We start from the raw sequence: 102,626 nt of genomic DNA, 5'->3' as shown, positions 1-102,626 counted from the left end.
GACTCAAAATGCTAAAAATTTACCTGAAATGGTCAGAAGGATCATGAAAACGTGCACAGAATTCACATTCCAACTCTATAGAACATCTTAGCATATGTGGTGAAATTATGAGCTAGACTTCAATGGTAGTCTGGTCAGTTTAGGGCAAATGGCTGCAAAAAATGATTAACATTTGAGCCAATGTTTTTCTGTTCATTTAGGGCCTAATAAACAAAAAAATACAAGGAGCCCAAAAAATTAAGTGGGGGAAGGCCCTGAAACGGCCACGCCCACTTTTTAGACCCATAATTCTGTATCTCGGCTCCTGAAGGTCACAGAGAGTTGGTTTTGGGCTTAAAAGATGCACCACATTTATATTAGTGTTATGAACAAACATAAGTCGTAAAACCTTTACTTTTTGAGATATTCACGAAAAACTATTTTTTGCATGGTGCACAGGCCACGTTTCATGTATCAGCTCCTGAAGGTTGTAGAGAATCATATTAAGTTTTTATTAGGTATGAATCTCATCTTATATCAATGTTATGAACCACCAAACTCCCTAAATGACCTTAATTTATTTTAAATATTGATGCAAAAAATGTATAAGAACTGTCGCTGAACTGTCGCAAAAATCTGTATTTTAGCTTTGAGAACCACCTAAATCTATGGAATTTATTCTGAGTTACCAAACTAACTTGGATGGATCAGATGAATCTGGGATAGAAGAAATGTAGTTGACCTCTACTGTTGAATTTTTGTTTGAAACAACTGTATTGTATTGTTTATCAGACTATATTTGTGTTTAACTTGTGTACTAAAAAATCAGTGTTCTGCTGAGGCCCCCAAAGTTCTGCTGTTCCCTGATTTGATGATCTCCATTTGACTGAACTGGCATGTGCTTGACATGGAAATGTTATGTAAATGTGTGCAGCGTTTTCATTTTTAAATCCACCACAGGAACTTAACAGATTGATAGATATACGTTATTGATCCCCTAAGGGGAAATTCAAGGTCCCAACTTAAGACATCACAACATACACTACAACATAAACAGGATGATAAAATAACAAGTCCACTAATAAGGACAGTAAAAGATACTAAATCAAGGATCCACATGAATGTACGAAGGATGTATAAGCATGAATCTCTTGCGTAACAGGGCAGGGACTGACCCTGTGTTTCAGTGGTAAGGTGCTCTATGAGGTGTGTGTCATGGTGATAGTGCAAATAGGTCCAACAGTGGAGGGATAGTCAAGAGACCAGCATTAAATATGGACAATATCAGAGATAAATGTAAGCATAGTAATATAAGAATTATAGCAGCAGTGCAAGGATAGGTTTGAAGTGATAGGATATCAGCCATTGGTCAAGTATGAAGTTAGACCACAGTCCACAGTGGAGGGAGGGGTTGTGCATGTGGGCTAGTATAGCCTGTAAACAGTGTAGACAGTGTAAGCAGTAACATCGTGGGTGAGTGGACAGTCCGTACACAACATTGTTATAGGAGGTCATAAAAGTGTAGAAGAGGGTGGAGAGGCAGATAGATAAGCAGAGAAGTTGATCTCTTCACTTCCCTTTCTTGAAGCATTGAAGAGAAGTATGTCCCTGGGGACAAATGACTTCCTCAGTCTGTCAGTTTCCCTCAAGGTGTCAGGGAGGGCATTCCATAGACGTGCTGCTGCCCCACGTCTGTGGAATGCCCTTCCTGACACCTTGAGGGCACCACAATCCATTTCCACAAGAAATTGGTCCCCTTTAGATGTTTTTTTAAAACCTTTTCTTTTTTCTTAAACTGCTCACCTTTTTATGTGTGTGTTTTTAAGCTGTAGCACTTTGAGATCTTCTGATGAAAAGTGCATTATAAATAAAATGTATTATTATTATTATTATTTAGTTGTGCATGCCAGTGAGCGTAGTCTCCAACTGGTCAAGCTCTTCTGCTTTATGATAGTGCTGTGGAGTGGATGACAGTCATTGTCTAAGATGTTGATTAGTTTGTTCAGGGTCCTTTTGTCTGATATTGAAGTGATGCACTCCAGTTCAGCTCCCACAACAGAGCCAGCTTTCCTTACCAGCCTGTCCAGTTGCCCAGCATCCCTCTTCTTAGTGCTTCCTCCCCAGCATACCACAGCATAGCAGAGGCAATGGCAACAACAGAGTCAGACTGGTAAGACATCCAGAGGAGGAGCTTGCTGCAGACATTGAAGGACCGCAGCCTCCTCAGGAAGTACAGCCTGCTCTGCCCTTTCCTGTAGAGTGCTTCAGTGTTGAATGACCAGTCCAATTCATTGTCCAGGTGTAGATATTTGTGTTTACCACCTCCACATTGACCGCCTCAATGGTGACTGGCAGCAGAGCAGGCTTAGACCTCCAGAAATCCACCACCATCTCCTTGGTCTTAGCAGTGTTGAGTTGTACAGTAGGTGGTTGAGTTTGCACCATTCATCCACCAGGCTCCTGTATTCCTCCTCTTGCCCATGCCTGATACACCCCACAATTGCAGTATTATCCAAAAACTTCTGCATGTTGCATGACTCTGTGTTGTAGCAGAAGTTTGACGTGTACAGGGTGAACAGGACTGGAGCTCCTGTGGAGCTCCGGTGCTGCTGATCACAGTGTCAGAGAGGCAGTTCTTCAGTCTGATGAACTGTGGCCGCTCTGTCAGGTAGTCTGTCAATCCAGGATACTAGTTGAGCATCCCCACCCATCTGCAGGAGCTTGTCACCCAGTCTGAGGGGTTGGATGGTGTTAAAAGCACTAAAGACGTCAAAGAACATGATTCTCACAGCACTTTTCCCCTTGTCCAGGTGAGAATGCGTCCTGTGTAAGAGATATGTGATGGCATCGTCCACGCCCACTTTCTCCTAGTATGCAAACTGTAGCGGGTCTAGTGCATGGCTGGGGTCTTAGTATGCACAAGACCAGGTGCTCCACGGTCTCCATCACGTGTGATAACTGCTGTCACCTTACAAAAACTTTTCACTTTGTTTACATTGTTTCTTAGAAGGTTGTTGGGGTCCTCATCTTTTAACAAAGAGCCTTAATCAACTTAAGCACTAGTATGCCCCATGAGTAGATTTAGAGCTTTTGCCCAAACAAACTGCATGGCTTTTATGAGCAGATTTACAGAAAAAGGTGGCTTAGGCGCTGATTGATTCAGTGATAAAAAGGTTTTTCACAAATATCTCAGAAATTAAAAGTTTTAGGGCCTATGTTTCTTCATAACACTAATATAAATGTGGTATTTCCGCATCTTTTAAGCCGAAAACCAACTCTCTGCGACCTCCAGGAGCCGAGATACAGAATTCCAGGTCTAAAAAGTGGGCGTGGCCGTTTCAGGGCCTTCCCCCACCTAATTTTTTGGGCTCCTTGCATTTTTTTCTTTATTTGGCCCTAAATGAACAGAAAAACATTGGCTCAAATGTTAATCATAATTTGCAGCCTTGACCCCATTTTTGCCCCAAACTGACCAGACTATGGAACAGTCGATGCCTCTCTGCTCTGCATAAAGTTTTTTGTAAGGTTACCTGGCTTATCCCACACAGTGAAATTCGTTTTAATATGTCATCATAGCCTCGAAGGTATTTCGTTTTCAAGATATCTGATTGGTTATCACCAGGGGCACCGCTAGAAATGTTTGGCCCTATGAAAGAAACATTTTGCCAATGCCAGAAGGGGTCTAGGTATATGATTACTTCTGGTGAATTTTGTCGAAACAAATAAATAAATTGAGATAAATATAGCTACATATTACAATACAGGAAAACTCAGAGCAAGATGCAAGACAGGCCTAAACCGTAGAGAGGGCTGACATATAAAGGCTATCATAACCATTAGCCAACATTGACATTTATAACACCAAGTTATACTTTGGCAACATTATTGAGCCTACTTGATGATAATATATAAAATATAACAGATATCATAGAAGACACACCTTCTGACGGTCATGTAAAATGTCCTCCGGGGACTGATGACGCATGTTACCATCGCGTGAGATGCCGTTTCCTGTTGCCATAAAAGCCAGCTGTTACCCGCACTTACCGGCATTCAGAGCACCATCACTACCGACCGGAAAGGTGTCGGATATTTGGAGTAGTTTAATTCTATTTATTTAATTTAAGATTTCCTTTGTATTTTCAAAATGCCTGGATATGCTGACAGAGATCGCGGTAGAGATAGAGGGTAAGACAATAGTAACTTCTGATTTTAAATCTTCATTTTCCGTTACATCCGCACTGTTTGTTGTCTCGAGGCCCGAGTCACTTAGCATTAGCTAACGTAGCTAATGTGAACTCGACACAATTTATTTTTCTGTACAAAGTCCTTTTAAACATGTTATGACAAAATGTATTGTGTGATGTTAGTCGTCCCTTAGCATGTTTTATGAAATCACATGAATTAGATATTTGTAATTAACGGGATGAGAACGTCGATAGCTCAATAGCTACCTAGCTTGTTGGCATGTGGCCAGAATGCTAATGTTAGCGACAAAGCTAAAAACCAACACCATCAACTACACCGAAACACCAGGGATGGGTTGTGAAGGTTTGCTGTCAATTAGTTATATACAGGTGTCTGTGAAACTGAATTACGATTGTGTAATGTTCGTGGATCGACAACCGATTGTGATTTTAATTTGGACAAGGCCGCAATGTCGCCATGTGGCAGTAGCAATGGATTCTTTTCAAAATGCCGGCCGGTTTTCCCTTTGTTTCCTGGTTGGTAAGAATTAAAATGGCAACGGCGTAAACATGTTCACCATCTTAAAGTTGAGCTGCTTCCTTGCCTGTGCCCTCCGATGGAACCAGATTTGGTTGTAACCATGTAGTCGGCTATTGTGCTTCTTCACCTTGTTAATGTGTTTAAATGTCTATCATAATGACCTGTAGCCAGCTATTGCTAACTTTAGCTAGTGTGCTAACGTTCGCTATCAAACTGGGCCAACATAAGAGGATTATACAACTCTATACTTTACACGACGGTGCAGTAGGACGATCATACTAAACGCTAGTTAAGATGTCAGTGCTTGGGTTTACCATGAACGCTTTGTTCCACTAGGTATGGCGGCAATTTTGGAGGCAGCCGAGGCAGATACGGTAGCAGCCCACCACGTTTTGGAGGCGGCCGTGGAGGAGGCCAGGGGAAGAAGTTTGGCAATCCTGGCGAGGGGCTGAGGAAGAAACACTGGAATCTAGACGAACTGCCGAAATTCGAGAAGAACTTTTATAAAGAACATCCTGATGTTACACGCAGATCACCGGTACGTAACTCACGTGTCTGCTGGTGTAGCCACCCCATAAATGTTATGTAATGACCAATGGAATGTAGCCAACTGCACATGTCTAGGGTTTACCACGTTTTTGTCACCCTACATGGTTGCTTGGGTCATGGCTGAACTGTTTGCTTATTTTTGCAGCAAGATGTTGAACAGTACAGGAGGACCAAGGAGGTAACCGTGAAGGGAAGAGACTGTCCCAATCCCATCCTACAGTTCTATGAAGCCAGTTTCCCTTGTAAGTACTCCGGAAACAAAAATCTTATTTCATGAAGAGTGTGGTATGACTTCTCTGGCATGAAGTACATGACTTGAATTAAACCTCTTCTCTCCTTAGCATATGTAATGGATGTCATCAACAAACAGAACTGGCCCAACCCAACACCTATTCAGGCACAGGGTTGGCCTTTGGCTTTGAGTGGGAAGGATATGGTTGGCATTGCACAGACTGGCTCAGGGAAAACCCTTTCTGTGAGTAGCCGACAGCTTCACCTGCATCACCTCTTGTAGTATCAATTTGAACGCATCAACAAGTTCATAACCACTTCTGCTTTTCTCTTGTAGTATCTTCTACCTGCAATTGTTCATATTAACCACCAACCATTCCTGGAACGGGGAGATGGTCCTATTGTAAGTACATGCTGTAAGGGTAGAGGAAAACAAAATGTATTTTTATTAGTATGTCACTTGGAAATAATTGACTGGTCTATTGACATTTTTGTTCACTACTTCTGTCTATTCAGTGTTTGGTTCTGGCCCCTACCCGTGAGCTTGCACAACAAGTCCAGCAGGTGGCAGCAGAGTATGGCAAAGCTTCTCGCCTCAAGACAACTTGCATCTACGGAGGAGCACCTAAAGGACCTCAGATCCGTGACTTGGAGAGGGGTATGTCTGATCATTAAATTGTTGTGTATGTGTCAGTAATATTTGGAACTTCAACTTGTAATTGTGTACATCTGTTTCCCCTTCAGGTGTAGAAATTTGCATTGCTACACCAGGAAGACTGATTGACTTCCTGGAGGTTGGCAAAACTAACCTGCGTCGCTGCACTTACCTCGTGCTAGATGAGGCTGACAGAATGCTGGACATGGGTTTCGAGCCCCAGATCCGCAAGATCGTTGACCAGATCAGGGTAAGATTGGTTTCTCCCAAAGATGGCATGCCATTTCAGTCTAGAGTTGGAATCACAGTAGTTGGTCTGTACTGGCTGACTAAGCTGTTGAATGAATTTGAATGCTGAAAAGTTGAGTTGTAAAACTGCTTGAAATTTCTTGTTCCTGCTATTATTTTCAAGTGGCAAGTAATTTAGCTGTAATTGATCTGTATACAAATCAAAAATTTCTCCTGCCTACCAGCCGGACAGACAGACCCTGATGTGGAGTGCTACCTGGCCCAAAGAGGTTCGCCAGCTTGCTGAGGACTTCCTGCGGGAGTATGTGCAGATCAACGTGGGTGCCCTGCAGCTGGCTGCAAACCACAACATCTTGCAGATTGTTGATGTGTGCAACGATGCAGAGAAGGATGGCAAGTGAGTATCGGGATGGCATGGCTTATATCTCCTTAAACAATACTAGAGGAGTTTCTCTTGACTGAGTGAAGATCTGACTTAAACCTGATAGGCCACTGCCACTTGTACTACAAACAAGGCTTTGTGTACGTTTACTTAGGTTCATAGGTTGTCAGTCATGTGTTAGTTTCCTGTAATTGTGGTCAACTTATGCACGTCTTCTCCTCGTAGGCTGCTTCGTCTCCTGGAGGAGATAATGAGCGAGAAGGAGAACAAGACTATCATTTTTGTAGAGACAAAGAGGCGGTGTGATGAATTAACCAGGCGGATGAGGAGAGATGGGTAAGTCAAGCTTATTTTGACTTCGAAGTAGTCAGGGGAGTTCACTTAAGCGCACATGGTGGTGACTATATAAGCATTTATTGGTGCATTAAACGTCAATTTGATTTTTTTTTAGGTGGCCAGCAATGGGCATTCATGGTGACAAAAGCCAACAGGAGAGAGACTGGGTGCTCAATGGTATGTCTCTACTGTTATTAGATCCATGTGCTGTTACGTTTTAGAATATTCAATGGAGAAAATGTTCATTGTGAAGTGATTTGAAAAGCGTGTTTGTTTAGGTTTGAATATATTCTGTTTTCTGCCCTCCAGAGTTCAGATTCGGCAAGGCTCCCATACTGATAGCCACAGACGTCGCTTCCAGGGGTCTCGGTCAGTACCGCCACTCAATGGCACCAGCTCCAGCACCTTATTTGCGTTTTCTCAAATAAGCCCAGGGATTTTCACTCTGTAACAACCTCTGCTCTCTTGAGTTTTTCTCCTGTGCCCTGAAGGCTGCAGGCTTGATGGCAGGGCATTGGCATGACGAGCCGCTGGCCGTGTGGAGAGGGAGGAGTTTGTTTTGAGGTGGCGTCTGTGTGGCGGCGGGTATCCAGTGACTGTGGAGGTGTGGCATATCGTACGCGCGCGTCCTAACTCCCGACGGAAGAGAAGGAGGCTGCGACCCAGCCTTCCCCTTTTCCTCTTTTGCACCGCTGTTCTCTGTCCACATCCCCAAACTGCTTTTTTTTTAAAAAAACAACGAAACGGAGCAAGCATCTCAGACTCATTTTGAAGCCTCGGTTGGGCTTGTTTCTTGTAAAAAAGACAGTGGGTGTGTTGGATCGTGCTTTTTTTTTTTTTTTTTTTTTTTTTTTTTTCCTTTTGGAAAGAGAACTGGTGCTAAATTCCAATGTCGTTTGCCTACCTCCCTGTCGAATTGTCACTGGCTGCTTTGCTAAGCGGGAACGTAGATGCCAATCCAGGACTTCCTCCCTTGCCTCTGCCAGTCATGTCGAGTCCTGCCTGAGAGAGACCTGTTCCTCTTGTCACTGGTGTGGGGAATTAAGAACTTGCCAAATACCGGACTGGGTCAAAAAACAGCCACTTGAAACCAGGTGGCTGAGAAATGCTAACGAGAAGCCCGCGTTGTCTGCGGGCCTCCTCAGTTGGTTTCTGGACCGTCCAGTCCTGGCAAGTCACTCCAGAGGTGGGCCTTCTAAGTAAGCAAGTGTCCCATGGTTACCTCTGGATCCCATGCCCTTACATGGACGAGGCCTTCACTGCACATCTCTTCAAAAAAAAAAAAACTTTTTTATTAGATATGCTGAATTTGTGTGTGACTTGTAAGTAACTTATACCCCTCCATCACAGATGTGGAAGACGTGAAGTTCGTCATCAACTACGACTACCCCAACAACTCTGAAGACTACATTCACCGAATCGGCCGAACGGCGCGTAGTCAGAAGACTGGAACTGCCTACACCTTCTTTACTCCTGCCAACATGAAGCAGGCGGGAGACCTCGTCTCTGTCCTACGCGAGGCCAATCAGGCCATCAACCCCAAGCTCATCCAGATGGCGGGGGACAGAGGAGGTAAATCTAATTGGTGAGATACAAGAACTGTGGTTCAGCTGCAGACCATTTTTCCATTCCTCCTTTTCCCTTCCCTTCCTTTTCTTTTTCTGTGGGGTTTTCAGGACATTTACTGGTGGGTTTGTGGTATTTGACAATCTGCAGAGCGTATGGGCTATTGTTTGCTGACCTGGGGTTCAAGGCAGTGGCAGTTTAAGAACCTCAGTTTGTCCTCAGTGACTTCTGGATAAATACTCTTTGCTTGGGACTTGAGTGCTTACTCGTTCTAGAAGCTCTTTAGAGTTCCCTTTCATTCACTGACTTCTGTGTGTTGGTGGCACTGCTAGTCTGTATTTTCTGAATTCTGTTTTTTGTTTCAGGTCGAGGCCGGGGAGGCAGAGGTGGGCATGATCGAGACCGGTACTCCAGCGGCAGGCGGGACTTTGGCAGCTTCAGGGACCGTGATAACGACCGGGGTTATGACAACGGACCAAAGAAGGCCTTTGGCAACAAGACTCAAAATGGAGGGGGATATGGCTCAAATGGCAGTTTCAATGGCAGTGGGGCAAACTCCTATGGTAGTGGTGGCTACAGCAGCAATGGACAGTCTAACCTTGGGGTTCCTTTTGGGGCCCAAAATTTCCAGAATCAGCAATTTGGTGGTACCAACCAGGCAGCAGGAATGCAGAACGGCATGACCCAACCCCAGTTCCCATTTAATCCTCAGCAGCAGCCGCCCCAGCCAATGGCACAGCCGTTAATGCCATTCCCCCCAATGCCCCCATCGTTCCCCCAGTAAAGCGCACAGTCTTGTAATTTTTATTTCTCCTTGGTCTTATATTAAGTTCTGTATTGTTTATCCATACAAGGTTTTTTTTTTTTTTTTTTTTTTTTTGTACTTGGCTGTTAAAGCAGCCGATCGGACTCCTTTTCCTGGTCCAAGTCTGCAGAGCAGCAGTAGTGATGGTGCACTTTTCTTTTTTTTTTAATTGTCATTATTTAGTTGAGATTCTGCTGACCATTTTATTGTTACATTCCTAAGTAACTTGAGTCTGATTATTTTGTACTAGTGAGACTTCAACCTGTGGGTATTCACACCTGTAAAGTTTTACATGATATCTTTATCTGGAGGCCTGTCTTGGCCTTCAAAATAAACCCAAAAAGACATGTCTGTTTCCTTGTGTTTGCTATGGTCTTACATTGGAGCTATGTGTTTAATGGAGGAGAATGGGGGTTGCTTTGTTTAGGTCACAAGTGAAGTGGTTTGGGTATGTGAGCAAAGGGTAAGATGCCACTTATTAATGAGCTTTGGATTGTGGGTGGGGGGTGTATAGGACTAATTTCCTTTCATTGTGGAGGAAACTTACCATTTTGTTTTATGGTCTTTTAAATGTCACCATGTCCTGAGTCTGTCTCTAAAGGTGGTGTGGTTTTGATGTGCAGCTGATTAGTTTGTGTAACAGCTTGGGTAAGTCAAGGCTGCCATTTTTCACAACCTGTGAGAGTCCAGTCATCTCATCTTCTGCTGGACCAGTTTGACAGGGAATCTGTCTGGTGGTGTAGTTCGGATAGTGGCTGATGGCGGCAACTGCATTCCACATCAGCATCACTTGCTCGAGTTACAAGTGGTATATGAGGGTGTTTTTGCGGATTTGGTGGCAATACATTTAGACCACCATTCTATTTGAACTAGCTAACTATCACAGAAACCTTCACCAATGGAATGCTTTACAGACAAGTTGATTCATGGGGCAGGTTTTTGAAAAATGTTGCTGGAAAATCACAGCTGGTTACACATGATCTGGTTTAATGAACATGGACATTTGCCTATGAAATTCTGGAAAAATGGATGTCTAGTGGCAATGTCCCTGGAATACTCAGGAATCTAGTATTGTGAATATTTTTTGTAAAATTTTCTGAAATATTTCTGAATTTGTCTACAAACATTTAATTAAAAGTGGAAATATTCTACTATTACTATTCTACTTATTAACTACCAGTGCTTTTGAGCTCCAGATGACACATTCTTCACAATAGTAATAGAGAGATGCCCCTTATTTGTCCATAATTAGGTACTGCCATTGAATAATTAAAGAAAAGAAAATCTAGTTATAAAATTCACTCCATTCAAGGGTCATCTGCCAGCTTGTAAAATACACAAGAAATGAATACAGAGGTGTTTCAAATGAACATACGGGACATTATTCCAACTGAGTCCATATGTCCAATTGGGCAGCATTGCACCCATACAAAGACACTAAATGTGCAAAATGATAGGAACCTATGGTAGCATGAACATGGACAACTCCATGTAGTCTAGTGATGGCACATATGGTTGTATTCCGCTAGGCGGAACAAAATTCATCTGGTGAGAGTCAGGTTAGATGTTACCTGAGGTGTAGTGGTAAGTGTAGATCAATTTGTATTCAATGACTGAGTATATTTTCATGTCTGTGATTTGCATTTTGAATAGATATGTTTTGCATTCTAAGTTTTTACCCAATGATTGAAGAGCTATCATTTTTTGAATGATGTGTCTAAAGTAGGAAAGGGTTGTGTTTTAAGTAAGTGTTTTGATTGGCAAGCAAGGTGCAAAGCCGAAAATGTGTTTGTACTTTTAGTGCTTTTGCTTAGGGTACGCCTTGTCTTTGAACAATGGTATTGCCATTTGCCATTCCTGATAATCCATTTGTTGTCAGTATTAAAATGAGATTTAACAAAGATATACCTGTGTAGTCATCAATCAGTTTTAGATTAGATCTGGATGGTTTCAGAAATGGTTTCCTCAGTTTGTTTTGGAGGTCTGTCAACTATGTCAGTCATTGCTTTGTGTGCCACACCTATTATGCGACCTGTAGAAGGCAAGGGAGGGGCCCATAAATGCATGTTTTTTTTTACAAAGCTACATATTTTTGTGGCCTTGATAATCCTGAATGGTCGGAAAATATGCCTGGCATCTTTGTTGTTGGCTCGCTTGAATAAGCTGGCAATGTTTGCGTGCTTAGTATCTTTGTCTGTGACCTGTTTGCATCTTCCAAAAGAGACTATTTTTATTTATCCAATTCCATGTATTAAACACTGTCCTTATGTACAGTTGTGTTCAAATAAATGGCAGTGTCTTACAAAAAAGTGAATAAATGTTTTTAATAGTTTTTATTTTCATATTTCAAATGTAATGGAAACATTTCACATTCAATTCAAAGTGAAATTATTAACAAATAATGCATCAAGTATTTTTTAGAAGCAAAGAAAAGTAATATTAGTCTTTTAAAAAAATAGCAGTGTTTTCTCGTCAACCTCAAACAGTTGACATAAACTGACATAAACGATAAACAGGTCCATCAACGTATGAAAAATATCCCTGTACCATATATTTTGTGCCATCATACTTCACAGTGTACTGTGGCTTGAATTCAGTACCCAGGGGTCATCTGACATACAGTTGTGTTCAAAAAACTACCCAGGAACTGAATTCAAGCCACAGTACACTGTGAAGAAAGCATGGTGGTGCAAAAATCATGTATGGGGATATTTTTCATACTACGGTGTAGGATCGGTTCATCATATACCAGGTGTCAGATCAGTTTGAGTACATCAAAATACTTGATACAAGGATACAAGGAAGTTTATTGTCACATGCATATAGTTACTGGAAGTAAGAAATGCAGTGAAATTATGGCGTCAGCCTATTTGTGCATTTATGGGGGGGGGGGGGGGGGTAAAAAGTGCAGTAGAAGAGGGGTTTAGTAGATTAAGTGGCAAGGGCTGCATAAGAAAGGTGGGGGAGGATTGGGATTGGGGGGGGGGGGGGGGGGGCACCAACAAGGAGCACCCAAGAGCAACAGGGGCAAGGAAAAACTCCCTTACCAAGGAAGAAACCTTGGGCAGATCCACGGCTCAAGGGGCTAACCAACTGCCAGGGGTCTTGGTGTGTGTGTTGGGGGGATGACAGGGGAGATGGGATAGTGTGCTGTGTATGTGGGGAGAGGGCAGTGTGCAATATGTGTGTTGGAGAAGTTTCCTCATGAGACAATGTGCTGTGTATTGGGGGGGGGGGGGGTACTGTATGTATGATGTATGTGAGTGATGACAGTGAATATGTGTGTGTGGGCGGGAGGGGAGTGGAGCACTAACTGTGTGTGTGTGTGTAGTGTGTGTGTGGGTAGGTGGGGGCAGTGTGCAGCAAGTATGTAGAGGAGGCTTACTGTAGCAAGCAGTGTGCTGTATGTATGTGAGGTGATGACAGTGATGATGTAAGTGTGTGTGTTTTGTGTGTGTGTGTTGGGGGTGGGGGGGGGGGCAGAAAGGCTAGGCAATCAAGGACATGGGTAGATAGATGGAAATAGAAATCAAAAATAATAAATAAAAAGTTCTATGGAGATGTGCAAAAGTTGGAGAAAGTCAGATATGTGTGTGTGTGTGTGTGTTTTGACGTGTGATGAAATAAGAAAATAAATAAAAGGTCTGTAGCATAGGGAGAGGGATGTAAAAGTGCTAAAAGTCATGTAGGTGTGTGTGTGTGTGTGTGGGGGGGGGGGGGGGTGGGGGGGTTCATGAGTGCTGAGGAGTGAATGAGTGCAAATTCAGTATAGTGTAAATTCAGAGTTGGGAAATGTTTGAGAGTGCTGAGGAGTGAATGTGTGCAAAGTCAGTATAGTGTGAGTTCAGAGTTCGGATGGCCTGGGGATAAAAACTTCTCCTGAGTCTCTCAATTCTGGCTTTGTGACTACATAGGCGTCTTCTTGATTTCAGCGGTAGGAATAATCCATTGTTAGGATGAGAAGAGTCCTTCAGAATCTTTTGGGCTCTTAGGAGTACTCTTCTGTAATAGATATCTTGTAGAGCAGGGAGTTGAGTTCTTAGTACGTTCAGCTGAGCGCCACCTCATCAACCTGATCCAGAGCTGTTCATTGTTGTTACTAATCAGGCCCAAGATCACTGTGTCATCTGCAAACTTGATGATGGAGGTATGACTGTTGGCTTTGCAGTCATGTGTGTAGATGTTGTACAGCAGTGGACTCAAAACACAGCCATGAGGAGATCATGTTGCCATATGCCAAAGAGGAAATGCCCCTGAAATTGATGTTTCAACAAGGCAATGATCCCAAACACACAAGTAAGCAAGCAGAATCTTGGTTCCAGACATAAAGGATTGGGGTAATGGATATAATGGCACTTCCTGTAAAAAATAATGTGGACTTGATGCGTAAATTTTTAATAATTTCACTTGGAATTGAATGTGGAATGTTTCCATTACATTTAAACTATGAAAATAAAAACTATTTATTTGAACACAACTGTATTTCTTTCAAAAGATAGCTGGAATATCATACATACAGTGCCTATAAAACTATTCACCCCCCCCCCCCCTCGGATATTTCCACAATTACTGCTTGTATAGATGGAATCTTGATCAATTTAATTTGCCCTTTTTTACAATAATTTACAAAAATCCCCTCTTCAATGTCAAAGTGAAAGCAGATTTCTACAAAGTAATGTTAATTAACATTACACATAACGCAAAATGAGCGATGCTGTCCGTCAAAAGCATCTAGTCTGATGGCCAAAATCTCGATTTTGGTCTCATCAGATCAACAAACTTCTTCCATTTGACCTTGGAGTCTCCCACATCATGTCTTTGTGCGAACTTAAATCGAGATTTAATAAGAGCTCTGCCACTCACCCATAGAGCTTTGAGTGGTGAATAACTCACACAAAAGTAGTTGTATACATAGTTTCTCCCATCTCAGCTGGTGCCTTGGTGGCCTCCCGCACCATTATTCTTCTTGAACGGTCAATTAGTTTGTGGTGACGGCCTGCTCTAGGCAGATTTGCCATATTCCTTACATTCCTTAATGATGGATTTCACTGAACTGCATCCCCTCACTTATGCTTTTCAATAACACAATATATAGTGTTCTTTTGTCTTCATGGTGGAATTAAAGCCATGAAAACTGATTGACCAGTTACATGGACCTTCCAGACGCAGGTGTCTTTATATTACTATACTATACACATTCACTGCACTCAGGCAGAGACTTTCTAATGAGGAGACACAGCACTCAAAAAATACTCCATAGAAGTGCATGGGGCTAGTGTGTCACGCCAACATGGCCGTTGTCTACACATATCCCACCCCTTCCTCGGCAAAACGTCGACATGTGAATACATTGAGCCAATCATGTGGTGTGATGTAAATACATTAAGCCAATCATATGGTGTGTTGTGAAGACATCGTGCCAATCATGTGTTGTGATCTCGCCGCTGGAGCAAGATTGGTGTCGTGAAGTCTTGCGCACGCGCAGTTCGACCCAAAGACTGTGCCCGATGAGTGCCCATAAAACGTTGGTATATGGCCGCCGAGTGGAGGGACTTGCCTAAAAGGACTTTGACTCAGGTGATCTCCATTTCACTAATTGTGAGACTATTATTGGCTGGACCACTGTTGATTTAGGTCAGTCCTTTTAAGGGGGGGGGGGTGAATATTTATGCAATCGCTTATTTTGCATTATATATTTTTAATTAATCAACATTACTTTGATATTAAAGAGGGGAATTTTGTTATTAATATTTTAATAAAAGGGCAAATTAAATTGACAAAGATTTCATTTATTCAAATGCAATAAAAGGGGAAATATCTGAGGGTGAATACTCTTTATAGGCACTGTATCTGTGGATTCTGATAACCCTGGCAAACTATTTCATCATAACAGAGTAGCCTTACCTCTGACACATAAACCTGCCTATAAATATGCAAAACATACAACTTGCAACATCATTTGGAACTCCTTTAAGAATGGATATATCTGTATGGGGTTAGAGTACAGAGACAACGAATCGAGAACGCGAGAGCGAGACATTGGCTGAGGTGCGTGGGCTGGTGCCAGTGGAGTCTGTAGCACTGGAGCAGTGGAGAGTAGTAGTGGCCACTCCTAGGCGAGAGATTTGCACAATGTGGAATTCACCTCCGAGGTGTGGCGAGATCTCTGATCTCTGTGTGTCGCCAGGGTGTGCTGTCTTGGGTTCTCCATTCTCCAAGAATGTGGAATGTGGAATGCTCCTCTTCAACTCTCCTCTTCAAAACGGAAAATGTGGGGTGGTGGATGTGTATGGTGGATGGTCAGTTGACTGACCTGTCCTCTAAAACACTGCCTTCAAGCCTAGTACCAGAGTCCCTGGAGCACAAAGTCAATTAAAGCAAGAAAAGCTCACATCAGACAGGAGGTTGTGTGGTGGAGTGGAAAGTCTAGCTAAAAATGTTGTCATGTTTGTCATGTCACCTTGAGGAATTAAGTTATAGACAAATTACAGTTTGGGAGGTCTTTCAAGTTCAACTGTCTTTAACTAAGCATTTAAAAGGATTAAAGGCTCATTGATTTGAGCTATGATTTCTTGTGTTGTGCTGGTTATGGTAGTCGGTTTACAGTGAGGGTTTCGATGTGCTCCTTGCACCTGTTCTGTGCTGGTATGTGTGAGGGTGTGGTTCAGGTTGAGATGCCAGTCAAGGGCGTGTTACACACACACCCATTCAAGACATGTCACCTGTCATAACCATGTCAACACGCATCAACAAACCGAAGACAAACTGAGTGCAACTATCCCAACCCCTGTTAATACACATGTAAATGGCACAATAACTGCATTTCTGCAATAACTGGCACACATACCAAAATGCAAATTTCACTGCAACCTAAAAAAATAAAATTACATTTCCTCAGACTATGATTCATATCTTCAGTTTTAATGAATCCCAATTGCATTTGACCATGTATTCACAATGAAACTCCCAGACAAATATTTGTGTGAGTTTCCCAGTGCCAGCCTTTTGCAGCTATAATGTAGTCAGTTGTTGCATGTGAACACTATTTAAACAAGCTATTACTGCTTTTGTTATCATAGCGACTGTTGCAATTACTTGCATTGAAGTGTAGTTGACAGTATTGTGAGTAATATGTATAAGTAAGTATAAGTATATGTATACTGTATGTACTCTTTTGATCCATTGAGGGAAATTTGGTCTCTCGCATTTATCCCAATCCGTGAATTAGTGAAACACACTAATCCCATCGCAGTGAGCTGCCTGCATCAACAGCGGCGCTCGGGGAGCAGTGAGGGGTTAGGTGCCTTGCTCAAGGGCACTTCAGCCGTGCCTACTGGTTGGGGTTCGAACCGGCAACCCTCCGGTTACAGGTCCGAAGTGCTAACCAGTAGAACACGGCTGCTCCTATATATATGTATATTATTGATCAACCGGATGGAAGCCTATTGCCTTTCTTTATATCTAGGTGAGGGGAGCGTTCCAGCGCTGGGAGACCTTTACCCCCTGCAATCATGCAGGGCGTGGGCCTGATAATCACAGATACGTGGCCTGCTAGTAAACTCCAGGGAGTAGCAGTCCGGCTATCCCGAGCGATTCTAAAGCAGTGCAGAGTGCTTTAATAGTTAAACAATTGTCAATTAGTAAATATTGGGATATTCTATAGGTCATGATATTTTGGATCAATTGTGTGATCTGATTTACCAAAACACAAAGTTGGTGATTTGTCCAAACATTCTATATTTTCCAAAGTAGAATGTAACTGTTGTATAATTAGGCCTTTGTGTTTTGCATATTGAAGATGCCTGGATAAACAAATAAATTTTGGTTGAAATAAAAGTACACCTTTAAACCATTTGATAATGCATTGTGGTCGGCACTGTGTACACACAGGGTGGACTGTGGAATGTTCTGCTCTGTCAGTGAATGCTTTACATTTCAGCAGCTAGATAAAAAGGTCAATTTGTGACTGGATTAAGTTCAGAGGTAACATCAGCGCTCTTCTCAAATAAGAAAACCCCTCCCCTTAGAAATGTAAACAAAAACTTTTTTTTGCAAAATTCAAATAAATAACAACACAGAGAGCATCACAGATCTAAGATGAGAATTTAGATGTTAGATGTGACACTCTAATGTTTGTCTCCATGTAGACAATGAATGTGCTGTAGGTGCTTAATCTAACATAGAGAATACTTTTTAACGAGACCTTTGGACATTACTTAAAAAAACGAAAAAATCAAAAACACCCAGCGCATTGTGTAGTGTAGACTCTCTTTTATGAACACTCTGAAACCATGGCAAGCCACCCTTGATTCACCTGCTGAACCACATTCCATTTGCCTGTAACCCCCTTCCTCAGATTCAGATGATGGATTTTTATAATTTATCACTTTTTTCAGAAAGAGCTTTATTTACAAAGGATATGTTTTTTAAAAATTGAGTATAAGCATGTATATTTAAGAGTGAGGATGAGGAATCCTGACAAGCTCTACCACTGTGCAGGAATACATTGCACCGTGCAACCAAATGAGTCTCATCTGAGCCATATGAATTATGAGTACAGTGCTGGAGTGACCGGACTACAGACAGAAGGATATGAACTAAGGGTATCCCTTTTGTTGTGAACTTTTATGAGTGTCATGTATATAGTGGCATGTATTGGCAATTGGCAGATGACATTGCTCTCTGTCATTTTATGTACAATCATAATAATGATCCCATAAGGATAATCCCTAATCTGAGGCCAACAGTTTAGAATGATAGACAGTAATTACAATTTTAATGACTTTGACAGACAGACAGCAAAGGAGGGAGAGAGGGAGGGAGAGTAAGAGATAGAGAGAAAGAAAGAAAGAAGGGGTAGGGAAGGAGGAAGAAAGGAAAATGAAAACGAGAAAAGAGGGAGTTAAACTATGTAACAGGTCCTCCCGGTCTTTTTGTCTGGCTGTGTGTCAGAACACCTGTTCCAAGGGGTGGGGTCAAGAGAGGTAGACTCCCTTTAACAGGCAAGGAGAGGTGTGTTGCAGGCAGAGAGAGACAGAGCGAGAGAGACAGGGGGTCCAGCTAAAGAGGGTGGATTGTTCAACACACTGGGATTTAGGTACACAAAGTCACAAGATGTTCAAGAAAAAGGAGTCGTACAGCCCGGCGAAGATCAGCCAGTGAGTACAAACCAGGAGAAGTTCTCAAGTCACTGTGCCTGTGTGTGTGTGTGTGTGTGTGTGTGTTTGAGAGAGTTTCCTCTCTTGTTTATACCTTTCTCTCTTTTCTTTCTATGGGAATTCATTTCCATGGGAGGGTGCTAGTGTTCCTGCATGCTGCCTGTGTTACATGGTGTTTTTGGATGTACAAAGTGAATGCGTTGGTCCACATATGCCTGCGCATATGTGTGAGCAACCACATTTGTGTAAATGAGAAACATTAAATTAAATCTCCAATGACTGTGGTGGACCATTAGAAAGAAAGTACCTTGTGGTGATTTCTAGTTTGAATATTCTCTCGTTTTGTCATTTTACATTGAGATGATTGTGACAAATGTAAGTGCTGTATTGTATTAAGATCCGGTTTTCTTTGAAGGGTGTGACATATTGATTTAGTTTCATTCTGTTGGAAGACCGGTGAAGTGATTAGTGTGATGACTAAGAGGACTGGTAACACTATATGACGCGGGGGTAATAATGATCCAAGAGGGTCTCAGCCTATTCTAGTATTTACCTAGTCAATAGAATCCAGATCAACACCATGTTGTTATGAGTTACGTGGCTTGTTATCAATGGTGACCAGTCACATATGGCCATGATTTACCTTTTGCATGACACTTCTTGAATAATGTGTACTGTTGTTTGGCATGGTATCTGGAAAGTCTTGACTGGGTTCTTTGTCATATTTTGTAGTTAACCCCTACTCTTTCAATTAGCTCATTCCTTTAAAGGGTGTGTGCTTACATAAACTTGGTCACAGATCATTCATGTTTTCAAGGACTTGAGGGGTGGCAGGGGCAAAGCCCTACCTATCAATGGTGTCACTCAAGAGTATCTGAGGAGAATCTTAAGACAGAGGGTTACCACTGCAACAGGACAAATTTACCTTTTAAAACAAAAGAAGATAAAAAGCCAGCTCAGGTCTGGTTTTGTGCAATAACAATTTGTATCCAGTGATCTGATTGAATGGATTATGGTTTATGATTTACCTAGAGGAATCTCATAATTTCCCACATGCTGTTGTCTGCTCTGGCTTATTGGGTCTTTGCAGTTAGCTTTAGGGTCACCTTAGCATGACACAGTCTTATCACACGCTGATTACACAGTTGAATTGGAACTCGAAAAGTATGTAGACTCTGTATACTTACTCAGGATTCTTAGTGATAAGCTGCCAAAAAACAACTTCAGAAACTCTTTGAGGTTTTTCTTATACTTTCTGTTAGAAAAGCACCACAGTGCATATTACCATCATATGAATATGCATATTCACTGTGATTTTTGTATGGGCCACTTAGCTGAATTTCTTACACCACAAGCCAAAGAGTTTGCCTTTCTGGATCACCAGCGTAATACAGGGGGTGTCAGAGAACAATGCACAAAATAATAAACCTGCATGTAGAGATTATAGTTTCTTTGTTGAGCGATAGCCATTTCTGGAATTTAAAGTTAAGGAATTTGCTTCGTTGTCCAGATGGAACAGTACCACACCCTCCACTTTCTCTTGTGATGTCTATTTTCTTTCACCGTCATGGTTGATTTTTTTTTTTTAATTAAGTTTTTTCTCATAGAAATGTCATCTGCTTTGTGCAATCTTAAGTACAACATACTATATTAAACAATGTAAAAACAATCTGAATGAATCATGTGCATAAAGAGATTTTGGTCATGTCAGACATGCTATTTTTTCTCATTGATAAAACAACTGAGATTACAGGTTCTGTATTAGTTTATTGTTTCATCAATATTGGTCAATTCTTTATAAAGTACAATGCAGTACAGTAAGCCTTTAATCATCAGGAGTTTAAAACAAATTAAGTTGGTACATTTTAATTATCATATTAATTATTATTTAACTATCTAGAGCATTTTATTCCTATGTTGCTGATAGGGAAAGTATCAGAATGTTTGTGTGCACGGCTGTCGTATTTTACACATTTTCTCCTTCCCCTTAAATCAGGGACCAGGTCGGTGAGCTGACTTTTCTGATAGCGCGCATGCAGAGGAATTCTGACACGGTGGAAAAAAACATCTTGCGTGCTGAAGATCTCCTGGCAGCAGTAAGACCTATTGCCCCCTCTCACACAACAACAACAACAACAACAAAATGTTCAAACGAACACACACCTCACACACATTCAAATGCTGAGGCACAGGTCTAAGAACATGTCTTACAGGACCATATCTGTCAAAGCCTGTAATATTGCCCTCTGGCTGTTCCATTCTCAGGACACGCAGAATGAGCTGAAGAGCCTGCCCCTCCGGCATCAGAAGGAGAATGCAGAAAACCTGGCCGAGGCAGAGGGCCTACTGAAGGACCTGTTCCTTGACGTTGACAAGGCCAAGAAGCTGCATCACCCGCAGGCTCATGAGATCGAGAGCGAGTGAGTGCAATGTCAGCCATATTGATTTTTGCAATGATTGAGAAAGACAACAATGAGCACTCAAACGAGTGACTCAAAACAACTGGCTACTACTAAATAGTGCATTGGGTTTGCACTGTGCAGTGTTATATCATCTGAGCTAATGCAACACATCCTAATGTATCAGAGTGAACACACCAAAGGCTCCTAGAGCATTGGTTCCCAAAGACTGGGTCGCGACCTATGATGGATCGTAGGAGATTTTATTTGGGTTGCCAGCATAGCCTAGTGACAATTTATGTTGTGTAATACCCCTATCTTATACCTTATATAGCTTAGGAAAGCTAACAGCTTTCCGTTAGGATCTAGTTTGTTAACTACCACAGTCACGAGTTGGGTCGCGATAGTCTGTCATTTTAAAAAAGTGGGTCCCCAGAAAAAAAGTTTGGGAAACACTGTCCTAGAGGGTTCTGATAAGTTGATCACGAAATAGCAAGTGACTTTTTCTAATGACTTGTTTTGTTTTTGACCCCAGCGTCAGCAATCTCCATGACCGCTGGTTTAAGGACTGTGGCAACTATCGGGATCTGTATGAGCAGGTGGAAGATGTGAACCTAAGGCCAAGGGTTGACTGGGGCCAGGTGTTTACTGAGAAACAGGTATACCTGTGCTTCGGATGCATTCATTTACTCCCTCCCACTGTTTTTCATAGTATTTTCAACAAACCACTCCCTAAATCTTTAACATTGTAATTAATGATCACCACGATATAAATCTTGCAAGTACACAAAAGTAATTCCTACATTGAATATGCACTTATGTCAGGGAATTTAACCCCAACATATAGATACAAGAACCACAACATGTAGTATGGCTTTGCCCACAGACTCTGGTACCACGAGGAGAGTGTGCTAGTGTAAGGAAGGATTCCTTTCACCATCAGTCTCTGACTCTGCAGCCCAAAGCTGTGTCTTTTATTGTACAGATGCACACAGAAAATAGGAAGCAAGACATAGCGACTTCATTGTGACATACTTCTTATCTCACCCACACACACACACACACAGACAGGGTGCAGTTCCTGTCTGTCTGAGTGCACACTTAACTTGAACTCTCTGTTCTTAGAACTCAGCACAACAACATTTAACTTGAACTCTCTGTTCTTAGAACTCAGCACAACAATATTTCTGCTTACACAAATGGTTATACAATGATAATAATAATTTCCTTACAACTTATCTGTTATGTTACAGAGACAAGTGGATTCAGATAAATATGGTCCTAACCTGTCTGACGTGGAGAAGCAGATCGCTGCCCACAACATCCTGCACAAGGAGATCGAGAGCTACAAGTCCCAGCAGAAGGTTTGCATGTCATTGACCTCTAGTGCATGGCAATATGACATGTTCACATCTATCCAGTCTCACGTCAATCCACTTTGGTCCAACAGGATGCAGCTAATCAGAAGAAGTATTCAAACCTGCTGGTGAGTTTTGATGTCCTTTAATTCAAAAGCTCCAGGCATCTTCATAATCCATGACGTTCAGTTTTCTAGAAAAGGTTTAAGCACAGCTTAACTTAGCATAGTTGTTAGCTATGGAACACCTCAATACACAGACATTGCTACATACAATAAGTCTTTAGTAAATCAGTTTTCTGGCTGATTTTCAGTCGACCAATATTGCATATCACACACTGACCTTATGTTAATGACCTTATGTGTATGTTTATGTACAATATAGGAGAGCTCCCTAGACCGCCGTAACAACCTGGCCAGCCTGTATGATTACATGAGTAGCTGCAACAAGGAGTTGGCATTCCTGGATGACCAGAATGACAAGATTGCCACCAGGGACTGGAGCGACCGCATGGTGGATGCCCCCAGCGTGCGCATGGAGTATGAGGTGAGCAGAGAAGTTTTGTGGAGGTGTTGTTATATACCAATACTTCTAGATAGATAAACAGTGAGGGGAATGCAAGATGTTTTGAGTTTTGATGATGTTCTTATGAAGTCCTGAGGTATATGTCCCAAGTGATCCCAAGATTGTATGATGTGCATGGTTATTTTGCAGAGATTCAAAAACAGTGGTTTGTTAACACATGAAAGTGAAGTCAACAAACTCCAGGAAGAGAGAGACCACCTTGTTGCCACTGACCACCCAGCTAGCACAATAATCAAGGTATCTGCAGCAACAGCACAACACTTAACATCTGAACATGTTATTGATAGGGCTGTCAAAATAACTGATTAATTTCGATTAATTCATTTGAGAAAAAATAACTGATTAAAAAAAATAACGCAGATTAATCGATTCTGTGACCTTTGACCCCGAGCCGTTCTAGTTAGTAACCATTGCTGTAAAATGAAGGAGAGAGAAGAAAATGTGCTGCCTAGATCATTGATTGGAACATTTACTTTTAAAAAATGGCCTGATGGTGTTGACAAAAATAAAGTGTTGATTAAAATAAAGTCCTCTGCAATGTCTGCAGCAAGGAATTTGCATATCACCGGAGTTTGTCAACTCTAAAGTCACACATCAATGGAAAGAAATAGTGTTGACATTGAGGGGAGTGTTCATTTATTTTCATTGTGTCCCCTAGGTTATATCTGTGGAATGAAATGCCTTGTATGTGAAAAAAACTTCTTCCCGAAGCACTTTTGAATTTATTTCCTCAGCATATTAGGTCATATCATAGATTATTATGGCCATTATTTGAACAGTGAAAATAATAATAAAAGAGTTTTTGAACTTTAATGTCACTAATGCTAATTATTCAATGATTCATTTGAATTTAAATATTTAAAATACTTTCTCAGCAAAAATTATATATGCGATTAATTTAGATTAATTTCTTTAATCGATTGACAGCCCTAGTTATTGACTTTAAATATCTATCTGTCTGTCTATCTGTTTAATGTTTATCTCTCTCTTTCTCAGTCTCTCAACGATAAAGTCCAAAGGAAGTGGAAAGATTTCCTCAACCTCTGCATTTGCCAAGAGACCCATCTGGACAACGTTGAGGATTACAAGAGGGTAATCATCAACAATATAATATGCACAAGCAACGGAATAATATTGATGTGAAACTTCATGATAATGATCTTTACTTCTCTCTAGTATCAACTGGATATGGAAACCTTCTCTGAGTCTCTGAAAAGGATCAACTCCACCTTGGACTCAAAATTGCTTGGCAACATGAGTACTCTTGAGAAGCAGATGCACGTAGAGGTTAGGCTTTATTCAATTTCAGAAACCAAGAAATCACATTTAACACATTATTCATCACTAGGTCTATCAGCATATTCACTGAACTAGCTCTGACAACTATGGTAAAAATAACAAGTTTTATTTATTACAGAGTTACATCATGTAGCTCTGTGAGACAGCCCTGGGATAACTTTTAATCTGCTCAGTGAGAGTATTTTATTTTACAAATGTATTTCTGTATCGCTCCAGGGAGAGGAGAGGGCGGTTGAGAGGAATGAGCAGCGTCTGGCTGACCTGAAAGAACTCAGCACCACCATTGCCCCACTTCACCTTCGCCGCCTCCGCCCTACCAAACCAGTCAATGTGGTTGCCCTGTGCGACTGGACCACAGACAAGGTATTAGACATAGCAAGAGTGAATACAAAACGAAATACAAAAAGTATGAATACAGAGGAAGACAAACAATGACAAATTACATCTATGGCTCAACCCCTCAGCATTTTGTAATGATGGCATGATACTTCCCTTTCAGACTTCAATGCAGAGAGGGGACAGGTTCACCCTGAAGTCCAATAATAATGAGGAGACCTGGGAAGTTCAAACCAGCAGTGGCCTGACCAAGACTGTTCCATCCGTCTGCTTGCTGATCTTGCCTCCAGACAGGGATGCCATTGCGAGGGTGGAGAGGTGAGGACCACTAAGTCCGTCATTGTTATGACTAGCCTGACTAAACAGTCCATTGCATTCACTGAGGTCAGGAACTGTTCCATGAGATTAAACCCAGAACAATGTCCAAATTGTCTTGAACTGGACTGAATGAGTATGGTGTCACAAATACTGAGATTACAGCATTTAGTAAACCAAACTCATCAAACCCAAGGTGATCATTTAGACTATTATGCGCCATATGTTGTTATCGTTTACACCATTCCTGAAATTAAATTATGACAGTATACACTCACTGTTTAAGGCAACATCTATAAACATCTGTAATGCATCTTTATTTTAATCCAGTTTGGGTGACCAACTTGAGGACCTCAAGAGGAGAAGAGCTGCTCTGCTGGTCCCAGTGACACGCAAGTCCTACACACAGACGGTCAATACGAGTAGCCCTCAGGACAAACCATTGGCCAACAATCTCTCAACACGTTTAGACAAGGTTATGGAGGGCCTTTTGAAGGCAGAGAAGGACACCCAGAATCGCCTCAGAGCCCCACTGGACCGCAGAAATCCCACGCGAGATCTGTCCAACCGAATCAGCGAACATGAGGTGAGAGGATATTACATTTGAAATCGACTGAAAAGCTTATTGTTGGTTATTAGCATGTTGTTTATGAATGCTACTGGTATGTCATACAGAAAACTGAGTTGGCGGTAAATCAGCTGGAGGCGGAGAAGGCATCTATTCAGAGGGACATGCAACCCCTCCTGTCCCAGATTCCCCTGGGTCCAGTCACATCAACGCTACCTACAAAGCTGAGTGCTGTCAACAACAAGTTGGACAACGTATCCACTCTTTCTGACAACTACAAGAAGAAGTAAGTTAGAGAAAAAAAAAAAAAAACTGTCCACACTATTAGTGAACACAAAGATTGATTTGTTTAACCATCAAAAGTGCAGAAACTTTGAAGTTCCTGTTAATGTGATCAAATTTGATTTCAGGGCCAACGCAGCCATGTTCTTGGAGAATCAGATTAAAAAAGTGGACACCATGGTATCTGGATTCGAGAAAGATCTTGTTAAGACTGATGTCATTTCTGATGAACCAAATTCCATGCAGACTCGCACCCAACAGCTTCAGGTGCGCCAGACTAAAAACTTAAAACCAAACACTACTACTAAGCTAAACAGACTTAGCCATGGCATAACAGTATATTCTTTTCCCCTGTAGACTCTCCGTAAAGATGTTACCAACAAGAAGGATGATATGCTTAAGCTGGACCGAGACCTTGAGACCACAGGACAGCTGTGTAGCTCCTTGCAGAAGACCTTTCATGAATATTGTCCAGATATTCGCCACCAAGAGTCTGAGGTCAAACGCCTAAAGAACCGCTATGCCAACGTCAACAATCAGCTGCTGGAGAGGTAAGGAATGCAGAAAGTTCTCTGACATGTTCCTTTAAAACATACAGTTTTACCATTACAGTCACTGATTGGTGCTAGACTTATTTCGGCTTTCCTTTTCAGGTCCATCCTGTTGCAGGACATAGCCAATAAGAACCAGGATTTTCAGACCACTGTGAAATCTCTGAATGCCTTTTTGATAAACATGCCTAATAACAAGATTAATCCATATGACAGCCTTGCTCAAATTAATGCCAAACAAAACTCTCAGAAGGTCAGTTGTAGTGTTTTCTATCTAACATTGTGCTGAATGATACCTTGCTCAATCAGCTCACTGTTTACAAGACTTGGTGACTCTCTTCTCAGTAACTTGAAATGAAATTTCAATTTTTGTCTGCTTGTTTTATTCTAGAGAGTGGTGGAGGACATTAAGAGGAAATCAGATGATGTGGACCGTGTAGTAGTTCTGTCACAAGATCTGCAGAAACTCCTGAATGTGAGTAGTTACATAAACAAAATGCAGGAGACTACTGTAACAAAGAAAATCACAATGGAAAGGTTCCACCTTTGAGTGGGTTGGTCACTGATAACACTAACTGCTTTGGAAACTTGTTTAGCTATTCAAAAGTTTAGGGCTGTATTCTTGTTGTATTGTTTAAGGACAATACAGTATAACATAACATAAGATGCGCCATTTAAAGCCATCATATTTTATTTGTATGATCTCGTTCACAGGAATATCATCAAATCACTCTGAAGAACCGCAACAATTTAAATGTCCCAGACTTACATTATGATGAGTCCTGTGACTTAATTGACTCTGTGCAGCAAAAGGTACAGTAGGTAACCAGTGGAATTACATGTGCTGTGAGATTTTGAGTGAGTATGCAATGATTTATACCACAATTTATCATTCTAGGAAAGGGATGTTCTGAATCTTTACTCTGAAGTGTCGGCAGAGAATGATCAGCTACTTCACCAAATGTATCTGGCCAAAAACATCATCAATAAGGTATGATCACATAACAAAAAAGAAAACATTTATATCATTACATAACCTCTGGACAAAACAATTCAAGCAATTGCTTCACTGTGCCTCTAAACTTCCCCTTGTCTTGCTCTCCCAGAATGAAGAGGTTGTGAGCCAGGTTGTAGTGAAACAGCAGATGCAGATGCAGAGCCAGCAGAGGAGCCTGGATGCGGTGGATGGCCTCAAGAGAGACCTTGAGAGTGAGATCAGCAGACGCAGCCATGCTGAAAATGATCTGGAGATATACACGAAGAGACTCCAATCCCTCAGGAACAGAAGAGGGGTGGAACGTCTGGAAGAGAAGGAGATTGTGCAATACTACCGTGACCCCAAGCTGGAGAGGGACTTGGAGAGTCTCAAGAGTAAGGTTGGGGATGAGTCTGTGAAACGCTCAACAACCCACACAGAGATTGACATCTTCAAACAAAAGATTGTTCGTCTGGAACGTGAACTGGCAAGTATAGAACCCAAAATGGTGACTAAGGTTCTCACAGAATTTGAAAGAGACCCTCAGCTGGACAAGGAGGCTGAAAGGATGAGAGAGGAAATACGTAGACTGAGAGAGGAGATCACCATTCGGAAGTCAGAGACAGTGCACCTGCAGACCGAAATCAGGACCTTGGAGCAGAAGAGACCTACCATAAGGGAGAAGGTGGTTAAGAAAGAAGTTATCAAACTGGACAAAGATCCAGTCATGCTGAAAGCTGTTTACACTTTCCAGAATGAGATCGCTGATGAACAACTTAGAGTCAAGGCCTTGAATGATGACATATTCCAGACAAGGAGCAAGATCAACACGCTAGAGAGGATCATTCCCACAGTGCAGCCTAAAATAATAATCAAGGAAGTCAAGAAGGTGGAGCAGGACCCTGAGCTTCTCAGTGAGTCGAAAAGGCTGCACACTAGTCTCAATGAACAAATGAAGGAAACCAACATCCTACTGAAGGAGCTTGCAAATCTCAGGCTCCACTACACTGAAGTGGAAAAACGAAGACCTAAGGTGGAGGTCAAAGAGATAATCAATGAGATCTACAGAGTGCACCCTGACACTGAAGCGGAGCTGAAGCGTCTGAGGAGAGAGCTGCAGCAGTCTAGTCATCTTCGCACTGATTATGAGACGCAGATGGAGACAATCACTTTAGAATTGAACAGACTGCGCTCCCAGAAGCCCAAAGTGGAGTACAAAGAGGTGACCCAGGAAGTGATCAAAGAAGAGAGGAGCCCAGAGATGGTCAGGGAGATACAGCGGCTAAATGACCAGCTCACACTCTTGAGGAGCAAGTATGAAAGCATCCATAATAAAGTCTTTATCTTAGTCAAAGAAAGAGATGAACTGAAGGCTGAGAAATCAATAGTGCACACTGAGGTTGTGAACAAAGAAGTAATCCGGTATGAAAATGACCCTCTCATCGAGAAGGAAGCTGACAGGCTCAGGAGAGATGTCCGTGAAGAAGTCCAACAACGGCGCAGTGTTGAAGAAGCTGTATATGACCTACAGAATAAATACCTCTTGCTTGAGAGGCAAAAGCCAGAAGAAAAGATTGTGGTTCGGGAGGTACTACGTCTTGAGAGGGACCCGAGACAAATCGTGGAACATGAGAGGCTAAAACAGAATCTGAATCTAGATGTGAACGCTCGCATGAAACTGGAGATGGAGGTGAGAGACCTGAGAGCCTTGGTTCTGGAAAAGGAGAGGAGCCTGTCAGGGGTAGACAGACAGCAGAAAATCATTGTGGAGACAGAGCTTAGACAGATAAGATCTCGCATCCTGGAGTTAGAAAGTGCCCCACCATGTGTTGAAGAAAGAATCGTAATAGAGGAGGTTCTTAAAGTGGAGCGTGAACCCAAACTGGACATGCTGATAGATAGCTTGCGTGTTGATATGGACAAGGAAGAAAATAATATTTCCCGTCTGAAAAGAGACGTCACAAACCTAAAAATTAAACTGGATATCTTGAAAAAGGAGAAATCAGTGGAAAAGGTTATATACAAGGAAGTGATAAGAGTGGAGAAAGACTCTGCTGTGGAGTCTGAGAGAGAACATCTCAGAGAGCAAGTGTCACAGGCAAAGCATGCAAGACGTGATCTGGAGGATGAAATACAGCGTTTAGATACCAGACTGACCCGACTGCACACAACAAAGTCAACTACGTCTCAAGAAGAGACTAATCTGACCCTAAGTAGAGATGCTCTACAGCGAGAGAAGGATCATCTCCTGGAGGAACTGAGGAAATTGGAGAGTGAGCGAGAGACCATCTCCATTACATTCCAGCATCAGTCAAGATTACTCAGTGAGAGGAACCAACTGAACAAGCATAAGAGCATTCAACTGGAATCTGATACACAACGCCTGGAGAGGGACATCTTGGATGAAAAGGACACTATCCGCAAGAGGGACATTACCATCATGGAGTTAAAGAGTATCCTGAAGAATGAGGATCATTCTGAGACTCATACAAGGGAAACCAATGTTTCCACCAGAATCTCCATCCTTGACCCAGAGACAGGAAAAGACATGTCACCATACGATGCCTATGTGGCGGGAGTGATTGATAAAAAACAGTACCTGCATTTCCAAGACCTTGAGTGTAGCTGGGAAGAGATCACAAGCAAAGGGCCTGATGGAGATACCTCTGTTCTTCAGGACCGCAAAAGTGGCAAGCAGTATTCCATTAAAGATGCTCTTAGGGATGGAAGACTGACCCAGTATGATCTGCAGTGCTACAAGGACGGCAAAATGACCATATCCGAGTTTGCACTTTTAGTAGCTGGAGAGAAGAAGCCTAAACCCTTCAGCAGTGCTTTCTCTACTTCTACACCTAATTTGAATTCCCTTAACAGCATCACCAGCCCATCGAGCTTATACGATAGGTCATTATCCAATGGCAGTCTCAACACACTGGTAAGTACCATTAGTGGAGACGAAAACTTCCCCATCTCTGGTGTTGTGGATGTCACCACAAACAGCCGCATGTCAGTGCGCAGTGCCTTGACTCGCAAGCTGATCGACCCAAACACAGCTCTGAGGCTCCTTGAGGCTCAAGCGGCCACTGGGGGAATTGTGGACCTCAACAAGAAGGACCGGTACTCTGTTCACAAGGCAGCACAGTATGGTCTCATAGATAAAAGTCAGATGCATCAGCTGCTCAATGCCCAAAAGGCCTTCACTGGCGTAGAAGATCCTGTGACAAAAGACCGTCTGTCTGTGGGACAGGCCTCGCAGAAAGGTTGGATCCCAGAGGAAAGTGCCATGTGGTATTTGGAAACACAGTACAGTACAGGGGGGCTAGTGAACCCAAACAAAGCTGGGCGCATTACTATTGAAGAAGCAATCCGAACAGATATGATTGATAAGCATACAGCAAAGGAGGTTCAGGATGAAGGAAAACACCTAAAGCATTTGGTGGACCCCATTACGAAGGAAAAGCTCACCTTCAAGGAGGCTCTGCTTCGTTGCAAGAAGGATCAAATCACTGGACTTCTACTCCTACCTGCTGCTTCGAGTGATAGTGTAGGCAGTGCTCCCTCTTATTCAAACTATAATTTCTCCCCTTCTCTTTCTCGTGTGTAGGCTATGCAGAGGCACCTTGTAGATTTGCCAGCAGCAAGCCATTTTAACAAGTTTAGGGGGTTATAACATAGCATTGACTCAATTATCTTTTACATCTATGTCAGAATAGTCTTTAAGCCTTTGGTTGGAATGTTATTCATAGATCTTGGAACTATAGGTTGGGGCTTCTGGGTCTTCAATTATCTATCCAAATTAAATATATCTGGATTTGTCTTACATTTTCTGTCTTACCTGTGTGATATTTTATTTCAGTGTTATTTTTGGTTGTTACTGTTTGACATATTAAAACAACTCCTAATAGTTGAAGAAAAATGCCTGATCAATTTACACTGTGTGCTATATTGTGTGCTTACTTCATATCTAATACATACATTTCAACCTGGCCCAGGATGTGAAATGGTAGCCAGATGGCTACAATTAGACAGGTGATATTTTTGAGATATGTGCTTCCTAGAGGCATTTTTTAGTAAAAGTTGGGAACAGGACTTTTTAACATAATTATGGTGTGCTGAAGTCCAACTAGCCCTGTTCCCAAGCTGAATTTTGAGTTTATGACCATCAAATTAGCATAAACAAAATGGTTGCCAAAATGGAGATTTTGGGCACTTTCATTGGGCGGATGTCATTATACCATGTAAATTAATTCATATTGTTCACAGACATCTTCCTTGGCCAATAGATCAAGGATACAGGCTGTGAAAAAAAGAAAAAAAATCTAGTATTATGCCCATGTTAATTACCTAAAAAAACTTTTGAAAAATATAATTGTTAAAATGTTATAACTGAGCAGGCACACGGTATTTGACGAATGAGACTTATGTTTTTTGAGGGTCAAGAAAGATGTGTAGTGATGAAATGTAAAGTTTAAAATTGTGGCCTACTGGTTAGGTCTTCGGGCTTGAAACCAAAGGGTTGCCGGTTCAATCCCCGACCAGTAGGAAAAATGTGGGTGGTGGAAAGGTTGAGCACTAGTCTCCCATGCCCACATCCACGGCTGAAGTGCCCTTGAGCAAGGCACCTAACCCCTCACTGCTCCCCGAGCATCACTGTAGCAAGGCAGCTCACTGCTCCAGGTTAATGTATGCTTCAATGTGTGACCTGTGTGTTCACTAATTCACGGATGGGATACATGCAGAGACCAAATTCCTTGTATACCCAAGTATACTTGGCCATAAAACCTGATTTACATTACATTTACATAATTGAAGCGAATTGGGTTGGTAATGTATGAAGTTACACAGGCCTTTACCCATTTCGGTAACACTTTACGGTAAGGGTACATTAATTATTTATGTATTACTTCATTCATTAATATCTAATTAATCATCAGGAATTTACTGAGTTCATAGTTTGTCATTTGTGACCTCATACATGAACACATTACTAAATTATTAGGTACGGTGGGCACATCATTATGAATTATGATGTATTAACCATGATCATGACTTTATTTTTCTGCCAAAAATGTGGTCATCACTGCTAAAATTCTGATTTGAACATAACTTTGGAGTTCTCTAAACACATGTCATTATTCACTACTTTATTTGAGGGGCCACAGACATGATGAATGCATGAGCAATTATCCTAAAATTCATGTAATCATGATGATCATGCTTAAGAAATCATAAATCATAATGATATACCCATCACACCTAATGCTTTAGTTGATGTGTTGTTCATACATGAGGTCATCATGAATGAGAGTATATGAATTCATGTCAATTCCTGATGATTCATAGGCTATAAAGGAATGAAGTAATGCATAAATCATGAATTAATTCATGCATGAATTCATGATAATTCATGTACCTTTACCATAAAGTGTTACCCATATTTCTTCATACTATTTGTGTTAGTAAAATGATTGCATGTCCTGTGAATTAATAGCTAGATGAATAATTTTATAACTAGAGCAAGTTCAAGTTTAAGTTACTTTATTTGTACCCAGAGGTAGATTTTGTTTGCAGTATAGAATGCTTCAAGAGAATTTGCCAGAACAGGAGCACAGAGGATGCCATCTGCCCTGTCCCTCCTTGACAATAGCAACACCTATGTGAGAATGCTGTTCATTGACTTCAGTTCAGCATTTAACACCATTATCCCCTCCAAACTGATCACCAAACTCAGTGAACTGGACATCAATACCTCCCTCTGAAACTAGATTCTGGACTTCCTAACCAACAGACCGCAGTCTGTTAGATTAGATAACCTCACCCACTCAACCCTCACCCTGAATACTGGCGTGTGCTGAGCCCTCCTCTACTCCCTCTTCACCTACAACTGCATACCTGTATGTAACGGATGCCAGCTAGCTTAGCTGTGCTTGTGGAACGTTGGTAAACCTCACTCCCCGACGCCTCAAGAGTGCTGCTGGCATACAAGCCTGGGCTATTGGCTCAATTGTTAGCGCGCTCCCCTCCTGATCCGAGGTGCTGCTGTTCGCGGGTTCGAGTCTGGGCGTGTGCAGGGCTGAATCGCGCAGGTTCAACACAACGCAGGTTACATTGGTGCCGTGACCCGGATCGGGAGTGAGGTTTAGGGGGGTGAGTGTAACGGATGCCAGCTAGCTTAGTTGTGCTTGTGGAACGTTGGTAAACCTCACTCCCCGACGCCTCAAGAGTGCTGCTGGCATAATTATTTATGTATTACTTCATTCATTAATATCTAATTAATCATCAGGAATTTACTGAGTTCATAGTTTGTCATTTGTGACCTCATACATGAACACATTACTAAATTATTAGGTACGGTGGGCACATCATTATGAATTATGATGTATTAACCATGATCATGACTTTATTTTTCTGCCAAAAATGTGGTCATCACTGCTAAAATTCTGATTTGAACATAACTTTGGAGTTCTCTAAACACATGTCATTATTCACTACTTTATTTGAGGGGCCACAGACATGATGAATGCATGAGCAATTATCCTAAAATTCATGTAATCATGATGATCATGCTTAAGAAATCATAAATCATAATGATATACCCATCACACCTAATGCTTTAGTTGATGTGTTGTTCATACATGAGGTCATCATGAATGAGAGTATATGAATTCATGTCAATTCCTGATGATTCATAGGCTATAAAGGAATGAAGTAATGCATAAATCATGAATTAATTCATGCATGAATTCATGATAATTCATGTACCTTTACCATAAAGTGTTACCCATATTTCTTCATACTATTTGTGTTAGTAAAATGATTGCATGTCCTGTGAATTAATAGCTAGATGAATAATTTTATAACTAGAGCAAGTTCAAGTTTAAGTTACTTTATTTGTACCCAGAGGTAGATTTTGTTTGCAGTATAGAATGCTTCAAGAGAATTTGCCAGAACAGGAGCACAGAGGATGCCATCTGCCCTGTCCCTCCTTGACAATAGCAACACCTATGTGAGAATGCTGTTCATTGACTTCAGTTCAGCATTTAACACCATTATCCCCTCCAAACTGATCACCAAACTCAGTGAACTGGACATCAATACCTCCCTCTGAAACTAGATTCTGGACTTCCTAACCAACAGACCGCAGTCTGTTAGATTAGATAACCTCACCCACTCAACCCTCACCCTGAATACTGGCGTGTGCTGAGCCCTCCTCTACTCCCTCTTCACCTACAACTGCATACCTGTATGTAACGGATGCCAGCTAGCTTAGCTGTGCTTGTGGAACGTTGGTAAACCTCACTCCCCGACGCCTCAAGAGTGCTGCTGGCATACAAGCCTGGGCTATTGGCTCAATTGTTAGCGCGCTCCCCTCCTGATCCGAGGTGCTGCTGTTCGCGGGTTCGAGTCTGGGCGTGTGCAGGGCTGAATCGCGCAGGTTCAACACAACGCAGGTTACATTGGTGCCGTGACCCGGATCGGGAGTGAGGTTTAGGGGGGTGAGTGTAACGGATGCCAGCTAGCTTAGTTGTGCTTGTGGAACGTTGGTAAACCTCACTCCCCGACGCCTCAAGAGTGCTGCTGGCATGCGAGCCAGTAGACTGGGCTATTGTCTCAATTGTTAGCGCGCTCGCCTCCCGATCCGAGGTGCTGCTGTTCGCGGGTTCGAGTCCGGGCGTGTGCAGGGCTGAATCGCGCAGGTTCAACACAACGCAGTTTACATGTACATGGCTCTAACACCATTGTCAAGTTTTCAGACAACACTACGGTGATTGCTCTCATCAGCAACAATAATGAGACAGCCTGCAGGGAGGAGGTCCAGCACCTAACATCGCGGAGCACCGACAACAACCTGGCTCTCAACACCAAGAGGACCAAAGACCTCATTGTGGACTTCAGGAAGTCAAAAAGCAAGCACTCAACAGGACTGAGGTGGAGCATGTCACCAGTTCATGTTTCTGGGTGTCCACATCTCTGTGGACCTCTCTTGGACCCTCAACACCTCTACCTTGATCAAGAAGGCTCACCAGCATCTCTTCTTCCTGAAGAGACTAAAGAACACAACCTCTCTCCTCAGATCCTGGTGAACTTCTAAACCTCTACAGCTGCACCATTGAGAGCATCCTCACCAACTGTGTCACAGTATGGTGGCAACTGCTCTGCCTCCGACTGGAAAGGACGGCAGAGGATGGTGAAAACTGCTCAGTGCATCACTGGTTCCTCACACCCCTCCATCAACGCCCCCCCCCCCCCCCCCCCGGTGCATCCTTGCCTGTGCCTGTTGAGTTGTCCATTTCGATGGCAACCTTCACAGGGACAAGGAGGCGAACATTTTGCCCCTATCCCACCCATAGTATTCTATTTATATTTATAAATGTACACACTTTATTACACTTAAACATAGCGATATTCTACTGATATTTCTACGGTTGTTCATAATTAGTTCAAAGGAACTCCAATGATTTTAAACTCCAAATATGTGTCCACCCACCACGAAGAAGATGTTTACCAAGTCAGGCCACACTCTTTGCCAAAGAGGACCGTAAACATAGTCAAGAGTTTTTAGCCTTTACCTTTTATTTATTGCCCACGGGAGATTTCTGAGATGCACAGATGTGAACAATATTAATTTATTTACATGGTATAATGATGCCCGTCCGAAGAAAGTGCCCAAAATCGCCATTTTGTTTATGCTAATTAGATGGTCAAAAACTCAAAATTCTGCTTGGAAACAGGGCTAGTTGGATTCAGCACATGTTAATTATGATAAAAAGTCCTGTTCCCAAATTTTACTAAGAAATGCCTCTAGACCCTTATACAAGGACTTTTTCTTGAAATAGCACTTGTCTAAATGCTCTTCAGTGAGTAACACTCACTCATCAGCTCCTATGTGCTCCCAACAGATGCCAGAACAATTGTGTTTTAGCCCCCTTAGCACACCCACCTCCCACATCCAAGGTTCGAGTCCAGTGTGGGACTGTGGTTGACTACCACATAATACAGGTTACACTAGTGTCGAGACCCAGATGAGAGTGAGGTTTATGAGGATGTGTAACTGTGGCCATTAAGAGACATGCTGGTGGCAACAAATACTTCCACCCACAAATTTTAACCTCCTGGTGCTGGATAGCATGCCAGCCTCTCATGTCCGAGGTTGCGACTATGTGTCTGGTGTAGGAGCATGACTGTGCTCTTGTCTACAAAACACAGACTACGGAATGATGCACCTTTTATTTAGATGTTACTTTGCTTGGAGAGCTTTCAAGTCTAGGCCTAAGATATCTAAGCCAAATTGATAACTCAGGATTCATTTCTAATGAGATTATATTAGAAAACAGCACAAAGCATATAATTGTCATCTAAATGTGATGTGAGGCTACAATTACAGATAGTGTTTACTTAGATTTCAAAAGATTTCGTTTCATTTTAAAGTTCATTTCAACAACTGCACATATCAACTGAACATAGGCCTACAAAATGATGTTATGCTTGACAAACTGTGAAACTATTGTAGCCTATGGAAGTTCAACCACATAGGACACAAAGGAGTTAGGATTCTTTCTTTAATTTTATTAACCAGTGTGTAGGTAGTAACCAAAAATAGTCTCTGGCATTCAACCAAAATACGTTAGCATGAATTGGTAATGTTGAAGCTTTGTTCTCTCCAACTAAAATACGGCAGTGGGCTTACTTTCTAAAACCAAACAAACATACACACAGTCTTAGAAATGGATAACAACACTTAACATGTCTAATATCAAAATAAAAAGTAGTTTCAAGATCTCACTTACATCTTCAGCAGTTACAGCAAATTATAGTAGTTACAGCAAATGTAGACGAATAATCCTCAACCTTCATTAGCACCTATAGCACAAACATATCACGTTTCTAACAGCATATTAAACACTCACTTTGAGTTATAACTACTGTGTGGAAAAGCTATTTACCAGGAAATATTCTGAATATCGGTACACAACAGCTTAACGTGCTTCCTCTCGTAGCCTCCTCAGGGAAAAAGGCAGTAGAAGGATAGGGTTCCAACCATAGACAGTAAACTCACGCAGGAAAGTATGAAGTAGGCTAACTATATACAACTCGTCAGAAGAATTGGCAACTACCGCCCCCTACTGGGTATACAAATTACTCTCTAGATATTGCATTCAACTACAAATAGTAGACAACCATTTTTTAAGGTTTAGTGTATGACAATGTGAACCTTTGATCTCAAGAGAAAACAATAAAAGAAAACAAATTACAAATCTCACAATATAAAAGATGAACCATAAATGTAGTGATTTAATCATTTCTTTTTACCACCTGGTTACACTATTAAATGTTTTCATATAATTCAAAGACAACATTATATTTATATAAATAATAATACTTAACAAATATAACGACGCCTTGTTGTCATTAGCCTTCTAGTCCGGCAGCCATGGGGTCAGACCTGGTTTTGTCGTTTAAAGTTTGTTTTTGCAGAATCTTGTAGACTAGATAGATAGATAGATACTTTATTGATCCCCAAGGGGTAGCTCTAAGATTTAGGAGGGTGCCTAGTGACATCCCTTGGGCAATTTTATTAAACCTTTCTTGTTCAATGTGCTGAATATAAGGCGAGACTCTACAGGTGAATAGAGTAAAAAAATTAACTAGCAGATATCACTATGAAACATCCCTAGTTGATTACTTACATTAATATAAAAAAAAAGTTCTCTGTAATGATAATTGTCCAGTTCTGACTTATTTGTTGTTGAACATCCTACCCTAAAACATGCACAGTACATTGTGAAAAGTAAGATGATAAATACTACATCAACTAGGGATGGGAATTGAAATACAAAGTTTGGGCTGCCTATGAATAATACTTTTCATTATGTTAATGCCCAAACATTGCTCACCAGACAATGTGATTTTCAGGCTGTAAAATGGAAAAAAATGTCAAGGGCTGAAAATAATACGAAGACAGGATTTGAGCAGAAATATTTTACAGGCCTTGGTTTTGGGACCCATTCTTGATATAAACTAGGTTTGAACAAAATCTGTGATGGTGCAGCAACAACCTTATCTGATTTGACACGGAATGACCCATGTGTTCCAATTCTACTTCTACCGCAGCACCATCGAGAGCATCCTCACCAACTGTGTCACAGTTTGGTATGGCAACTGCTCTGCCTACGACCGAAAAGCACTGCAGAGGGTGGTGAAAACTGCCCAACGCATCATCGGTTCCTCACTCTCCTCCATCAAGGCCATCCAGGGCAAGCTATGCTTGCGTAAGGCACGCAGCATCATCAAAGACTGTTCTCACCCCAACCACAGACTGTTCACTCAACTCCCCTCCCCTCCGGGAGTCGTTACAGGTCTCTCCGCACCCGAACCAGCAGGTTCAGAGGAAGCTTCTTTCCTGCGGCTGTCACCTTACTGAACTCTAGCACTGCACCCCGGTGACAACCAACCAACTAAGCCCCCCACCGCCCCTGCCCGATGCCTCCTTGCCTGTGCCTGTTGAGGTGTCCACGACTTGGCAACCTTGACAGGGACAACAAGGAGGCGGACACTCAACCCCCACCCACCCACCCCATTTGCACAACCCTATCCCATTCATAGTGTTCTATCTATTTATTTACAAATGTACATACTGTAATTGCACTTACACTTACTAACCCTAGCCATTTTCTACTGCTCTTCATACTATTCATCCTGCACATACACTTATTCTTACTACTCTTACAATGTTACTGTTTCTGTTCTACAATGGTACTGTTACCACACTGCACATAGCTGTACATTCTGTATCTGTCTATTTTTCATACTGAATATCCACATTTATTCTGTTTTCTTTTTTTATATTCTGTTAATACGCTGCATATATCTATTACTACTACTATTATAAAGTTACTGCTACTACATTGCACATATCTGTACATGTTGTTCATACATTGTTCATATTACATAGCCATATTTATTCTGCTTTTAAGGTAACTGCTAATACACTGCACACATTTATATTTAATTTATACTACCCTAAACCACCTTTTGTAAATTAACTGTACTGTCTACACTGCACTGATTGTCCTGGCTATGCGCCACCTGCCACATTGCACTTTTCTGCTTTTTTTGCAAGGTTAGACGCAAACTGCATTTCGTTGTCTTTGTACAATGACAATAACATTGAATCTAATCTAATCTAATGTGCTTTATCGTTGGGCCTACTTTTCCCCCACAGTTTGAAATAGCATACTGCACAACTTCTCCAGCAGAGGGGGGAAATATAGCTAATCCTACCAAGGGGGGTTTACATAGTCACCATGTCTGTTGATACATGCCCCCCCCCCCCCCCTAGACGTGCTAGTGAGAGATGCTAGCACCCATGGGGGTCACTCCATGTCAAATCAGATAAGGTTGATGCTGCACCGTCAGATTTAGTTTAAACCTTGTCTAAGTCAAGAATCATGGGTCCCAAAACCAAGGCCTGTAAAATATTTCTGTTCATATATTTTGGTCTATATCTGGTCTTCACATTATTTTCACCTGTAGTAGCTTACCTTATATTCAACACATTGAACAAGAAAGGCTTAAGCATTGTTCACCGTGTATTTAAGTATTTTTATGCACCATGTTTCAAGCTGATTACGTTAACGTAACTAAAACTAGTCTAGGCTACTCTTGCATTAAACCACTTTTATTTTGACACCTATCTTTTGTTTATGGAGTGGACAGCACAAAGGTAGGACTTTTACTGACGCATCGTGTTCCATCCATACATTCGACTTAGGAAAGGAAGAGAGAAACTGACGATATTGAGCTGTATTATTAGGCTTCCTTTCAGTTAAGGTGGGTAGAAGATCTCAACATTTTTTATCCAAAAACGTACAGTGTGTCTAATATTATGACTTTATTCTTCTGCATTTATGATATTACTTTTCTTTTTTGACCAAACAGCCATATTAGTTTGCAGCAATGTCGGCTGGCCAAGCTGTATGAATTCAGTTAACGTTAGTGCTAGCCATCAAACTAGCTAGCGGGTTTGTCTGAGATAACTTTCGTTAACATTAGCTCACACAATTGTATAGGCAAGTGTTTTGATGTTAATTTAACTGATGTTGTTTAACGATACTGTGGAAATCAACACTGTTGTTGTGGTACTGTCTGGTAGCTATAGCTATCGAAACATCCTTGCACATCTGCTGCAGCCGATGTGATGCTAGCAGACTCGTGCTGGCGAATCGAATCATTTGTGAACTCCAGCAAGCCATCTGTAACTTAATTCATCCTTTAGCCAGCTAAGATGGCTAGCTCAGGTTTAAATTAGGCCTAATATATGGCTTAAATGTTTTGCACTGTTTCTTGGGTATAAATGTGCTCTAATCGTTACCTTGTAGCCGGAAGCTCTGGGCAAACATGGGGCGCCGAAAATCTAAACGCAAACCGCCGCCAAAGAAGAAGCTTACTGGAAACCTAGACACTCAGTTTACCTGTCCCTTTTGTAACCACGAGAAGTCATGTGATGTCAAAATGTGAGTGTTCTGGAGTTCTCGCTGTGATATGTTCCACGTTATGAGTTGGCTGATCTGTTGTGCATGTTGGTTAGCCTAAATGATCATTTATTTTCGCAGGGAACGCAGCCGAAACACAGGGATAATATCCTGTAGCGTTTGTTTGGAGGAATTTCAAACGCCTATAACCTGTATCCTTTTGAGTTGTAAGTGAGAACAATTATCGCTTGTCGATATTTGTCTGCACGAACCCAAGAGGTAGCGTGAACCTTGTGCATAGGTGTTCTAAAAGTTTTACTGAGGTTAAGGTAGCACTATACTACCGTTTTAACCAGAAACCTTTCCATGGCACCCATAATATTCACAATAGTCACTGTAGCAGTACCGGAGAGCATGATCTCATGGTCCCTTTGCATCTTACCACAGATGCAGGTGATTTACATCATAACGCAAAATTCCATTGTGCCTGGGTGTGTGGAAGGTAGCCCTAGCTAAGCTTATACAGTAGTATGGATCAAGACATTAACAGCAGTAAAAGCTATCAAGTAACGCTTGGGTAGATGCCTTTAAGTATATGTTGTTCTCTATTCTCAGTTACAGTAGAATGTAAAACATCTGACACCCTATTTTCCCTTCACTCTCTTGGCTCAGATCTCTCTGAACCAGTGGATGTTTACAGTGACTGGATAGATGCTTGTGAAGCTGCCAACCAGTAGCATTTTTTTGGTTATTTTTCATTATTATTACAGGCTAAACAAGGTCTACAGAGTCAATTGAACCACTACTTATAATATCAGTTGAAGTGACCAAAGTAGTCCTGTTTTAGTAGACTGTAAATTACGTTGGATATTGATCCGTTTCTTTTGTACCTGATTTATAGACCTGTAATTTGAGTGTACCTATTACCTTTTCTTTTTCTGTCACTGCTGTTTGTTAAACTACCTTTTACTTTCTTAGATTTTTTAAAACCATTTTATAAGAGGACTTTTGATCAATAAATGTCCTCAAGAAATTAACTTTTTGGTTTCATAATTTTTTGTAATTCTAATAACACAATCTTAAATCATGTTAAATAAAGTTATATAGACAAGACAGACAGCTGAACATGATGTTGCCCGTCATGGGAGAGTCATGATTAAGTATATTAGATGATACCTCACAAGTTAGGTATTAATGAAACACCTTACTAGAGCACTGAAGAAAACTGCTGTGGTTGTCAATATTGCACACAGTTTGTTATTACAGTTATGTATAAACTCAGTGTTATTAAACAGTACTTGACCAACATTTATAGACCTGTAATTTGAGTGTACCTATTACCTTTTCTTTTTCTGTCACTGCTGTTTGTTAAACTACCTTTTACTTTCTTAGATTTTTTAAAACCATTTTATAAGAGGACTTTTGATCAATAAATGTCCTCAAGAAATTAACTTTTTGGTTTCATAATTTTTTGTAATTCTAATAACACAATCTTAAATCATGTTAAATAAAGTTATATAGACAAGACAGACAGCTGAACATGATGTTGCCCGTCATGGGAGAGTCATGATTAAGTATATTAGATGATACCTCACAAGTTAGGTATTAATGAAACACCTTACTAGAGCACTGAAGAAAACTGCTGTGGTTGTCAATATTGCACACAGTTTGTTATTACAGTTATGTATAAACTCAGTGTTATTAAACAGTACTTGACCAACATTGCTGTGGTGGGACTGGCAGGCTTGTTTTTTATTGATGACTTGGGGAGGGAGGGGGGGTTCAGGGAAGTGATTCAACACATTTTATTACAGTATTTTTTTTTAAATAAACAAAGGAGTGAACATTTACAAATATCTCTGTAGTCCTTCCAAGTTCATCTCAGTGTATCAGTTTTAGGTTGGGGTCATCTTTTTGATGGCACTTGAAATAATCTGTTGCAGTACGATAGCCTTCACTTGTTCAATCCTTGTGAGCTCTACTTTGTCAGTGCATAGGCAATAGGCCAGGAAAGTTAGCTCCGATTGGCTGAACACCAAAGCAATACAGACTTTGTGTACAGTTTTGTAATAATGTCTGTAGCTTACTCACATTCTAAAAGCCACAATCTACCCATGTTAAAATAAAGAACATGGGTGTTTCAAGTACATTATGTACATACTGATGGAAATGATGCACTTCCATAGCTAAACACTAGGTGGCAGACTAAGTGTAATATTCCTCAAAAATATGGACAAAGATGATTACAGCAAATTTACTAGGCCTACTCAGGTAAAGATTTTACTCAGAAAATAGTCTTGGCTTACACCGTCCTTGCTCAGCTGGGAGATTCACATGGTATTTAAAAAGTTATTTAAAACTATAGGGTAAAAATACATACACTTTGTGCCTACCAATAGAAGCACTAATTCAAAGGAAATGGAAATCTCAGTTGATGCCTGGAGAGTTCAGAAATATTTGGCTTGGAAATTGATCTATTTCTGATCGCTGAGATTGTCACACTCAAAATGAGAAATTTACACAAATGCATCCAATGTCATTTGAGATTTTATCTGCTTATAAGTCCATCCATCATCACCATACTTCTATAACAATTTAAAAGCTCCTATAGCAATGTGCTTCAGTGAGGATCTAATCATGGTTATGTTAAAGAGCCAAACACTTTGCAGACCTTTTAGGAGCTAGGATGGTAACCAAAATAATATTTAAAAGTGACTTTAATTACATTAAATATAGGATAAATACTCTAGAAAACATAATTTATGGTAAACATCTTTTCAGCATTCTAAATTGGGGCATGGCAATCTTTTGAAGTGCAGCTCCTGTTTTTCTTGTGATTTTTGAGGGAAGAAACATAATCCAAATGTATCTTGGTATATATGTGGACAAGGAAAATTAAGTCCTCTGGCCTCACTAGTTTATGTTGAGGCTGGGAAAAAGAAGCACGTAGGGGATTATGAGTTGCAACAAGGCATCTCTTTTAGTCAGAATACTGGTAGCCATCGATGTCCTCTCCATTGTTGATGTACTCCTCGGGGTTGTTGCAGTACTTGCTGTCGTAGACTTGACGGGGAAGCCCATACACGGTCATGCCTGTCTGTGAAGCTCCTTTGTTGGAGCCCATTTGCAGTGACACAGTGGAGGTGTCACACATCTCCACATCCAGCTTCTTATCGAAAATCTGTCTCGGGGTTCCTGGAGCTGACATACCAGACTTGGGAGAGAAAAAAAGGGAGAGACACCCTTCATGTTATACAATATCAAAGTTTTTTTTATACATAGTGGTAGAAATTTACACAGGTCTAGTACCACTGATCATGCCGTGCTAAAAGATAATCAGTGTGGGTACCTGGTTGGCACCTTTGTTGGTTCCCATCTGGAGACTGATGGTAGACTGGTCCATTGGGTGTTCCATGCCAGTCTTGGGGTCATACAGGTGGCGCTTTGTACCATATGCAGTCATGCCTTTCTGGCTAGCAAATTTGTTGGTGCCCATCTGGTGTAACAGTGAACATAAAATATGTTCTTTGCTCTCAGAAATACAAATGTCTACACAATCTCAAATGTCTACTGTAGATAACAAAAATGGCCGTCTCCTCTGACCTGCAGTCCGATAACATTGCGTCCTTCCTTCAGTTTGTTGGGTGCAAAGTGCCGCTGCTGTTTCTCTGAATACTTCACCCCAACGTCATACTTGGTGTGGAAGCCTTTTGACTGGGCCTTTGTAAAGAGGCACAGTGACAGTTCAATAAATAAGAAAAGTAGTGCAAAGGAAAGTAGTAAATAGGAAAAAAGTGCATGTCTTGTCTGCAATTTCAGACGTGTTAACAACTGATCTTTTGTTTATGGGGAATTGCAAAAAAGCAGAATCATTGAACAAATGTATAAGGAATATTCAAGGCCACACATTAAGACAGTGCCCACTTTCACATTTTATTTTTTGTAAGACAATTTGGCATAAAGGGGTTCTTTATGTAAGGAGTACTTCTCACCATGCCAGCCAATGCGATGAGTGTGCTCTGGACTTGAGTATGATTAACATTTTCAAACAAGTCATTGGCCTCAAAAAGGTCAACTGGTTTGAGGCCATACTCTGTGATTGCACGGATGAAGTGACCAATGTTTTCCAGCTATAATGGATAAAGAAATGAGGTACATTAAGTTAAAAGTTCTTGGCTCGATTTATGTTCTTCTTCAATAGGACACCCTTACAAGTACAGATAAAGGGTATTCTTGTTAGAAACACAGATCTACATTCAAGGGTATTTTTTAATTGTATTGGCTCTATAGTATATGGATACACTGGATACATATAATGTGTAATATATGAGAGACTTTCAAGTGTATTATCATTAGCATGCAAACAGACTAATCTTGAAATTAGTCATTTTAGACATTTGGGAAATATTTAATCTATTAATGTAGACAAATGTGTATGAATGAATGAATAACACATAGCAACTGGGTTTCATTAGACCAATTGGAACATTTGTAAAATAGAAGAAATGGCTTATTGTGAGCATATATGCTTCACTGTCCATTAGCACCACAGCAATGCTATCAGTCACAAACAAAAGACAGCTCACCTGGTGCCAATTCTGCGTTGGGCTGTTGATCTTTTTCACAGAGCCTGGTTGCAGGATGTTGATAAGCCTGGAGAGAGAAAGTTGAAACTACAACTGTTCACCGCCCCAGCCGAGCATAAAACAGACAGCTGCATGTCCTGTACCATAACCTTTTTATATACATATGATCAGACCACCCACAACATACTGGTTGATAGAATAACCTATATTAAAGTTTAGATCCGGTATTCAACATCTGGTTTTATATCCTAGCGATCATCCCACTTTCCTACTGTCCCTTACAGTCATTGAGCACAGGTACTCACTTGCATAGGAGCACACCATCCTTCAAACCATCCATGAACTTTTCAGGAAGTTGGTGGCCAGTCACCTCATGAATCCACAGTCTAAGCTCCTCCTCCTTCTGGTGATCATACTTCAGGGCCAGCTGCAGGTCAAAAGTCACACACCACAGTTTTGAGTTGGTGATGTCAGTGAGAGCATTAAGCATACTGGATTATTGCCACAAAGACTGCTCCAGAACCAACTGAAAGTGCATAGCCATATCAATAAGAATCAGATTTTGCCTCTAAGACATTCCTCGGCATATTTCAAACATTTTTCAAAAGTTTCCTTTGAGTGCCTGATCAGTATAATAAAAAGAGGAATGAGAATGACTAAAGAAAAAGGACAGACATACACACACACACCGACCCCCACATACACACACACACACACACACACAATCTCCCTTTCCAACTCGCCTCTCTCTCGCCTCATTTTTCTGAAAATGTTTCTGCTTTTTAATCCATGCTACTGCCAACAGAGGCCTGGAGTCAGGGCGGAAGATGCCAACAAAAACAGGTCTTTCAAAAAGCAGCGTGGGACTTGCATGGCTCTCAGTCCAGCACACCAAACTTGGGGAAAAAACAGCCCTCTGCTCTCCTGCCGCACTGTTGTCAGTTCCACACTGCTCTCCGGAGCCATGCAGAAACTGGTCGCTTACAGGGCTGCAACCCCAAAGCAGGCCTGATAATGAGAGGCTAAGATGGACAAGAACTCCATCTTGCCAAAGAATCTTGGCTTTAATTTGCTGCAGTTGTCGTTGTTCTGATTTTCTGTGAACTACCAGGAATTTGTTTTACAAAAAAAAAAAAAAGAATATTGGACAGTATCTGTAAATTATTGTGATTTTTTGGAAGACAGACCCAAAGTGAATGACATCAATAACTCAGTTCTACCATTACAATGTGCAACGATATTGACAGGACTTTTGAAATGTTTGAAAACTAGTTTAAAGTGAGAAAGGTCAGTAATAAATAAACATAGAGAATGACCTTGTGGTATTTGAAGTAATTACGCAATCATCAATTCATTTTAGCTTGTCAAACACATGATGACAAGCAAAACTAAATTCCTTTTAATCTTACATTTCCTTATGTTCTTTTAATCTCAATGGTCTCATCATCTCTGTGACCAGAATACATGCATCACCATGGTCCATTTAATTTCACATCGTTTACAAAAGAGTGCTTCCAGGCCTTTCTAAAGACAGCACAGCTATTCCTTATATGGGAACAAAAGTTGTAAGATTTATTCGGTCACTGGGTAGTTTATTCAACACAGCTTATATTAGAAATTCACATACAGTGACCAACATCTGTAGTCATGTGTTTGTCTACCTTTGACAGAAAAATAAACTTGGATTGGTGCTGGATTTACACAAATCCCTTTAAAATGCTTGTACATAAAACTTTGTGAGGAAATGATATTGATCAGTTGTGTGATAATAATGTGTGATAATAATCTGTGGGAATTTTAATTCATGATAATCTCCTCGTTCCACTTGAGAGACTGGAGAAAAAATAAAAAAGACCTTTCAGCAATGGAACCTCCTTCAGACTAATGCATATAATTGACAGACATAATGTCGTAGAGCTTTCCCATCACTCTCACTCACAGCAGTGGGGTGATTTAGTACTGATAGACATATCCCATCACACATAACTAAACAATCTGTCACAGGCCTGTCAGTCACAAGAGAGAAAGCAGGCAAGAGCAAGTGGAGATGTTGGCTGGTGGTGTCATTTTGACAGCACTGAGGTGGTCTTATTTCTAGATCTTACCACTTCTTTGACATATCTAAAGACGATCTCAACAACCATCCTGGGTCATCAGCTAAAGGGTGACAAATGTCATGTTGTTCTCAAGACAGTGACACTGAGAAAAATTGTGTACAATTGCTAATTACCAGAAAGTCTCCAGACAACTGCTCAATAAAACTTAGGCCTTCATTTTTAGCATAACCGTTTATCTAGTCTCATATTAACCTGCACATCATGAATTGTAGTTTAGGCTATGGTCTATGACCTGTGACAACACAGAGGGTGTGTGATCATAATTTTATCTGATGCGCCCATCATAAACACGCAAAATGGTGATGGATGTTACATGAACCTGAAAGTGTCATTTCATTGCATGACACAGGGCATAGCTAATGCTACCTCACGAAACGCCCGGAATAATGTCTACTTAACTTACCTTATTTTTGACCTCAGCAGAGAAACCAAAAGCTGGTCCACTTCTGAAACGTGTTGTCATGGTGTTTGCGCAGATCAGACAGAAGAAGACAATAACGATAACTTTGCCAGGAAAAGGCACTGCCTTTAAAACCTGACCCAAAACAATCTGGCAGTGATGCTGGGAAGTGTTGTCCGCTACGCGTTTTACCTCTCCGATAGGCTTGGATCATTCCACACTAGTTTTCTCAATCTTTTTTAAACTCTTCCCAGCTGTGCGTGTCGGGAGTACACAGTGATTGGCTAGGGCTACCATCCAATCGCGACGCTATCCCATTTTTGCAATGATGTCACCCAGATGGCATTAAACTCTTTCGGTGTCATTTTTTCCACCTTGCAACTATTGTAAGGATGCCTGCCTTCTATTTATGCTCCAGCTTATCAGGTCCAGTTTGGCCATTTAATGGTCAGATTGAGTGGAAGCCCATAATTTACTGTAGACCAAAATAGAAATGCCATCTTATGCTACAAACGTCATATTGATGACAAATTGATATTGCCATCAGTGATTGATAATGAAGAAAATCAGCGTGGCTATATTATCAGTAGCCTATATGCTATAGGTTATCAGCACAGATCACATCAACATCATAACCTGGCACAAACAGCTCAATGCACTGTATCTGGGAATTCAATTAAATTAAAGTAGGCCTAGACTGTTGTCAGACAGTTGACACAGAGCAGCTGAATCTCACAGCAGTTTCTGGCGTGGGTCCATGGGTCACATGAAGGTACCTCTATGCCGTCATCCTGGGATGATTGCATTAATGGTTTTCCTTTTGCACTCGGATGCGATGCTTCCCTGCTCACAGATGTTGAGGAAATGAAAGGCAGAGATTGCTTGTGTGGCTGAATTTGGTAGGGACAGTTAGCCTAATGGGTTCTTGAAGTGAATAATGAATGTTACACCCCTTATCAAACACACGTGATAGATCATAGGACTTATGGATGCTGTAGGCTAAAGGCCTAATAGGCCTAGGAGGCGCTGCTAGAAATAATGGGCCCTATGAAAGAAAATAATTTTGGGCTCCTATAAATGACAACCCCGAATTTTTTGAGAAATAATATTCTTCTTCTGATGAACTGTGTTTAATACATTATAGCATACTGCAACAGGCTACAGTCTATAGGCCTAAAGAAAACTTACACAGGTTATTATATTCAACTAATTTATAGAATAACAAAGTAGTCTATAAGACTGAACCATGTAGGAGTGAAATATAAAGGTTATTATGATAACAATTGGAGTTGTTTAGTTTATAACACATGTTGTTCATAACTTAATAACAAAGTTATAACCTAATTTTGACTACATTATTTGGCCTACTTGATGATAATGTGCTCGGCCCCAACTCATCAGAAGAAAATAGGCCTAACAGGCTGCATATTCAGAATATGAAATTCACATACCACAGATCTTTCATTTTAGACTAAAATGTAGGCTATTTAAAGTGGCATTCAAGCTGATGAAAATAGAACATGAAATTAAGCTCTCTAATGGAATGAAGAGCTTTTTTCGATGCCTAGAAAAAAGCATCTTTTCAGGAATCATTGAATCCGATAGCGCAATGGCATGTAGTGTACAGACAACAGTGACATGGTAGCCTACTGGATTAGCCTACGCCGTTTCTTTTGAGTGCCAGACAGCGAAGGACAGAAGCGCACGGCCGCTGAGTCTGCTTCTAAGTTCTTGTAAACATAACAAGAGAAGGGTTACACACTGAGAGGAATTTTGTCGCTTTATTTGGGCATGATGGAAGCAGACCGAGGAGTTGGATTTTGACGCTCAGGAAGTCTGTTTGGCAGTGAAGTAAAGGTATTGATGAAAGCAGCGATTTATTTCTGGGTTTCAGCCCAGATAGTCATACTCTCCATGAACCATAGCCTAGGTTCAATATTTTTTAGCGATCATGGATAGGATTGTGCATCGGTTTCGGGTTGTAACATCGTTCATTTTTTAAATTGACTGCATAGTAGCCTACAAAGGTAATGAATGAACACTGACTTGTTAAAATATCGACAAGTCATTTTTGAAATAATATTTATAGATCTTGGACCGCAATGGGACAAATAGGACCACAATGGCTGCACAAAGCATATTTTTAAAGAAATAGCCTACACATTAGCTTAAAGTGTTTAAAAGGTTGCTATTTTGACCTCTTTTGAATGTTGTTCAGTAGAATTGAGAGCACATGTGGTTGCCTCAGTATCATGACTGTGTGTGTTCCCGTGTGGCAAGAAAAAGGGGTAGGCAGATGACATCAGGAGCATAACACAAGGGCATTTCTACAGTAACCCCTTCCCCCTCCACCCTTACCTTGCCCCCCTCCTCTCTGCTTCCTTCAGTCCTCTCCTCTTCTCTCCTTAGACCAGTCCAGTCTGCCTGGCTATTTATGGTACTAGCCTGCCTTGAAGTATTCAGGAGGCTGGCCCCTGGGAGTCATGATTGGTCTGTCTGTCTGTGTATGTGTGTAAGTGCAAGTACCGGCAGTTCACTTTGAATACAAGTGTAAACAAATCCAGCACATTCACACACCGGATGGTGCATGGTGTTCGTTTGACAATGATAAGTAGAGCTTCATGCTAAACTACAACATATTAAACTGTTTCCAAAGCAGGAACATGGTCTGAGAGAGAACCCTCTAGAATTCAAAGGGTTTGGAAACCATTCAAACTAACAGTTTTAAAATGGCTGTTTGCAGTCAGGAATGCTGATTTTTCCTGGTGCCTGGGAAAACATTCAACTTAAAAAATGTAGCCTACCTTCATTGGGTTTAGGGTAATGTTATTTCTTACAATGTGTTACCCAATTCAACTGGACAAAGATTAAATGAAAGTTTCTCAGTTCTAGAATTTTTCAAGAAGACATAGCCTAGCGTAAATACAGTAGTCTAGATTCTTCTCGAAGAGGAAGATAAACAAATGCCTTCATGTTATTAGAGACTGTATGGACTGTAAAGTATGGACAGTTAATATACGGCCATGTACAAGATGACGCAGACATCCCTGATTTACCGCACTTGTTCAGGGACAACATCATAGGCCTGGAGAGTAGGGGTGTTTGCTAAAGTCTGTGTAGAAGGGCAGATTTCATTGAGTCTCTGCTAGACTATGTGACCATGTTTGGTAAAAGCTCTCCAGGCTGTGCCGACCCAGCCTGTTGACCGGAGTGTGGAGGGGAGCTGTTTCAATCGGAGTCCACACAGTGGCTCAGATTCACTCTTCCCTTTATTAAGACCCGGGGGTAAGTTGGCATCAGGTAGCAATGCAGGGTTAAGACCCATATTTTGATGAGAGCCATGGTCAGCATTACGTTTGGGTCTGTTGTTGTATCTGATGTAATACAGACACCTGTTGTGTAAATTTCCTCCTCAGAGCCAAGGGCCGAAAGGTCTGGAGTTTGGTGCCGTGTTCTATTATCAATGGAATGTCCTGGACCTTTCGAATGTAGAAGAAAGTTCTGGTTCTTTGTGAAGGATAAATGTATGAGTTGAATTGATAAATCATTGAAATCTCAAAAAAGATGCTGAGATGTAAATGTAAATAGCCTATTCATAACAAGGGACCTTTAACACCCAGATCGACTGTAAGTGCTACACGTGACAAATTAATCAAACACTTCTCTGTTCTCCAATTTATTGAACAGCAACACTTTCAAGTAGATCTCCAACTCTGATCGCTACCTTTACATCATTAGTAGTGGTCATAGACAAACGTCTATTTCACAGAGTGGTGAGAGTGGACACCAACAAACTGGTGTAGAGTATACATTTCACATTAAAAACGGCCAGAAAAAAAAGAACATCCGCATTGCATTAAAACAAATGAAGATTCCGCACTTCTAGGTCATTTCAGCTACAGATTTCCAACATTTGGTTTATCTCTATTGTCAATTTCATCAACATTGACTTCACCATTCTAATCATTAATTATTATTATTGCTGGTATTCTCTTCTTTAAGGCCTAGTTACTACAGCAAGTTACTCTTCTGGCCCTTTACAATAGTCTCTACTGATGTCTGAATGATAGGACGGCCTGACAGATCGGTTGAAAAAAGTGGGCCGTTCATTTGACTTACATTATATTTTTAACACTGATACAGCACAGTGCAATCTAAGACTGCATGACATAAAATGACGTTCTCTGCTTGCAGAAAAGCTACAAATAATTGTATTGTTGATACACCACTCCTGTGTTAAAGCTAAGGAGCAGTTTTACACAAAAATATCATAATGCTAAACTTATTAGCACTTTGCCTACCTGAATTTCATCTGATCGTCTGAGCAATGTGTGCTCTTAAATTTGTTATGATCTTCGTTCATTGCTCAACACTTCGCATCACAGAATACAGATATATTATAAGGGCCTCAACCATTTCATTCACCTCAAATCCTTTTTTTTTCTCAATAAAATCCAAGGTGACATAAAATGGAGGGCTTCGATCGTTACAGTGCCGAATATCCCAGTAAAATGTTTGAGAATTAGTGTTTTTTTTCTCTCCATGTAACTGTAAAAAGGTCTCTATTCACTCAGAATAAATGGGAAGATGCAACCTTATGAACATGACAGATACTCTCTAACCAGCTCCAAAACACCATGTTGGAGCTCATACCATGAACCATCTCATTTGTGCAAATCCAGTTTAGAGAATGTACCGCAGACAAAGACCAAATTCTCAGGACTTAACAGCAAGCTCCAAAATCATGCAGCTCACCACAACCACCACAAACAATCTTTGTCTATATTACAAATCTCTCATCCCATCACTGAGATGTTTACAAATTATAGTCATCTCATATCAGTTCACAGCTTTAATCACTACCATGCTTGGGAGAAGAGGTGCAGCTATATAGCTGTTCTTCAAAAAGAAAACAAGAACAAAACCTTCTTAACCTTTGTCATCTTAATAGCCACCCACAACCAGACATATGCCCTACATCAAGAAGTACAACACTCACTGGAGCTAGACCTGATGTGTTATGAAACAGAAAACAAAATACTGGCTCAAAAATGACAGGTGAGGGGCATCGATACAGTATAATACTTGGCTGGAGTAGAGAACCAAATAGTGCACGACAAGAGAGATACATATGGAGACATGTCAATCTTGAGCAGCAGCATACCTCAAATGCCACATTCGGACCTCTGAGAGGACTATAGAGGTGCCCCCTCCCACAGCAGGCATCCTCTAACGCCCTGCTCGACTCACACCCATCTGCATGGATAAACAAACAAACAAACAAAAATCAGTGCTTTCTGTACTGTACTGTAGTTTGTGACTGGATTTAGATTGTGAAGGCCAGCAAAGGAGTCCAGCTGAGTCCAATGAGTCAGTTGCTGGCACCACACGGCACTCCCTCCCTCAGGGTCCTTGCGTCCCCCTGTTGCACGCTCAACCTGGAATCCATGACATCAATTTGTACCAGAGTAAGGAGGACACCCTCTCAGTTTGGAAGTGAAAAGCACCATGTGGCTGAAAAAGGCACAGACTCCAAACACACAATCAATCACACACACACAAACACACTCTATCTCTCTTTCACACACACTCCCTCTCTCTCACACACACACACACACACACACACACACACAGCCCAAAAGCGCCGAAAAAAACGTGAGTACGCATACACATACTCTTAAAATACCGCTGAGAAGCAGAACCTCTGCAGCGGAGGGAAACGGTACATGCACCTAGAGACCATGGGCCAGAGGAGCCTGAGAATGTGGTGAGCTGGTCTTGCTTGTGCTTTTCAGAGCAGGAAGGGAGGTCCAGATGAGACTGCTCTGAGGCCAGTCAAAGCATCGGAGCTCAGGACCACAGGACTCTGGTCTGGGAGAATGCTTGGAATACTGTGACGGAGGTTTGTGTTCTGGTTGGTTGGTTTTGTAAGATGGGATGGAGTCAGAGGTAGTGCGGTGCTGGCATCAGAAATGGATGGATTCAACCTTTTGCGCGGATGGTGGTGAGTGTGTTACATGGGTTAAGACGAGTCACTGTTTTGATCACTTCATCATGTCTGCTGAGTGTGAATAAAAAGAACTGGGATTTTGATTGGGTGTTTAGGGAAACTGAGGGGAGAATTCTGGAGATCGAGACCAACTCTGTGGAACCTATTCCAGCCTTCAGCCACATCACGGAGAGGCTGAACATCCATGTCAGGCCGCACCCGCCTGGTGTGTTCAGGATTTAGGTAGGTAAAGACAGGTGGCAACGGTGGAACCTTAGAAGGCTTCAGGAGAGCTGGTGATCTTCCTTGGCTTGACTCTGACTGCTGACCCGGCAGCAGGCACTGATAGGTTCGTTTGGAGACTACCAGATCAATAGGCACAGTGGTGTGTGTGTAAGTTTATGTATGTGAGTGACTGTCTATGTGGACGGACGTCCCCAAACTGCAGTATGGTTTAGATGGTAGAGTAAACAGAAAGATGTTATGACGGTTACATAAAGGAACAGGTGGAGGGACGAGCAGGTGTTGAAGGAAGATGTGTGGTGGTGATCACCATGATTAAGGCTGGGAATTCTGTCTTGCGTGCAGTGCAGGCACTTGGGTTGGTGAACTGGGCTTTAGTTCAGGCTTCAAAGGGGACAAAGACATTTGTGCTTTTTAAAATGACATGTACTTTCTAACAAGATTCAAAATAAACCTCTACTGGATCATAGGAAATATCATCTGTTGGTGTGTATTCCTACCCTCAACACCAGCTGGTGTTGGCGTTGACACCTTGATGCTAGTCAAACACTACTCAACGACAAGAAGTCCGAGATGTGCTTCCATGTGGCAGCTGTGATAATCTCTGATAATCACTGGAACTGTTTGATGCAAAGAAAAACTTTGTGCAGGTCCTCTTCATCACCTCTCTCTCCTCTGGACCAGTTCGACCTGGTCCGCCCAAAGCACTCACTCACCCCCCCATTAGTCAGGTTTTTTAGTCTGTGTGGTTGTTCATGTGGGCCTGCTTGCCCCCATCCCCATTGCTGGCCTTGGCCTTGCTCTTCCGAGCGCCGGTCAGCACGCGGTAGCAGCCGCGGGTGATCTTGTACATCCAGACGGTGTTGAGCACGTCCAGGCAGATGCAGGAGGTGATCCAGGCCACCTGGGCAGCCAGGCCCAGCCGTTCGAAGGCCGGTGTGCCGAACGTGGCGAAGACGCTCTCCCAGTAGGAGGGCATGACGGCGATGCGCACCAGGAAGAACACCACCGTCATCGCCACGCCGTTGGCCACCACCAGCCTGTCGGAGCGTGGGTAGTGGAGAATCTCGTAGAACCATCTGCATGGAGGTAACGCACACACACACACACACACAGAAAAGAAAAGGAACAAATAAGAAAGCTAGGTGTTAAGATAAAGAATTGTCTATCTATTATGCAACAGAGAAATGTTATTTCCCTCATGTATGCATTGGTATAATCTAGACATCAAACTGCTTGAGATTAATCTATACTTCAGATAATGGTTAATACAACTGGTGTCATGCATACCTCTGATTAACAAATGGGGTGGACAGCTCTGAAATGAGACGGAAGTTGGCAAAATATGGCAGCACACCACGAGACTGCAAAAGGAAGAGAAAGAAGCATCGGTAAAATAGATAAAGGAACAAACAGAAACCACATCCTCCTACACACCGAGTTGTTGCAATAATAGATTAAGCTGACATAACAAAAAAACGAATATTTCTTGCAAAACATACAATTCATTAATATCATTGCATAACCATATCCACTGAAAATCCATTTACTCCAAATGAAAGAGCATTCAACAACATTACAGTTCTCTACATGAACAGGACTTACCAGGACAAAGCCATATGCATAGAGTGCCGCCAAGTGGTGGCAGACGAAAAAGCTGTCTCCCATAATGCTCCAGTTACAGGCCAGCAGCACAAGGTCTGGAGGAAGAGCGAAACCAGGAGTACACAAAACATCAGCCCCTTGTCTTTAACATTTTAAAATGATTAAAGATAGACACAGAGAAGGGTTCAGTCTCACCGTAGAGTAGGTAGCCACATGTTATGGCCACATTAAGTTTGACCAGATTGGGGTCTCCCCTACAAGGTGATTAAAAACAAACCAACAAAACCCATTACGTTCATGAAATATAATTTGTGACATTACATGCCTGCACGGGAACCTAGCCCCATATAACTAAAGAGGCGTTTTATACTTAAGAATAAACAAAGTTCACTATAGTCAAGGTATTGTCTCAGCAGGGATGCCACCGTCTCGAGACATTTTTCATACCACGCCTACAATGCACCCATGTGACATTTTTCATACCATGCCTATTTACCAGCTATCCAGACACATTGTTTGAATGACGCAGTTTATTGACAACACCTTTGTGTGGGCAGGGTGTAGAGAGCGTGTTTGGTTTGAGGGTATTGTTCCTTTGTACCAAGTGAGGTAGCTGCTCTCCTTGTTTGCCATTAGCTACTGTGACCAGGATGCAGCACAGGCTAATCCTGTTTTCATTCCCATCACATGGGAGAGGCTGTAGGCTGACTGCTGAACTAGATTATCTGGAATGGTTAAAACTGGTATTTTACCCCAAAGCAGACCGTTCAAATGGAAATCAAACCATGAGCTTGATTCTCTAGCTATAACATGCCATGATAAACAGAGCAGAAGGAGGCTAACTATACAAGCGGATGTAGGGGGAAAGGATGTCTGTTTAAGTCTAACAGACCATACAAGGGATTCTGATGTATGGAACTATATGCTACAGATGGGACAGGAATGGCAAGGGAACTCATCAAATCGAATTGTTCACCTATAGACCTCAAGGTGCACTGTATGAATTACAAAACCACCTGAACACGTGCAGCACGAGCCGCTGTCTCCTTTAGCATGTTTTGTGTAGATGTGTCTGTGTGTGTGTACAGGTGTGTATGGGACAGTGTCCTCGTGCATGTGTGACCCTTTTGGATGTGGTAAAGTGATCCTGTAACGGATAGCGACCCGGTCACAGGTGTCCAGTGGCGCTGCATCGGGGGAGTGTGTCTAAACCAGGGCCAAGTGAAACGCTGCACCTCAATGCACTCTTGCACTCTGACGTGCACCCTCAGCATCCCTCATAGGCGCGATACACCTTCAAACAAAAACACAAGCTGCTCTACAGCTGGGGTCATTGTAATGCACAAGTGTGCACACAAGCACACACCTGCTTCAGATAAAATGTGTTGTCCTCATACACACACAAAAACATGATACAGTGTTGACATTTTGCAACCTTTCCAACATGAACTTTGTCTACTGAGAAACTCAGCTGACCTGATGGACATACTGTACCAACACCCATCTGCTTACCTATCTACCAGTTCAGTCAGTAGAACGGTTTCTGTTAGTGCTGAAACTCGAAGCCTTTGGGGAGCCAGAACTGAATCAAATTAGCACCCATGCAGATCATATTATTAGGACTGCGGACATGGCTTTTATTAGTGTAGGGAAATAGCTACCCGGATATAATCGGTTTGTGCAGCTCAGTTCCAAATGGGGGAGGAAATCTCAGATCCTGATATTATTAGGGCCCTACGCCCTGCCGTCAACACCCTGAATTCCACCCGAATACTAAAAAATAGAAACGATGACCGTAAATCTATTTCACATTGGCTGTGGGTGCAGAGATCACTATTACCAAATACTTTCTAGAACACATGCACACACTGAAGTTTGACACACCCAACTGAGATAAGACCTTTACAAAATCTCAGAGTGATGCATGAGTGTCTTTTAATCTTGTTAAAACCTCATATGGCCTGCTCAAGATAAACTTCAAGATAAAAATCTGGTTACTTCAGACTGCAGTTGAACCATCGTGAATCGGTTGAAACATGTGAGATTACAGGAGGGCAAAGGACCACTGGAAAAACATGCACCGATGAGTGATCATGTGGCTACAGTATTGTTGATATGGCATTGCTGTCAGATTGGGGGGAAAAAAAACCAAAACATTAGTATTGTAGTTAGGGCTGTGATTTGGGGAAATTATCTAATTGTGATTTTTTTTACTGATATTGCGATTGTGATTTGATACGATATGATTTCTGAATGTCGATGAATTGAGTTCAATATTCCAAATGTCTCCAAGTTGTGCCGCTCCTGATTGGTGAGCGTGCCCTATGCGTGGAAATCAGCACTCCTGATTGACTGTGAAGCTCACCGCTCAGGGGGGGCACTAATAAAGGAGGATGACATTAATAAAAAAAAAAAAATGAACGGAGCTTTAAATTAAATTAGCTTTTGCGATTAGATAATTGCGTTGGCTCATATTGCGATTGGCGATGCGATAATTGTGCAGCCCTAGTTTCAGAGTAGAAAACTATAGCAGGGAAAAGAAAACTCTAAGCTAGCTGCTCCTGAAGAAACACGGAAGAGTAGCAGTTCTGCTAATGAAGGGAACAGAAAGAGAAAGAGGAGGTGGGACAAACAATGTGAAAGAAATAGCACAGAAAACACAGCACAAACATTGAGAGACAGAATGTGTGACTGTGTGGTAATTTTGAGCAGTCCAGTTGAATGAATGAAGTTGAATGCAGCATGTGAGAAGTTATAAATACAAAACAAATTACTTTTGTAAATTATTTGCATAGGATATAATTTGTTCTGTCCACCGAATTATTTCATGTTGCACATTTCTAGTTTGTTTCGCCCTAATTGTGGCTGAATGAGAATGAGTAACACGTATGGCAATGGGAGACAGACGGACGAGCACAGACAAACAGACAATACAACAGACAGACAGTGAGAACAGCCTGTGAGGAGTGAACGAGAGGGGGGACTAGAGACTCCGAGACAGAAAAGAGAAAAGGCAAGTAAGGGCAGCTGACAAAGGCTGCTGCTAGACAAGCCTGGTGGACATGGAGGAGGAGGGGGGAGAATTTAAAAGAGAAAGGGAGTAGACCCCCCCACCAGCACCGGTGCCCTCAATCCCTCCACCCCCTGACGCTGCCTCCATCTTTCCTTCTTTCACTCCCCTTCTCGCTTCATCAGCAACACTGGCCCAGGGAGACAGAGGGACAATGGCTCTGAGGAACTGATCAGATGTGGGGAGCTGGGAGTGTGAGTGTGCCAGTGAGAATGTGCCTGTGTGTGCACATTTGTGTGTGTGTGTGCGTGTGTGAGGAAAGAGATAGAATGTGTGTGCAAGTGAGAGATAGAGTGAGTGTGTGTGTGTGTGTTTCCCTAGAGACTGGGTGACTGTTTCCAATGAAAAGCGGCCTTGTTGGCAGAACCAAGCCCTATCTGATCAGAGGGTGAGAGAGGAAAAGAAACATAGGGAGACAGGGAGTCTAATACACCGACAGACAGGGAGAGGGAGAGAGAGAAAGAAAGAAAGAAAGAAAGAAAGAAAGAAAGAAAGAGAGAGAGAGAAAGGGAGAAAGGGACAGATACGAAGACAGACAAAAAGTAAGAAGATGACAGAGCAGCCTTGACCACTAAAGAAGGCCAATGAGACTGGAGAGTAGGGGACAAAAAGATATATTGACTGGCTTCTCACTAAGCACATGCTAGTCAAGAGCTCTGGAAAAATGAAAGGATGAGGAGAATGGAGGGAGGGAGGGAGAAAGAACAGGGAAAAAGACATGAGGGAGGGAGTGAGTTACCAGTCTTTTTGTGCAGGAATCAGAGATGCAGATTGGAAAGGCAGCAGTCAAAAAAAAAGAGAGAAAAAAAGACAGACAAGAAACATTGAAAAGGGAAATCCTCAAAATGTTCCCAATGAGACAAGGCATTTCAGGCTGAAGGATGTGGAGACATCATGGTGACTTGCACAGGAAAGGACTTCTCTTGGAAAAAGAGATTTGAGATGTGGGATGCAGGGTTCTTACCAAACGGGGTCTGCGTTAACAGCATCATCATACCGCAGGATATAGAGGCAGAACAGACCCACAATAAGGGCATGGACTGTGGACACCGTCCTGAGGACAAAAACAGAAAGAGGTCCATCAATTCTTGTGCCAGTGCTTGCCATCTGTGTCTGTGTGTGTGTGTGAGTGAGAGAGAGAGAGAAGGGGGTAGTGAATCGTCTGACATTAGTAAACAACAGGAACTGATGCATTTGCATTGGTGTTGTTCATTGCTATCAAATCACAGAATTCCACATTGCTACTCTGCTTGACTAAATGCAAAGGATTAACTAGGGAGGGCATGTCTTGCTGCATATGAATTTGAGTCATGGTAGTCTGTCTAAGGAAGTTGAACCTTTCAAACACTTTATCATCAGAAGCAGAAGTATGGCCTCAAATGATCTGTGTCTGTCAGACACACACTCACACATACGCCACAATCTCTTACTTGGCAGACAGCCTAGCACCTAACAGCAACACTACCTTCTGCTAACTTTACAGTTTCCACCACATTATACATGTGTATCAGATTATGGGTAGGCATCAGCAATGCCCATATTATTTATGTAGCTTATGAAGATTGCTGTACTATTTGGAGAGACAAGGTTACAGTAGCTTTACTTAACATAAAATAAACAAACCAGGTGTTGATGACATCAACCTGATCAAACTGCCAAAAGTCAACACTTAATCTAGCTGGCATAGCTTGCCAGCTATATCAGATTAGAGTTTTGAATCGGCCAACATCTGCAGAAGCCATTTCCAACTTAGCAGTAGCGGTTCACATAGCTGTTACATAACAGGTGCATGGCAGGTTTGCACACACAGACTTCAGTCACAGTCCATCACTTACCAGTGAAGGCCACTTTCACCCACTTTGAAGATAGACCCTGATTATCTGTGCAAATAGCTGTGCAGGAGAGTGAGGTGGAGAGGGTTACTAGAAGTCAAGAGCACTGATGTCACTGGGCAGATATGGGATGGACTGTACTAGTGGGGATCGTTTCGCAACACCAGAGCAATGACCCTTGAGCCAAAGCTCATCAAAATTATTCGACAACTCTGGAGGGCCTACAGAGTACGCAGTGCAAGACCCAAAATAGTAGTGGATTAACCCATTTACTCCTAAAATGCCTGCTAAAAACGCCTATAGAATCCTATGGCATTCTAGACTAAATAACCTTATTTCCTGAGGGTTTTCTGAAAACATACTAAAAATTGTCAACGTCCACCAAAATTTTATATAAGCCTCTGTAGCACCTAGAAACATGAAATAAAAAGCATGCTGCGCTACGCAGCATCCAGCGGGAGGGTCAATGTTGCGCTACGCAGCATCCAGCGGGAGGGTCAATGTTGCGTCATGCAGCATCCAGCGTAAATGGGTTAATCTGGAGGGTTGGAGTTAAATGTGGATTTCATATGGATGGATTGGATGGATTACATACCCTGTGTTGGTATGTGTGTGTGTTTTGTTAGGAGCTGGACCAGTGCAGTGTTTTACCTGGAGTTCCACTCGTTGAGTTTGGTGGGTGGGAGTCGGCCGTAGCCTTTGGTGAGCACCGATGAGAGGAGAGGACTCACCACGGAGTACAGCAGCTGGAAGCCCACAAAGCTCCCAGCCATCACCGTTAACTCTCTCATCTCCATCTCTCACCCGACACTAGGGGACAGAAAAAGTGAGCAAGAGTGACAGCCACGGCAAGTGTATGAGCAAGGGAGAGAGAGAGAGAAAGTGGGATAGACAGAGAGAGAGAGAGAGAGAGAGGGAGAGGGACGTGAGTTATCATTGTGGCAGTGGCACGACATACAAAGCAAACACAGGGCATGGTCGAGATCTCAGATTCATTACAGTGCACATGGAGCAATATTTAGTGTGTATACAGATTACCTACACTACAGACAGGGTACTACAAGAAACACAGAATCTTAGCAACACCTAAGGCTTCTCCATGGACAGGAGAGGTGCCATAGACCTTCTGTATTCCTTACTGTAACACTTTCTCCAGTGCAACCCAAAACTAAGCTACTGTGTGTAGACTCTTTAAAAATGTGTGTAGTTCTTCACCTCAGGTAAAGGAATATTGTATTATGATACAGCAGAAGTGAGCCACAGCATTAATCTCAGAGCAACGAAAGAAAAGCCAGTGTTGTTTTTCTGGGTTTAGGGACTTGGGTGTAGAAAAGCCATGAAAGGAAGAGAAGCATTCACAGAAAATAGTTGGAAAGAGGATTACACAGTATTTCTTGCCTAAATCAAAAAAGGGTCTGTAATTATGGGGGGGGGGGGGGATTTGGTGAGTGAGTGAGAGGCTGTGCAATACAGCAGCAGTAGAAAGAGAGAAGGATGGCAGAAAAGGCGAGAGGGACTCGAGGCCAGTTTGTGAGTGGGTGTGAGAGAGAGCGAGAGGGAGAAATAATTAGTTATGGACAGATATATGGGAAGTGTTCGGGATGTGCTGTTGTTTGTCTGAAGAGTGCGTGTGCAACAGTATAGTGTGTATTTTTGCCACCTCATGACAAAGGGGTAAATGCTCGACCACATGCTCTCCCCTGGTGTGGCAATGACACGCAGGCCTGAGTTGTGTTATACCCCCATGCCTTTACAGTAACAACAAGAACACCACCACCAGTCCACCACCACAACAAAAATAACAACAACAGCATTCCTACCACCAGAGTGAAAATGACTGCTGAATATAAGAGGTGATGTTTGAGACATCAAAACCAACTGTGGCTGCATTCTGTCATGTCAGCAAAATCAGCTTCCATACCTCACTGACCAAGAAGCTGCCATCTTCCATGTTGTTGTACATGACTCAGGTTCAGGAGGGATTCTGAGTCACCCCTGCTGGGGTATGCTTCCTGTGTCACATTTCAAAACACTGGCCATGGAGACTTGTGTCCACTTTCAGACTTGTCTTGGGGTCCTGACTAGGGGTCTACGTCGACTCAGGCTGCGCAATACTGGCTTAGCATACCTATGGAGCAACAGCCTGTTCTCCTTACACTGGATTTCAAAATCTTTATTTAGCTAAGGACTAACTGTGTGAAACAATGGCACAATTGATTAAAGAGGGGATCACCGATTAAATGACTGGCAGTGGAGACAAAGCAATGTCATTCTTCCTCTAATCATTTCAGTGTAACCTTTGTCCCAGAGTAACAAACTATACAGTACAGCTATTTATACCCCTTAAACCCCTCTGTCATGACTACATACTGCTTCCAAGCTACCATTAGAGAACCATTACCATAAGTACAAAATCTCAGCAGCCAACCTTTTCATGATTTTGGAGCAAACTTGTCTCCTTCACCAGATCATATGGCTATGTAACATTAGCCGATTATTCAAAGTCATCTTTGTAGCCAAATTGTTATCTCCAGAGAGTGATACAACGCCTCCATTCTGACACTATCCATTTCTAATCCCAAATTTAGATAGGCAGTTCCGCGCTGGAGGAATTTCAGGAATTGGACGCATCTTGACAGTTCCATTGACCTACTTGTAGGCAGGCTGCAGTATTAAAACCATATAATTCCACTTCACTGGCATAATCTCTTAAAATGACACTATAAACATAGCATAGCCTACACAATGAAAAAACCATGTAACTCGTGCTGATTTTTATTTGCTGAAGACGGCAATTTCGAAAGTTTCAGAGTGCTTCCTCAAGACGGGCTGTTCTTCGTGTGCAGTCAGCTAGCTATGACCCAGGATTCATGCGTGGCATGCCATAAGTTAGACCCCGTTCCAAAATTTACATAACAGTTGAAGGCTGACGGTTTCTCTAATTTAAAGTTGCTTACTCATTCCCCATAATGACAGTCCTTTGGGTATTAGAACTAGCATTATTCCTGCTTTCCTGCAAAGCACAGACTGTTATCATTTTGAGACACTTCTAACATGTTATATCATGACAATAACATTACAGATTCTTGCTTGTTGTATTCGGATAAATCGAAATCAATCTGAAAACAGGGGACCACATGACAAAAGGTAACGTTAAGACCCTTATATAAATGTAGAAAACGTAGTCACAACAGGGAGGTCAGGATCCAAGTCTTACAACAATACGAGGGCAGGGACCAGACCAATGGCAACGTTAGTAGCCTACTGCTGCACATAGAGTGGTTGGCCTCCCTTGTTTTCGGGAGCGCGTGATAATGCAGACGGTTTTCGACAGCCAGTTTGGTGAAATCCAAGTCTTTTTGCTCTAGGGCTCATGGTTACAATAACGTATGCTCACTATACGAGTCGCAGAAGACTGTGTAAGAGATAGGTTTCCGTGCCTATTGTGAGGACGTCAGCGACCAAACTAACCTCACAAAGTGCCAACGCTACTTCTCAATATACAGCCACACAGTCATATTGCAGTCACAAGATTCATAACAGTGGTTATGGTAATCACAAAGGCTAGCGGTTAACGTTACTTGCTTCCATTCGAATACCGCAAAACATTGTACTGGAGAGGCAGATGATTGTTGCTTACCTAATAGCAGTCGCATAAGTCACTGTGAGCAGCTCTTGCCTCTGTTCTGCTGCCGTCTTCTTCTTCAGTTACTTTATGAACTTCGCTAGCAAGTATGCTAACAAGCAGCAACCCACTAGCAGACTTTACAGGGACTACACTATGTTTGGCTCTGTTACGTTGAAAAAACCATAAGGAGGTTGTTAATTGACTTCCAGTAAAATGATGGTGACTTACTCCGAGTTAGCAGATTTAAATCAGTTCGAAAACCATACTGTATGGAATTTCTAACCCGTTTTATTTGGGTATTGACAGCTTCCACTAACCAGTGACGCTAACAACCAGGCTAATCGCCACGCCTCAGACGCACACCCCTCCTTTAAGCCACACCTTCTTCCAACAAAAAGGCCGAAGTGTGAAGTAGAACAGTCCGTTATGTATGGGCAAGCAAGCAAAAGAATAGGAACAGAGCTGAGGCCCACAATGAGCAATCTATAAACACTTGATAATTTTGTTTAAAATAATCTCGAATTGTTGTTGTAAAGATAATTGGACCACTCTCTTCGACAAAATGTGATCATGCTGACTTCTTTGTGGATGAAATGATCCAGGCTCGTCAACATTCCATTATGTTGTGCAACTAGTCAGACCTGAAATCGCGGTTTGTTAAATAACGAGGTTAGGTTTAGGCGACGGAATGAAAAAAGCCATATAGGCTAAATTACAATGTGAATCAGGAAGAGCACTCATATGATCCATTTAGCATCCAAAGATAACAGATGCTGAATTTAAGACCTAAAGTAGGCTAGGCTAAGAAACGTATCCTTAAGACATAACGCAGTTCCGAGAACAATGCTGCATTGATTCTCAAAAGCCTTTTAAAGACAGCATTTAAATAAAGATGAAAGTCCACTTCACTTGATCCTTAAAGCATGCTACCTTATGAGCTACACCAGGCGCGTAACTAAAGCGTTCTGTTCGCGTTGCGTCTGCTGCAACAATAGAGTCCCGAAGTGTGACGTAGCGTTTCCATGACGTCAGAATCACTGGATCTAAACAAACTTTTGAAGTGGCACAAATAGCATTGAATGTAGACATGTGGCATCATTTCTAGCTAATAAAAATAAATATATCCATTTAAACGTGTTTTACCTGCTAGGCAGCAGCTTAGCCACATAACACGGATTCCCTGGCAGGTGTAATAGAAAGAAACAAAATTCCAGTGGATATTTCACGTCTTCTCAAAGACTGGCGGCTGTTAAGAGTGACGTTTTTTTGCAAACAAATAAATAAAGCCAAAACACGTCCATGAATTTAAGGATTTTAACCGCATGCTGTGAAGTTACATGCAGGTCTCTTTTACGGAGGAAACCCATGCTAAAAAATAAACCTCTGTAGTCATGAATTTGATCGTGTATGATAGGCTACAGTAGCCTATGTTGTAGTAGCCTATGTGATTCCTAGAGTGTAAAAAAATATACTAACGTCTTAGAAATGTTGTAAATGTATTTAAATAGATTAGGAAAGCCACCTCTATGGTGATTTCTAATAGATTGATTTGTTTAGATCCAGTGAAATTGCTGCCTTGGCAACGCTACGTCATACTTCGGTACTCAATTAGCTTCCATTATAATATAAGAAGTAGCTACACCAGACGTGACAGTGGGGCGTACGTTCGAAAAAAATAGACCATTCATCTAAAATGGATTTTACGCGTCGCGAACGGAACGCTTCAGTTACGCGCCTGGTGTAGCTCATACCTTAGGCCTATGTGTGTCAATGGCTGTCACATTAAGCCAGTGTTTTTTTTTTTTTTACATTTTATTTAGAGGCCTTGGCTATAGGCAGATGAACACCATTATGAACTGAGTGGTAGGCCTATATCCTCTCAAAACAGTTTTAAAACCGATTTAGACAGTCTAAAAGACTAAGTCTAACCACAGGTGAAAACAACTAATGTAGACCTAGCTGTAATTTTCTAATTTTGCTGTATTGAGGAGGGGACATACTTCGAAATAAAACCAATGTTTTGATCTAATCAAAGGTGCACCTAGCCTACAAATATGGTTATTGTAGTCAACCATATTTCACTAATGCCCTCATGATTACTTTCTATCCACAACATAACAAATACATGGAATCAATTAATTTGTTATGACATCACTGCAATTTACGCCTCTCTCTCTGACATTTTGAAATTCTTTTATTTCTTTGAAAATGTCAAAGCTTAAGAGATTGGGACAGAAACATGAGATCGAAAGAAAAAGGTTTTTTCCTTCTCATCTTGTAATACATATATGAACATGACAATATATGAACATGTAAAAGCATTTCAGAAATGTCATTAGAAGTCAGCACACTTATAGGGTCCTAATTTAAATGCTGGGCTAAGTGCAAAGCCTAAAGTCTGACTTAATAATAATAACTACACAAAATCTATTTGCAAATGTAATGCCATGAGAAAGATCCTAAGCACAAACATAGGTGGGTCAGCTAAAAGTTGTCACGTCTCATGATGCTATTAATTCATGCACAGGAACTTTGCTCATATATACTGACTTTGCATTTTGCCCATCATTTGAATTAGGGCCCATAATGTGAGTTACTGCTTAAAATGTACAGTGACAATCAAATGTACACGTGATTTTATTATTGACAAACGTGATTTTATTATACTTTGTCAAATTTGTAATTTCAAAATTGTCTGATTTAGTGAATACAGTCAAACTTTTATAGCCTCAAATTCTTATCAGGCTGGCTTTCAGGCTACAACTTTCAGTCTCATCCAGGAGACATTACCTTATTCCCACATCATATATCCATCCAGGTAACACTGATAGCAGTCATTTTTAAGAGTATATTCCCTCCTCAGGGCCTCCGGCACAGACAGGAGAGCGCTCTAATGGCAGCTTCAGCTGAGACCCAGCAGCAGGAAGATGTGGCTGAGTCTGCACAGCTTATCATAAGACATCTCATCTTTAAACATCTCAGTAGATTTTTGCTATATCCACAATGCCATTTTATTTACCGTCTTGCATTTAGATTCTGTTTTCGTGGCCTACTTTTCATGTAGATGTGCAATTCAAGGACCATAAAGATTGGTCCTGTGGGAATGCTCCAGAGAGTGGAACAAATTAAGGTCATCCAAGAAGTAGATTTTTGTATTTTAACTCATGCACCTGCTGATCATAATCAATTATCTGAAATCAGATTGTGAGAGGATCATTTTCATTATTCATGACTGTTGTTGACCAATACATTTGTCATACAGATGACTTTCAGATGGGAGCTTAGTACACAATTTTGTTGCTGAACCTAACTCTTAAAACTATTAGGCTAATTGTGATGTCTAATGCTACATTTATCATCATCAAATATTCAATAAAAACGTGAACACTTTTAGATGCTGTGTGTGTATTAGTCAGTAAGTATGTTCTCTACAGGCACGTGAACCAATTGAGCAAGAATCAATTCAAAAGAAGTCTGGTGGAAGACTGAGGAGGAAGATGAGCATAGAGGAGCAACCCAGCCCCATCATCTGTCCTGTAATGAGTTGACTCAACCCAATATGAGCTTTCATACTGAGGCATGTGACATTCTGCAGCGTTGTAAATCTATAAGAAATCGATTATACAGTCGATGTCTTGTGGTCCTACATAACATTGTCAGTGCTAGAAATAGTGCTAAAATCTTTTTTTTTTGTGCAAATTTAGTGACAGAAACTAATCTCACCTTAACTAGTGCAGACAAGTAAAATCTGTACTGTACATCCATTTTTGGTGGGTTGGGTAATGTAGCCAGCATGAGTAATGTAGCCTGAATAGATGGTGTCAGTTGAAAGAAAGGCATAGAATGCTAATGTGGAAATGGCACAACTGTTGTAAATGTCAATTTGTCAAAAATTAACATCAACATTGACAGAAACTGCTTGCACTCATTTAACAGAAACGGAAATGTCAGTCACAGCTGGCTGGAAAAAAAAAACACTTTGCGGAGGAGGGGGTGAAATACATAACATGGTCCATATTTATAACAGCACAATTGAGACTACAGTTCAGAGTATCCTGGCACTGAAAGGAAATCAAGATACATTTAGTCTTGTATCTGCCAGTGTCATTCTGCCAGCTGATGGGCGTCGGAGTGATACAGCAGAATTTTTCCAATGTACGGCCACAAGGTGGCAGTGTTGATCACAAGTTTCCACAGCAATAAATGAACTGACATCTGTATTTAAATTTGGTACCTATGTGATCTATGACTGCAGCTAACTTCCCATCACACTCCACTAAGCAGTCACACAAATAGATTTACATACAAGTGGGAAACAGATAACACACAAACAGGCACAAACACACATGCACACACATATTCAACAGTGTAGCTTTATAATTTAATTGTATCAGGCAGGTCCAACTGTCATCACAATCTGTTATACACTGATCATCTTACACGGCTGATTGTCATGCAGTGCTTTACATACACTTGGTGCTGTATTTAAATGAGGAGTCAATGCTGTTTAATTCTGCAGGGCTCGTGCTTGTGGAGGCGTGTGAACAGGGGAGAGGGGGTGTGATAGAACTGTGTGCATCGTGTGGTGCCATAAACAAACAGCCTGACAAACAATCTAAATGAACACCTACACAACGTGCAATAAATCCTAATCTGCTTGGGAGAAAAATGAAACTACATGTGCTTGTAGGCCCAGCGTAGGCCCACACACGCTCGTGTAAACACACACACACACACACAATCGTTATATCATGGTTCTGAGTGACACACACACACACACACACACACACACACACACACACACACACAATCCTCATATCATGCTTCTGAGTGACACACACACATCATAATATGACCACGGTGTGATCAGGTCCACTCCCCTTAGTAACACCTGGCTCAGTGAGCTGAGGGCTGTGACTGTGTGACAGGTGGGCCGTGGAGTGATGCGGGTCGTCTTTGTTTTGACTCGTGTCGCTGCCGTCGCATCTGTGGCCGTGACGGAACCCGGCCTGCGTCCCACGGCCGACAGGGCTCACCTGTCACAGAGGGTTACCCAGAGACTGCACTGATTCTGCCTGGCTTATAGCTTCTCAGTAAAAAGGAAAAACATACACACACATGCACACACGCACAGTCAAATGCTGATGCCTATCATTTGTTCTAGAGGTTTCTTTGCTGACCGGCTTTTTTTTGTTACATTATATTTAACACAGGGATGATGTTAAAGGTAAGAGCATTTTTAACATTAGTAAGGCTTAAAGATTATTGTATCGCATAAGCAATTTTAAAGTGTTATCTGATATCTAATAAGTTTCCAGTGCTCATAGTATATTGATAGGGATCATTAAGTACTATTACATTTCAGGTTATCCAAACAAGAAACTACATATCCGAACAATGTGCATACAGATACATTCTAGACATCCCTATATGAATGAAAAACAAATACATCATGCAGCCCGCTCTTCCCCCAACAGGTTTAGTATCTATATCTCTCCATCCATCCCTCCATCTCTCATTCTCATTTTTCTTTCTCTTTCTGTCCATCTCCATCTCCTCCTGTCAAGTACTTGAATGAGGACCCCTGGTACGTTGCTGCCTTCAGCCACCAAGGAATCTCAGTGCTAATTAACAGAGATTAGAGAGCAATTAGAGACCCATTAATCACATACTTATTAGTTTAGCCATGCAGAGAGGCAGAGAGGAGGACATAGAGAGAGAGAGAAAAGGAGGGAGAGAGAAATAGAGACATACAGAAATGGGGAGACAGGGAGTGGACAGGTCTGTTAAAGTGAACTTGACAACCTCAGCATGACTCCCCCCCCCCTCCCCTACCGCTCAGGGGGGACGTGTAGCAGAGGCAATGCGCTGGTCCGTGGGGTGTGTTCAGCTGTGTGTTTGAGTGAGACACGGCGCGAGCATCTGTAGAGAGAACTGCAAGGAGAGCCAAGTGTGAGTATGTGCATGTATGTGATTCTTTGTTTGCTTAAGATAGAGGAAAGGGGGAGTGAGAGAGAGAGAGAAAGCGAGAGTGCAGAGCTGAGTGAGAGGAGGTGAGAGGAGGTTGCTAGAAAATGAATATTTAAATCATTATTTGTCTTTCTCTTGCTCCTCTCCTATCCACCCTAAAACCCCCCCACACCACCCCTTGCTTGTACCACCCCTCCTCCCCTCGTCAGCAGAAGGGTCAAAAGTCATTCCCTCCTCGTTGTCACAGTTGCCAATCACCTCACATTCTGCAGCAACTGTTGCCCTGGCAACCACAGGATTCAGTTGCCAAGCACCCAGAGCTATGCATGTGATCGTTACTTTACTTATTTATTTATATCTTTTATCTATTTATTTATTCTGAAAGCATTTGCACACACAACACACACATACAGACACACTCACACACACACACAGAGACACACACATATGGGAGGCAGGCAGTGAATATCTACATTTTGCAGCGCGTGCAAAAGGTGCAAATGTGACGCGTTCTCGCTTGGCACGGTGACAAATAGCCGTAATCATTGCAATAACAGTCATGATCTCCATGGCGCTCCTCTGGCCCTTCTGTTCAGCGCACTTACTCTTCTGCCACGTCTCATACGAGACGGCCGGCCAGATAAGGACCAACGGATAATGAGGAGCGCTGTTATTACACAGTGATTTCCTGTGCCCTACCCCCCAGCCACACAAGCACACACAGAAACACACACACACAGGAACGTACACAGACAAACAGACACGTACACACACACACACACACACACACACACACACACACACACACACACAGAGACACACAGGCATGTACACACACAAACAGACACGTACACACACACACACAAAGAAAGAGACAGAGAGAGTAACACTCACACAAAGGCACCCGCCACACATCCACTGTGTTTATCGGGAAGAAAGCATTACAAGGTAATTACCATGGAGTGACCCATGGAGGAGGAAATTAGAGTTATCAGCACATTACGTGTCAAAGCCCTGCTTACTCATTCCCATTGTGCAGCCCCCTGGGCATGCTCCCTCCAGAGTCCCTACAAGCAGGGCCGTGGAGATCAGGTGAGGGGAGGGGGGCTCAGGGGAGCGGGCGATGGGGGGGTTGGGGATAGAGGGGGGTGGCAGCGTCAGGCATCTTAATGGTGGTGGTGTGTGTGTGTGTGTGTGTGTGTGTGGGGGGGGGGGGGGGGGCTGCTATGTGCTCCTGAGTCTCTGCTGTATAAGTACAGCACAGGTGACATGGGGTAAGGGAGCTGAGGTCTCATTGCGTTGACAAACGCATACTGTCATCTCTGCAATACTGGATAAAAGCAAAATATATGAATAAAAAAACAGCAATAAATCAAAGAATAAATCTTATACTTGTACATCTAATACACTGCCGTTGTGCTTAATATATATGATTGAGTAGTCCCCATTGTATGTGTGTCCCACACACACACACACACACACACACACACACACACACACACACACACACACACACACACACACACACACACACACACACACACAAATAGACATGGCAGGTTAAGCGTCTCCTCTCTCTCTCTGGGGGATGCTGTGAAGAGTCCTCTCTCCCGGAGCTTCCTGAGGTTGTGCTCTGTCTGCTGTCAGAGAGGCCTAAGGTGGATCAGGCCTCTCATCCTCTCGTGGTGAAAAGGGAAGAAGATAAGGGATGGGGTGGGGGATTTGGATAATCTTATTACACCCCATGAAATAAGACAAGAATGAAACGCCATCCTGATATAAAAACCTGTCGTGTAAATACAGGAAAGGGGGGTGAATCACTTGGAATCCTTATGTCAGGGTGACATGCGCACAAACACACATGCAATCTCTCTCTCTCTCACACACACACACACACACACACCCACACACACACACACACACACACACACACACACACACACACACACACACATTTGAACTGAAACCCAATATCCGTCCAGTCCTAAAGTCTACCCTGTAAAAATGAGAGAACACAAATACTGAGAATGGTGACCAAGGCCCTGTGGTATCACCCACTGCCATCTGGACAGTAAAATAAAAATACTAAAAATAATACAGCCAAAACATTTATTCTTTATAGCGCTTTTCTGAGCGGGTGAAAAGACCTGCTATAACAGAAGCCAATTTGCTGGAGTATTTCAAGGAAAAAAGGGTTGAGAAGGGAAAGCATGTTGCTGCACCCCTCGTCTATGTCATCATGTTTCGTAACACTCCGACCACTTCCAAAAAAGATGACAGGCCACCGAGAACAGCTGGGTACCATGCTTTGTCCAGCATCCTCCACACTACTTGTGACTTTAGATAAAATATTAATAATAAATAATTATCTTAGCACCCCTGGAAGAGCTGCTTTCTAAAAACAGCACAACTATCCATCCACATTATCCACCTATTTGAACTGCTTCCCTAGTACGTGTACAGCCCACATACAGTCTACTCCGCCTGCCTCTGTATTACCTTCTCTGGTCTCGCGCCCCTCTCCCCTGCTCTCCACTCTGTTAGCTGGAGTGGTAAAGAGCCATTCCTGTGGCTGCCGCCTTGGCACGGCACCTGCCTCCTGTTGGACCTGCTCTTTGGCTGTGACCTTATTCGCCACGAGCCACGGGGGCTCTGCACACCCCTGCTGCACACGTATCATATACCAGCCCCCTTGACACATGCACGCACGCACGCACGCATACACACACACACACACACACGCACACACATGCACACACACACACACACACACACACACACACACACATGCACACACACACACACACAAGAACACACATACACACACACACACAGAGACACACACACACAGACACAACATGCACACACATAAGAACACACACACACAGACACACACACCTCCCCCCAGCCCCTCCACCACACGCTTATTGGATTTCCTATTCTGCTCCCTGTGCTTTGATAAGGGCATCTGTCGAGTAGAGGAACAATCACCGCCACAATAAAATGCATGATGCTAGTTGGATGTATACTCTCCCTCTCTCTCTGCCTGGTCAAGTGTCAGTCTCTTGCTTCAACCTTTTCTATTGTGTGAAGCTGTGTGCATGTGTGTGCATTTGTGTAAATCAACTAGCAAGAAAATATTTTTAATATTGTATATTTTTGTGTATTTCATATGTCATGCATATTTCATATACTACTTTTATTTATTTTGCAATGTATTACCTATTTGAATAGAATATTAGTTAGCGTTAGCAATTTATGTGTGTGTATATGTGCATGGATATATGTGTTTTCTGTGTGTTTGTGTGTGTAAAAGAGAGAGAGAGAGAGAGAGAGAGAGAGAGAGAGAGAGAAAGAGAGTGTGTGTGTGTGTAGTAGTCCTTTTCTTGTTGCTACTCACCCACTGTTGAAAAGGGAGAGGCTCAAAAGAGCCCGCCCAGGTCTATAGTGATTTCATTTCCCCCAGCATCCCCTGCTCTTAGGGGCTGACAGACAGAGGCGTTTTTATGTGTGTGTGTATGTGTGTGTGACTGTGTATGTGTGTGTGACTGTGTATGTGTGTGACTGTGTATGTGTGTGTGACTGTGTGTGTGTGTGTGTGTGTGTGTGTGTGTGTATGTGTGTGTGCGTGCGTGCGTCTTCTGGCAGCGTGGTGGGGCCGGTGGTGAACATGGCTTCCTCTCAGCTACGCGTATTCTCAAGCAATAACATCCAACAGCCGTATTATCAACCCGAGAATACCCGTGGTCGAGGCAGGAGCACGGTGGCCCAAGCAGCTCCCCCACTCGCCTCCCTCCTCCCCTCTTCCCTTCTTCCTTTGCTTCTTCTGTGCGTTTCTCTCCTGCTCTCCGCATTCTCTCGTTCACTTTTTTCTCTATCTTCCTGCATCTCTCTTTTCGTCTGTAACACAGTGAGCGGGCGGGCGGGGGGGGGGAGTGGGAGTAGGAGTGGGGGTAGCGGAGAGGCTAAGGTGCTATTGGCGAGACGTCTGTCCAAGACCTGAAAGCACACAATGAGAAAAAAGGGAAACAATGTCTGTCAAAACCCCAACATAAGAACAGGAATAATCAATACTGAACGTTCACCAGATAAATCATTCAGAAAGAGTTAAGGTTACTCTTGGTTCTACTTATTGATTTCACTTTTTTCAAAAATGACTCTGTCTGCCCTACCTGTGTGAGCATCTTCACACTGTCAAACAGTGAACCTTGACACAGAGTACCAAAGGAACGACAAGTGGTCATTTTAAAAGAAAGAAATATAAACAGAGTAGTACACACGTTTTGGCTTTTCACAAATCACATTTTGTATTCATATTCACTTGCCATTAGATAAATGGACATTTTGACTGTAGCTTAAGTTACAAAATTAATGCCGAGTTGAATATACCTATGTATCCCTAATACATTTCTTAGATGTATGGGAAAGTCATAATTTTAATCTATCTATTTTATGGTCTCATTTTCCTCTTTAGAATTGTAACTGGGGAATGGAGGTAAAATTTGGTTCCAATACATTCATTCAGACCTGTTGTGACTAGCAACAAACATGTTACTATGTTTACAGAATTGTCTCTATTTAAATAAACACGTTAGTGAATAAATAAACAAACAAATGAAACATTCTGTAAATTACAATGAAAATTCCTTTCACGTGAGTTATCAAACCGTTGCACCTGGAAATTCATCAAGGGTGTAGGCGGACGAATGCTGTTGCTCAGTGACAAAATAAGGTGCCACCTCCATCTGTGACAAAACACCCCCTCAGAGCTTAGATACCTCCACGCTCATGTGCAAACTCTATTCTCCACGACAGCTGAGCTGAGCAGAGGGCTCTGTGCTTAAGCCAACAGCTAACAATGAGAGAGCAAATGCATGTGTGTGCATGTGTGAGTGAGAGAGAGAGGCAGAGAGGGAGAGAGAAAGAGAGAGTGAGATGGAGGGAGTGGGTTTGCAGTGTGTGAATGAGTCTGTGGGGATTTGGAAGTGGGGCTCCTCTGACTGCTTCCATCGTGACCCACGGAGCCATGTGTTGAGCCCACTCTGTTACGTCTCCACTCGTCACGACACCAGGCTGGCAAAGTTGGGCACAGCGCATCTCTCTCTCTCTCCTCTCTCTCTCATTTTGTCTGTGGGGTGTGAACCAGGGGGGCAGTGAGAGGGGGTGGCACAGCTAAAAGTGTGTTGCACCATTTAGAGTATGGCGTCAAAAAATGTCATTTTAAATTCAGGGCTTTCATCCAACCCGCAGGCTCTTAACACCCATCTGAGCACTCGCATGTGTGTGTGTGTTTGTGTGTGTGTTTGTGTGTGTGTGTGTGTCTGCATGTGTGAGAATGTGTGTGTGTCATGATCACAGATGCATCCGAGGGAGTGACACATAAAACTACGAACTAAGGAGCCATTGCTTACTCACTCCAAACACACACACACACGCGCACAAACACGCACGCACGCACGCACGCACGCACGCACGCACACACACACACATACACATATATGCGTACACACACACAGACTCACACTGTTACACGAGAGACATTGAAACAAAGAAGAATGAACAAAGGATGACAGAGAGGTGTGCATTGAAACAGACAGTCTGCCAACTTAGGAGTGCCTGCTTGGAACTGCCTTTCTTAAAAAACAGGCAAGCAAGACTAAACACAGTCAGCTTTGTGGGAGATGAGAAGGGTTAAGTGTCTTTAGAGCAAGTGTGTTCAAAGACCTTGAAAAATCAAAAAGAAACACCTAACAACTCTTCACTGCACAAAGCACAACAGAAGTTAAAAGCGCTAAATTCAATTTTTGAGAACTTCTCTCCAACGCCCAATGCACAACTCAGAGGACAATATGACAAAAGGAACAGAAGTCAGAACAAAAACTCAAAAACAACAGAATTTTTTTTTCCAGTGCAGGGAAGCTCCATAGAAGACCTATATTTAATTTGTGTACACTGTATATGTATATTATACATACTCCAAGGCGGGGATCACATTAACCAGCGGCAAGCGGCAGCGGCAAGCGTAACGCAACGCTCAGACCATAATAAGTTCTATCTTGTTCCTATGGTAACACAAAGGGTTTGCCTTAATTGACAATTGAATACGCTCGCATTGCGCTTTGAAAGTTGAACGCTCAGCTTGCTCAATGCTAGCGTTACGCCAGCGTTGCCCCCGTTCCGCTGCCGAACCAGAGAACAATAGGAAACCTGCCGCTGGCTAATGTGATCCCCGCCTAAATATATAAAGAAACATAAAAATATGTGGGACCATATGAAGGAAAACATTCAGTTCAAAGTCTCCTATCATTCTCATTGTATAAACACCTTTTTCCCTCAGTCTTCAGTGAGGTCTCCTACCCTCACTACTGGCGGTGTTCGGCGAAGGTTCTCGTGACTCCCTTGGAAGCGAGCCTAATGTCAAGCCTCACAGAGGAAGGGGTCACAAAGGGCCTGCACGGGCTCCTGTTGTTAACCGACTCCACAGCCTCACACCCTCCATGTTCAACGCACTGTCAACATGTCAACAATTCCTTGTCTGGCTCTTGGGAACTCAGGAATCCTCGGTTTGGGAATACTTCTCTGGGATCTGTTGTTTGGAATGAGATGGGAGCCGGATCGCTCTGGGCTTTCTAGGAGCCCTCTGGGAGTTCCGGCAGTGCCGGTGGCAGGCTACTGCATGCTCCATCGCTCTGTAGGCTATCAATTATTCACCGTGTTTATCTATGCATATCTATTTGATAGCTACCGCTAGCCATACCACCACTTAGAGTAAAGCCAATGCTAACATGGGTAAGCATAAACCAAGGCACACCAAAGGACCACTATAAGGCTAACAAGGGAGAGGGTTCGAGAGCAGAATGGGTAGGGTAGGGTATTCATACTAAGAGAAAAATGCTTTGCAGCATGGATTTCCATATGAAAGTGTTGCAGTAAATTATTTGAGTTGGGACAGGGACGTTTGTGGGTGTTTTATGGAAGTGTCAGTGTTTTAGGAGTCTTTTCTTGGTTAGAGTGAGCTTGTTAATTGAATTGGTGAATTGGCACCCCTTTTCATTTTAACACACAGAGAAATTCTCTGTTACTCACACATAGAAGACACACACACACACACACACACACACCTACAAACACACACACACACACACACACAAACACAGCGCTTCACCTTCAATCTTTTTTTTCCCATTCTGATACTGGCATTTAGCATAACACACACGCTGGAGCCAGAGAAGCCAATTATCAAACAGATGTCAATGTATGCGCTACAATACTAAAGGGAGCCCAATTACCAGACAGCTGTTTTTCTTCCCTCTCTCTCTCTCTGCATCTCTCTCTCTCTTTCTCTCTCTCTCCACTTTTCAGCATCCTGTGAGTGGCTGGTGTTCCTTTGAGGATAGGCATGACCCAGCCCCCAGCCCCCACCCCCCGCTGTTTGCCAAATGGAGGGGCTGTAGATGTCAATCCTCATGCCAGGTCCGTGTGTGTGAGTGTATAGTGTGTTTTTACAGTGTGTAGTGTGTGTGTGTGTGTGTGTGTGTGTGTGTGTGTTTGTGGTGTGTAGTGTATGTATGTGTATGTTGTATGTACGTAGTTTCTGTGTGTGTGTGTGTGGGTCAGTGTAGTGTGTGTGTTTGTATATGTGTAGTGTGTGTGTGTGTGTGTGTGTGTGTGTGTGTGTGTGTGTGTGTGTGTGTGTGTGTGTGTGTGCAGTGTGTATGTGTGTGTGTGTGTGTGTGTGTGTGTGTGTGTGTGTAGTTTTTTTTTGTGTGTGTGTGGGTCAGTGTAGTGTGTGTGTTTGCATATGTGTAGTGTGTGTGTGTGTGTGTGTGTGTGTAGTGTGTGTGTGTGTGTGTGTGTGTGTGTGTGTGTGTGTGTGTAGTGTGTGTGTGTGTGTGTGTGTGTGTGTGTGTGTGTGTGTGTGTGCAGTGTGTGTGTTTGTGTAGGGGTGTGGGGTGGAGTGGAGTGGGGGGTTGGGCTGGAGGCGAGCACTAGAACCATGGACAGCTCCCACAGGAGGCGTCTCACTGCTGCCCTGCTGCACTCCTAACAGGAAGCTGTTTTGCTGCCCCACTACACTCTACAGGCTCACACTTATGCGAATGCACGCACCGGCACACACATGAACAGACACACACTCACACCTTGCTCATGTGCGCACACACCCACACACACACACACACACACACACACACACACACACACGTACACAGAGTTATGCGCAGACACACACTAGCTTTAGTACTAACTACAACCCTCTCCATCTGGCCACTTTCTCTCCTCTTTCTTTAATTTTCTCCAAGAGACATAGACACAACATGTGTGCATGCACACACCTACACACACGCAATGCAATACACAATACACATGCAACACAATACACATGCAACCAGCAATAAACTATAGAACATATCCTCTTCTTCCACAAAATTAGATCATTTTTTATGTTCCCATCTACCCCCAGTGCCCGTGGTACATATTTATTTGCTATCTGCTTCTTAACATCTCCCTTTATTGCCTCTCTTTCTCTCTCCTCCCCCATCTTGCCCTCTCTCTCTCTCTCTCTCTCTCTCTCACACACACACACAGTTCCCTTTGTGTCTCTGTTTCCTCTTGATCCATCTCTATATCTCTTTTCTTCTCTTACTCCTCCTTTCCATCGTCATTCTCTTCATTTTCTCTCTCCCCCCTCCCTCCTGTCTGGCCATTTCTCTCTCCTTTTTGTTTCCCCTCTTATCTGTTCTGTTGAGTAGCTCTCTGCTCCTCTGTGGAGGTACTGGGGCCCAGTCGCTGGGTACACACCTCACGGGGCACCTGGGCTACAGGCGGAAGAGCAAGCCTCCTGCCTCCCCCTGCCTTGATCAATATGAGTCTAATGGACAAGAAGCGAGTTCAGGGAGTTCATTTTCTCTCTGGCATGCCCACAGGCAGCCCTGCCACACACACACTCACACTCACAGAGAGGCAGGGAGGGGGGAGGGAGAGAGGGAAAGATATTTATCCTTTCTTTTTTACAGACAGATACTCCGCTGGCATACCATCCAAGCTGATACACACTGATATATTACCTAAAAAAAACTCTAATACACACAAACATGTGTATGAACACACGCAACAACACACAACACCAGACACCCCACACCCCTACTCTCCCTCACACAGACACACCAATGCCACAAGCATCAAACATAGACCCCCTGCCTACTGAGCATTACACAAACACATGCATTCCACTATCTATACCAAACACTGACAGCAACACAGTACCTCACTCTCTCTAATTATTGAATGACTGTGGTACAGAGAGAGAGAGAGAGAGAGAGAGAGAGAGAGAGAGAGAGGCCACCCACTTACTGCACCCACATACTTCTTTTAATTGAACACAAAATATGTGTCTTTATTTTGTCCTATGTTCACAGGACACACATAAGAAAAACAAATACAATCCTGTGTCACACAAGCAGCATACGAGAAACAAAAATGAAACCAAAAGCTTTGTTCTGGTTAAAGCTAGGAATACAATTAGCCTATACAGTAAAATCAAAACCAATACCATCAACACTGGTTACATTTTTGAGGAAATAAGGACCACATTGGTGTGCTCTTACACTCTCACAAAGTCAAATCAGTGGAATAGTGACTGCATTACTGTAACTTGGCCTTAAAAGCTATAGGCTACTACTATCCGAAACAGAAGGGTTTATAATAGGTTAAAATACTCTATAGTAAAAAATAAACTACTATGCAACTTGAGACATATTCAGATAAAATGATACTAGCAAATGTCACAGAGAAATACTATGTACATCAGTGTCACCAGCCAAGCAAACTTGACATGTTCACCCTGAACAGCATCTCAAAACCATCGATTGCAGTACATTCATAGGGTACGTTAAGTTTTTTTAAGTTACCTTATAGTGATAAAATAATTTTCCCTGGATACAGCTTTCCTTGAGATAGCCTACTAGATGATAACCACAAGAGTCCGTCATTCAGTGAGCTGAATGAGTAGAAACGGAAGCCCGGCCACGTTAGAGAAAAACACACCCAATGCTTTATGATGTGCCCGGCGCACAAAGTGCTTCCCACTTGACGGAGGGCTATCATTTACCTCGATAAAACCAATACATTTATGACACTGAGATGGAACTGATTGTGAAACACCATGACAAAGAAAGGACGGCACAGGTCATCACTACAAAGCATACAGACGAATATTACAGAATCCCCCTGGATTGTCAATCTCTACCTAATTCAATCAATATCAATGTTCATGGTAAGGGGGGGTCTGTATTTCATTCGTTTAGAAGCGCTAAACGAGCTGGAGCGGGATCGACACCTGCGCAGATATTAACATGCAAAACGAATTTCAACGACTTACCCGTTCTTAATGATCCAGTCTGTCTCAAAACAGTCGAAAATCGACGGCACAATTTTGGTAGTGTAGCCCACTGGAAAAATACATAATATTCATACGGAGGAAACGCCCCCTCCAACTCTCTCTCTCTCTCTCTCTCTCTCTCTCTCTCTCTCGCTCTCTCTCTCTGTCTCTCTCTCTCATTCTCTCTCACACACACACACACACACACAACACAACACAACACAACACACTCAACCGAATACCGATGCCACCAAAAAGAGTGAATGGGGAATAGAACCTTGTTTCCTGTCATCTCCATCAGTCCCCAGCCTCGCCCCCATCCTCCTCCCGTACTCTGGTCCAGTTCAGCGTCGCTCCCCGAGCTCTCCCATTGTTGAGCCAAACCTGGTCAAAAGGGGCGCGGTGGAGCCACTGAAATCCAGTTGTAAGACCTATTGCATGTCTGTTAACCCTTTCAGATGACGCAACTGATTCACCGATCTTATGGCAAATTGAAATGATAACTTTGCTCATACATGATGAATTAAATGCAGAGAGATAGAGAGAGAAAGAGACAGAGAGAGAGAGAGAGAGAGAGAGAGAGAGAGAGAGAGAGAGAGAGAGAGAGACTGTAGCCTATCCTTCAAAACCAACGTTGAATTTCTCTGGTAACCTGCCATTCACCATTTATTGGCTACCAATTCATAACAAATATCTCACCAGTGGGCTAATGCCCCTAAAACATATTAATGAATGATACATCTAAATGCATCTAATTATTCGTTACTGAACCATGAATTCAAAAAGGGGTTAAAATACTTCAGAATCATGCCAGGACCTGCTTGCCAAACCTACTTCTCTCAGCCCTTTGCCCTGTGCATGACCGTGATTTACATCAATTAGCCGGTAAATGTTAGCCAACAGATGGCCCTCCATTTTCATCTAGACATAGCCTATCGACATTTCAATTTAGCTGTACATTCTGTTCACTGATGGGTTGAGACAAGGCTGATATCTGTCTCAATGGTGATATTTTTAAACTGGCAAAATAGGAGACAACCAGATTAAATAAAAAAGGTTGTACTTTCATATGACTCCATTTAAAATGGAAAGTTTCTAAGTTAGGGAAGGGGGATTTAAAGAACTTTTTCACACACACACACACACACACACACACACACACACACACACACACATCCTATACCATTAGGAAATTTATGCCTGGCTGTAGGCTACGTAAATCACTATTATTACAGCTCCATTATACACACTGGAAGCAATTTAGCACGGCTCTCATATTAACCCTCCAGAGTGCAGGCTTCATGCCGACCTAAGCAGGAAAAAAATAAAGTAATAAAAACGGCCCAAATATTTCTTATTTAAAAACTCATTAATTTAATTAACATTCTCATGCATGTATTAGCAATCTGTACCCTCCCATGTGTGTAGACTCCCACACTGAGTTTGTGTGTGTGTGTGTGTGTGCATGTGTGTCTGCAAAGAAGGCAGTGGCAGTGAAAATCCCCTAATCCAATCTCACGGGATGTTCAGGCGTGGCATTGCAACACAGGCGAGCTGAATGGGACCTCTGCATCCTGTCTGGGCGAGAGAGAGAGAGAGAGAGAGAGAGAGAGAGAGAGAGAGAGATGCCACCCAGCCTGCTCCAGCCACTCCTTCCATTCCACTCGCCCCCATCATCGGGGCTCTTTCTGTGGGTGGACAGGCCTGCCCAGCCATCTGTCCATCCTGCCATCCAGCCCTCCGCCCAAGAGACAGCTCTACCCAACACAGCACTGCGGACGGAAGATTGCTTACGAGGATCTGTCGGCTGTGCCGGTTGTCTCCCGGTTGTGTGTGTGTGTGTGTGTGTGTGTGTGTAGGGGCGATGATCTTTGACCGGATTCACAATGGCATGTCATTGGCTGATTGAATTTTGACCTGTGAACGAAGCAAGGATAGCCAGATGAAGAGAGGGCGGCAGGGAGGAGCTGTGGCTAAGTGTGCCTCTGGTCACTGGAGTGGTACTGGAGTAATAGAGAGATTTATGAATGTGCGCTTTTTTCTGGAGAAGGGGCCAGGAGTGGTGCCGTATCTGGCACAGTCCAAAGATTCAGACCCACGGGGCAAAGTGGAGAAGGACAAACCGAGGATCGTGCTGTACTATCTGTCCTCTGGCCCTCTCTCTCTCTCCTTCTCCAACTGTCTGTGTCGTTCTTCTTTTTGTCTCCTCAGAGTCCCCCCTCTCTCTGTTTCTCTCTGTCTCCAGCTCTCTCCCCTCTTTTGCAGTCTCCTCAGATCCCTGGTGGCGGGAACACATTTCTCATTCTCTCTCTCTTCCTCCCTCCAGACAAGCGCCTTATTAAACCCACTCTCCCTATCTTTCATTCGCCACTCTCCTCTCCATTCAGCCCTCTCTCCCACTCCATTTTGCCACGCACACACACACACACACACACACACACACACACACACACACATTTTCACACACACACACACACACACACACACACACACACACACACACACACACACATACACATACACAGACACACACACACACACACACACACACCTACAAACACACTCACACACACATTCTCGCACACACACACACACACACACACACACACACACCTACAAACACACTCACACACACACTCTCGCACACACACACACACACACACACACACACACACACACACACACACACACACACACACACACACACACACACACACACACTCACACAAACGTCAACCAGACATTTAAAGAAGCTCATCCAGTGGCAGACTAGACAGATGGGCAGCCACCATCTCAAGGGTTTTACTGTAGGTTTTCGCCAGAGAGAGATTCTCATCGCTTATCCTTCTTTAGCACTTTCACTCTCTCTCTCTCTCTCTCTCTATCTCTCTCTCTCTCTCTCTCCTTCTTTGCCTCCTCTCTTTTCTCATTTCTCCCTGTCTCTCTTTCTGTCTTCCCTCTTCCCCTCTTTCCACCCCCCTCTCTTTCCTCTCTCACTTATAGCACTGTTTCCCTCACACACCCTGGAGTGGCTATATTTAGCGCCAGGTTAACTGCTCCTGTCAAAGGTCTGATTTGTATTCCTTGCATGGACCCCTCATCCATGCGCACAGAAGAGAGAGTAAGAGAGAGAGGGAGAGGGGGAGCAAGTGAACAAAAGGAAGGGTTTAGATGAGTGTGGCTCCACTGGCTGGCTAAATCAAAGCTCCACTCACCCCTCTGCCAATGCCAGCACCTGCTAATGGAAACTAAATGTCAAGCTGATTCCTCACCATCAATTAAAAACACACAAACAAGAGCAGCCCCGAAAGGAGCTTCAGGCCACTGGGCAGCCATCACAACTCCAGCAGTATCACACTTTACTCAACACAAACACTCTTCAACTTTGTATATGTTTTGTATATACTGTGAGTTATTTTTATATATTGTCATAACAACTGACTCTGTACCCAAAGTAAAAAATCAGAAGCATATTGGATGTATTTAGCTCCTACCCTTACGTAATAATACTCTGCTGAAAACCAACAGTGAAACCAGTTGGACACACAAATTTGTGTCTCAAATGTGTCTTCTGTTATGATACCACAGAGGAACGCGTTCTGTCACCAATTTAATGCAAACATAATGAACAGAAAAACCAACAGGGATCACACATACAGCTCACATGGTTGGATCATCAAAAAATAGAAATCCTCATTATTTCATTTGAAAAAAAAAAAAAAAAAAAACGGAACTCCTCTTCTTTATTCTCATCTCTGTGACTGCTCCAAATACTAGCATCACTGATTAACTACATAAAAGATAATAAGAGAGAGAGAGAGAGAGAAAAGAAACATGAAATCCACTGCCATCTCTACAAACAGTGTTCCCCCAAACCACTGGATGTGCCTTTGAGAGCAGTATGTGTGTTCTCTCTAACAGAAACGAGCTGGACAAGCACGTAATGGTGAATGCTGTTGTTTAGCTGGCGTTTAGATTTGGAACTCTGCCATATTTACATCAGCTGGAGCCATACAGCTGGTGTGCGTAACTAGCAAGCCTGTGGGTTCTTCAGAGGAATTACCATAGAAACCAGTTCTTTTTCATGTGCTGTGCCCGTGCCTAGCAAACTCCAATTACTGCCTTTTACCAGGGCTAGCCTACTCCTCTAAATTGCCCATTGCTTTGCAGATATCGTGTAATAGCCGATTTTGGAGAGTGAGCTGTTTTGACTCTTCTCTTATGACCCATGAAGTGTTCTCTGCCCCCCATGAAGTCCTAGGTGTAAATGTGAGACAAACAGTGTCTCAATTCAAAATTCCTTTTATTTAAATTTATTTTATTTACATTTAAAGTTATATGTAAATTATTTTCAATAGTTTATATTGGCTATATGCTTTTCTTTCTTTTCTTACAGTTCATCATGCAGATTACTCATACAACTCTATAACTCCTGTGGGATTTGAAACCAATATCTTTCTACATGTCATGTTGTTTTGTTTGTATTTCCAGTTGCTTGATTGAGAACAAATAGTAAAACACACAGGGTGTTTCAATCAATTGTACCACAACCCTATTATTATTTTTTTTAAAAAGCGCTTTCATGATTTGAATATCTATTTTTGATAATATGGTATTCTCCGTCATGTTATATTTACAGCAGAGAAATGTGGATAGGCTTCAGAACCCCAGTGCTGAGCAGTTACAGTAAACTGGTTCTGGAAGTGCACTTACTACTACTACTACTACTACCACTATGGCCACAGCAACGAGGAGGAATGACTGATTCTTCTCTATTATTGTGTTACATGTTCTTATCTATATGTCTGATATGTTGCTGATTGGATCATAAACGGCCACAGCAACGAAGAGGAATGACTGACTCTTCTCTATTATTGTGCTACATGCTCCAACTGTAAAGCACTTTGAGCTGCATTCTGTGTATGAAAGGTGCTATACAAATAAAGCTTATTATTAGGGGTCCGAGCAGCGTAGCTGCAGGAACCCTATTGTTTCTGTACCGTTCATTTTTTGGCCAAAATTCTGTAAAAGTCATACTGCAGCCTAAACCGTAACTCCAAAACTCTTGAAATTTTCAGGTATGGTTACCAGTACCCCCCTCTACCCATAACCCAAAATTTGGGGTACTGCACCCAAAGGTGGCGCTATTGAAAAAAAAAGTTAATTATGCTTATTTCTCCTTACCAGATTCACCTAGACTCAAAATTATTTCAGAATATTAATCTCTAAACTCAGATGCATCTTTTTGGCCCTGGTCTTATGGTCTACAAATGTTTACTTTTTCCACAATTTCATGGAAAAGCCAAACATTATAAAAAGTTTCACACTCTTCAAAAATAATCGAATCTTCACCAAAATTCTCACAGACAATGTTTAGACCAAGCCTCACAAAAGTTATCGCTCAGAATTTTGATATTTTGTTCCATTTCAGAGATATAGGCCAATAAAGTTAGACCACTTAGGCCTTTTTTCCTAGATCACCTATATTCCTATAAACCGTAAGTCCTAGAAACTTGACATTTTCAAGTATTGTTACCAGTACCCCCCACTACCCATAACCCAAATTTGGGGTACTGCACCCAAAGGTGGCGCTCTTGTCAAAAACGCTTATTTCTCCTTACCAGATTCACCTAGACTCAAAATTATTTCATCATATTAATCTCTACATTCAGATGCATCTTTTTCACCCTGGTCTTATGCTCTAAAAATGTTTACTTTTGCCACAATTTCAGAGAAAAGCCAAACATCATAAAAAGTTTCACAGGCTTCAAAAATTATCAAATCTTCAACAAAATTCTCACAGACAATGTTTAGACAAAGCCTCACAAAAGTTATCAAAAGAATTTGGATACGTTGTTCCATTTCAGAGATATAGGCCAATAAAGTTCGACCACTCAGCCCATTTCTCCTATATCACCTATATTCCTATATGAGTAATTTTTTTTTCTTGGATAACAACCATACAAACATCATTAGGTGGATACCATTAACAGTGCACATTTTCAGATATGTACTCTTTTTTATAAAGCCCTTAATTCTATTGTCAAATGTATGCTAGGAATTTTCTTGATGTTGTGTGTTTGCCAACACACATTTTCACCATTTGAATGTGACTGCTCAATGTGTATGATTGTCAGTGGCTGAGTGGGATAATGCCTAGTGCTGGTGTTTGTTAGGTTGAGAGTTCGAATCCTGCTAGAGCTTTAGGCTCAAGATGCACATGCTATTGGTTATTGAAGATTCACACTATTGAACAGCACCTGAATGACATCAGACAATTAACATTCACACTCATTAGTTGCCAAGAATCAGAATGCCGACACACTCTATGACATATAGGGGAACTTCTTTGTTTACTATTTTTCCTTCATCATTAAGTCTATCATATTTATATTTCATCCATTACTGTTCTTCTCTATAAATGTCGAATTGCCCCAGAATATCCAAAAGTTTTCAGGTGTACTCTTTCAGGAAAGCCCTTCATTTTATTGTCAAATGTATACTTGGAGTTTTTCTTGTGTGTTTACCAACACACATTTTCACCATTTGAATGTGACTGCTGAATGTGTATGATTGTCAGTGGCAGAGTGGGATAATGCCTAGTGCTGGTGTTTGTTAGGTTGAGAGTTCGAATCCTGCTAGAGCTTTAGGCTCAAGATGCACATGCTATTGGTTATTGAAGATTCACACTATTGAACAGCACCTGAATGACATCAGACAATTAACATTCACACTCATTAGTTGCCAAGAATCAGAATGCCGACACACTCTATGACATATAGGGGAACTTCTTTGTTTACTATTTTTCCTTCATCATTAAGTCTATCATATTTATATTTCATCCATTACTGTTCTTCTCTATAAATGTCGAATTGCCCCAGAATATCCAAAAGTTTTCAGTTTTCAGTTTACCAACACACATTTTCACCATGTGAATGTGACTACCCAGTATGTAGGATTGTCAGTGGCTCAGTGGGATAATGCCTAGTGCTGGTGTTTGTTAGGTTGAGGGTTCGAATCCCCGGTAGTGCTTTAGGCTCTAGCTCGAATACTATTGGTTATTGAAGATTCACACCATTGAACAGCACCTGAATGACATCAGGCAATCAACATTCACACTCATCAGTTGCCAAGAATCAGAATGCCGAGACACTCTATGACATTCAGGGGAACTTCTTTGTTTACTATTTTTCCTTCATCATTAAGTCTATCATATTTATATTTAATCTATTAGTGTTCATCTCTACAAATGTCTAATCGCCCCTCCATGCTTGGAGTTTTTCTTGTGTGTTTACCAATACACATTTTCACCATGTGAATGTGACTGGCCAACATGTAGGATTGACAGTGGCTCAGTGGGATAATGCCTTGTACTGGTGATCCTTAGGTTGAGAGTTCAAATCCCACTTGAAGCATTAGTGAGTTGTGGATGTTAGCATACTACAATAGAATGCTGTTGGGTTGTGGAGGATAACACACTATAACATTACAGCTACTTGTCAATATGGACTTGTAGTGCAAGGCAAGTATTACTGTATAATTATAAGCTGTAGCCTATAATTATTTGTTATTCTTATAATATTTGTCATTTCTTATACATATTTAGTCGGCTCTTCCACTTGACAGAACAACTCCATATCGGTTAAGGATGTCACGCATGAAACAATGCTGCAGAAACATGAAAATACGACTTTGAGTTTAGTAGGCTATAATTTTCAGTTCCTGTTTATCTATTGCACAATGGGTAATAATTTAAAGGAATCATGTTGCAGTCTTGTAAATAGTGACCCTGCAAGATCCCTAGTCATTGCAAAATCATAGTCTGTGACTTAAAACTCTACTACTTGTCTTTAGATGTGAGAGGGTCTGAGACTGTAGTCTTTCAAAAATCTTTTCCAAATCTTTGCAAATCTTTCCAAAGTTTACCCGCTGGGAAACCCTGTAGCTCCGGAGCAGGGGCTCAGACCAGGATAAATTGTTTGCTCGCCCTCAGTTCGCTCTTTTGTTCATCTCAACCCAGCACTCCAGTGTGTCCTGCTCTGTGTGCGTCTTTGAGTTAACGTAAGTCATCACTTTAATCACCCTCACTATGACTTTTGTGATGTTTATCAGTTTGTAGAGTAGCTCTGCCATCATGTGTAAAGTTAAGGTCTTTGTTTGTTGGTTTGGTGTGTTGGAGTCCCATGTGAGAGATGATTAGGTGATGTTGGTTGACTTGGGATGTCAAGTATTGTTTAGTTGTACCTTATATAGCCATATGATTTCAGTTTATTGTTCAAATGTCAATTGGTTTGTTTGTGAGTTGGGATCTGTACTGATTTACCCCATTTCACTGATTACTCCATTTTCTGTTTGTTTCCTCTTTGATGCAGCACACATACAAGTAAAGAACAAAAGAACAGATGAATTGAAACTCAAATAAAGTTAACTTGTGTTGCACCGAAACCTGCCATCTCCGTGTCATCACTCCATACCATTGAGCCTTCTGAGTCACACCATTGAACAGCACCTGAATGACATCAGGCAATTAACATTCACACTCATTACACACTGCTGGTGTTTGTTAGGTTGAGAGTTCGAATCCTGCTAGAGCTTGAAGCTCAAGATGCACATGCTATTGGTTATTGAAGATTGACACCATTGAACAGCACCTGAATGACATCAGGCAATTAACATTCACACTCATTAGTTGCCAAGAATCAGACACACTCTATGACATATAGGGGAACTTCTTTGTTTACTATTTTTCCTTCATCATTAAGTCTATCATATTTATATTTCATCCATTACTGTTCTTCTCTATAAATGTCGAATTGCCCCAGAATATCCAAAAGTTTTCAGTTTTCAGTTTACCAACACACATTTTCACCATGTGAATGTGACTACCCAGTATGTAGGATTGTCAGTGGCTCAGTGGGATAATGCCTAGTGCTGGTGTTTGTTAGGTTGAGGGTTCGAATCCCCGGTAGTGCTTTAGGCTCTAGCTCGAATACTATTGGTTATTGAAGATTCACACCATTGAACAGCACCTGAATGACATCAGGCAATCAACATTCACACTCATCAGTTGCCAAGAATCAGAATGCCGAGACACTCTATGACATTCAGGGGAACTTCTTTGTTTACTATTTTTCCTTCATCATTAAGTCTATCATATTTATATTTCATCCATTACTGTTCTTCTCTACAAATGTCTAATTGTCACAGAATTTCCAAACGTTTTCAGGTGTTCTCTTTCAGGAAAGCCCTTCATTTTATTGTCAAATGTATACTTGGAGTTTTTCTTGTGTGTTTACCAACACACATTTTCACCATTTGAATGTGACTGCTGAATGTGTATGATTGTCAGTGGCAGAGTGGGATAATGTCTAGTGCTGGTGTTTGTTAGGTTGAGAGTTTGAATCCTGCTAGAGCTTTAGGCTCAAGATGCACATGCTATTGGTTATTGAAGAGTCACACCATTGAACAGCACCTGAATGACATCAGGCAATCAACATTCACACTCATTAGTTGCCAAGAATCAGAATGCCGACACATTCGAAGACATATAGGGGAACTTCTTTGTTTACTATTTTTCCTTCATCATTAAGTCTATCATATTTATATTTCATCCATTACTGTTCTTCTCTACAAATGTCTAATTGTCACAGAATTTCCAAACGTTTTCAGGTGTTCTCTTTCAGGAAAGCCCTTCATTTTATTGTCAAATGTATACTTGGAGTTTTTCTTGTGTGTTTACCAATACACATTTTCACCATGTGAATGTGACTGGCAAAGATGTAGGATTGACAGTGGCTTAGTGGGATAATGCCGTGTACTGGTCATCCTTATGTTGAGTGTTCAAATCCCACCTGAAGCATTAGTGTTAAAATACTGTTGGGTTGTGGAGGTTAGCATACTAGAATAGAATGCTGTTGGGTTGTGGAGGTTAGCACACTATAACATTACAGCATTACAGCTACTTGTCAATATGGACTTGTAGTGCAAGGCAAGTATAACTGTATAATTATACGCTGTTTATCTTATTGACTCCGACACAGAACCCACCACCACAAATACAATTCAATTCTGTGGGAAACACTGCCTTCCATTATCAAACCCTTCATCTTATCCACAACAAATAAATAGTCCTGTAGAATCAAGTATTGTTAGAATACTGTTGGGTTGTGGAGGTTAGCACACTATAATTTTACAGCACAGGGTAATCCTAATTTTATGCATCAAATTTATTCCAATCCAACTCAAAAGTTTTGAACGACACAAAGTGAAGGTTTTATCCAGATCAAAACCAAGAATAGATTGTGATCTAATCCAATTTCAGGATCCTTGTTTCCCTTTGAACAACCCATTTTCAAGATTTGATCCAATCCGATAGCTGAAATCCGGTAACTGAAATCCGATAACCGAAATCCGATCACGTTTCTTTTGAACAATTGTGCCCAAACAATCAAAGCATATGTAAAACTAAAAAGCTATGCCATCATGTTCGTTTTGCTCGGACCCCGTAAATCACCGCTTGCGGTTATATTTATTATTAATATTATTAAAGCTTAATATACAAATAAAGCTTATTATTCCTACTATTGCAATCCTACTACTACTACTATTACTACTTCTGAACAGCTACTCCCTCACATTTTGGGCTATTATATCCTTTGGTGTTGAGCGGTACGAGCACCCAGGAGACTTGGCAGATGGAGGCTGAGCATTACCTCATGGGGAGAGTCACGCTGCTCTCGGGAGGTCAGTGCTGAAATGTCAGAGGTTACATGTAAAGCCTACAGCTCCACTGGGCACTCACATAGAAACGCAAAATGGTGAAGATTTCTAAAGTATTCTAAATGCCCTTAGACACATAAAAAGGTATATCCTTGGCAACAGTCTGACATTTGAGTATGTGGTTTTATAATATTGTGGGAGCTTCTACTTGGGCATACATGTGAGTGTATGTTTGTGCCTTGTGGCTTGCCTCAGCTTGCTCAGTCCCTTCTCACAATCTTTGCAATCTACCATTTCTCCGCTCCTCTTCACAAGCAAGACAGAAATAGCCATAGGTCAGCGCTGGGGCCATAAGGCACCGTGAACCGCTGTAGTTCCACAAGTCCGCGGGTTCAGCTAGCCCCCCCCCCCCCCTCCCCGGCAGACGTAGGGCGCTGCAATTGCAGAAGTGGCTTCCCTTTGTGCTGGGCTCTTTGAGAATTACGTTGTTTCCATTCTTCTTGTCATCGGCCTCAAAGACAAACAGAAGCAGCCAACAATTACCAGACCTTGGCTCAACATGCATATGGATGTTTCATTTCCCTCCGTGCTTGCCGTCGATTGGCTCCCTCCGCTGCTGATGTCAGGCGTCGTCAGTCTCTCCTCTTCTTTGCTCTGGCGGCTGGCTGAAGGCAGCGGGAGGCCAAGGCCCTCATGGGGAGCAGGGTAATGGTCAGTGTGGTGAAGATTGCTAATACAATTACAGAAGCTTTAAAGAAAGGACTGGGGGCAGGGGGCTGTTGTTGGGCACGGGACGGGGAGTGGGGGTGGTGAGGGGAGGGGCAGGTACACCACTAATGGCTTTTTAAAAAGGTTACAGCATGTCGCCTCTCCTTCATAATGGGGCCCGGCTGTGCTGGAAATGCAATTTCCGGGCAGGATAATGCAGGAGCGTGAGGGGGGCCCTGGTGGAGGGTTCAGAGGGAGGGTTTGCGTCCAGCGCGCCTGCGCTGAGCCGTCCAGCGGGCTGGAGGGCGGAACAATAGTGCGGCGGACGCCGAGCCGCTGACATTAATACTTAATGCTGCTGTATCTCGGCTCGGCCCGTTCTGTTATGTATCTAAACACCCTTTTCTGGGGCTTCCTGCGTGGCTGATTTAGCAAAATATTGGACATCCAGCAGAATCATTAAAGTTTCATGGATTTTTGAAAGCTATTGGTGCAATTACTAAATGCAAATAGCGGTGTTACAATGGAGAGGTTATTAGCAGAGTCAGGGGGACCCATGTGTCTATTGAAAGCACAGAATGCTACTGCAGGTTGCATGAGCTGGTAATATGGTGTGGAACAGCTTTCTACTACATTAACAACCAGTAGGCAACCAACATGCAACTAGTATTATATTACTAGACTTCTAAAAGAGAGACTAAATTGGCTGCCTTCAAGACTGAGAATAAGAAAAGACATGTTTGGACTACTGTACATAACTGGGCTCACCATTGGCTGAGAGCAGTGGATGAACGAATGATGTAGAAAAGAATCTTCGGGTAGAAACTTCACTGAAGCTTCCATTTTCCAATAAGGCAGATTAAAATGTTATGGCTACACATTACAATTGAAGTGAATTGAAGCTTTGTATTGACCAGTTAAGTTCAGTTCAGTTCAGTTCATCCTTCTTGTCACTTGAGGTGATGGCGAAAGGTCTCCACCTGGCTCAGGCTGCTTCTGCTTTGGGTTCTGTCTCAAAAGTCAGTCTTTTGGTTTTCAGATCTTGCTCAGCCGTGGCCTACTGGTTAGCACTTCGGACTTGTAGCCAGAGGGTTGCCAGTTTGAACCCCGACCAGTAGGAACGGCTGAAGTGCCCTTGAGCAAGGCACCTAACCCCTTACTGCTCCCCGAGTGCCGCTGTTGATGCAGGCAGCTCATTGCGCCGGGATTAGTGTGTGCTTCACCTCACTGTGTGTTCACTGTGTGCTGAGTGTGTTTCACTAATTCACGGATTGGGATAAATGCAGAGACCAAATTTCCCTCACGGGATCAAAAGAGTATATATACAAAATACAAATGTTCTACACGAGGTCTGTTTGGGTCACCCATGGTTTCTTTTCTTTTCCCCTGGGGAGTCCAGCATGTTCTGGGTACTGACCAACATGAAATCATATAAATTCAGTTCAGTAGAAAGTGTTAGATGTGTTATGGGTACTGACCAACATGAAATCATATAAATTCAGTTCAGTAGAAAGTGTTAGATGTGTTATGGGTACTGACCAACATGAAATCATATAAATTCAGTTCAGTAGAAAGTGTTAGATGTGTTATGGGTACTGACCAACATGAAATCATATAAATTCAGTTCAGTAGAAAGTGTTAGATGTGTTATGGGTACTGACCAACATGAAATCATATAAATTCAGTTCAGTAGAAAGTGTTAGATGTGTTATGGGTACTGACCAACATGAAATCATATAAATTCAGTTCAGTAGAAAGTATTAGATGTGTTATGTTTGACCATATCATTTCAACATTTCAACATTGACTGTGTTTTTGAGAGTCACAGTGCATTTTCTGCAACAGCTGTGCAGATAAATGCAAATCACTGACATTCATTTCCTTTGCCTGACTCTGCTCCTTATACTTGTCTGTTTTTGTGTGGAACAACATGTCAAATGACATCTTCACTTATAAGGCTACTGTATTAAATGTAATGTCAGCAGCTATCTGAAGTTGCATGTGTATGTGTGAAGGAAGTATTGGGCTGTACCATGGCAACGCACAGAATTACACTTTGTATTTTTAAATTATGGCCAGGACAAGTTCCTTAGCAACCATACACATGTATATTTGCCATCCTATTAGCAACCTATGCATTCAGTCAATCTTTTATCTTTTTTTCTTTCAATTTCCAATACCTCCCCTCATGCTACTATATCTATAGCTTTTCATATGCACGGTATGTCTACAGCACTGAATCTATCTGCTTCATGACATTTACCCACCTGAAAGATATCACAATAGCCACACATGAATGCCTCTTTATAAGGTTACAATTGTAAAAGAACATCTGCATAATCCTATAGAATCCTGCCGCAGTAAGAGAGAGAGGGGGAAAGGGCGTGATATAGATTGGATGTATAAAGAGAGAGGGAGAGAGAGAGAGAGAGAGAGAGAGAGAGAAGAGAGAGCAATTCAGGTTGAGCAAAGGTTGTTGATATTTGATCCCAACAGCCAATGAAATTACACCTCTCCCTTCAATGCTCCTGAAGCACTGTGTTGATTGCAATTGTTTATGGCTCGGTCCGAGCAGCTATGTTTCTCCATAAACAGAGAGAGGAACAGGACTGCACATGAGCACCTGGGTGTTTCTGAGCGTAAACCCTGGGCTGTATATGGACAGCTACAGCAAGTCACTGAATTTGACAAAAAAGGCGCATTGGATTTGAACTGTGGATGGTACCTTTGAGTGTGTTGGGTATCTGGAGTCTGGACCACTGAGAGTGTATTCCGGTGCTGTTCCTCATAGTGCCTGTGTTGTGTGATCATGGAAGCACAGCTCACTCAGTTCATTCCCCCCCTCTTGTCTGTGCCACTAAAATCATTTGATAGACAAAATGTCCTCATCTCCTCCTCCTCCTCCTCCTTCTCCTCCTCTCTCACTCTCTCTCTCTTTCTCACCTCCCCCCGTCCCTCTATTTTCTCTCCTCCCTCCCTTCTGCCGACGATCATCACAGCCTCCGTGACCTCAGCCGCCTCTCCGAGAGGAACAGCCCGTCGGAGCCCGCTCAGTCCCCACACCTGCTGTTCTGGGATCAGTGTTAAACAGCCACTGCCAGCACTCGCCGATGATTAACAATCCAGCCCTCGCTGGCCCCGGACCAGCCTGAGCGGAGGCCTGCGTAATGCCACCAATCCATCAGATAGTGAACTGTGAAGGGGAGACGGAGCACATAGGCGCAGCCTCCTTGGGATGACTGTCTGTGGCCAATAACGGAGGATGGAGAGAGGAGGCAGCCAAAACCAACAGACAAATAAAGATAAAGGAGAACAGGCACCTGCAGTCTGCCGTCTGGGGACCGTCCTCCTGTGTGTGTGTATGTGTGTGTGTGTGTGTGTGTGTGTGTGTGCGCGTGTGTGTGTGTGTGTGTGTGTGTGCGTGTGTGTGTGTTGTGAGTGTGTGTGCGTGTGTGTGTGTGTGTGAGTGTGTGTGCGTGTGTGTGTGCGTGTGTGTGTGTGTGTGTGTGTGTGTGGTCCCAGTGCCCCATGGCGAGGCTAAGGGAGGGCAGGAGTAGTGGGAGGAGGCAGGGGGGGCACACGTCAGCTGCAGCTCTGGGTTTGGCAGGCAGGACTGGGTGCATTGCTGTGGTGGCTGAGCCGGCTCTTGCAGGCCATGTGGGGTGCCACCGATGGTAGAGACCACTGGTTCAGATCCCACTGAACAGACGCCAGGATAAAATGCCCACTTTTAGCTGTCTGCCTGACAGCCTGGTGTCACCACCCTTGTGGGTTCGGTGCTCATTTTGGTTTGAGAGCGTTTGATTGGGTTTTATTTGGGTTAGGGGTGTTGCTTTGGAGTGTCCATCAAAATGAGACTGAGAGATTGAATCAGCCCATAACTCTTGTGGTGAACATCCTCCAAAAGGACATTTAAACCGGCAACTCCTGGCTAAGCAGAGCCAGTTGGTGAATCAAACATAGCATACCACCTAGTCCTGATAAAAATGGATGCAAATGCACACCTCTGTTAACCTCTCTAGCAGCAGCTACATTGTGACAGCAACATTTTGAATTAAAATACTGCAAAGCAGTCTGCCACCCTTTAACTGTTTTCCATAACTTCTGAATTGGATTGAGAGCCCATCCGTCATACCCAGCTCTTCTCAATCTAAAGCTTCCTGACTATAATCCCAGTGAGACATGATTGTAGATATATTCTGCCGGTGTAATTTTAGGATTTCAGTTTATACTTACCAAACCTTTAGTTGATGAAATATAGTGTCTCCTTAGTTCTTTTAGCTGCTTCAGATAAAGTGTTCTATTAAAAACATGCGGATTGCAGGCTAACACAATCAGAGAGAATGAGATGCTTCGGGTTGCGAAACCAAGGTCGATAAACTTCATTAAAGCTGCAGTGGGCAAGAATAGAACCATCCTTGACCCCTACTCTATCCACTTGTTTCTCTGCTCTTCTCAATTATGTTTACTGCTTGCAGCTTTTATACAATTTCAAGTTATAATCCTGTCTTTTACAGCACAAATACATAGAAACCTACTCAAGGTTAAACATTTTCAGTGGCTCTTCTGCAGGTCTAACCATTTTTTTACTGATTATATATTTCCTCCAAGTATCTCTCCATCATTTCTTCCTTCTTTTATTAACCTGCCTGAGCCTACCCTGCAGGCTCTTCTTCATGTCTCATAATACACACAGACACACACACGCAGGGCCTTGCCCACTTCATTGGAAATCAGCGGTGTGCTTCCCCAAACACGCTGCTGCGGCTGCATGATATTTGCCCATCTCCCGAGTAGCTGTACTACGTGACATTTACCCACCCGAGCGCCTCCCCGACTCCTCATATGCTGCTGGAGAGGAGAGGATCTGAACAGGGCTGCATGTCAAAGTGACATATCAGCATGATTGGAATGGCTGAATGTGGGCCAGTGGATAGAAGCTGGGCAAAGGATCTGTGCTCACCAGCACTGCAGAGGATTTTAAGGATCTCATGTTATTGCTTATGCTGTGTCAGTATGTCAGTAATAAGACTAAGTAACAAGATACTGTAATAACGCCACATATACTATTACAAAATTATTTATACTCCAAAATATGTTGTGTATATTTATTTTCTTTAAGGCTTAATAATGCATATCAACACAGTACAATGTAATTAGAATGAGGATAAACTGTTTCAGTTCCACTTTGAGCAAACTGCATTGTAAATGGTGCTGAATTATAATAAATAAAAAGGTTTAATTGTAGCAACAACAAAAAAAAATACTTAAGGAGATGCCTTTTAATATGCATTGTGATATCAAATAAAATGTTATTCACAATATTCAAGGTGCAAAGAAATTCCAAGTTAGCAAGCTTGAAACTAATATTTTGTGTGCAAGCAGGTATTTGTATCATTTGTTTGGTGCACAATCCTGCACTGAACAATTTCTGAATGTCCATTTCATCCCTCTCTCTTAACCTTGACTTGAATAAGCTGCTAAAGGAACTTTCAGAACCGCAGCCATGGTGACAGATCGTGTCAGTGTGTCAAAAGAGATTCTATCTGAGCAGCAGCTAAGCAACAGCTCCCCTGCCAGAGAAGCACACTCGCAAGCCCTCATAGAGGCTTCTGATGCCCCCCTGTGGCAAGCATGAACACAAGCCCCGTGGCTATCACCATTATCATACTGGACTGAACACATACAGAGAAACATTGACAAAGTACTTCATGTTTAACTCTAGGTAGAATATAATAACACACCATTATTAAAATCTTAATTAGAACTCTTATTAGAGAACTCTGTGTAGTTGGCAGCCCAACCATTAATTCCTCTTTGAATGAAAAAAGAACCCCCTTTCTAATTAGACATAACACAATGGCCACACAATAAAGACTATTTTAATACAATCATTTGCCCACATGAGGGCAGTGGATGCCTACAGCAGGAGTCCCTGGATGGCGCAGACAGCATGAGGTCAGAGCGCTGCATTAGCCTCTTAGCATGACGAGAGACAGAGAGAGAGCGAGAGAGAGAGAGGAGAGAGAGCGAGAGAGAGAAGGGTACTGTGAGAAATCTGTTCAATTTCCTTACCATAGACTTACAATGTGTCCTCTCCTGTTCTCCCTTTAACCCTTAAAGGTGTAGGTTTTTGAACATTCTAAGTTCCGCAACAATTGAAGGTTCTAAAATTCTATGTTGAATTCAATGAACCCAGATATTCTTTAGAACGTTCATTTCTCAACATTCCCATCACACCGGTGTGACGGTACTCCTTTAAGGGTTAAAACCTGGGCTTGAGCTCTAAATTAAGACTATTGTACAAATGCTGTCTTTATTGCAATATCCATTTATTGTTCTCATCAGACAATTCATTACAAAACAGAAGGTACTTCATTACAACATGAGAGAAAGGAGTGGAACCCTCTTAAAAAGCACCTTCCCAATTCCATCCATGTGCCTCAGAAAAGTGTACCTATTACAGATCAAAATCAGTGATCCAGAAGTTTTTGAAGAAATGTAGACGAATACATCCGTAAACACCATTCAACTCAAAGATGCTCACATCATGACTGTCTTATACATTGTATCAACAACTAACCAACTGTTTTTACTTTTGTGCCATCTTTTTTCCTTGTCAAACCAAGTGTCATAAGAGATGTGCTTACTCAGAAAAGCCTTTCCCATTCAGGCTCAGTTTTGAAACTGACCTTGGACCAGTGCTTAAGGACAAAGTCTTCCTACCATTTACTGTACAAACCTCTGTATGCATTAGGGCTCTGCTCTTCTGTGACTGTCCCTTTAAGACAGCTGAGAGGAGAGCTACATATTCAGGCCCCGCAAAAGCTGCTAATGAAATGGGCTCTGGAGGCTCGGCGGAGAGTTAGACCGTGATAAACTCATTAGCGGACGGGGCTAACTTTGGGCAGTCGCGGGTCCCCGTGCAGATGGACGCAGCGCTGACTCACATTTTATGAATTAGTTTTTTCGGGCACTGACTACAAATTGGTCCCAGAGGTAATGGCTGTTGGGCCCCGTGAAGCAAGACTAAGTCGTTTCTGTACACAAAACGGGGGTTTGATAGACTGGGATCCCACAGACAGCAAACAGAGGTCATGGTTAGAGCTGCTTGTGTGCCCAGGTAGTTAAGTCCCAAAAAAATCCCATGTTTCATTTCATGTTTAACTACAGGGCCTACTTGAGGCAGAACCCTATGAAGACTGAAAATGCTGTATGGTTTCAAGTCAAACCAAAACAAACCCAAGATGAAGCTTAAAAAAAGAAATCGCACCCATGTTTGACAGGTCAGATCACACAGCTTGAAAGCACTGTCTCATTGGCCCATAACTAATTATTTGCTTTGGGATGTGTCTAGTCTGCAAGCTTGTCTTGCCTTTAGGCCCGAAACAGCTCATCTAACAGCACGTCTCTGAGCTTGTGTATCTCCTGAAGTGGCTTAATCCGTTCGATGTGGTTTTGTCGCCACCGTGGTTTGACACTACAGTGAAACCGTGTGTCTTCATGCTTGTTTCTGACAGATAAGGTGAGAGTGTGTTGTGGCAACCCACCGCAGAGCCTGTGGCTTCCAATGACAAGGCCTCAGATTCAGAATGCTTGCTGACAGCGTCGGACATTATTTCCGGCTAAAAAAAAAAAGAAAGAAAAAACTTGATAGATCCTCCATCGACATCAAAGGCTTGCCCCATTTTGGGATGTCAAACTTAATCATGCAACTTGCCATGTCTGCATGGTGGAGAAATGGATGAGCATACTTTGCCTCTGGCCTTCAGCATCTGGTCCAATTCAGAGACACTGGTTCTCCATCTCATCCGTGGCACAGCCATGCAACCCACATTTCACTAATCCCATCACAGATGCAGGGACTGAGAGTGCATGGGGTTGCTTGGGTGTTCAAAAATAAAAAACACATTTCCCATACAAAAACAGAAAGAGCTATTTACAAAAGAAATATGTATACAAATAGGTTCCAGTGTAAGAAAGTGAAAAAAGAGGTGTGTGTGTGTGTGTGTGTGTGTGGGTGCAGGGGATGTAGGCTGGAGGCTCAGAGAAAGAAATGTGTATGAGGATGAGTTTATATGTGTGTGTGTGTGTGTGTGTGTGTGTGTGTGTGTGTGTGTGTGTGTGTGTGTGTGTGTGTGTGTGACATGGTTCTTATGTACCTCTGATGCGTAAGTGAGTGTATTGGTGTAGATCCAGCAGAGAGGGCAACCTTACATCACACAATGAGAGTTGAGATTAGAAAAAAGCCGACCATGTCAGAAGAAACACAGCAAGCTGAAGGGCAAACTCTAAAGGTGGGATGGGAGTGGTGTGAGGAGAGAGACTGTGCAAAATTAAGACCCGCAAAACTGTCACACCAGGTGAGGGACACAGACGTGTGGACAACATTTTTACATGTCTATCTACAGAAAACAAAAATCAAAGCCATGAATAATCTCAGCCGAGACAAATAAATCAAGTTAACATGTACACAATCGAAGCTGTGGTGAAAACCGGGGATGCGGCTTAAGTTGAGATATCCTGCCAAGTCCGTTCCATGGCAACATCCACTGGTTTCCTCCACAGTAGTCCTGTGCAGGTGGCCCCAGTCCTTTAGCATCAACAGGAGGATATACTAGTGACCAAGGCCCCCCTGCCTGCCAGAAGTCGAACAGATGTAGGCTTACCCTAAACACTGAGAACAGTACACAGCCCGACGTGGCTTGTCATCTGCTAGCTGTTCGTGTACGTGCTCTGGAACACACTGACAGCATGTTTTAGCATCTCCCTCAGGGGGCCTCGAGAGTGTGTGTGTGTGTGTGTGTGTGTGTGTGTGTGTGTGTCTGTGTTTCTTTCCTTCGTTTGTTTATGTATCGTTCTCCTGAGAAGAAGTGTGAAGGCTCTTTGATCTTTGTAAACGGAGTGAGAGGAGAGGAGACTTTGTGGGGCTGACAAGACGTGTGAGCGGTAGCGTTCTGTTTTCTTTTTCTGTGTGTGTTGGTGTGTGTGTGTGTGTGAGGGAGGGTGGGGGTGGTGAACGGTTGCTGGATGTGGTGCACACTGTTGTGCTACATCGACTACACCAACAGCCGACACAGACAGGAAGACAGTCCAGACTTGCTGAGATGCTCCATGATGCTGGCTTATGCAGCGCCTCAGAGAACAGCCCAGGTGACTGTGAGGAGATGTACAGCACGTTCCCTCCAGTGTGTCAGGAGGCAAGTCGAGGCTCTCTGGCTGTTGTGTGTGTGAACTGTGTGCAACAATAGATTTCATGATGCTGAGACTGGAAATGTCCACTGTGAGTGTCCATCAGAGACCCTTGGATGTGGATCTCTTGATTTAGAGGAATGCTTGGAAACATGAGGTGATGAGAAGGTCATCCCCTGGATGTTTACAGCTGCAGTGGAGAACAGTACATAACAGTTTCTTTCCCAGGAGAGGAGTGCATTTCTAAAGCAAGAGGACACCCCAGTATGGAGAATCCTTTTTTGCTTTGCTGGCACTTTTTTTTTTTTTTCAAAAATCGGACACCATTAAGATAACTTAATACTCTGTATAACTACTGATATCAAAAGACAAAACAAACAAACAAAAAAAACAAACCTCTCAAATAAATAACAAACACCTGACACTGTACTGAGAGTTGCAGTCTTCTTTTTTTTTTTAAAGTTGTTGAGTCCCTCTTCATGGGACCCATCGGTTCCCCAGGGGTTTAGGATCGGGAATAAAAGACATCGGAAAGTTGGGAAATCTGCGGAAAGTTTCATCGGAGTTGGTTGCTTAGCTAATTGTTTGGGAGGGGAGGGGGGAGGCAGAGTGATCTGAGCATGGCAGGGAGGCGTAGTATGTAGCATGATGGAGGGTGGAGGTGGGCAGAGGGTGGTGGTGGCGGTGGTCTAGACCTGCGTGGAGTAGGAGCGGTAGAGGGTGGCGTAGCGTCCGGGACCCGGGTGGGCGGCGCAGTGGTGCGGCTGCTCGGCCGGCTGGTCTAGACTTCGCTGGAAATGGAGCGAGACGGTATGAGGACATCGGGGGTGGCGGGGAACCGATAGGGCTGATGGTCATGTGATCTCAGTGAATGGTGATCCCCGTGGAGTCTGCTGGGGAGAGCCAGAGAGAGAGAGAGAGAGAGAGAGAGAGAGAGAGGAAAAAAGAAAGAGAGAGGGAATGGAAGAAAGAGTGAGAGAGAGATAGATCGAAAGACAGCCAGAGTATAAAGGAGAGGACAGACAGATAGACAGACAGACAGACAGAGGTGGGGGTTATAGTACATGAAAACGAAAGCAAAACGGGTTTGGGGCGGTGGACGACACTTCCACATGGAAAAACAAAAACAAGGATGGGGAGAGAGAGAGAGAGAGACGACAGATGACAGCTGACATGAAAAGAGGGCCACGGCATTGTGAGGGATGAGACTGCCTGGCCGTGGCAGGAGGCTCAGGATTTAATCGAATATTAACAAGGCACCCAGGTCCCAGCGGCTGTAAATTAAGGCCGGGGAGGTGCTGACTCAACTACTCCTGCCAAATTGCTTTCATAGTAATGCAGTCTGGGGGGTGGGGGGTGGGGGGTTGGGGGGTTGTGAATGTGGGGGTAGATGAGGACCAACAGCAGACT

The 102,626-nt window shown here is 42.4% G+C and overlaps 6 protein-coding genes and 1 long non-coding RNA gene across 10 annotated transcripts in view; 3 read left to right on the top strand and 4 right to left on the bottom strand.

The window, feature by feature from the left end:
* The first annotated feature begins 4,021 nt into the window (after positions 1-4,021).
* On the top strand, positions 4,022-9,827 carry ddx5 (DEAD (Asp-Glu-Ala-Asp) box helicase 5). 2 transcript variants are annotated; one of them, XM_076265285.1, is made up of 13 exons: positions 4,022-4,167; positions 5,044-5,245; positions 5,402-5,498; positions 5,598-5,731; positions 5,825-5,890; positions 6,004-6,145; positions 6,232-6,392; positions 6,616-6,788; positions 6,999-7,109; positions 7,225-7,286; positions 7,419-7,478; positions 8,460-8,681; positions 9,041-9,827. In XM_076265285.1, the coding sequence occupies exons 1-13, from the start codon at positions 4,127-4,129 to the stop codon at positions 9,457-9,459; spliced, it is 1,890 nt and encodes a 629-aa protein (XP_076121400.1). In that variant the 5' UTR covers positions 4,022-4,126; the 3' UTR covers positions 9,460-9,827. The 2 variants fall into 2 exon arrangements, with proteins under 2 accessions (XP_076121400.1, XP_076121401.1); XM_076265286.1 differs by having other exon boundaries at positions 8,460-8,694; positions 9,041-9,219.
* Positions 9,828-18,500: 8,673 nt separating this feature from the next.
* evplb (envoplakin b) lies at positions 18,501-31,238 on the top strand. The gene is made up of 21 exons (XM_076265284.1): positions 18,501-18,638; positions 20,635-20,734; positions 20,904-21,058; positions 21,573-21,696; positions 22,291-22,401; positions 22,488-22,523; positions 22,780-22,941; positions 23,110-23,217; positions 23,977-24,072; positions 24,157-24,267; positions 24,496-24,642; positions 24,779-24,933; positions 25,261-25,516; positions 25,606-25,784; positions 25,909-26,047; positions 26,138-26,331; positions 26,434-26,584; positions 26,723-26,806; positions 27,046-27,144; positions 27,230-27,322; positions 27,438-31,238. The coding sequence occupies exons 1-21, from the start codon at positions 18,595-18,597 to the stop codon at positions 30,909-30,911; spliced, it is 6,018 nt and encodes a 2,005-aa protein (XP_076121399.1). The 5' UTR covers positions 18,501-18,594; the 3' UTR covers positions 30,912-31,238.
* Positions 22,497-38,789, bottom strand: LOC143101973 (uncharacterized). Its single transcript, XR_012982544.1, has 3 exons — positions 37,252-38,789; positions 37,096-37,168; positions 22,497-22,588 (listed from the first exon to the last, which is right to left on the bottom strand). It is a non-coding gene; the product is annotated as an uncharacterized LOC143101973 (long non-coding RNA).
* Positions 38,790-40,030: 1,241 nt separating this feature from the next.
* Positions 40,031-42,087, top strand: elof1 (elongation factor 1). Its single transcript, XM_076265283.1, has 4 exons — positions 40,031-40,138; positions 40,687-40,821; positions 40,921-40,991; positions 41,452-42,087. The coding sequence occupies exons 2-4, from the start codon at positions 40,706-40,708 to the stop codon at positions 41,514-41,516; spliced, it is 252 nt and encodes an 83-aa protein (XP_076121398.1). The 5' UTR covers positions 40,031-40,138; positions 40,687-40,705; the 3' UTR covers positions 41,517-42,087.
* A 485-nt stretch (positions 42,088-42,572) lies between these two features.
* cnn1b (calponin 1, basic, smooth muscle, b) lies at positions 42,573-48,098 on the bottom strand. The gene is made up of 7 exons (XM_076265282.1): positions 47,886-48,098; positions 45,671-45,792; positions 45,366-45,432; positions 44,772-44,909; positions 44,383-44,499; positions 44,129-44,275; positions 42,573-43,993 (listed from the first exon to the last, which is right to left on the bottom strand). Exons 1-7 carry the CDS (start codon positions 47,943-47,945, stop codon positions 43,760-43,762), a joined length of 885 nt encoding a protein of 294 aa, XP_076121397.1. The 5' UTR covers positions 47,946-48,098; the 3' UTR covers positions 42,573-43,759.
* A 3,444-nt stretch (positions 48,099-51,542) lies between these two features.
* tlcd4b (TLC domain containing 4b) lies at positions 51,543-65,151 on the bottom strand. Of its 2 annotated transcripts, XM_076265280.1 has the most exons (7): positions 64,262-65,150; positions 61,273-61,431; positions 59,754-59,843; positions 55,915-55,973; positions 55,720-55,814; positions 55,405-55,478; positions 51,543-55,193 (listed from the first exon to the last, which is right to left on the bottom strand). In XM_076265280.1, exons 2-7 carry the CDS (start codon positions 61,416-61,418, stop codon positions 54,851-54,853), a joined length of 807 nt encoding a protein of 268 aa, XP_076121395.1. In that variant the 5' UTR covers positions 61,419-61,431; positions 64,262-65,150; the 3' UTR covers positions 51,543-54,850. The 2 variants fall into 2 exon arrangements, with proteins under 2 accessions (XP_076121395.1, XP_076121396.1); XM_076265281.1 differs by having other exon boundaries at positions 61,273-65,151.
* Positions 65,152-101,819: 36,668 nt separating this feature from the next.
* The window catches only part of LOC143103050 (phospholipid phosphatase-related protein type 5-like), a 33,838-nt gene continuing 33,031 nt past the window's right edge, over positions 101,820-102,626 (bottom strand). Inside the window, exon 8 of one of the 2 annotated variants that reach the window (XM_076266837.1) lies at positions 101,820-102,106. In XM_076266837.1, coding sequence (XP_076122952.1) covers positions 101,998-102,106 — 109 coding nt within the window. In that variant the 3' untranslated portion in view covers positions 101,820-101,997. Of the gene's footprint in view, positions 102,110-102,626 lie in introns of both variants that reach the window. The other variant, XM_076266838.1, reaches the window with a different exon arrangement.

Source organism: Alosa pseudoharengus, unplaced genomic scaffold (assembly GCF_046254945.1).
Source record: "Alosa pseudoharengus isolate Yale_2024_CS ecotype anadromous, Long Island Sound unplaced genomic scaffold, YU_APseudo_1.1 YU_APseudo_1.1_scf_4, whole genome shotgun sequence".
Classification (NCBI taxonomy): domain Eukaryota; kingdom Metazoa; phylum Chordata; class Actinopteri; order Clupeiformes; family Clupeidae; genus Alosa; species Alosa pseudoharengus.
Note: the sequence above shows the minus strand (reverse complement) of the source record. Positions and strands in the feature narration are given on the sequence as shown.

Excerpts from the sequence above, each read along its gene's own strand:
- ddx5 (XM_076265285.1), top strand. The coding sequence starts at position 4,127 with ATGCCTGGATATGCTGACAGAGATCGCGGTAGAGATAGAGG. Across the intron at positions 7,479-8,459 it reads CGTCGCTTCCAGGGGTCTCG|ATGTGGAAGACGTGAAGTTC; the intron begins GTCAGTACCGCC and ends CCTCCATCACAG. Across the intron at positions 8,682-9,040 it reads GATGGCGGGGGACAGAGGAG|GTCGAGGCCGGGGAGGCAGA; the intron begins GTAAATCTAATT and ends TTTTTGTTTCAG.
- evplb (XM_076265284.1), top strand. The coding sequence starts at position 18,595 with ATGTTCAAGAAAAAGGAGTCGTACAGCCCGGCGAAGATCAGCCA. Across the intron at positions 22,402-22,487 it reads GCTACAAGTCCCAGCAGAAG|GATGCAGCTAATCAGAAGAA; the intron begins GTTTGCATGTCA and ends TTGGTCCAACAG. Across the intron at positions 26,807-27,045 it reads ATCTGCAGAAACTCCTGAAT|GAATATCATCAAATCACTCT; the intron begins GTGAGTAGTTAC and ends TCTCGTTCACAG.
- elof1 (XM_076265283.1), top strand. The coding sequence starts at position 40,706 with ATGGGGCGCCGAAAATCTAAACGCAAACCGCCGCCAAAGAAGAAGCTT. Across the intron at positions 40,822-40,920 it reads AAGTCATGTGATGTCAAAAT|GGAACGCAGCCGAAACACAG; the intron begins GTGAGTGTTCTG and ends TTATTTTCGCAG. Across the intron at positions 40,992-41,451 it reads ATTTCAAACGCCTATAACCT|ATCTCTCTGAACCAGTGGAT; the intron begins GTATCCTTTTGA and ends CTCTTGGCTCAG.
- cnn1b (XM_076265282.1), bottom strand. The coding sequence starts at position 47,945 with ATGACAACACGTTTCAGAAGTGGACCAGCTTTTGGTTTCTCTGCTGAG. Across the intron at positions 45,793-47,885 it reads CTGCTGAGGTCAAAAATAAG|CTGGCCCTGAAGTATGATCA; the intron begins GTAAGTTAAGTA and ends TTTGACCTGCAG. Across the intron at positions 43,994-44,128 it reads CCAACAAAGGTGCCAACCAG|TCTGGTATGTCAGCTCCAGG; the intron begins GTACCCACACTG and ends TTCTCTCCCAAG.
- tlcd4b (XM_076265281.1), bottom strand. The coding sequence starts at position 61,418 with ATGGAGATGAGAGAGTTAACGGTGATGGCTGGGAGCTTTGTGGGCTTC. Across the intron at positions 59,844-61,272 it reads CTCAACGAGTGGAACTCCAG|GACGGTGTCCACAGTCCATG; the intron begins GTAAAACACTGC and ends TTTTGTCCTCAG. Across the intron at positions 55,479-55,719 it reads ATGCATATGGCTTTGTCCTG|TCTCGTGGTGTGCTGCCATA; the intron begins GTAAGTCCTGTT and ends TTCCTTTTGCAG.